A 144,179-nucleotide genomic window follows, 5' to 3' on the forward strand; every position below is an offset into this window, starting at 1 on the left:
TTAAGAAACCGCCTGTAAAAACCTATTTTCATAGTCAGTTCCTTAAATGAACCGTCTGTGATAATAGATTTTCACAGGCGGCTCTTTTACGCCTGTGAAAATCAAGCCTTTGATTACAAACGGATACGCTAAACGTCTGTAAAAATGAATTATCAACTGTCTTAAAAATAGTTTTTTATTAGTATGTATCACTATCGCCAACCCATCATTTTGAAAACTTCAGATGCAGCGTGTAAGCATTCCATTGCTCATTAAGCAATGAGATTTCAATGAAATTTCAAGCTGACAGCATATAGTTATATAATATATATATGCACAACCTCGCCTCAATACATCTATGGGTGTGTCACTTGCGTGCTTTTGAAACTGAAAGTCACTGATCATGTATATTGGATAGTCTAACCAATTTAGGGCTCCATTGGAAGTTCAAAGAAAAATTATTTTGGAGGATTCAGTTCTCCTTCGGAATTTTTCATATATGGGTTGTTTTGGAACAAAGAAATGCAATTGCCAAATTCCTATGGAATGCATTCATGTGCCTAAATTCTATAGGAAGTTTAACATGAGCTCAAACCTCATGTTTTGAGAAGTACAACGCACCCTACCTCTATCTCTATATACTCTCCTTTCCCCTCCAAAATTATTGTGTCTGTATCCCTGTATTTTGAAATCCTGTAGAGGGTTCTCACGTTCCAATTTTGTGTTTGCCGTATTCTTGCGTTTTCTGATTTTTTGCGTTCCAAAGAGGCCTTAGCATCTCGGTTTTTTAGCTAATAGCCAAAGTTTGATCCTCATCAACTATATATTAAACTGGGTTCCTTTTAATAACTACATGCTAAACCGATTAATTTCGTAGCGGTGCATGAACACACTGCAGATACTACACAACTCCTAACAGATACGCATTGAATCAATCAGCAGCCTATCTATTCTGAATATTCATTACGCCGGCCCTCTGCACGTACGCCTGATTGAACAGGGCACTGTTGAGACTTGCCATGCATGCCATGCCACCATAGCGTGCCATGCAGACAGCGTCCTACATCACAGAGCTATCCGTCTATTTGCCGGTCCATGTGTCGCGCCACCGATTCCCCCGCCCGTCGCCATTGCCGGCTTACCTCAGCCCGCACTGCCGAGCTGGGTATATATAGACCCGGACACGCGACGACTTATGCTTCCCAGCTCCCACCCAACCACTGATCGCTTTCCAGCTATTTCTCACCTGCACCGCTTGTCTCTCTTTGCGTAGCTGAACTAGGCGGCATGGCAAGCGCGACGATGGAGCCACGGATTGGCCGTGTCGATGAGGAGGAGGAGGAGGAGCAGCAGCATGACCGTGTTGACGGTGATGGTGACAGCGGCGTCATGGCGAGGGAGGTGAGCAAACGGGTGTCACGCCTGGCCGTCGCGGGAGGTCAGGCCGACGACAAGGCCGGCCATGAACGAGGCGCTTATAAGATAGGCGGCGGTGGTGGCGTCAGGTCAGCGAAACTGGAGGATTCGGACGTGGTGCACGGCCGGCGCTCTGCGGGCGGGCGGACGCTGCCGCCGCCGCACGCGTGGCTAGCTATCGAGGACACGAAGAAGCACTACGACAGCGACCCGGAGGAGAAGTGGATGCGACTGCTGCGTGGAGGCAGCAGCGCCGGGGCCGGCACCGGCAGGCAGCAACGGCGGAGCAGCTTCAGCGTGGTCCGTCGTGAGCGCGCGGCGCGGGAGGCGTGTCTGGACCGCGCGTGGGAGATGAAGAGGAACTGGCACGAGCGGAACGGCGGCGCGCCCGACGCGGACACCCCCGTGGTCGTGGTGGTGGGGAAGGGCCCCGCCTCGCCGTCCTCCCAGGCGGGGGCGGTCGGCGGCGGCGGCGTGGCCATGGACATGGAGGAGGTGCGGGCGTGCAGGGACCTCGGCCTGGAGCTGCCGTCCGACTGCACCGTGGAGATACAGTGCTACGGGCTCTCTGGCGGCGGCAGCCCCACCCACACCGCCAGCAGCGGCGCCGACACCCCCTGCGACATCTCCAGCCCCGGTACGTACGTCGCACTCCGTGACTAACCATCAGTCACACCCATCGATCGATCGATCGATCGATCGAGAGAGATTTCCGCGCTCTAGACGCGTCTTAGCTATGATACATCCCATGCCATGGCATGGCAGCACGACGAGTCTCTGATCGGTCAGCAAGGGCACTGCAGATTTATTAATTAATTAGGGTTCCTACTCGAGTTGATTAGTTCTGCTTAACCACCCGTCGTACAGCGACTACATCATGTATATCTTATTTCCCCTGCGTCGTGGCAAATTAATCCACGACAGGGACGAGAAAATGACCAGCAATATATATAATCCCGATCCATTACGCGTCGCCATCCAGCTAATTACTCAGTTATCTCCGGCCACGTCGGCACGCTCGCTTGCTCTCGCTCAGTGCATCTGTCTATCACGATCCGTCTGGATCTCTGCTCATCATGAGACTGATCGATGCTACCTGATCACTCGCTACGGGCCTGACGATCGGGGAAGAGAGAACGTGGAAGGCTAGCTTTTTTTTCACACCTCCATCAACCGTCCGAGAACGAGATCAATGTTTCAGACGATAAAGAATGATAGGATAACGAAGTAGGGAGTTAGGGTGAGGGTTGATTAAAGGATTCCAACATTGTTGTCGTTAGACTTAGAATAGCTTATAGGGTGGGAGACCGACCGCAGACGGTAAAGGACTTTCGGATGGGTCACTGACAGGGCAGGAGAGTTTCAAAACAGATATGTTAATGCGTCGACGGGTTAGGGGTGTAGATCCAGCACGGGGCGATACCGGAGACGGCGGGGCAAGGCAGGGCGAGGGAGCGAGGCAGGACATAGGTGCAATCAGAGAAAAAAGACACGTGTGGCTCTAGGAGAGAGGAAGTAGAAAAAAAAGTGGCCGGCCGATTGAAATCAAAGAGTGGTTGAAAGCTATCGTCTAAAGAGATCTAGGTTGTTAGGCATTTGATAAATAACACGATTACGTGGAAGGCTAGCTACCTTGCAAATTGCTTTGAAATTCTCACTCCAGAGCTACTTCTCTCTCTCCTGTTTGTTCTAAGCCTCGATTACTTATGCCTTTGCTAATCACGCGCGGTTGATCAGCAGGTGTGGATCCGATGGACGTGAAGGCGCGGCTCAAGGTGTGGGCGCAGGCGGTGGCGCTGGCATCGACCACCCATCTCGGATCTTGATGCATGCATGCTTCATCGACTCGATCCGGTCTGGTCCTACGTGCGTGCGTCGCAGCGACAAAGCAAGTGATGTGAACAAGCTAGCGTAATCTTTTTTAGCCATACGGGTTTCCTAATAATTAAGCAAAATTTACACCGCCGCCCCTGTGTTTTTCCGAACGAATGTATTGTTACCTTTGCCATATATACATACGTATCTAGTGATCGAGTTAACCTACGGCGCGTGTGTGTAATAATGCTACTCTTCCATTATTTGTAAAAGTTGAATGTAGGAGATTTATAAAGCGTGTGTCATGTATAAAGTGTACGGAGTTAATGTATGCTCTACATTTTGAACGATGATGAGAACTCATATGTCTAACACGTCGCCTTTCTTTTTTCTTTTCTTTTTTTGATGGTAACGCCTCGTCACTGGTGGCGCTTCTTTGTAGGCTAAGGGCGGCATCTCCTTACTCTCCAAATTTCTTATGTCAATACTAATTTCACCACATGAATGAATATTAACAAAATTTCAAAATCAAGTTTATCTCTCTTAGCTACATACTACGACACCTGCTATCTTTTGCTTTTCAAAAGCTAGAAGCCAAAACAAACAACAAGTTCTTGAAAATGGTTTATAAGAACTTGAGAAGCAAATGTTATATTTACTATTAGAAGCCAGGAATTGGTCTAGAATAGTTTTGTGGTTTTTGAGAGATGATGTTTTAAGGGATATTAGTGTATTACATATATTTCATCTACATCAAAAATCAATCCAAAAGAAGTTTTTCAATAATAATTATTTAAAGTATAGCTTTTATAAAAAGCCCAGTCTAAACAAAGAGGACCTTAATCTATGGACAGCCAATGATGGCGTGGACAGCCGAAACAAACAACTACTTCTTGAGATGTCCAAATGGGCCGTGCAACATGAACTGGCCCGAGGCACGACACTGTTGGCACGGTCCAAGCTCGGCCCGACCCGAGCCTAGATGGGCTGGGCCAGCACAGCATGAGGTCTCGGGCCGTGCCTGGGTCGAGCATGCGGCACGACAGGCCGGCTCGGCCCGAATATTTTATGCTGGCACGGGCACGATCCAGCCCAGGCCAACACAGTCACGGCCTGGCACATCACAGCACAGCCTGGGCATGCGATGGCCCAGGAGGCATAGGAGGCACAACCGGCCTGGCATGGCACGGGCACGCGACGGCTCAGGAGGTATGTTTCTAGACAGACAACTAGTAGGGATATAGTAAAATATTACAATGCGTGTCGTAGCAAGCTTAAAAAAATATTGCAAACATGTACATTGTCAGTTGCTTTGACCTCGGACATATGGGCAGGTAGGGCTAGAGAGGATTATCTTAGTGTGGTTGCTTATTTTGTTAATAATAATTGGGAATTAGAAAAGAAAATAATAGGTTTTCGGTTGATTGACAACATGCATACCAGTGAAATATATTGCTGAAAAAATATCTCAAGTAGTTGCAGACTTTGGTCTTACGAATAAAATATTTTCTATCACTTTAGATAATGCCGGTACAAATTCTAGTGCAATGGATATTCTTCCTCCGTTGTTTAGTACCTATGCTGAATCTTTCTTGTTACATTAACGTTGTGCTTGTCATATTATCAATCTTATAGTAAAATCCGGTTTAAAGAGGTTGTCGCAATACATAGACGATTTTCGTACTGCAATATCTTTTGTGAACTCCTCTAACCAACGAATTGCAGTATATAAATAGTATTATGTTGCAATGGATGTGCGTCCACATAAGTTTGTTGTGGACATGCCGGTAAGATGGAACTCTACTTTCTTGATGCTCAAAAATATTATAGTATATAAGAGCACATTTGGTGTGTTTATTCATACACATTACCATCAGCATGGGGTCAAACTTTACTCACGGAAGCACATAGGTATGTTGCCGAAAGGATACTGTAGTTTCTTAATTTTTTTAAGATTCAACTGTGAGTTTGTCAGGAGTTTATTATCCAACATCTTTGTTTAGTAGTGCATAATATTGTTAAAATTACTACTCATTTAAATAGCTATAAAAATGACAATCTTCTAATAGATTGTGTAGTTCCTATGAAATCTAAATTCTTAAAGTATTAGAAAGAAATTCCTTTGTTGTACGTATTTGCCTTTATTTTAGATTCTAGAGCTAAAATTGTAGTTTTATGTAGAGTTCTCGCAATTCTAGGTGATGCTCTTGGCCATGATTATATTAATTATTATACTAATATTCGTTCTAAGTTATTTGAAGTTTATAGTAAATATGAAATAAAGTATGGCAGAGTTCGCCTGCAACGACCTCCACTAGTACCCACAACAAGTAAAAAGATGACAACGTGGGGGAAAATATTTAGTGCAGGTTCTTCATCAAGAAGTTCAGACTCTTCGTTACGATCGTCTACAAGCGTCGGAATTCCAACATCCGGAGGGGAGCTAACTACCTTCATCAACAGTGACGTTATCAGTCATGAACAAGAAAACATCAACATACTGCAATGGTGGCATGAGCACAAGATGAATTATCCAGTGCTTTCACTGTTAGCGCGAGATTTGTTAACGGTTCATGTATCTACAGTTTCTTCTGAGGCTGCCTTCAGTCTTACTGGAAGGAAAATCGAAGAGAGAAGAACAAATCTGTCAAGTGAGATGGTTGAAATATTCACTATAGTAAAAGATTGGGAACAAACTGAAGCACGAATGCAACACACTGCAGAGAACACTAAGCTTGAATAATCATTCCAAAATTTGTATCTAGATGTTGATGAGAACGTGTAATTTTAAATTTTTTGAGCTAGGTTGTACTCTTTTTTTCCTTTGCTAGAAAGGTTTTGAATGAGGCAACCTATCAATAAAGCTCATTTTTAGAATTAATTATGTATCCATATTATTTCTAAGTTTTTTTTATTTTATTAATGTTTTTTCTTTATTTTTTTCGAAAACGACCCCCACAGCCCCACCCACCTCTCGTCTTGGCTTATAAATACCATCTCAAACTCCCTGTGATCTCATTGTCCACCCATCTCTTTTTTCCTAGTTGCTAGCCAAGTAGTCAGTAGCCACTTCACATCAAGAAATCAATTCCACATTTCAATTCATGGATCAAGACGCCAAGAACTCGCGTGCATAGTCTGGGTGTGGCAACATTTTGAAAAGGTCTTTAGAGAAATTAACGGGGAACAGGTAAGATTTGCTAAGTGTAATATATACAGCAATGAATTAGGTGCCAAATCTCCAAATGAAACGAGACACTTGAGGAAGCATATTAAATATTGCAAGCAAAATTCTGGGGTTTCAAATGAAATAATGTAATTTTCGGAGCATAATCATAGGTTGTACTATTTTTTTCTAGTAGAAAGGTTTTTAATGAGGCAACCAATCAATAAAACTCTTTTATTTATTTATTTTCTATAATTTTTTGGAATTTTTTAGCTATTATTTTTTATTTTTTTCTATTTTCAAAGTGCTGACAGACCGAACGTGCCTCCACCGTGTCAGCCGGACCCGTCGTACCGACTATGCCGTGGGCCGACCCGGCACGACACGGTGAAAGATGGGGCGTGCCGTGAGCTGAGGATGCCACACGCGGACCGACACGGCACGGCCCATTACAGTAAGCGGGCCTATCAGGCCGTGCCGTAGTCGGGCCGTGCCGCACTGGACCCGTGCCGGACCGGCCCGAGTGGCCCATTTGATCATCTCCGATGCCTCCTACGACTAGATCATCGACTCCAAGGTTTGTTCCGATCCTTTCATCTGTTTGGATTTTTTTTTTGTTGGGTTTCATGATGCCTTCGGACGGGATCTGCAACATCTCTTTGTGCTAAGAGGCCAGATCCGCACTTGTTTGAACCCCACAATAAAGTTTGCCTATGACTGGTGTTGTGCAGATCATCAACGACAGGGAAACAGGGAGATCCCTCGGAGAACTCAATGCGTGACGCTGTTGAGGCCATGAATGACAAGGATCGAGCTCGACGACTGCAACATCACCACCACCGTGGGGAAGTCCAAACTCCTCAGCGGAGAGCCCCTCCACGTCGCCTCATTCAACAGGGAGCGGCTCTGCCTCGTCAAGCTCTCACGTTTGGATAGCGAGATTTTGGATGAAATGTAGCTCATAATTTTGCTGGTTTGATCCTCATTTGCGTGCTCGTTTGATTGGTGGTGTTGGTGTTATTAGATTGTGGTAGATCTGGAGTAGGTTCGTTGTGGCATAGTGAAAGTATGATGTTCTTGGGAGTTCGTTGGAGGATTGGCCGAAAATTCAAATTTAGCTAAAAAGTATGCTCATTTTTCTTTTTTTAAGGGTTAGGTGTTTTTAGTGGGTTTATTTATGGTCATGCAGGTTATGGGATCGTCTCTCCTTAAATTTGCACCTTTATGTGTAACCTAAACGGTCACTACTAATGATAAAGTTAAAAGCACTAGCAGTACTGCTCAAAGATTGCATGCTCACAGTTTGATTAGCAATATACAGATCAATCGTGAACCTGAAGCTGAAATCCAAAGGATAATGAGAACTCATCATAAAAGAGAGTGGGATTTCGTGTTTGGATAGTAAGATTTTGGGTGAAATGTATCAGAATTTTACTTATTTGATCCTCATTTGTGTGCTCTTTGAATGATGATATTGATGTCCTTAGATTGTAGTAGATCTTGAGTAGGTTGATCCTGGCATGGTGAAAGTATGGTGTTCTTTGGAGTTTGTGAAGGGTCAGTCGAAAATTCAAATTTAGCTAAAAAACACGTTCATTTTCTTTTTTAAGGGTTAAATGTTTTTAGTGGAGGATTGAAATATCATTACCAAATATGCGACCTTTTTATAGGGAGAGGAATAAGATGAATTTCCTCTACCAGATTATTGTACCTTATAAAATTTTTATAAGGATTGTTTGTCCTGCTCAACCCAACCCAGCAGACCGACACCCCGCACCAGAGCGGGGAGTTCCGAGAAGCGCCCGGCCGGCTTCGTCAAATCCTCCCCCTGTTCAGCAAAAGCTTTTGCCGCAAGAGGGACAGGCCGGTGCGAGTGCGCGCGTGGGTTGGCCGTGCCTGGCCCTGATCGTCCACGCCTGGAGCTCGGAGGGGCAAAAGCACGGGCACTTTTGCGGCATTGCGGCCGTTCCTACCGGGCCCGGGGGATCGCGACACGTCGCTGGTGCGATGGGTCTCGGGACAAGTGTTCACGCGTCGCGCGACTGATCCTGTTGAACCAATTTGCCGCGCCGGGCTCGTGTTCTTCTACGAACTAGGCGCACGTTCGTTGCATAGCAGCGGCCCAGCCGAACGGCCCTGCGCGTTACGTGACGCTAAGGTTGACTGGAAAAGAGAATAGTGGTTGAACCACTGCAGAGTACGGACCACGCTGCCACCACATTCGATTACTGATTTCCATCGATCCATACCAGTACGTGTCAGGACAGCTTTTAAAGTTCTGGGACGGTGTGACCCAACTAGAGATGGCAACGGGGCAATCCCGTCGGGAAATACTTTTCTATTCTTATCCCCATTTAGTTATTAGAAAAAGATTTCTCTCCCTCATCTCTATTCTTACCGAAAATTTGCGGAGATCGGATCTTTAATGGGATGTAAAATTGAATGATATTTAATTATTTTTATATATTAACAATATGTACGTTGTATAAATAAGTAATTTATTAATGTATACAAGAGTAATTAATACAAGATTGATTAAATATCATATGTTAGACAAAAAAGAATAAGAGTAATTTATTATTTACTCTACGTAATGTAATATTTGTACATTTATATACTAAGAAAAATATGTATATATGTAATATCGGGGATATAGCGGAGAGCGGGGACGGAGATCACCTCCCCATCCCCGTCCCCATATGAGTTCGCGGGGAATAAAATCTCCCCATCCCCGTCCACTAATAGAGGAATTCTCCGCGGGGAATCGAGGATCGGGTCCCCATTGACATCCCTAAACCCAACATCTCATGGATTTTATTGTTGGCAAGATCGTGTGGATCTGCGATATCCAACGGTCAACCAGAAGTTCACTTAACCTCCGACCTGTTTAGAAGTGATCATAAATAAATAATAAATAACTAAAAAAATAGCGCACTATTAGCACGCTATATTGACCCGTTATTGAAAAATACTGACATTAAGGAACAATATACATCCAAGACTACTCAGAATAAGCCACGTAATGAAGTGGAGCATGCAATATTCGAAGAAATAAGCAAGTAAATCAAGCACAAATTGTATAATTGTAGGAATGAACAATAAATGTAGCAGGTTTACTTTTGAAAAATTAAGCACCTAGATGAAACTCAAATCTTTTTGCAGATTGTTGAGCCGTTCACAGCTTACTGTGTATTTACATTGCGTGTTGCAAGGTTTCCTAGCTGTGGACATTAAGTACTCCAGGTTCTTTTCTTTATGTCTCCTTTTTTTTTTATGTTCTCTCGCTGTGTTTTTTTTATGTGTTTTTCTTGTTATCACCATATTCTGTGCTCATGCTTGATGCAAAATTTTCTGAAAAATACTTTTTTCTACTTATTCCATGGTGTATGTCTCAGTATTTGCATTTTCAGCTAAGAATATTGTATGATGCTGATTGTTGCTGCTCAAACCTTCTTTACTTTTCAAGTTATGTTTTAAGAACAACCTCGGGTTGATGTATGTATTACGAATACATCTATACAGTACATCCAGTTTAAGGTTGTCTATGAAACATTGGCTATCATAAAGTTTATCTTATACATTATCATTCACTTTCTCGACATAAGAATATATGCAAGTTATGACGTATTTTTAGTAGGATCACAAGAGAATATATTGAATCATACCGAAGAATATATGATTTATATACCTGATTTGACATATTTCTCAATAATCTGCAGGACAAACGTACTTGTTAGCAATCACAAAATTTCTTCAGTTTGCTTTTGATCTCCAATGCAAAGAGGAAAATAGGGAGAAGAGAAAAATTTACCTTTGTGTCTTCGTGATGTTTAGCCCACTTCAATTTGGAGAACAATCAGGTCGAGGAAAGCTTGTTGAGCAGCTTCTTTGTCGCCTTGATGTCTGCATAGCACGGGTAAAAGACAATAAGTGCACTGAAATTAGTCTTGACATTCACATTTCCTTGGATTGAACAAATATGCCCTTGCCCGGGATCCCAAAATTCCATCAGCAATTTCCTTTAGGTGCAAGCTTCTTCAGATAAGGATATTAAGCTTCTTGAAGATTAAAGCAGAATTTAATTTGATTGCAACAAATAAATTCAAAGTAAAAGTAATTGTAGTATCAAAATGAAATGTGTAATTAAGTTGATAGGATTAGCTTTATATAAATAGCTAAGAGCCATATTATATTAAAAGAAAATATTTAGTTTTATAGGATATTTGCAAATTGTTGGTTGGTATTTATGGATCAATGTTTGACATACAAATAATCTGCATGCCAAAGTTGATTCATAAATATCAACCAACAATTTGCAACCGTACCATAAAGCTAGATCTTTTCTGTGTAATATACTACAGACCTTAGCTGTTTGTTTAAAGCTAATGCTATAAACATTTGTTTTGGTACAAAATTGATATTTACATTACAATATAAGGAGAACAATGGTCATACTATTTGATTTTATGAGCTTGTTGGATGCTAAATTTATAATGGAAATTCTATAGGGTACTTTGTTTTTGCATCTGATACATGTGCCTTATGGTGTAACAACAGAAGAAACCAATAGTTAAATAGCAAAAACAACTATAATGTGACAAACGGCGAAGTTATAAGTGCAATATTGAATCGAACAAATGTTCAAGCTAGGCTTCTCCTGGTTATTTATATGCTTAATAAGTAAGTAAGGAACATGCTTATGGCCAACAGGACAACAATGGAAATAGCAGTGTCATGCTTAAATTATGGCGGAGCTTTATTCGTTTAGCAACAGTAAAGAAAGTTAACACCCTGCCCTTTATTCATATACTTATTTCTTCTTATTTTTCGTTGCAGAACAAAATTTCAGAAGGTAACAACATAGCTTGAGTTCATCATATAAATTATGATACTAAGTGAATTTAGAGGTATCTCATCTTTATGTTAATCAACCAACTACATCTTAAAGATCCTAGAAAATTGTTCATTTTTATAGCAATTGCTATATTGCTAAGTATTGTTATAAGAATACCATTTGCTAGATATAGATCAATAAGAAAGCAGTAACTCACCAAATAATAAAAAAGGACCTCTTCACTTTTTAACTACTTGTGACAGTGAATGCAAACTAAACCTAAAGCTCATAGGAGAAATGTGTAGCTCCTCTAGTCCCTGGTCGAGAGGATGGTAATTGCCCTAACTCTCCCATAAAAGACTATACAAGGAGATGTGGTTTATATAAATTTTTTTTAATATTCAATGAAGTTATTGTTTGAAAGAGAGAAATAAAGCAATGAAGTATTATACCTGCAATACACATCAAAATATCTTATGGCAATCCGTTCATACTGCATGTATATAAATCTTTTCAGGATCAAGAACAAACTTATTTTCACAATTTGTGACAATCCCTACAGAGAACTGAAACCGCTTCTTAATTTTACCATGATCAAGTACATTAAATATGCCATGTTATTGATAAACCAATCTGAGCATTGAAACACTGCTCAGAATCTATTAATTAAGCATTGGTTTGCTTCAAAAGGAGGAATAAAAAGGGAAATAAGATCAGAACAGAGGGAACCAAGATTCTCTTCGGCAGTTCTATTAAATTACACACGATCAGGTTGGATTTCAACTGTTACGCCCTTTTGACCCATCACACAAATAGATATGCAAGAGCTTAATATACAAATGACACAATGGCAAGGGAGCGCACATCGTTTTGGAAGAAGGACAATGATATTACACAGCATATCAGGTTCAAAGCACTGCCACACGTACATTGCACATTATAGTAGCTTAAGTACTGGATAAATGAAGTGCATAAGTTGTTAGATACTTAATAGTACAATACAGTGGAAGATAAATTGCTAGATACGTATAAGACCACATTTCTGCACCACTACCCCACACCTGCTACCTGCACAATTTGAGAGTCAGAGAGAGAGAGAGAGAGAGAGAGAGAGAGAGAGAGAGAGAGAGAGAGAGAGAAGGAGGGAGGGAGAGATATGCAGCCGTCATAACTTGGTTTATAATGGAAATACAATTAAAATGTAAGCTGACTTAACCATTGTAACTTAGGAGCAATATGTAGGAGTATTTTCAGCAAGCTTACAGACCAAAGGTGATTAGCAAGTTTAATTGAACGATATCAAAATGGCCTAAACATCATTAATCAGACCAAGCTAATGATATCAGGTGGCACAGGAACCTGTCAAAATTGGCATATACTGAATATAATGCAACCAGCATTGCATAGATATATCAGGTAAATGAGGTATGGAAGCATTAATGCAATCAGTGAGCTATATAAGAACAAAAAGTAAAGGTATATCAGTACAAAAGTAAAGGTAGTCAATCAGCTAGTGTTACCGATTAATCAGCTGTGTAATCTATCTGAAGATACTAGTGTTGCTGATTAACTAGGTAAATGAGAATAGAATATAATGCAACCTGGTAGTCAAGTAAAGATAATCAATCAAGTAGTCAACATAGAGCAATTTATCAGGTAAATGGGAACACAATCTATCCCAAGGTCCTAGTGCTGTTAATTAGTCAAAAGTTTGTCTAACTTTAGGAAGGTTCAATCATCATCGAGCACATAAAGCCAACTACAAGGGGGATTACTGATTGTGCACAAGAGGGACTACTGAAGAGTACTAAAAAGGCATAAGACACTGCTTAAACGCACATTTTAGCATCAATCCAACTAGCAATCAAGAAAGAAGCATATGAAGTACATGCTCCTCTTGAACAGGCAAGCTCGTCTACAGAGTCATAAGCCGCACCATCATCATCACCAGCAGAGTAGTAATGCAGTCATGCTACTTAATGACCATAAATTGTGTAATCTTTGTGTTTCACTTTGTCTAAGTGTTTGATTAACTTGCTAAGCTCAGATCTAGTATCACCTGTATAAATCTAGGTTTTGAAAATTTTTATAGATGTCAAAAAAAATTTGGATAAAAAAGGGGAAAGAAACTTACTCGTCGCATTGGTAACAACTTGCACAGTTGCTTTATAGCTTTTGATTGCATTTTTAGACGTTCTGGGGTGGCTGCCATTTGCCAACAAAGTATAAGCATTTCAATTCCATGGTAAAAATGCACATACACATAGTACAACTGATGGACAATATGTAGTTCTTGCTATGTGGAGCAAACAATAAGAGAAGAAGGGAATATTACGTCTCACAAATTGAATTTGTGCGAGTTTCATGGCATTGGTGTGCATCGCTGTTGCATCAGCTTGCCTCTTTTTTAACTGACAGTGAGAAGCAAGATATATGCAATTCAAAGTTCACGCACAGTTATTCCAGCCACCATCATACTTGGTTCAAGTATATACTCCTATTGACTCAACAAGCTACTTGCTCATGCTAAAGTTTAACCCAACAATCATATAAATAATTCAGACTCCAAGCGAAAACTGCCAATCAAGGCAAACTTGCCACTGAACTGGTGAGGGGGAATCAAGGGGGAGAAAGAGACCAACCTAGGCCTCGAGGTGCGCGGCGATGCGAGAGTGGAGGGTGTAACACCCTGAATTTTAGCATATAAAAATATAGCAAAATTCGCTCCAAATTAAAACTTTTTCTAATTATTAAACTAGTATAAAACCAAGGAAGTATATATTTGATGTATATATACTTGTATGTATATATTCAAATATATTATTTTGGATTAAGTATTCCAGAAAGCACTAATTTAAATTCTAAATTAATAGTTGCATTGAATTGATCATATGCATTTTGGTTTATTGGTTCTTATGGTTCTTTGCGTAGTAATTCGAATTGAATGCTTCTCAGTTCGAATCTATTCTAGTTCTTCTCGGTAATTTCCTAATCCAAATCTATTCGTAAAGATCGATCTTCCAATCCAGCTAAAATCTATAATTCAATTATTCCATTGAATTATCCCCAAGTAGCTTTGGTCAACTCGAATTTGAATGTCTCTAAAGTTCGAATCCCAATCTTGATTCAATTCTTTCGAAGTCCATTGAATTCAATTCTTCTGAATTCAAATATTTCTCAAATCCCGAAGCTTCAAGTATGAATCTTTCTCCTAATTCAAATACCCTTAATTGAATTAATGCCAAACTCAGATTCGAATACTACTAATTGAGTTTAATCCTATATATTTCAAATCCAGATTCATCAATCATTATCGATTTCGTACCCGCATGCAATTCGAATAATTCGCATTATATTCAATTCATGCCAAGTTCAATCATTTACAAATCCAATCTAATTCAATTCGAATCATCTAAATCCGATCCAATTCAAATACGTTCCATTTCGATATTTTCGCAGGTTCGTTTCAATACAAACAATTCAAGTCATTTGTTTGAATCTTCATACATCTCATCTCAATTCAAATACAAATTGAATTACACAATCCAATTCAAATTCAATTTATTTATTTGAATAATCACACATTCATACACAAATATCTCACACTCTCTCTCTGTTCTTCTCATGCCCATCCCCTCCCTCTGTGCTCTCTCTCCCTTCCCTGGCACACTGCACCGGCCATCAGCAGCCCATGCTCTGCACCGGTCATCTCTTCCTGATCTTTCCATCAAGCAGGCCAAAGCCATTTTACTTCCTTCTCCAAGCTTCACCTGCAAGCCATCCTCCACACTGAACAACTACATACATACACTCCAGCCTACACAACACAACAGCAGCAGCTCTCCTTTGCTTCTCCTCTCCCTGCATGCATACACACGAGCACCAACAAGCATACAGCAGCACAGGCACCCTCCTCAGCAGCACCATCTTCCTCGACGCCCCTCTGCATCGTCCCGCGCACAGCCACCGCTGAGCGTGCGGCCGTGCAGCAGCACCCGCGCTGCTCCCGTGCGCCCTTCGACCGTGACTGTCGCCGGAAAGCTCCGCACGAGCCCTCCGGGCTCGGTTGTACCTCAAGCCGCGCCACCGCCGTGCGTGCCGTCACTCGTGTCGCGCGCCATCCACACGGTGAGTCTCCCTCTGGCACCACCGTCTCCTTCCACGCACGTCGCGCCGCTGGCCGCCACGCCGGTCCGCGTCGTACTGCGCCACCAGCCTGAGCCTCGCTCGGCTTGAGGCTGTCGCCGCCGGTGAGCTCCTCGCCCCGGCCGGCGAGCCTTCTCCGATCCCGGCGCTACTCCTTCTCCCTCGGCTGCGCCACCCGCGCTAATGGCCGCCGCACCGTCGCCACCGCCGTCGCCGTGCTCTGTGCCGACGCGCCTCCGCGCGCCTTCGCTGGTCCACGGTGCTGGCCCATGCCGCGCCTCCGTTCGCCTTGCTGCCATGCTCCCTTTCTCCCTTCTTCCCCCGGTGCCTCTCCTCCCCGAGCTCCGGCCTCCTCCTCTCTCGCCGTCGCCGACCCCTTCCTTCCGCCGCCGCGCTCTCTCTCCTTTCTCCGGTCTCTCTCTCTTCTCTGAGTCTCACGCCCGCACAGGAGAAGCCCAGCCGGCCTTATCCCCTTAGGCCACCCGCCCCCTCTCACCGGTATGTGGGCCCACGGACCGGTCCACCGGCCGTGGTCCATGGTGGACCACACAGCCGCGCCCAACTCCGGTCCGCCGAGTCCACCGGCTCATGAACCGATCCCACCGCACCAGCCCACAGCCCGGTCTACGGTGGACCACCCTCACAAATCCCCTCGGGTTCACAGATCCATAAACCGAGTTCGCGGAATAGTCTCCCTTTTTAGTTTCCTGGAATTATCCTTTTCCGTAAATCTTCCGATAGCCATATCTACTCCGTTTCAACTTCGATTTCGGCGATTCCTTCGCCGATAATCCTCTAAAATCATAATCTATCTTCGTACCAAATCTTGTAATTTTTAGAGTTTGTTTAACATTCTCTCTCGGTATTTAATTCTTGTCGTAGTATTTAATTTAGATTTAGATCTCGTCTTTTAATAGATAAAGTTGAAGTTAAATAATTCGATAATGATGTTTAGTTTGTAATCGTAATATTGTCGCATGTGACAACCTAGCTTAAGTAGGTTAATTCCTTTTCTTAATAAGAATAACTAAATGTTGTTTCAATTAAGTGTTTAAGAATAAATTGATATTTCATGTGATATTCTATGTGATAGTTTATAGATTTAATCTTAGTTCAATTAAGGTAATGAATTAACTCGTGTAGCTGTTAAATAAATAAATAGCAATCATTAGAATATGATAGAATAATTTACACGTTAATAGTTAATTAATTGAATAACCTTTTGATAATTAATTAATTAGATTCAAAGGATAGATTAACCTAATTAATTAATTATCTGTATGCTTTTATGATAGCAATAAATATACCCTATTTAGTGTGGCAATTAAACAACACTAGGTAATTAAGGTTAGTTGCTAAACGACCATGTTTTAATGCTATAGATTAGAGTATTTAATCTCCACACTTAAGCACATATAATCATCTAGAGTTAACTTACGTATATATGTATACATGCTCGCATACATATAAACGTAAGTATTACACATATATTCATGTATGTACACGTGCACTCATCTACACGTAGAATCTCTAGCTGTCGTCCTTCGACAGTTAATCTAATAAGAGTTCACCTAGTTAATGATGATTTGTTCAGGTTTTCTCTTAAGTTGATAAAACAACTAGGTTATCAGCTTATCCTAGCTTCGCTAGATTATCCCGTTATTCTCTGTGTATTAGTTTCATATTAATTAGAGTTGCCGATCGTCTTCTGCTAGGTTTAGCTTCCGTCGTTTTCTCCGTTGTTTTTCTTCCGTTTTGGCATTTCTTGGTTTTGTTCTGGTGTTCAATTGTTTAGTTGTTGTGCGCTTTTTGTCGTTAATCTGCGTAGGCTCGAAGTCAAGATTCTAAGCAAGAATGCGAGGAAGGAACTGAAGGCAAGATCCAGCGATGAAGAAGAACCCGAAAGATGTGAACGACAAGACCAATCTTGAATTGACCCTTCAAGAAGGCAAGTCCTATTTCCTTGATCATATTGAACCTATGTTTTCGAATAATATACATGATCAACTAAAATCGGACTTATTATCGCATGTGCTATATATTGCATTTTCTTTCAAACTATTTGTAGTAGTTAACCCTATCAACACTGCCATGCCATACATGTCATCATCCAGAATACATATCACCCTAGGAATACCTGTTGTTAAATATATTAACGATGGACGACGTCTTGATATCTAGCATGCTTAGGATTGAATACATCTTCTCGGAGATGTCGCTTTTTAAAATACGTCTCCTCGGAGATATTGCTTTTAAAACACTTATCTTCGGAGACAAGATTTACTGTTATCAACAATAACTCATATACCATGATTCCTTGATGGTTGTGAATTCCGTGATTGTGGTGAAATCCTTGATGTCGGGTGGGACATGGAAGGTGATGTGTAAAAATGGGTGAAAACTGTTTTGGCGCGGGCAGGTAGAGTGGTTCTCCGGGGAGGATGCTCTTGGGGGCTTGAGTTACATGGTGGTATTAATTGCCCAGGAAGATGCCTAGCCCGGCCGCTTAAGGACCGAGTCTTGCGCCGTCATGCTTAGCCACCCCGTGCAATCATGCATCCTGTATGGGCAGGACTTGACTTCTCCCTTCACCAGACTGGGTTGGGCATAATACCAGGAGGCTGAGAGCAACGAGCAGTCAAGTGACTATCCTGTCGGCTGTTTGGAGGTTTCAGGTACCGGCTTAGGCTTAAAAAGGGATGCTGGCCTTCGGAACATACAGCTCTGGTCCTTGACGTGCGTCGTGGAAAAGCCCGGCAGGGAAGGTGTTGGAAAGGTCTCGGTATGATTCGCTCCTCCGCTTGCAACGGATGGAGGCTGAGCATATCGCATGGGTAAAGCTGTACAACCTCTGCAGAGTGTAAACCTATTCGAATAGCCGTGTCCGCGGTCATGGACATGCGAAGGCATGGTCACGCTTGACTAGACTCAGGGTGCGTGTGTCTTGATGCGTGAGTGTGTGGACTAGATGTCCGTGTGATGTGGTTCCTGGCGCACTCCGCCAGAAGCTGTGTGGTACTAGAGGTACACTAGATGTGATAAAAGGGACTGCGGAGTGAGGTATAGCCCCTCTCAGGACTGAAAACCCCCAGATACAACTTGTTACCCTGGTTTTGGTTTTAAAACTATTTCGACAGCTTTGCTATCAGGTCACCTTCTAATACGTTGGGGACTTGAGGTGATACTCAGTACCAACAGAAGATGCCTGAACCGTTTTACTTCTAAACTGTTTGAAAGCTTTGTTATCAGGTTACCTTCTAATGCGTTGGGGACTTGAGGTGATACTCAGTACCAACAGAAGATGTCTGAACCGTTTTACTTTTAAACCGTTTTGAAAGCTTTGTTATCATGTTACCTTCTAATGCGTTGGGGACTTGAGGTGATACTCAGTACCAACAGAAGATGTCTGAACCGTTTTACTTCTAAACCGTTTTGAAAGCTTTGTTATCAGGTTACCTTCTAATGCGTTGGGCACTTGAGGTGATACTCAGTACTAACATAAGATGCCTGCCTTTGTTTTCAAAAGCTTTGTTACATTTATTTCAAAAAGGTTAACGGTGGAGAATATAACTGGATATCTGCATAAAACCTGTTTTACTCTCAAAACTATGCCGTAAAGCCTTATCCTTGAAATATTCATTATGCATCTATCAACCCTTTGAAGTAGTATAGGACTTGTTGAGTACCTTCCGTACTTAGTCTTGTTGCTTTCAGATTGTTGAGTTGGAGATCAACCTCAACCCAGATGAAGTCGAAGAGAAGAAGTCTAAGGTCGCGTCCGCAACCGAGTTGCCTGTGGTATTGGGTTGCATCGTCGTTTCGCTCCGCTGCGCTGCGCTATAGGCTCTTCTGCCTGGCTGGTCTGCTGTGGATTCTTGTCCACCAGATCATCTTTTCTCTTTTCAGGTATTTATTTTACTTATTTGTATTCGAAGTATGTATTTGATATCATTCTGTTGAATTCTGTGCGTATCAGCTACTTGATCCAGGGACTGATACAGGAGGCACAGGGGAACCTGGGTCCGGGGTCCTGACAGAGGGAGTCACTAAGGCTCCTCATCATGCGCAGCCTTGTGTGGTATTCGATCAGCCTGCAGAAAACCCAACCCAAATCAAACAGTGGCGGCAAGAGCGTTGACAGCAAATCAAATCTTACAAATTAGCTTGTGTATTTGTAGCAAATGGATAAATCTGTGGTTATGGAGTAAAGAGGGAGAACATGAGGAATATAAGGCAGAATGAAATGGGCAATTTATCAGTCAACGAGGGAGACCTCACCAGCGAAAGAAGGGATGAATTCCTAAGGTTCAGTTGGATCGGTTCTCTAGTCCATGGCAGTAGCGTCTGGGGCGGACAAGGATGACGAGGATAGCTCCGTGTTCGTCGCTCAGCCGTGGGCTGCGCTGGACATGGTCGAGGACAAGCTTGTGGCAGGTCTGTAAGAAGAAACCAATCCAAATTCCAGACGGATCTACACTTCCAGCATCAGTAGAGCAGAGGAGAAAGCGGTGGCAACAGCGGGGAGGGCGGGCAGTTTCGAAGGTGGTGGCGGCAGTAGGAACGGCGGTCAAAGCGAGCTGCTATTGGGGATATTTTTTCTAGTGGAGCCGGCCGCACGGTGAAGAAGTTGGAAGCCTCAGGAAGCAGCCTTGCAGGGCGACCTAGGCATGGGCACATCGGACGGTAGTTACCAGCTCAGTGGTGCAATCCGACGGTTCACATAAAATGGTCGACGTGGACATGCTCCCGTATCGAGATTGCGACCAGGTTGAGACTAGTTATAGATTATTATATTCGGTACTTTAGAGTGTTTTTTTAATTATCTGAGTATCTTTATCTTTAGGAAGGGATTAAAAAACTATTTATAGGTGTTCAAGATAATCCGTAACAGGAAAGGTTTATCTGCATAAATAGGAAGAAGAAGTCTAGATAACGTACAATACCTATATATATACATATAGAAGCCGAGGAACCCTACAGGGAGGAGCAGAACAAATCGTCTCAACCGATATGAGATCCACAAGTGCATACAAGCCAACAGAAGCCAAGGAAGAAATCGCTATATCCTTATATAACAGGTTCATATAAATATAAGATAAACATGGCATATGATTATTATTCTCAGGGTCTAAACTTGTCTAAAAACCATCGTGTGTTTTCCTTACGATTCGTCTACTCAAAGTATTCTTATTCTTCAAAGAGTTTGATAAATTGTGCTGTCGCTCAGAAATAGAAGGTGCATGGATGAAGCTGCAAAGGAGCTGTTAGTTTTTTTGGCGATGACAATGATGCATTTGTACCCTGGTTATTTGCTTTCATCCAAACTCTTCATACTTCATTTTCATTTGTTGCACCATGCATTTTCTCTGACAACACCGTGAATCTATCTATGGTCATGCAGGTTATGGGACCACCCCTGCTCAAATTTGCACCTTTATGTGCAATCTAAAGCTATCACTATTAATAATGAAGCTAAAAGCATTAGCAGTACTGCTAGAGGATTTTCTGTTCACAGTTTGACTAGCAGTATATAGACCAATCGTGAACTGAAGCTGAAATCCAAAATACAATGAGAACTCATCAGAAAAGAGAGTGGGATCTCACGTTTGGATAGTGAGATTTTGGGTGAAATGTAGCTCATAATTCTACTTGTTTGATCCTCATTTGCGTGCTCGTTCGAATGGTGGTGCTGGTGTCATTAGATTGTGGTAGATCTGGAGTAGGTTCATCATGGCATGGTGAAAGCATGATGTTCTTGGGAGTTTGTTGGAGGGTCGGCCGAAAATTCAAATTTAGCTAAAAAGCATGCTCATTTTTCTTTTTTAAGGGTTGGGTGTATTTAGTGAGTCTATCTATGATCATGTAGGGTGTGGGTGTTTTTAGTGAGTCTATCTATGATCATGCAGGTTGTGGGATCGCCTCTTCTCAAATTTGCACCTTTATGCGCAATCTAAACGGTCACTACTAATGATAAAGTTAAAAGCACTAGCAGTACCACTCAAGGATTACATGTTCACAGTTTGACTAGCAATATACAGATCAATCATGAACCTGAAGCTGAAATCCGAAACACAATGAGAACTCATCAAAAAAGAGAGTAGGATCTCGTGTTTGGATAGTGAGATTTTGGGTGAAATGTATTAGAATTTTGCTTATTTGATCCTCATTTGCGTGCTTGTTTGAATGATGGTGTTGGTGTCGTTAGATTGTGGTAGATCTGGAGTAGGTTCATCTTGGCATGGTGAAAGCATGGTGTTCTTGGGAGTTCGTTGGAGGGTCAGTCGAAAATTCAAATTTAGCTAAAAAGTTCGCTCATTTTTCTTTTTTTTAAGGGTTAGGTGTTTTTAGTGGAGGATTGGAATGTCATTACCAAATATACGGCCTTTTTATAGGGAGGGGAATGAGATGAATTTTCTCTATTGGATTGTTGTGTCTTATTTTTATAAGGGTTGTTGTTCGCTATAGATATGAATTCTAAATACATTATGGTTTAATTGGATAGTTAGTAAGTATATTGCTCAGCTATACTTAGGGATAAAAGATAAACATATGATCACCTCTATTGATGTAAATAATAACTTTTACGTATCCTTAATATTATCTTATATATTTTTTATTTTTATTATAACGCAGGATCCCTCCACTACTTTACTCCATGCATGTCGGAGGTGTTTAGCAGTATAAAGGAATATCTCAAGGTGTATTTGGAAACTCATAGCCCGACCGACTCCCAAACCCCCCGAACCCCGTTAGGTCTCCTCCCGAACCCGATCCAACCCAATCTCGATGGCGGCGGTGACGAACGCCGATGTGGAGGTGGTGGACTTCGACTCCGATGACGACGACCTCATGGATGAGGAAGTCGCGGAGCCCTCGCTGGCCCCGGCCCCCCGCTTAAGATCCACCATCGCAGGCGGCGGCGGCGGCGACGACGCGCCGCGTAAGACCAAGGGCCGCGGCTTCCGCGAGGACCCCAACTCCTCCTCCGCCCCCCACGACACACGGTTTGCGGCGGGGGGCCGCGCTGACTTCGACTCCCTCGGCTCCGATGGCGGCCCCGGCCCCGTCCGCTGTACGTCCCTCCCTCTCTAATCCCTCTTATCAAGTTTTGCTTCTAATGATAATTTTGTTTGGCAATGTACTTAGGTAAGTAGGATTGTTTGATCTGAACATTGGTATAGGAGCCTCGTAAGTTAAGCCATGTTTGGTAGGGCTCCAGCTCCTCCACGTAGATTTTAAGTCTGTAGACTAAGATAAGATGGTTTAAGTATATATTTTAAACTAAAATAGAAACAAAATAGTTTATTTAAACACCATCGGTGTACTCACAGCTCCAGCTCTACGAATTTCTGGAGCTAGAAATCCCTAGCTTTAAATTCGTGGATCTAGAGCTCTACCAAATATGTTCTTAGTATGTTTTCCACCTTGATCTATTTCTTTTGCTGTGTGATGAGCGGATCTGGGGGTCAAAGAGCACTTAAGTCTCGTCTTGATCGGTTAGTTCTATGGCCGAATTACCAATCCTTTTTGCAAGTAGCTAGTTTGTTTCCTTGTACAAAAGATTGCTTCTTGGTGAGAAATGTGGATATTAAGGTGGTGCTTTGGGATGGTATTGTTGCTGCAATTTATTTTACCAGGGTTCATATAGCCTTTGGCTACTTGTTTTTCTTCTTCTCATTACTGTTGTTAGTTGTTACTGATTGTCTGGTGGCCGAGATGCCAAGAGCCACCACACTTTTTTGGGGTATAAATTAAAAATATCTATACTTGTAGCTATGAAGAGAGTTAATGTCGATTTGAGTACTGTAATACATCAGTTATTTGATTCCAAATGTTATTGTGAACTTTGGTTGAACAATAACTGAGGTCATTAGCCTTTTCTTTTGTTATTTCCCTTGTTTCCTTTCAATTGGTACCGCATACCTCTCTGTACTTTAAAGTTTTTTTCCTCGATAACTGACATGTCGAAACTGTATAGTTCATCTTATAATTTTGTGTGTATATATTTACCTACATTACAAAGTCTAATAATTTCTTTTCAAAAAATTCTGTCCAGTTGATTCGTGATTGGTTGCAGGTTCCTTTATAACATACTTTGCTTGTGTTCTATGCAAAATAAAATAAATAGATCAAGTTTTTTATTCAAAGTTTTTTAAGAGAATCAATCTAATGAAGTCGGTAAAATTGCAATTATGAAAGTGGAATTTTTCTTCATTGTTCTTTTCCTTCTTTCGAAGAAGTTCCCACTGTGTGATGGTAATTGGCTTCACTTTTAGAGTTTCAGTTAATGTATACTTCGGTATTTTGTTACAGCAATTGAAGGATGGATTGTACTGGTCACTGGAGTTCATGAAGAAGCACAAGAAGATGACCTTCACAATGCTTTCCGGGAATTTGGGCAAGTCAAAAACCTGCATTTGAATTTAGACCGTCGTACTGGATTTGTCAAGGTTTGTTTTTCTGTTAAGCAATATTTTTAAGCCTGCTCTGTTGCTGCCTGCCCCATAAAATTTCATTTCATTTTAGGACTTAGTGACTATTACCATAAAATCCCTGAAAGCATTCCTTAATAGTGATTAGCGAATAACTTAGGGCTGAAACACCTTTATATCTGATCTTGCAAATGAGTGCCTTCAAATGTGGTATCTGTTGCTAAAATAGCAGGACCTTTTTTTCTGCACCTCATAAGCACTTCCTGATATCTCGTTGATTTTACTTTTACCACTTTCTCTGTACAGGGGTACGCATTGATCGAATACGAGAACTTTGAAGAAGCTCAGGCTGCAATAAAAACACTGGATGGAAGTGAGCTTGTTAGTCAAATAATAAGTGTTGATTGGGCATTTAGTAATGGCCCTGCCAAGCGCAGAAATACTCGGAAAAGGTATTATCTTCTCTCTCTCTAAAATTTTGGAAGAAAGAAAACAGGGGCAGGGATTGTTACTTAGGATTTTTTTTTGGTTTCTTTGTGCTATTTTTGCTAGACCCTGATATATGGATGGTACACGTCTGTTGGTGGGTTGTTGAGAATATCCGAGGAAAGGTTTGGTCAATAGATCCTGATCGAAGGATTGAAGATGGTTTCTGAAATAGTCAGAGCCGAACCAGTTGTCACTTGGCGACTAGTATAGCAGACAAACCAGTTTGACGAGAGTGAAGTATGTACATATATATATATATATATATATATATTTAAAAATAATTACATTTACACCAGCTTTAGATATTTTGAGCTGCTCAACACTGAGAGGAAACTTGTATGTAAGTGTATTACTGGAACTATACATTTGGAAATTAGGAACCTAACTGACTGAGCTGAACCTTGCTTGTACTTGGTTAGTGATTGGCTGAAAGGTTACGGACCTTTTATTTCTGTCTTGTCACCCTTGACGAAATCGTTTTTGGCCATACAGTATAAAAAGGTATTGTGCCACCAGTGTTTGGGAAGCTGGTAAAATAGCCACCTGCTTCACTCTTAGAGGTGCCAGGTTATGTATGCTATGTGGTTGCCGGCGAGTAGATTTCTTTGAGTCATCTGTATATGTTTTCCTGAGACAATGTATATGTATGCTACATGTTCGCTGGCCAGTAGATTAGTTTGAGCCATCTATATATGTTTTTTCCTGATACCTTTGTTTGCTTTAAGTTTTTCTTACTAAGGCCTAGCATCACTTCTAGAAAAGTCAAATTACTTGGTTTGTCTGTTAATTTTTGGTTTATAATTTCAAGCTACACTATTATTGTTTAATATGGCTCTAGTTCCTTCTGATTTAACATGCAAGGGCTTCATTGTGAATCTGTTATATTTCCACTATTACTTTACTCAGTCCACTAACCGAATCTGTAATCAAAACCATACCTAAATGAAATACTACTGATTTTATTTGGTTCTTTGTGTTCTTGTCAGATCACCTAGAGCTCGTCGCTCCAGGAGCCCAGCCAGGAGAAGATACTGATGTTTCCCCAGCACCTAGGATGGAGTGTGAGAAGTGTGGGGATTCCAGTTGTTTGCTTGGTTTAGTACCGGAGCTTGACGATTGTTGTTAGCTTGGCTACTTTTTTCATTTCGTGACCATGGCAGTTGTATGGGGCTTTAACTTCTTGCTTTTGGTTGATGGAGTTGCTGCATTTATGTTATGTTTGGCATGCCAGTTTGAGACAATTGTAACCTCTAATCTTTTAGATCTTTGACAAGCGATATGTTGGAATTGGATGTTTATGTGCACCTTATTTCCCTTTTGTGAATACTTTTTTGCCCCTTTTTAAGGAAGTTAATCGACTGGCGAGCTCAAAGAAAAAAAGGGGGTTGATTTGAATATTTGGGTTAAAATGTTTCTGGGCCATTAAGTTGCTAATCGTGTTGCTCCTTGGCATATACTACTTGTGAGCAAGATGCTGTTGTAATACGTTCGTGCCATTTTGCCTACGCCACCATTTACAACAAATGAATTAATTGTATTGGAATCAGGTCCGGCAGGCTTTTGACTAGCAGAAGTGTAAATGAATCTGTCGATTACGTCGACGTATGCAGGTAAGTTCTGCATTTCCCTGTGTGCAAAGCTGTGTTTCAAACTTGGTAAAAAAAAAGCTGTGTTTCAAACGTCCATGTGAACGGAGTTATGTGCAGTCCCAAAATTCCTTATTCTCTCAGGTGCCTACACAGACGCATGAGACGAGTAATGAGTTGCATTGGGACACGGCTAATTACAATGCACAATGCAATTTTCTACGAGTTCTTCAACCAGTCATAGCTTAGCACTATAGTCATAAGCAGGATGTTCAACGTTACCTGCAAGGCTGCAACTACAAACAATTTCCCAGGAACAATTCAAAACAACACACTTTTAACACAACAGTTAAGTCTCTGAAAAAGTTTCAACGGAATTGAATTATTGGTCTAAGATATGCTAAAATCCTGTTAGGCCCTGAAACGAATTGGAGCAATTTCTCCAAGACATTATGGCAAATCCCAGTCAATTGCATTCCATTATAAAGGAGTCCTGGCCCGGCGGTAAATGATTTATTCTGCTTCCGTTGCTGCTCCAGGCATTGGAGCAGGAACCTGCCCAGGAGGGATTGGAGCGTACAATGATTCTTTACTTTCGATCAAGAAAGAGCTTTCTCAAGATTTGCTTATTCTTTTTTCCTAATATTTAACTTTTTCTCAAAGAAGATTTCTACAACCAGTTTTCGTTGATACTGGAATCGGCGAAGGAAGGGGACGTGTTAAGTTGAGAATCTTTTTAAAAAGGTAAAGCCAAGAGAGAGAAAAACTGGTGCTATTGTGGCTACACCTCCTGCTTTGTCAGGTATAATGCGAAGAACGGCATGGATGGTAGGAAATACCATTCCGTCACAATATCAAGAATTGGAAGCCTCCTAAATCAAACATACATTGACAGGGGTTGCCAACAAAAAGAGAGGAAAGAGGCCCTAGTGAATCTGATACCATGACTACTTCGATCTCCAAACGATGGCCACTACGTTGATTAGCCCAGCGGAGATTTCTCTATTTTTGTAGAGATCTATTTACAACAATGGTATGCAACAACGTTCAGCAACAGCAGGCCTTCGATGGGTCTGGCACTGGGTGACATGTCTTCAAAATTACTTCATTTCCTGACGCATCCTTCGAAGACTGACGAGAAGCTAGCATGGCGGCGCTGCGTGCCCGGTGTGATTGCGTGAGCTCTAGGAGGTACCTGAGTCTGCCTTCGACCGCGTCCAGTTTTTCCAGATATTCCTCATGTTGTGTCGCAGACGACTCCTGCTCTTTGCTTGATGGAACTTGCGCACCTGGTTGACTGCTGCTTACAGAAGCTTGCGCGCCATGGCTAGTCTGGTGATTTGGGAGTCCGAGCTGGGCTTCAAGTTCTTCATGGACGCGATAATGGCGTCCTTCTGGGCGTTTGGGCTGGAAATGCTGTTTGATGACGATGAAGGTCTTGGGATTAAGGAACCTGTATCGTCCCGAGACATATTTGAAGCTCTGCTCACGAATTGCTGCGCATCCTCGCTATCACCACCACCATTGTCCTTATCTTCATCATCTGATGCTGTCTCTTCACCTGACCAGCTCCTCTGATTCTGCAGTTCAGAATGGAGTCAAAATTGAGAGACATTAGTTAAGATGGTACCTCTGCCAGAACAACATAATACGGATAATTTGAAGGAACTAACGCCATTTTAAAACCCTTTATTTTTTTCATAGATCACCATACAAGCAATGCAAGAAGGGCAAAAAAGATAACCGAATGCCCCTGCTTTGATCAAGCAAAAAGCAACTGGAGCTAGGAGTTACATGAAACACAATCTCATACATGGTTAATTTTTAATTTTAAAATTGAGATCCAGGACAGCTTCCTTAAAAGAGGGGAGGAAGGATATCACATGATATCTTTGACTTTCAAGTTTGGGCACCAAAATTCTTTTCTTTTTTAGAATCTATTACTCAGATTGCTCAAAAAGTTGTCTATGTGATTCCTAAAGTTTACACCTATAGTCCGACACAACTAATCCAATCATATAATATAATCCTTCCTCACTATCTCTTTTCAAGAAAAATTTAATGTTATAAGTTTAGTCATCATATTTCTTTTCATTTTATTTTCTTAGACTATAGAATTATTTAAAGTAACGCAATCCACTATGTCAACGTGAAATTAATGGCCTTTTCATGAGAAAATGCTGGCACATTATTGCAACTGATTTCTGTCAACTATGCCAGGAGCTTGTTAATGAGCAATTGACTTGAAGTGCATTAATACTTACTACATCACATTGGTTCCCAAGAAGCCATCTCCTGAGACATTAAATGACTTCTGGCTCGTACCTTTGCTAAATCCTTCGCTAAAACTTCTTAAAAGATTATTACCAATAGATTGCAAGATGTTATGAGCATGTTTGGTTCACTGCCAGGGCCGTTGATTAGCATGTGCAGGGTGGGCGACCGCACAGGGCTCTCACCCTGCAAGGGTCTCATGTAGTCATCAATTCTATTTTAGTAAAGTTAATTTCTATAATTTTAGGTTATTAATTAGGTCAGCAGGCTATTAATTTGGTTATTTATCTCACTACGAACAGCTACGTCTCATAAATTTTTATACGAAGATTAGATAGAACTATACTACTAGTACTAAGTATGTTTTAGCCTTTAGGTGTAACTGAATTTTTATCAACCATTTAAATTGGATATTATGATATAGCATATAGAATATAAATAGGCTCTTCACATACCACAACTCTTCTAGATGGGATATTATTATATTTTATGAAGTTCTCAAATATTCCTCTTTTATTTATAAATATTGACCACATATAACATTAATTCTGTTTTTAACAGTACACATACAACTGTATTCGAGAAAAGATGTCTTCTTTTCTGAGAGTGTAATTTCAATTTTGCACAGGGCCCCTTATACTGCGGTACGGCCCTGTTCACTGCCAAACTTTTCCACAACAAAGCTAGGCAAGGTTGACTATTTCTGGCAATCGTTTGGTTTACTGCCACAGTGTTGGCACGCTGAAGTTTTCTAACGAAGTGGTCCACTTGTTATAGACACAATTCTTTGCCAAGACTTGCCTAACTTGTGGCGATCATTATGAGCACCACACAAATTAAGGTTTGTCATACTTTGCCATAATTAGGTGTCTGTGTGGCAAACTGCACAAAACAACCAAACAAGCTTTATCGTACGGGTAATTCAATAAAACCATAATGCATGGTTTTTAAGGTAGTAAGGCGAGGCACGATGATCCACCACCTTCTAGCTGTCTAGGCGCTTAAGGCGCACGGCGAGATGATGCCATATATACATAGAGAGTATCCCGACCATAGGAATAAATAGGAGAGAAAAAAAGAAAAAACGGGAGAGATGAGCCAATTTAGAGGTCGGCCCATTCAACCTAGCAAGCCCATCGTAACCCACCCAAGGCATGTAGCCATCTTAAGCCACCCCCTCCAGCTCCACAAGCCACCAAACATCGTAGGGTTTACTTCTACTACCGCCTCTTCGCTTCTTCCCATCGCCTCCAATACTCCCTTCCACATGGAGCAACACCTCCTCAATTCCTCTACTCCCCTCAACCTACTCCGCTCCTCCACGCTCCTGCAGCCTCTTTCCTAATCAAAATCAACAAGATCGGCAAGGGTGGTGCAACCAGCGAAGGTGTGAGATAGCGGAATCAGCCGGAGATGGGCATGCAAAGGCGAAATCAAGCCGGATGAGAGAAGGCAACATCGACATACCGCTGAATCGAGACGGATAAGGGTGGAAGATGGCGGAATCAATCCAAAGAAGGAATAAACGTAAGGCGACACCTTGCCCCTATGGCGACCGAGTTGTGTCTTGTAGCCTAGGCAACGCCTTAAAAACCATGCCATAATGGCAAGTTAGTGAACAAGGATTTGGTTAATTAGAGATAAACTTTGCAAGTTAGGAAAGATCAGAGTCACCAGGATTAGTGTTGATGGTGCGATTCATAACCCCACTTCACATGCCCATGATTGTGGGTCAGATGCTGCTTTGGTTGGTGTTGGGCATCGAGGATGGAAACTAGGAGAGGTGGGAGTGAAGGAGATGGTTAACCTAATCCTCACTAATGTAAACTGTTGCCACCACCAAACATCGTGAGTCTTCAAGTCGCAGAGGTGGTAGATCCATGAGATAGGTGTAGGTGGAAGTGTGTCAATGAATAATACATGCATTTCATATTATTAATTCACTATATAATATATGTCTGGATGATCCCCTTCCTACTAACTGGGTCACGTTTGATCCTGGCATGCTCCTTGCCGGGCTGGGACCCTGCTGCTGCGGCGGGAACTACTGACCCTGCGACACCATTGCGCAAGCCGACCTTGCTCTACCTCTAGTCGGAGGCCGCATGGCGAAGGAAGCGAGCGCTCTTGCGGCGGTGGCAGCTGGGAGAACATATGGCTGGGAGCTGGAGGAGTTCGGGAGGAGATGGGGGAACAGTGGGGGTCGACCTGATCTAGTGACTTGGAGAAGGTGCGCGCGCATGGCACGACGAGTGAGGCGCGAGGTGGCTAGCGCGGGATGTAAAGAAGAGAGCGAGGTAGGCAGGCGTGGGCGCGTGGCGGAGGTGGTAGGCGAACGTGGCGGGAGCCTCGCAGCAGTCGTGCACTCATGCCCACGCGTCGGGGAGGAACCAGCACCGGGCTCGCTACTGGTGCAATGCCTGATGATGAGTTGAGTGTAGGCCCCAGCCCACTACAGTAAGCGATCCTAGTCCCACCCGGTAGCAAAGAAGTCCATTTTGGTCCAGCACATCCTGATTCCTGGGCCATATCCCTATAGCTTCTAGGCGGATGCTAGCGGTTCCAGAGTGGAGCAAATTTTACAAATGCATTTTACCTCTGAAAATCGCTCGGCGGTAGTAACCGCAGTAACCACATAGTAATTCGGTAGAAACTGGTTGAATTTCATTAATTTTTTTTTGAATTTTAATTTTTTTAATTTTACATTTGAGTTTGATCTGTAACTGCTCGATTTATGAATGCGTTTCGGATCGAATCATCTGGTAACTGCGATAACCAAGTGGTTACCGATGATATTTTGAACCTTAGAGTGGAGACCATCGCGAGTTTCCACAGCTACCCATACCTTATTTACCACCACCACCTTCTTTTGGAATACTTCTCACTTTTGACTTTCATGTTCTAACTTTCATCATCAATTTTAAACTAATACATCTGCAAACCATTATAAATATATAACATTCTTAAAGTACCTTTGATAACAAGTCTAACAATATCATTTCCACTTTATCTAACTAAATATTTAAAAATCTTATTAGTCAAAGCTTGAACAAAATCGAAGTTGCCAAGTATTATGAAACATAAGGAGTACTTGCTTGAGACTTGGGACGATGGATACATCAAGTGGTCCAGGGAGGTGTGACGGTCGCCGCCATTCTCAACACCAACAAATTAATTCACCACCATAGTTAACTGCTCCATGTGCCGGCATTGGCAGGAGCAGTACAGTCCTCGCCGCCATTTCTCTCGCCCAAATTACGCACTATTTTTGTGCATAGAAATCGTAGTGATCCATATTAGGCACCATCTTTGTGGCTAGCTATGTGTGTGTCAATTGAAAAGTTTTGCAGTTGAGGTGCACTTGTGGAAAACTAAAGTCCATACGGTAAACTAGTTCAAACAAATTGGAATATTTGATAACTTCGTAAAAAACATATTGAGATGTAATTGTGCAAAACTGCAAGCTGATGCTCTAGATTTTTTTTTTTTTAAAAATAAGGCAAGAAAACGGTCTATTGCATTAAGAGGCAGTTAAGAATATAAAGCCTGTTACAATAAGAAAATAGGAAGACAAGACAACAGATAAATGAACAAAAACAATAAAAAAAAAGAAGACAAAGGAAGGGAAAAAATCAAGAAGAAAGCAAAAGAAACAAGAGAAAATCTACGATTTGCCATCGAATAACTACTGATTCTACAATCCGCCATCGAATAAATTCTGTTTACTTCTATACCATCGAATAAATATTTCAGTTCCTTATATGCCATCAGCTTCCGATACTACCCTCCGCTGTATTGTTCATGAACAATATGAACAGTATCCGAGAATAAAAAAAGTCACAAAAAATATGTCGATTTTTGTGCACGCTCTATAATTCATAATCAACCCGTTTTAACTGTATTCACCTAAAAATAATGTATAGAATTCAAACTAAAATTCTTCAAAATGTACTACTTTTGTAACTTCTTGCAATTTTTAAGCCTCATAAAAATTTACAAAAAATCTGAGAAAATTTACTAATATTCCTCTAATGTGATGTAATAATTTCTAAAATTATCTCCCGCGGTGAAAAAATTAGTTTTTTTGTAATGCACAGTATTACAAAAGTAGCTCATTTTGAGAAATTTTAGTTTGAATTTTACACAGTATTTTTAGGTGAATACAGTTAAAATGGGTTGATTATGAATTATAGAGCGTGCACAAAAATTGACATATTTTTTGTGACTTTTTTTATTCTCAGGTACTGTTCATGAATAGTATAGTAGAGGGCAGTATCGAAAGCTGATGGCATATAAGGAACTGAAACATTTATTCGATGGTATAGAAGTAAACAGAATTTATTCGATGGCGGATTGTAGAATCAGTAGTTATTCGATGGCGGATTGTAGAATCAGTAGTTATTCGATGGCGAATCATAGATTTTCTCAAGAAACAACCCTCATAGGTTGGTTTGTTCTTCGTCTTTGTGGGTTGTTGATCTGAAGCTATAGATGTCATCTTCAATAAATGGTGACCTGAAAAAGGATTTTTCTTCAGCATTGAAGATCCTTCTATTCCTTTCTTTTCAGATGTCCCACCAACATTATAGGAGTCCACCAAGGCGACTGTGTTTTTCCTGCTTTGAACCACCACTGTCAAGCCCAAGAATCCATTCTTGTCTTGCAGTGTTAGTTATTTGATATTGGTTTAGTTGGAAAGTATTTGTTACATGAAACTAAACAACCTTAGCAAAGTTGTAGCCTTTAAGAAGATGATATGTTGTTTCTTGCTCACAATAACTGAGATTGCATTTGGAGTTGTGAGGCCAATTCTTTATGGCTAGCACATCTATTGTATTAGCTTTGTTATGCATTATCAGCTAGCCAAAAGATTTGCATTTAGGCTTAGTATGTGCTTTCCAAATTGGTGAGGCACAATGCCTTTTTATGTTTCCTTGGAATTGCACATTATAAGCAGATTTGGCCTTATACTCTCCACTCGAGCTACATTTCCATATTACCTAGTCTTCATTATCATTAAGCTGGACACTTCGCAAGCGACTAAATAGTAAAATGAACTCATCAATTAAGTTCTAATTTCCGAATGACCTAGATTCCCCTTATCCCTCTAAAGATCCCAGAGCACTTGATTAACTATTCATTTTTTAAATCTTGCCACCTGATAGAGCCTTGGTGTTAGATGTCTTGGTGCCATGCCATCTAACCAATTTGCCTCTCAAAATGGTGTGTTGATACCATTCCCCATCTGAATCAAAGTGAAGGCAAAGAACAAAGCTCAATTTGATTGATCTTCATGCTTCACTACATTCTTCCATGGCTTTATATCTTAATCCCACTAGTGTCATAGCCATCTGAGACAAAATGTGCGGCTGAACTTGTCAGGGTCCTTGATCCCTAGCCCTCCTAGTTGCTTTGGATGACAGGCTATTCACCAATTGACCAAGAAATGACCTCCATTTGCTTCCTGTATATCATGCCCCCTCCAAAGAAAAGCCCCACAATATTTGTCAACCTTCTCTATGGCCCACTTAGGTAGCTTGAAGATGGCCATGAAGTATGTTGGGATTGTAGATAACATTGATTTTATCAGGGTTTCTCTTCATGTTCTGTTGAGTAGATTTCTTTTCCAGCTTGGGAGTCTATTGGCAATCTTGTCGACAATAGGTTGAATTTCATACTTTCTCACGTTTTTGGTGTGCATGGGCAGACCTAGGTATTTGCATGGAAAATGTTGGAATTGTGACAAAGTAACTTGTTGTAGGGATTGCACCTCTTAACTATTGCATCTTATGGGATACAATTATGTTTTGTTGACGTTTGTGATGAGGCTCATGGCTTGGCTAAAAAGTTGCAAGATTTGTTGCATGTTGTGATGTCATCTGGTGTTGGTTTGATGAAGAATGCATCAACATCAGCATAGAGAGACTCTGAATCTTGCTCTATTGTGCGGTAAAGGTAAAAGGAAGCTAATCTCATGTGCAGTCTGGAAGAGCAAACTAAGAGGATTCATAGCCATAATGAAAAGCATTGGTGATAGGGGATCGCCCTACCTCACACCTCTTTTGTGCTTGAGCTTGTCCCCCACTTCCCCATTGATAATGAAAGATGATGTAGATGTTGCAAACATCATTGAGATTTAATTTCTCCATCTCTTCCCAAACACAAACGCTTCTATAATCTCAAGTAGGAAGGCCCAACTGATAAAATCAAAATCTTTGAGATGTCAAGCTTGACAAAAATGATAGGACATGCAAACCCTTGACTGTTCTTTGCACATACATAAAGTTATTATAGATGCATCTCTTTTTGATGAAGGTACTCTGATTGATGGGCACTAGGTCCTTTATTTTTCTAGCCAACCTACTTGCCAGTAATTTGGAGATTTTTTTTTGCAAAGCTATGAGGTATGCTCATTGGTATGTAATTAGAGACTGAATTTGGGTTGGCTTTCTTGGGGATCAGAACAACATGTGCATCGTTTAGAAGGTCTAAACCTTAACAATTCATATTGTATAGATGTTGAATGAACGCTATAATATCACTTTGAAATACATCCCAACATTGATGATAGAGTGGCCTAGTAAATCTATCTGGACTTGGAGCCTTTTTCTTTAGCCATACATGGCTATGTTCTTAATTTTGTGAACTATGAAAGCGGCTTCTAGAGAGGATATGTCATGCTAATGAATCCCTAAATTATGCCAATCTAGCCCTATTTGCTTTGTGATTGGGGTGTCCATGGCTATCCTAAAATGATCTTTTTCTTGATGGGTTATGGCCACATCATTGTTTTGCTGCAATGAGGCAAATAAATTTCTCTTTGTTCTGGTGTTTGCAATCATCTGGAAGTATTTTGTGTTGGTATCTGATACTTGGTTGTATCATTGCCAGTTTTAGAACCGACAGTAATAGAGTTATCATTGCCGGTTTGTGTTATGAACTGATAATGATAGTTGGTCCCAAATCTGATGCTTTTGTAATCGATTTTTTTTTTTAAAATATTTTAGCCCTTGACTAGCCCCTCTAGACTACACAGTCGCAACTCGCAAGTCACACAAGTCACAAGTTTTTCACATGAATTATGCACGTATGTGATTCATGGGAGTTGAACCCGAGATATCTCACCTTGCGCGTAGACTTCTTACCATCTCACATATCACTGATTACTGAGAGCAATGCGATATCTTTTCCTTTTAACCATTGTTAACTAAAAGTTATAATAATTATTTGGATATTAAATTACTTCTAATGAAAATTTGTCAACTACAAAGTTCTAGATCTCATTGAGAACTACAATTTTCATATAAAGTTTGTTTCCATCTGACTCCATTTGAAAAAGTTATAAATTTATGAAATTGATCATCACTGTTGGTTCGTATTATGAACTGACAGTAATACTATCATTGTCTATCCGTAATACGAACTGACAGTGATAATCTAATGAGATATTTTTCGAGCTGATTTTTATTGTTTATAACTTGTGACGATTATTTGGGCATCAAAATGACTTTTCGTTCACTGTTCGATAAAACAGCCATAACTTATGCATACATAGTCCAATTTCGACATTCGACCTCTGCATTAGAAGCTAACTAGAAGGCACATCTAAAAAAAATAGTGGTGTTATACCGGTAATTTTGTTGACCCACAAAAAAGGCTCAGAAGACTGTCGACAGGACCTCTGAAGTTTTTGGTCAAAAAATTAACTTCTCCAATTTGCCTGAATTTTTTTGAGACATAGTGATACATCTGAAAGTCAGTGCTGCACAAACGTTTCATCAATTCGAGCTACCAAACTCACGATAAAAATCTTTTAAGTTGTAGTTTTCAACTTTGTGCCTTTATGTGTGGTTTCTTCAATCCTGCCTATTAGTGTTACACCGGATCCAGCAGTTTAGTTTGTTGTCCAATGCGTTATTTTTTTACTTTTCCTACATAAATCTTTGTATGTTTATTTTGGCATTTATATGGCTTAAAATAAAAAATTTATCAACTACAAAGTAGTGGATGCCGTCGAGAGCTATAATTTTCATATAAAGTTTGTCTTCATCCGACTCCATATGAAAAAGTTATAAATTTTCGAAGAGGGGCTGTATTTTATTATCACTACCGGTTAATATAACGAACCAGCGGTGGCCTCCATTATCACTGCCATTTCATGGCTAGATATATGATTAGCATTGTCAGTTTTTTAATTGAACCGGCTGTGATACTTGATTACCACTGCCGATTTTTGCCGGATAGGCTATTACTGTTAATTTTTTTGGTAAAAACCGACAATGTACTTTATTAGTGTTGGTTATTTCCGAACTGGCAGTGAAAGAGGGGCATTGATTACCCTTTCTGTAGTAGGGCCAGTCTTGACTTTCGTCTGATTCTAATTTTTCAATTTCAACAAGGCCTAGAATTGTGTCTTTAAGATGTTTTTTGAGTCGAATTTCACCATTAGGAGGTTCCTCTCCTCTTGGGCCACATCAAGTTGTTTACTTACCTCATTTGCAATCATGTAAGCCAATTTGCATTGACTTACCAATCTTATGGACCAAACTTTCAAAACCCTCACAGTTTTGGTTAACCTAATAATGAGGGCGAGAAGGGGGTTTCTATTAACTAGTCTATTCCATTCTTCTTGGACACATTGTATGAATTCTGGCATCTACATCTAGAAGTTTTCAAACCTAAAACCTTTATAAACCTTTTGGTCATTCATGTGAGCTAGGAGGAGGGGGCAATGAACTGAAATTTAGGAGGAGAGGGGTAGAAGCATGGTTGATGGACAATGGAGTTCCCAACCAACTGAACAAAAGAACATGTCAATCGTGGTTAAGGTTGAGGAATCCTGCTCTCGAACAAGGTCAATCTTCTGCCAGTGAGATTAATTTCTTTAAACTCTAGGTGATTGATTGCTCAACTGAATCTATCCATCATTTTCCTCTGTAACATTCCATTATTTTTATCGTGATCCTAATATATTATGTAGAAATCACCCATCAGTAACCAAGCGAGGAGGGAGGACTTTTTTAGGCTTCTTGATTCTTGAAGAAAGGCCTTCTTATCCAAGTTCATTTGAGGGCCATATACACCTGTTAACATCCAGCTCCTGGTGTAGACTCTATCAACAACTGTTGCTAATACAGAGTGCTCATGATGTGAGTGGTTTGTTAGTTAAAAGTAGTCTTTAGATGCAGCTAGCAAGCCACCCCCTGGTTCCATCAGCAGACAGGTAGTTGTAGTTGGCACATAATGTGTCTCCAAGTGTTGATCTAACAATTGTATCATCAATTGCAACCGTCTTAGTTTCCTGAAGGCATACAATAGTTGGCCTATAATTAGTGATGAATTTCCTCAAGTTACCTTTGTTACCACAGAGTTTAAACTCGTGACATTCCTTAGAAGTACTTTGTAGTGGTCAAAATTCATTGGCACATGACCACATCAACAGGTAGAGTAGAATTTTGTACTTAAAGGTAAATAAGCTGGAATAAGATCTATTGCGTAAATGATATTGCTCACACTCCATAAAGATGGATTGTGCTTGATGAAAAGCTTAGAAGCTTGAGGCTCAATAAACACCCTAAAATAGAAGGAACAACTGATAGCTGAGAATAGTTTTGAAATCATGGATTAGTCTTGGCAACCCTTTTAGCCGAGTTCTTTGTGAGCTTTTTGGGTGCATTGAGTTCCATCAGCTTGTTGATGGCCTGGATTGCTTCTTTGGTGAATGGCTTCTTGTAGATCTGCAGATAGGCCTAGCATCCCTCTTTAGTCATATGTTGTTCTTCCTAGATGATACCTCATTTTATTGGCTAAGACCTCATGTGCCAACTTCATCACTGGCTTGTCTACTTTGTTGCTTTCCTTATACCTTTTACTCCTCCTTTGGTGGCGTAGGTTCAAGCTTTCCTGCAATGGAGTATGAGGTGGGGGTGTCAAGAAGAGGGCTAGTAAGCTGACAAGAACTATAATGTGAAAACATCTATATGTTGGGGTCCACCTGTTCAGGTATAGTGTTTGTGTCCTCATGTTCCTGTTCCAGTATGAGCTCGACCTTCTTTGTATACTGCATGTTCGCCTATGTAGGCTATGAAGCAACATCATAATCCCCATAATTAGCATCTGCATATTAAATAGAGAGGGGTTGTTGCACCGATGTACTTTCCTCATACATAGTATGCATTTGTGTTCCTTGCCTGTTAGTAGACAAATTGCATTGCTGGTGGTTTTTTGCAGTGTTATTGTCTCCTTAATCAGATCTTATAACAATAGCCTTTGATGGCCTGAAGCACATGTATTAACCTTCATATTATGCTCCTAATTAAACTTTGTGCTTATCTCCTGATTGAACATTAGGCTTATCATTTCCTAGGGTTATATCCATGTCACCATATGACCTTTGGAGAAACTGGATCAACTCCATGCTTGTACCTTTATAGCATTCTCCATTGATGGATCCTCCAGGGCTTTGGTATGGGTCTCCATCATGTGTTTCTTCTTCCCTTCTTTATGCTATATATTTGTTCGTGGGGTCTAACTAGAGTTTTCTAAATTGGATGGGATTATGGTGATTCTCTCTATGATTATGGGAATTTCTAGGATTGGAGAGCTTGATGGTAGAAAATAGCCTGCATCTGGCATTGTGTCATAGTTAGATGTGGATTTGGGGTGTTGTTGAGTGAGGATGATCACATCAGATGTCCGACAGTATACACATCCTACTTGAACTTCCATGGACCATGCTTTTGACTCTGCCAAGTTGTTGATTGGGAGATGTGCTTGGTTCTCTGCCACTGATAGGGCTTCTTCCTCAAATTCATATTCTCTAATCTTGCGCTTGGTGCTTGGTGGAGGGGGTGTTGATCCTATAAGACAGCCTTTGGCCCTCCACAACAGCATCAAAGTATGTCAGTCATCTGGATTAGCCCAATCCTTTAGTGGTGACGGTGACCTGTCCCCATGCCTGCGCCAAGAGGACTCCCCTCTATACCAACCATTGCCTCTATCTTTCTCTAATCCTCTGTTTTTGGCACATGAGGGATTCCTCATCAGTCTACAGACACGGTCTAAGAAAGACTTGCCTTTAGAGCCTCTACTATTCCTATCTTCATCATCATCCTCCCTTCTTCTTCTTCTAGGAGTATCTCTTCGGCCATGAAGTCTATATCATCAGGCAAGTAGTTATAAAATGTCAGATCGTTAATGTACTTGATGTGAATGTAAACGACATACATGAGCCCTTTCTTAACCTTTATGGGATTGATATAGTCAATTTGGATCTAAGGCTTGCCTCCTATAGTGAGTTTTGCTATGTTGAGAAAACACTTGATTGAGATTTGATGAGTCCTTATCCTAGGCCTAGAATTTGAAAGCCCTAAGATCAATTGCTTGGATGGTTGCATCATCAATATGATGGATGACACAATGGTCACTAACAATATGGGTAGCTACCTCTTGGTTCCAAGCATGCTCCGATAGACTATCTAGGCTAATACTAACATAGTAGGGTAAAGGCGCATCATCAGCGTACCTATCCTTAATCCAGGGAAAGAAGCATAGAAGCAGGTCTCCCCATCTGAGCTCCTTTCTCTATTGAACCTCCCCCTTAATTGGCTTCGCAAAGAAGGTGACCATGTAGACGTACATGTGGTGCTTATAGATGTTGAACTCAAACTTCCAGAGGCCAAGGTTGCACTAGATGATCTCAATGACATCATTGAAGCTCATAGGCTACGATGGCCGTCATCAAAGATGAGCAGGTTACAATGTTGTAGCATCTCCTTATGTCATTGGATCTCCAATGAGGTCTCCACCGCTCTATAAACTTCACAGGTGCAGAGGCGATGGTTGATGGCATGGCAACCAACGTTATGTCATTGGTAGTAGTCTAGAGCTGAGGTGCGATAACCTGGGGTGGCATGGGTGTTGCTAGTAGTGGATGTGTGACAATGCATGGTAGGCATGGATGTGATGTTAGTTGTAGTGAGTTGAGAAGAAGGGGATAGGGGTCTTACAAAGGAGTTCCTCTAGTGTTGCTCTTTAATTGAGGAAGCCATAAGGCGGTGAGAATAGTGGCATGAGGTGTGTCTACTACCCCTGTAGACCTAGCATTTAGGGAGGTCATGACACTATGCCACATGGTGATCCCTCGCCAGACAATTAAGGCGCCAGCCATAAAGCTTAGCATTAGCAAGAAAATGCTTTGGAGAAGAAGAGCTAATAGCAAATCTCCTAATTGGGGTGTGAACACCTCTCACTCTATTCTTCCTCCACCAATACTTTTCTCTAACCATAGTCCACCCATCTTCAATTTGACAAGACATTTCTTGGGAGATGCTAGAGGCAGGTGAGAGGAGTAACACCTATCTTAGGATGATGGTTGAAGTAGGACAGTTTGGGTCTGTGAAACATGAATTTTCTAGGATAAAAACATGTCAAAATGGAAGACATGTTTGGATATAGGAATAGTACCTGGCATCGTCATTCCATTGCTGGTGATGAGGATCCAGAAGCTAGAGTCTGGCATCCTAGGATGCTTCTCAAGTGCCGCCTCTCCATGGAGTACCGTTGAGCATCCAGTCTATGGTCAGGGCTATGTCGAATCCCCAAGCTTACCATGGTCGCCATGGAGGCGACCCTCTCTCTTCCGCCATTGGCAAACATCATGCCGGGCCTCGCCCCCCATGCCCTTCCCACCTAAGAGGTGAGGCTATGCTGGCTCCCTCTCTGCTCTTAGGGGTGCATAATGTTCCAGGATCATTGCTCATTAGAGCTACTGCTACTTCTCAGCTGATACTTCAACATTGCACTCATCTTCAATTGATGGGGGCATGGCCACTACTTGGATGTTTGGTTTTAGCCTGGATGGAGAAATTGGGGTGGATTGCGGATTAGGGAGTGGTAGGTAGGGGCGAATTGCTGGAGTGACCAAAGAGTTGTTGGGATTCCATTTGTTGATACTTCAGCACTGTACCAGGGAGATGCTCCATATTATAGAAACAAACAATCCAATACTAAAAAAACTACATATCAATATATCTCACTACACAGTGACGGATCCAGAGTCAAATTTTATAGGAGCTCAACTTCTTCTTCTTCCTCCTTCATCTCCTCTTTTTTCAATTCCTCCTTCTCATTCTCCTCCTCCTCCTCTTCTTCTAACATGCCCAAAAATTGTGTGTGTGTGGGGGGGTGGGGGAGGGGGCTTAGGGGCTCTCAAGTATTTTTGGGCGTAGCCCACATTGAATCCACCCCTATCACTACATGAACATGTCACCATGATCTCGGTATCACTACTTCTATGAAGTTGATGGTAGCACTCGGTCTACAACAACCGGAGGCATGTCGAAATCAGAAGGGTGGCTTGCCACTGCCTTTTACAGGAATCTAGTTCAGAGTAAAAAAATGAAAAATGTAGGGTATGTTTGACTCATGGCCATACCACAAGTTAGGCAAATGTTTGGTTCGTAGCCACAATTGTGGCAAGATTCCTATTCTGCTGTCTGGGTCTTATACGTCGTTGACACAAAAAAAAAGTGTGACAAGATTGTCTTAGGCTTAGGGGTGCAATCAGATCGAATACAGATGGATATCGTCGATGCTATATCCCATCTCATATTTTTTTTTCTCTAAGTCGGTGTTGGAAATGGATATTACCGTATACATATACACATGCAGATAGTCCCAGTCACAAATATGGATTGATACAAATCGAATATGTGACGTGTCATATGCAGACAATGTCGGTCACAAATATTTCTTCGGATATTGAGTAAAAGCAATAATCATATACATCACATATGTTATGATAGTTCGACCATTACAAGTGTCCAAACTCAACTACATTAGCGGTTCAACATATAAATTAGCAATATACTCCTATAGAAAGAGTCATGTTGGAGCGAAGCCGGAAGAGTTACGAGTGCCCAATATTCTCATTGAAGCTTATTTTAATTATTTGGACATATTCACCACCTCAAATGAAAAAGTCTCGACTTTAAAATTGTAGACCTCGTCAAGAGCTATAATTTTCATATAAGAATTGTCTTCATTTAATTTTGTATAAAAAAGTTACAAGCTTCAGAAGACATGCTCGTATAGTCATCGGATAGTTTTCAGATATATCCGATTTCATTCTCGGATATTCAATATCCAATGGATTCATGTCTCCCTATACCCGAATCCACTACAATTATCTGACTCTAACTCCAATCTCTGAAAAAATCATAGATATCTAATTTTTTTACTTTGAAATGCTATCCGAATCCTTTCGGATGGTAGATTGGTCGAAAAATATCCAATCCATTTATACCCCTACTTAGACTAACAAAAGTGTAAGACCAAACTTGATCGCCAAACCTTCGGAGAGTTTGGCTAAATACATTCCACTGGGTCGCTCCACCCGAAGTACAAGGAAATCGATGGAACCAAACGTGCCGGGATGTAAATGTCGACGACGTGCGCGAGTCAGGAATGCTTCGATTGATCCATTCATGCATGCACATGTCAATGTCGAACTGGCGTTTGGTCTCGCCGCTCGCCCGCCGGCGTAGCCACTGGTGATCATACGGGTAAGTTCAGCGTCATGGAGGGCGTATGCCTTAGTTTTTGTGAGAGATGCGTTGCGTTTAATTTTAGTTCGTCATACTAGTCACTGCAGTGATCAAAACACAATAATTCTTGCAGTACAGTAATCCGATCGAGCTCCCGTGTTCCAAGGGGCCCTAAACATGGCGGCAGACTGCAGCACTAACCTTCAACAGCATCTCGACCTCCAACGCGAACCAGTTCATGACCGGACCCGGCAGCACGACAGGGACGGCCACGGCGCCATCCCCGTTGCCGTTCCCGACGTGGACAAGGAAGCTCACCCCGAACAGCGTCTCCGCAGGGCCGCCGTACACCGGGTCGCCCCACCCGAAGTCCACTTGGTGGAACCCGGCGTGCCGGTTGTCCGACACGAGGAAGAGGTTCGCCAGCCCCACGCACGGACGCCCGCGCAGCACCAGCAGGTCAGCCGTGGACCGCACGTACTCGGCAGTCACCGCGGCCTTCGCCTCCCGCACCAGCTCCACCGCGTCGCCCAGCGAGCCAGCCAGCAGCGCCCCCGCGGTGGTCAGCACAGCCACGGGCATGCACGCGTTGCCGTAGTAGCCGGGGGGAAGCCCCAGCTCGGGCACGCCCCTGAAGTTGACGATGACCACCAAACGCACGTCCTCGTCTGGCGGGAGCTTGAGCGCGGCCGTCCAGGCGCGCCAAAGGGCCGCCGTGAGCGCCTCAAAAGTCGTGGCCGTGTCGCGGAGGCCCGACGGGAGGCCCCTTTTGATCGCGGTGACATCGGCTGGTCCGAAGGTGAAGGTCCGCGTGACCATGTCGCCTGGCGGTGGCAGCGGCGGCCGCACGGCGTCGAACTCGCGGTGAGGGAACGCCGGCTTTGGTGGGCAGCGCGCCTCCAGGAGCTCGCGGGACCACGCGGGTGAGACTGTCGGCGCTGGGAGGCCGCGGGCGAGCTCGGCCACGGCGGACATGAACTGCGCGAGGCCGATGGCATCGCAGATGGTGTGGTTGAGGCGGAGCGCGAAGACGAAGCCGCCGCAGAGCAGCCGGGTCACCTGGTGATCACGGGACAACACTGTATGCTTAGCGCATGCTTGATGCAAGGTTCAAAGTCTGTTCAGTTTGAGGCAGCACGCAGCAGAATAATTTTATCAGGACGAATTTAGTCGAATATAGTTGAATTCCCTTAGGATTCGGAAAAGATTCATGTGATCCGATCCAAACATGGCCGAGTAGAACATTGTAGTTATGAACGGGCATGCAAATGGCCAAATGCTCAGACAAGATTGCACGCTTAGTCGTTTACCTGGATGAGCAGCAAGGGGCAGTTTAGCACACCACTGGAGCCTTCGGCGAAGAACAGCAGCTGATCCATGCACGGGAACGGCGGCCTCAGCCCGGCCGCCTCCAGCTGCGCCAGCCGCACGTCGGCATCAGCCTCCACAAACATCACCCCCTCGCCGGTGCAGTCGACGACCAGCTTCCGTGCATCCACCTCCCTCAACCGCCCGGCGAGGGGGTAGTACGGCACCAGCGCCTCCCCGAGCGCGCGGCGGATGACACTCGCCGGGTCGTCGGCATGCGACGGCCTGCCGCGGTAGAAGAAGACGAACGGCACGTGCCGGCGCAGCGTCTCCTGGTCGTCAATGTCGGAGAGGCGCTTTGTCTCGAGGGGCGTCGGTGCTACCGGACCGATGAGAACCGGCTCCCTCCGGCGCACGGCGAAGGCAAGCGTCATGGCCGGCGTCTGGACGTGCTCATTTGCTTCCGGGCTCCGGCATGAGGTGCAGAATGATATGACCGCTAGACGTCCCCAGCCACAAGTGTTTTGACTTGGAAATGTCCAAGTGTGTGCGCTATATATTCTGAGATGGTAGATACCGATCTGTTAATGCAACGCAGGTCTCGTCGTTTGAAGTACTGAGATGCTTGGTTGGTAACCATCTACGTCTGGAATTATGCTGCATTTGTCGGAAGTAGCCGGCAGCCCGGCACGGCAGAATTCAGAGCCAACTGACAGCGAATGACACAAGTGAACTGCTTGGACGCTGGAACTTCTCTAACATACTCTATATCTTGCCCCCTGTATTCTAATGAGGTGACATTTGACTTTGTACTTGGGTTGCAACTAGCCTAAGATAACCCATCTATAGGTTGGCCCATGTGCTGCAGTATCCAAGGCTTCATCTTTTTCCTCCTCTCCATGGCTTCATCTTCTTCCTCCCGTGGAGCAGAGGCGGCCAGCGACGTAGAGACTAGGGCGGCCCAGGCTGACGGATAGATGCTAATTGTGTCTTCAACTCGTCATTAGCCCTTGCAAAGATGAACGGGAAGAATTTCAAGGGGAAACAACTAGAACAAGAACAAACAACTCACCACTTGATTCCCAAATCTAGCTGCTGCTCATCGCTTATCACCGAATCAAGAGTCGAATCAAGCTACTCTTGTTGCTGAATAGCACCACCTCGCCGCTTGTTGCCGAATCAAGCCCATGTCTTTGCTCGCCGCTAAATCGAGCCGTCGCCGCTCGTCCCCAAATCGAACCGTCGTCGCTCGTCGTCGAATCGAGCATGCCGCTGCTCGCTACCGAATCGAGCTACCGCGCTATCGCTTGTCTCCGAATCACACCATCCCACTGCTTGTGTAGCCAAATCGAGCTTCTACTGTTGGCCGCTCACAATGACCATAACCATAGGCGGAGGAGGGCAGGCGCTGGAGGGCGGGCAAGCTAGCGCGGGAAGACAGGTGTGGGAGGAAGGTGGAGCGCAGGATGGCCAAAAATAGAGGATAGAGAGTCAACTCCCCCTCCCCAGAAGTAGCGAGCGAAAGGGAATGGATAGGTGTCAGTAAAGATAGGGAGCTAGATATAAAGTCTATTGGAAAATGATTTTAGCCCACAAATCTCTAAATTGGCTATATGAAGTCAAATAAAGAGTCTCTTAGAGATGCTCTAATTCTATAATCCAACTTCCTGTCCAGTGGGAAGTCTGATGCTGAGTATCAGCCGCCTACATTACAACAGAGGAATTCTGATAACAAGTAACATATCTTGTTTGGGACATAAAACTGGTATGAAAGACAGAATTTCAGAATAAAGCATAGACTTTACCTGTACCCTTAGTTTGAAGGTACACCCTTAATAATCACCCCTGGCTTCACAAAAGTTTGGTTTGAAGGGATGCGCCTTCTGCTCCTTGCCAAGCTAGCGAAACTGCAAAAAATATGTGTGTTCTACTTCTCTCTCCTGGAAAGCCAATCCATTGTCGGATCATGCATCGTAGTGTTGAAAATTTGCGCCATCAACCCGATGCAGGGACTTGATTCAACAACAGAGATGGGATGATGAGGTCCAAAGTCATCGTCTAGTCTGTAAACATCAATTCTAGACCATTTGATTCCTGAGGATGGCTACTTCCATTTTCCTCAAGTATATCGCAGGCATTTTCTTTCCGCATTTTCCGCTCTTCAATCACAGCTTCAATTTAGTCTGTAGAGTAAAGGCCCCTCTAGTGGCCCTGTGGTTTATCCGCTACAGTGAATTTGTTGCACTCACGGCCTTGTTCAGGAAAGCCAGCCCAGACTGCAGAAAGCCATGCAAAAAATTAGGTGACTACTAAAGGAAATGCAATTAACCAATGTAGAGCCACCTGGTGCAAGCGCCCCATCACAATAGCCCCTGTGGTTTAACCTGTGAAGTCACCGATGATTCTATGTTCAAATGACCATCAGAACTTTATCAAGTTCAATTTCAGAATCTAAAATGTGAACATGTGTGACAGTGATTACAAGTATCCTAGCGACATATAATGTTTTTATATAGTGTTGGAGCCAAGAAAATGAAAGACAGCTGAGATAGAACCTACTGACAACCACCAGTTCCCAAGTTTCAGGTGAGGTCATGAATGAAGACTTATGAAAGTTTTCTGTTGATTATTACCCAGTAAGGGTGCATGATTGGGCTTACAGGAAGTCATGTATGACTCTAGCAGTAAATTGATCTTTCATAGCAGTCTAGCAGTAAGTTGATCTTTCATAGCAAAGATTTGTTTCCTCGTCTTAGCAGAGCTAAAGAAGATGCATAACTTGGTGTACTGAGCAACTATTAACAACTGCCAGTTTTATCCAAAATATGGCCATAACGCACACTGAAAACTGAAGATCATGACAGAAAAATGGCCAATAACTGATATGTAACAGCTAAAACCAATACTAGCATCTCCCAGGAAATGGTTCCATGATGGATTAGAAGACCATGATTGCAGGCCGCAGCAGCAATATTTATACTGCACCCACTAAACAAGCTTTACATAAATGTAAACCAATTAAAGTATTGTGATTAGTTATGCATCCGGAAATCACCACAAAAGACACAATAATAGATAAGGCTTTCCTTTGGATGTTGCCGTGTGCCAATATGCAGACTAAAGTAGAAATTCTGTGACTCCTTTCTAACATCAGTACATTAATCGATTTTTTTTGTAGAACCAAAAACTCAACTAGAACTTTTTCAGTCTAATATATATGTTTCACTAAAAAAACTTTGGTATGTAAGGCCGTAGAAGATATTTACACCATCCCGAGTTATATAAGGCCATAGAAGACATATGTTCACAAAAGAATTGCGCAACCATGGCTGCCAGAAAGAATATGTGATTATATAGAGTGGGAACATGGAAATTTGGCACTCTAGAGCTCTACAAAATAGTTAAGCTCAACAAAGAAACTCTGATGTGACTATTTGCAGCTTTGCAAATTCCTACATTTTGTTTGGTTAACTTTATTATAAATTGCCGGAAAATAACATGCTGTGACAACTGGAGCAGGATGGAATCTTACCCCCAAAGTGGTGGAGAACAATTGAAGCTGCAACCGTAACATTAAGAGAAGCAGTTCCACCACCATACTGAGGGATGTAAACAAAAAAGTCACAGATCTCATACTCTTTTTGTGAGAGTCCTGTACCCTACCAGATGAAACAACAAATGGTGTGATTTAGTTAGAATAAAGGGCGACAAATCAGCAGCTATACTTGTGTATTAATAAGAACCTATAACATGAATTTTTCTTTATTCTAATAAGTGGAAGATTAGAGTGAGCAGTAGAACATCTGAATGAAAAATCATTGAGTATTGTGCTACAAGTAATGCTTTCTTATTAATACACAAGTTTCCGGCATGAAATACAGCCTTAAGATTACATCTTATGTTGGAAAGTATAAATCAACACAAACAAAAAGATCTTATACTTGGATTAACACAAATCATGACATTCTTTTTTGAACTCTTCTGCCCTGAGGCAATTAACTTTTTCTTCTTCTTTTGTTCCCTTTTGGTAGGTGGTTCGGGTGATAGAGCAATAACTTCAAGGGATACTTTTGTTTTTGCCATTAAGGGGTACCAAATTTTGCTTCTGCCGTCATGTTTTTTCATTTTTCGTTTTTGCCACCGGTTTTGCAATTTGTTGTTCGTTTTTGCCACTGCCGTGAACTCCCAACCATTTTCCATATGTACATGCCTAAAAAGACAATTATGCCCTAGTCTTCTTCCTTGCCTCTCCACACGCTTGTGTACCCCCAACGAGTTCCCCAATTTGCACCGCTCAACCCTGCCCGCGCACCACCAGTGAGTAGTCTGCCATTGCCCGCTGGTGCACCGCCCACTGCTGACGCGCTTCTGCCCCATTTTTGGCTGAAGCCTCTGCCTTCCAATTTCCTCATATGGAGGGTGCCGCCTCAATTCCTTCAGCCTATGGAACCTGTCTGCATCATCAATTTGTCTATCATGTGACAGTAAGCAGCAACGCTCGGATTTGAGAGAAGGGAGCACGCAGAGGGAGAGAGAGAGGTAAACAGCGGTGTCAATTGGGAACACAGACTCATGGTAAGGCAGCCTTCTGGCTTGTTCGTGTTGCAGTGTTGGTGCTCCTTGCTGCGTGGATGTTGTGAAGAAAGAGGAGGTGTTCTCTTTGATCGCCAGTTCTTCCACCGTCAGCACATACTCACACCAATCTGTTCCGCAGCACGCACAGCCCTGCCATCAGCGCTGCACATCTCACATCGCCAGCCCGCAGGGCTCACCAGCGACATAGATCTGCACGGACAGCATTCCCCCCGCCCCTGGTCTTGGAGAAGATCGAGTGCGATGGTGACAGGGGCCAAGGAGGAGGAGGAGGTAAGTGAAACGCGAGCACGCAGCAGGCAACAGGATGCGGGTTTCGGTCCTCTTCTCCCGTGCTTGCCACCAGAAGACGCCGCCTATGTTGTTTGTTCTGTTCCACAGAGGGAAGAAGCAAGGGCAATCTTGTCATTATGGAAAAAATTAGAATGCTTACTGTGGTCCATAGCGTTTGACTGGACGGAAATGGCAAAAACCAACAACAAATTTTAAAACCGATGGCAAAAATGAAAAGTGATAAAACACGATGGCAGAAGCAAAAATCAGTTCTCCTTAATGTCAAAAGCAAAATTATCCCTGACTTCAAATGGCGGCCTCAGGAAACATTATGATTACATTGGTCAAACAACTTGAAGCTAATGTTCATTGTGATTTCAACATATCTCCATATTTCAGCATTTGGAGGGGAGAGAGAGGAAATCAAGACAGCATCACAAAAGAGTCCTTAGTAGAATTTGTGTTGCATACACAGAATTCAAATAGCATCCATAGTTAACATCTTCATGATATCCAAGGAATTGTACAATTGACGTAAATGCCTACACAAATCATGTGGTGCAGATGTACTTTTGTAAGAGATATGTTATTCTTCAAAATTACACTTTGGTGAAGCTAATTAATTATTCAATTACATGCTGCCTTCAACAGATGCCTGATCGAAACATCACAAGGACCTATTTTAAGGGATCTGGTGTTTGCATAATTTACAAGTGTTCCAATGCAAATATGTGAGTGGTGGTGTTTGCGCAATACAAGTATTCCAATGCAAATATGTGAGTAACATGGCAGTAAATTATGTGATTGGAAGCTACTAATTCCCATCCCCGTCCACGAAATTGAGCCATCTCACGATCCACCATCCCTCCCCTCCAAAATTGCATACCAAGCAACCAAAATTTAGCTGTAATACTCAAAATCAGTATCGGATGATGAGAATCCAACCAACCTCATTGCCGAAGAGGAACGCGGTGCTCCGTCGGAACGGGTGGGCCGTCACCGGCATCGCGTCGTCGGTGATCTCCACGCCGCAAATGTCACATCCCCTCTCATCCTGCACGCGAAACCGCGCGCGCGCGCGCATGCGATCCACATCAACAAACATGAAGGAAAAGGGGGGAAGAGGACTAGGGTTTAGGGTTTAAGGAGTCGGGGTCTTATTCCCAGTAACCGGCTTGCCTTGAGGTATGCGCGGGCGAGGGCGAGGGAGGAGAAGTGGCGGAAGTGGAGGTGCGAGGTGGCGCCGTGGCTGCCGAAGGCGCTGACGTCGCGGCGGCCGACGACGACCACCTCCGCCACGCCGAACGCCGTCAAGCTCCGCGCCAGCGTCCCCACGTTGTGCCGTTTCGCCACGTTGTGCCGTTTCGCCACCACGCTCTCCACCGCCGCCCTGGTCGCTGCCGCCGCCATGGTTGGTCGCGCTTCGGCCGCGCCGTCACTTCGATGGGGAGCTGCCCGTGCGCATCTCACTGATATGTGGGCCCGAAGACTCCGAACGACTCTGCGGTTCACCGTACACGTACTACCTCGTCATGGCACATGGCAGGTCTTAGCAGGGATTTCAGATTCCGCCACTGATTCAGTTGGCAATTTAAAGATTTGCCACCAAGTGCCAATGACATTTGGATCCTAAATATGACAACCGGGCCTAATGGGTTGGCCCATCTAGGGTAAAAAACAGCCCAGCCTGTTAGGCACGGCCCACCGGATATGATCCGGTTGCCGTGCCGTTTTGTGCCTGCCCACGAGCATGAGCGGCGGCTCACGGCACGACCCACCAGCCTTATTGTAGTATCGGGTCAGCCCACGATATGGCCGGCCTATCAGGCACGGTTGGGCCAATGAAAAATTAGAAAAAAAATCAAAAACTAACAAAAAAAAGATTATGGAATAAAAATGGAAAGGTCTTACTCACGTAATTAATGTGCTTTATTATTATTTGGTTGCTTCATTAAAAACTTTTGTATGAAGGAAAAAAGTACAACATAGCTCTGAAATTAAAAAAAAATCAAGAAAATAGATTAAAAAAATCATGGGCACATAATTTAAATAAATATTGAGCTTTATTAATATTTTAGATGCCTCATTAAAACCTTTCCAAGTAAAAACTCAATATGAGAAAACCCTAGAAAGGAAAAAAAAAGTATAAACCTAGCTCCGAAAATTAGATGTTTTCATCAACATCTAGATACACATTTTGGAATGATGTCTCAAGCTTTTTATTCTCTGTAGTGTGTTATACTTGTGCTTCAGCTTTTTCCTAGTTTCTGACAATGGTGAGTATTTCCACTATCTTACTTATAAGATTTATTCTTCTCTCCTCGATTATCTTACTTTGTAGAGATTGAAGGTAGACTCTAAAGAAATTATCGATACAGGAACCGTTAGCACATCTCGTGCTAATAGGGAAATCACAGATAAGTTAACGTGTGTTCATGCCACCATTGCGATATGTTGAAGTCATCTTCGTCATAGCTAACGGTATTGTTGTCGATGAAAGATGCTAGCTCTCCACCTGGTGTTACAATGCCTAAAGACGATCGTGACAAAGAATTTGGACTCCTTGAAGAAGCACCAACACTTTCATCCTATAGTTTTACCCACGTTGGTTTCTTCTTACCTATTGTGGTTGTTGGTGGAGGTCATTACAAGTAAACTCCAACGTACTTGCTTTCATATTTACTATGAACATCAAATAATTTAGTATGAACATCTATAAAATAACTAGAATAATCATGGTCAGTAGTATTACCTAGAAGTTAGAGAATATTACTAAAAACTCAGATTTTAGCTCTGTTAAAATGAATGCAAATGTGTACAACATAGGAATTTCTTTTCAATATTTAAATAATTTAGTTTTCGTAGTAACTACACAATCTCTTAAAAGCATGTCATTTTCATAATTGTTCAAATGAGTAGCAATTTTAAGAATATGATGCACAATTAAAGAAGATGTTGGATAAAAAAAACTCATGATATAACAATGGTGGAATCATAAAAGAGTTCTAAAAATTTAGTATCTTTTCAGCAACATATCAATTTTAGTCTGCGAGAAGTGTTTGGCTCTCATGCTGATGATAGTATGTATGAATGAAAATAGAAAATGGGCTCTTATATGGAGTAACATTTTTTAGCATCAAATAGAGTTTCACCTTACTAGCATGTCCAAAGCATACTTACGTTTAGGCACTCCCATTGCAACACAATCATGGTTATATGCTACAATTCATTATTTAGAATTCACACAAGAGATTGCAGCACAAAAATCATTGATTTATCGCTGCGGCCTCTTTAAATTAGATTTTATTATAAGATCAATAATATGATAGGCACAACGCTGACGTAACAAGAAAAATTCAGCATATGAATTCATGAGTGAAGTGAGAATATCCATTGCTCTAGATTTCACACTAGCATTATCTAAAGTAATTGTCGATTTTTTTTACGGGACTAAAATCTTCTACTACTTGTGCTATGCGTCCTGTAATATTTTCACCAGTCTGAATGTGTTCAATCGATCGAAATCCTATTATTCACTTTTATGGTTGTCAATCATTATTCACAAAATGAGAAACTACACTAAGATAATTTTGTGTAGCCCTACCTAACTATATGTCTGAGGTCAAAGCAACAAAAAAGAACAGGTTTGCAAAAGATCTTTAAGCTTGTAACGACACTCATTATAGTACTTAAAAAGATCTCTAGTTGTTGTTTATCTAGAAATACTAGAAAACCTAGGATTATGAGCTTTCTTAATAAAACCTTCAAATACAATAGATTCACTGATGTTTAGGGGTAGATATGCTCTTGCAATGAAACGACAAAGCTCGAGCATTGTCGAGGTTGTAATACCAATGATGAATAGAATTGGTGAGGTTGTAATGCAGCATTGTTTGACTCATGCTCACTCTAGCCTTTTGTTTGCAAGTTGTAGCGTGCCTTTTCAAGTGCCCCATTCCACCTATAGACTTTGCAGATAATTCATTTTTGTGTATATTATACTTAGCATATTTTACCTTGACCTCGTCTTCTTCTCTATAGACCTTTTAAAAATCTTGTCACACTAAAGACGTAGTGGGTCTTGATCTTTTTGTGCCGGTACTTGTTGACTCATGTGCACTTGTAGGGTCTGACGATAGAGCTTCAGCTGCTGCTATTGCTGGAGTTTCACTTTCACTGTCACCCCCTCCACTGCTATCAAAGGCTGCATAATTCCCTTCTATTTCTTGAAGAAAAAAATTATGATCAATTGATGTATCATAATCCATGAATGAAACTACGATTTTTTTAAAAATATATTAAGACTATATTTTTTTCTTAATACGCAGGAGAGCTGCACATCATTGCATTAAGGAGGAAAAAAGAGTTTGAAATACAACACACACTAACCTAAACACACACACACCCAACCAACACTAAAAGCACACACACGCCCTTAAAAAAAGAAACGACCAACTACAAAACTGACAGCAAAACATACTCTCTGTCTAGTTGAGCTAAATCCCTAGCACCAGCTAATCCCCAAAGAACTGCTTCCTACTGGCTAAGAGCAAAACCCGCTGCACACTTCACGAAGCACCGTTAAAAACACAATCATTTCGATGCTTCCAAAGCAACTAAGCCCCAAGCATGATTAGGGAGTTCAGCCCCTTCTTTAATGGCTGGGCAACCAAATCAGAAATCTTGATCCACCAAATACTAAACACTATGTCCTCCTGTGTTAAGGACAAGTCTGGGATACCAAATTGTTGAAACAAAGAATACCACAACTGTATAGAGAACACACAGGAGGTAAGAATATGCTGAATAGTTTCCTCTTCTTGATCACATAGCGGACACCGTTCCGGATGGGGCAAGTTTCTCCGAGCAAGCCTATCCACCGTCCAACATCTATTATGCACTGCAAGCCAAAGGAAAAACTGACACTTCCTTGGCGCGCAAGATCTCCATATCAGCTCCCAAGGCTCGAAAGAAACTGCACCTACAAAGAAGGCCTCATAAGTTGATTGTGCCGAGTAATTGCCAGAAGCTGACAGTTTCCAAAGATGCACATCCTGCACCTCAGGTTGAAGCACAACCTCAGATAGTAGGACCCACAAATCAAGGTATTCCGATAGAGCAGCCACAGATAAACTCCTCCGAATGTCATGAGCCCAACTGTGTTCATCCAAGGCATCCCGGACAATAGGTTTGTTGGCCCGTCGCTTTGGAACAAGGGCGAACAGATGTGGTGCAAAATCAGCAATCGACTTATCATGCAGCCAATGATCTATCCAGAACAGGGTGTTACATCCATTACCAACATTGGTAACTAATGAAACAGAGAACAAAGCCTTGACACTAGTATGCACCGAAACTAAGAATATTGCCCAAGGTTTATCCAGCTGCGTTTTCTTTAACCACAACCATCTCATCCTTACTACCCAACCAAGAGACTTTAAATCATGTATGCCAAGATCTCCAAGTTCCTTAGGACGGCAAACTTTGGGCCACGCAATCAGACAATGTCCTCCATTGGCCTCTTTTCTTCCTCTCCATAAAAATCGCGAATTTTATCAATCGCTTTGAGAGCCCAAGGTGGAAGATCAATGGCAATGGCAAGATAAACAATCATCGAAGTGAGGACGACCTTAACCTGCACAAGCCTACCTACCCTTGTCATGAGATCAGCCTTCCATCCAGGAAACTGATCAGCAACACGATCAACAATTGGCTGCACTTGTGTCTTTGATAACTTCTTGATGGATAGAGGTAAACCGAGGTACTTGGAAGGAAAATCCTTAATTACACATGGCATATACTGCTGGATCAACAAGATATCATCCGGAGCATATTGAATTGGAGTAACACTGCTCTTTTGAATATTTTGTTTTTAGTCCTGATGCAGCATCGAAGAGATGTAAAATATCCAAGATCAACTCCAAATCCGACTGCACCGGCCGCAAAAATAACACCACATCGTCGGCATAAAAGGAAACACAGTGAAGATGTGGTCTGTTGGATAGAGGCTGCAAAAGTCCTTTGTTGCAAGCCTTTAGGATGAGGCTGTTTAGTACGTCCATAACAATGATAAAGAGCAATGGAGATAGAGGATCTCCCTGCCGTAAACCACGTTGATGCTGAATTTCCTCTCCAGGCACCCCATTAAGAAGGACTTCAGTAGAAGCTGGGGTTAACAACCCTCCAATTAATCTCCATCAAGAAGTACCAAAACCAAGGTGACACAACACTTTGAATGTACGAGATGTAACCTAGAGAGGAGGGGGGTGAATAGGCGTTTCCTGAAATTTAAAAACTTCACAGCGGATTAAAACGTCCGGATACTCCGGGTAAATATGGAGACTCCGGGTTATACAGACCCGGATACTCTGGTCTAGTCAGGAAATTTGAAAAACTAAGAACTTTTAAGCAAACCTAATTTAGTCTATGAGTTACCACATGTTTTAATAGATGTCTAAAGACCTATTGATCAACAACTTGCAACTAAAAACTCACAAGCAAGTAGATCGGGGCAAATCACCCAAAATCAACTAGAATAAGAAAGTGCACAAAAAGTAAAGGAGACAAGAACTTGTATCTCGAAGTTCAGCCACTCCACAAAGAAGTGCATACGTCTCCATTGAGGAGTTCACAAAGAGCCAGATCTCTTTCAACCCTTTCCTCACCTAAGTGACCACCAAGATCAAGCTAGGGTTGCTTACTCAAATTATTGAGGTAATACAAACTTCCCGGGGCACTTCACAAGCTTGGGTGCTCTCCGTGCGACGCCTAACCATCTAGGAGCTCAAGGCTCCAAGAGTAAAGAACGCGGATCGACAGCTTGACGATGAACTCAAGTATTCAAGATTGGATTTAAGCTCACTAGCTCTTTAGTATCACTTTCCCAACCCTACTCTCCAAATCTTCAAAGAATTAAGGCTTTAGAGGAGTTAGGAGGGCTATTGAATGGCTATAAATGAGTTTGTTCATGAGTTGTTCAGCAACAAATGAAGGAGGGGTGAGGGGATATTTATACCCTCCCCCTCAAAAACTAGCCGTTATTGAGAGTTAGTCCCCAAGTCACCCGTAGCTGAAGCACCGCCAGCTGAGATTGCGAAAGACTGTGAGGCCAAGCTGGAAGAAGACGATGAAGAAGCGTGCAGCGAGAGTCGACTCCAGACATACCTCGGAGGCACAAACGTCGAAGGCGAAACAGACATGGACGTCGGCGCACGAACACACTCGAAGGCACGATGTTTGAGATACTTGCAGCAGAAACAACGGGTGCTTTGTCAACACTGCGCCACACGATGACTCTGAGAAAAACAGTTGAAACATTTCCCACGAAGATCGACGGGGACGGGGTTACGAGGGCAACAAGGCTGGCGTAGGCGATTACAACGAGCATGCCGGCCCACCACAAACTTCCAGTCCTCTGCGCCAGGAGAGGACGACGGGATAGAGGAACATGTCACACCAGGAAGGGTGGCGTACACTGGATAGGGGGTAAGACCCAGCTGCCGAGGCACCCAACAAAGAGAGACATGATGAGTACGGGACTTGTCACCATCGATTGCATAGGACCGGGAAGCTTAGCCTCCACCGGACGCAAGCAAGGTGAAATGGGTAACCCCGCCGCAGAAGGAACCAACACCAACACCATGTCGCAATAGGAGGGTCGAGCAGAGGACGTCCGCCCAGAGCCCATGTCGCCAGAAGCGGAGAGACCACCGGATCCAGGAGAGTCGTCTCGCCAGCAAACCTCCTTCGACCGTCCCACGGGGCGGAAAGGTTGCACCGTCGAAGACCGCGGGGAAGCCGGTGCCTTGGAGGTTTGGGAAGCCGGTCTTGGAGAGGACGCGGCGTAAGAGGTGGCTGTCGGGTCCGGAGTGGGAGCTAGCATGGGCTGATGAAGGTGGGAGGCGCTGGGAAGGGAGGGGTATATTAAGACTAGATCAATAAAGAAAGAATAGATCAATAAAGAAACATTAAGACTAGAGAAATTAGAATATTAAGAATAGAAAAATAAATATATTTAAAACAATGAACTTAGATGGAAAGTTTGTAGTTCTGTATCTCGATTTCTTCAATCAAACTGGAAGCCGAATCATGAATTTTTGGCAATAATTACAATAATTTTTTTCCAAATTATCACAACTTTGCAAGCACTTGAGAGAAGAATGAGAGGAACACGTTAAGAGAGCTAGCAAGATTTTTGGTGTAGAATAGGGGGCGTTCTATTTATAGGCAAAGTTTGGTGATTTTTTTCCCGTATTTTCATAGCTCAAACGGTAAAAAAAATGACTATATTTTCAAAAAAATAATAACTATATTTTCAAAATAAACAGGCTAAATAGGCACAGTCCTGGCTGGGCTGATCGTATCGTTTGTTGGCCAGTGTGCCAATTGTGCCTCGTGGGCCGATCGTGCCTCCCTACACCAGATCGTACCTGTTGGGCCGATCATGCTTGGCGGGTTGTGCCGGGCCGTACCATGCTGGTTTGTCGTGCCCAGTGGCAGTTCAAGCATGGCCTGAATCTTTGTGCCGGTCCGTCTTAGCCCGTTCCTAATCGTGTCGTCCTGTGCCTGTGTTGTGCTTAGTGATGGACCGTGGGCCGTGAAATGACTGTTACCAGAATTTCATAAGAATTTTATGAAAAATAGTTTAATCCTTCTAGTAAGTAGTAACTGATAAATTTTTCCGTACTATAGGTCTAAACATGCACTCAGGTAGTCTGATTCATGAGTGCGCTTACTACTGTTGCCAAATCCAAGAGGGGGGGATCCAAGCCTAGCACTGTCACGGCTGTAGCCCTAGCATGAGGACCGAAAGCCCATTAAATTTCTATTAAAAACGTTAGAAATTTTTTAGATAGATAGAAAACTCAATCTAGGTTTGGCGCATTTCTTTTTTTCAAAAGAATGGAACCAGTGATGCCGATATTATTATAGAAGAAGAGAGTTGACTCTATTTATAAAGTAAACTAGACCCAAAAACCTTAACAACTACTTGATTGATTTAGGCCACCCGGCAAAAAACCCAACAACATGAGCGGCCCGATAAACAAAAAGCAAACAACACTACGCTCCGAAAACTACACATGAGGAGTCCGCAAATGGGTCATCTTTGCCAAACTCATCGTACGTTGCAACCAAACAGCTCCGACTTCCCGAAATAGGCCTCAGCCTCCGTCTTGATGTCCTCGTGTTCCTGTCCACAACCACCACATGTCATCGTTGCCAAGCGCGTGGAATGCCCTGACACTGTAGCTCCGATTCCATCGTAGCCCACCCGTGGACAGAAACATGCAGCACCAAAAGAGCAGAGGCCTCGCCAATAACTTTCCCCTTTAAAGGTCCGAAGTGTTCGCAACAATTGCCGAAGTAGGGTCATGCCGTGACTAAGGCATCGGCTATCAGAACATAGTGTGGGATCCTTCAAAACGACACCTCCAGAGAGGATACGACGCCCGAAGGTTTAGCACATTTCTAGTTCCACCCATAAACCCCGACCATGATAATCATTTAGGACATTCTAATTGTAATATCATGTAGCATTGAAACGCCCAGAAAGAAAACCCAATCTAGGGTTTGGCGTATTTCTGGCTCCATCCATAAACCCTAACCATGATAATCCCTTGGGACATTCCAATTGTAATATCATACAACATTGAAACGATCCATAAAAAGGTTGACACCAACTTAGTACCACCACGCTTTTTCACTTTCGAGCTGAGTTCTCCGCTGACTCTGGTTAGGTTTTATCTTTGACCTACCCCAACTTGCTTGAACAAAATATCATTGTTATTGAAGTGATTTCTCCACTGAATTAGTTCCATCTGAACACCGATGCATTGTAGACTGAAACTACCCAGGGATGAGCAAGCTACAAGTTCGGACGGAGTAGCACACTATCCAATCTACAATGTTCAGGTTTTGTCAAGTTTGTTTTTTTTTTAAAGCTAGGTTTTGTCATGTTTCAGAAAAAAATGTTCAAGTTTTGTCATGTTTAAATAAAAATTGTTAGGTTTTGTATTAGGCCTCATCCACATCCCCTACAAACTGCAGCTCACTCCAGTATGGATTAAGTAGCAAAGATAACTTAACATGGTACACCATCCAATTGCAGACTAGGATAGAGCAACCACCGCCATCACACAGATACTTTCGCTTCATAGGATGTATTTGCCTGCGGAGAAGGGTTAGTGTGCAACAAAACCAAGCATACAGGAGAAGTGGTATTTCCATATAACCAACCCACTATCCATTATCCGGCGATATGACGTTCTGCGATGTATTATTGTCAATGTTTAACCACTCATGCAACCCATTATTCTCTCCAGTCTCCATCAATTCAAGCAGACCAATTGAAGGGAACCAAAAGAAAAAATGAAATGGTATATGTGAACTCTAGGAATTGGCGGAGCGGGCGCACACCCTTCGCTGAATGGGGGTCCGGCACGAAGGGCACTCCTTCATCCCTTGCTTCTCATGCAGGTCGTTGCATTTTGCGCACACGACCTGGTGGGCGCAAGGGAGGAAGACGACGGACATCTCCTCACTCAAGCACATGACGCACTCCCGGTCACGCTGAATATCATCAAAATCGATATCTTGCAGTACCAAAATTGGAGCATTGCTGTTCTTTCTCCCTTCAGAAAGACGCAAAGCATAGCTTTTGTTGTCTGTTCCCCACTTGGGAGCAGCAACGTTTGCAGTTTCAAAGGACATTTGCAGCTGCGAAATCTGCTGCTCAAGAGCACGAAGCTCACTCTTGTATCTTTGCATATTATTCTCGGCTTTTAGATGCAGCAAATTCTCTTCCGACCTCAATGATGTCTCAATCTGATCCCTCTCTTTCCTCTCTGAGGTTACACGGGCAATTGCCTCAATCTTCCAAGTCTCTTCTTGTTTCCACCTGGCCTGCAAGTATGGAAGGGCAGAGAAAATCAAAGACGATAAAAGACAGTTCAGTAAAGACAGTACAAGAGAAATGAAATTACAAAAATAAATTTAGTAAATGGAAAAGGCGTGCGCACATTAGAAGTTAGATCCACAGGATTAGTCATCATTCTGGTTCTACTTTGGCATAACATCGTATGTGCAATCAACTTATCATGATATCTTTAGGGAATAGCTTATCATGAATTAGATAATCTTAGATGAAGCTAATGAAAAATACATGCAAGCACGCAATCATATCAACCGATAAAACAATGAACTTTACTCAGCTTTGCTAGCAGTCTAGCATAACTCACCTCACCTACTATTGATCACAATCCTAACCCACATATCTAGAAGGAAAAAAACAAGTCTTCTTATGTATTCCGCTTTAAGCAGTGAGCTGTATTTCTATCCTAGCAACACAAAGATGGTAAATGTAGGAAGAAATGCATTGATTACATGCCATGAATTGACAAGTCAAAGGTTTCAGAAGCTGCACATGTTCCAGTGAAGAAATGGAATTCTTTTACCTGTATAGAATTTATAGACTTGTATCTACCATCAATAAAAAAAGTTACCACATCAGAACTTTATTTGTCTCCATACTTAACAAAAGATTACTTAAGTGTAATAATAATTGAATAAAGCTGTGATGCTGTGAAAAGCTCATGCAACTTCTTCCTGACCATTTTGCAAGTAAAAGCTTCCCAGCCTTACATGACATACTAAATGAGTCTGGAGCATTATTAGTCACGACAACCGATTTACCATTTATTCTACGAAATTCTGAACATCCCCAAGCCCTGGGGTTCAAAAATAAAACAGAAGAGGAAATAAGTAAATAAAAGAAAGGCAGAGTGAAACCTAATTATTAAACTAACCATGACATATAAATATATATAACGGAGAGTTGCATAAGAAACGGAAACGCAAAGCACAAAAATAGTAAGATGTCCCCCTGTCTAGGAAGTAAAGTAACTATTCTTTGCAATCAACTACAGTCAACAATTACAGTAAGGGTTGGATACTTCTCATACAAAAGCATAAAGATATTTTTGTATCTAACAACTACATGAATTAAATATTGATCTTGAGTCAAATGATTTGAGCTTGTGTGCATTTTTCATGAGATAATATGCACTTCCCTATAGAGGAAGATTATGAAGACGTAAATGTAAAGCAGCAAGTACCTGCAGTTTGTCCTTCTGCTCTTTAGCATGTTGAAGTTGTTGCTGGACCTGAGATAATTTGCTCTTTCCAGATGCAAGCTCGTCTTGCAATAGGGCTCTCTCAGATTCCCAATACTGAGATCTTTTAAGAGTTTTCTCATCCTTCCTTGAAAGCTCCTCAAATTTCGCTACAGACTCTGCCGCATGCAGCTTTGCAGCTTCCAGCTGTATCATTAGTTGTGCATTCTCAGCATCACGTCTGCGAGCTGAAGCATCTGCCTTCTCCAGCTGTGCATTCGCCCTAGAAATTGCAGACTCCATCTCTAAAAGCTTCTTCCTTGTGCTCTCTTCCAGATTATGCCTCTCTTCTTGGAGGCGGTCTGCCTCTTCCTTCTCTTTGCGAAGTGACTGAAGCTCTTCCTTCTCCTTGGCAAGTCGGCGTGTGACCTGCATCACCTTCTCATGAGCCCAGTCTGTCCAATCCTTCATATGTGCCTGCACCTCTTTCTGCCTCTGGACAAGAATCAAGACCATTTCATCTTTTCTATCTTGTGGAACCCAGGCCTTCTGATCCTCATCATATGAGAAGTTGATTTTGCTGCCAGAGTCCTTAGCCTCAATATTGGAGTTCTGATTTAAAGATGGAACTGAACCATCGCTTGAGGATGACAGTGATAGTGTGAGATCTGTGCTAGCAGCTGGTACTGGATTAGAGCTAGTTGATCTGGTGGCATCAAATGATGGAGTGGAGGGAGTGGCAGCAGTAAAAGAAAGGTCAGCCGGCACTTCTGATCCCGTCATGCCCACAGCAAACCCTTTGCCTACTTTTGATGAGCCCTTCAAGCCGTTAGTAGCAGAATCTGGAAGCTGCCTGCACTTCCTATCCAGTGCTGCACTAGCCAAAGAGCTATGCTTGCCAGACCTAAGAGATCCTTTAGAGCCCATTGCTCGAGAACTCTTATCAAAGCTCGTCAATTTCTGCCGGTGAGATGAATCCCTCTTTGAGCTCCCCCTCTTGCTAGGGAATGGCTTATCATCCTTTGAAGAATGTGTCACGGCAGCAACAAATGGCTGACCCTCTGAATGATCGGGCACAGCAACTGTATGTTCTTTAGGCTTCAAATTCGAAATCACACACTGCGTGTTTCCTGAGACAGACGGTTTGCTACTTGACAAACTCGGACTTGTCGGTACTGTGGATGAATCAGCACGCAGAGCCACAGGATTGAAAGAACTGGGTGGCACAGGGGAGAGTTTCCCGCGGAAAGTTACACCAGTCTGTGGGTTGGTAATAGAAACCGATACATCAGAACTTACACCGGGTTCATAGTTCCCCACAACTGGCTGGGCAATGACTTGAGTGCCCACTGCTGGGAGGGGAGCAGGAGTGTAGTCCATGGCACAGGCGCTGGCTACATTCATGTCGGACATGAGCAGGCAAAACATCGCATCCCCCGTCGAGTAGAATGGCTGCGCCTCACTGACCACTGCAACCAAGCTACCAAGCACAGCCTGCTCAATCTTCCTCATGTACTCGACGGAGGCACCCTCCCTCGGCAACATGTCCCCCTCAGTCTTGAGCACCTCAACCGTGGCCTCACAAAACCTGGCAAGGCTCTCCCTCCAACTGTACTGCGTAGCTGCCCGCACCACGGCAGCCCGTGCCGCAGCCTCTGAGTAGCCCATTGCGGTGATCACACTCACGGCATTGTCGAAGGTGGCATCCAGGCTCTTGAGGAGGATCTTCTCCAGCTGCGCCTCGTTCGGGTCGCTCCAATTCATGTACCTCTGGCACTCCAGCAACTCCTCCGCCGTCGTGTGGATGCCCCTGCACGTATCGCACATGTTCTGGAGGAGGTCCAGGTTGACACCCTCGCCGGCGGCGGCAGCTGCCGCCGCCATGGCGGCCTTCTCAGGCGACATGAACTCGAAGCCTACGTAGTCCGCCGCCATCGGGTACTCCAGCCCAAAGGGGACAAGCTCGGCGGACGGCGGGTCAGCACGGTACTTGCGCTTATTCCGGCTGGAGGCCTTCTCCTGCGGTGACGACCCGGAAGGCTGCGGCGAGTCCGCGGCAGTAGGCATCAGGAAAGCTGCTCTTTTGCCCGAGAAAACAATTAAGTTACCAACAAAAAGATATAAGAAAATCTAAACACCAACGAATCCAAAGATAATTTATCGATTTTTGTCCACCGAAAAAGATAATTTATCAACAGACGGATTGGACTGACCTTATTCCCGAGCACCGAATCAAGAAAAATCCTGAGAAATTCAGAGAGCAGTATTGTGAGAATCGGGAAACTTCAATGAATCAAAAACCAAGAAAAAAAAAGCCCCGTGCACCGTGTTCCAGGATCAGATGGGCGAACGAGTTCTTGATCCGATTGAGCGGGGCCAGGGGGCGGGATTGAGCGGGCAGATCAAGGCACGTACCGGACTGGATCGGACGGGATCGAAGCGGAGGCGGCTGGTGATCGAGGAGTGGACAAGAGGGGGGAGTATGGTGTGCCGGGTGATGTAGAGAGGGGAGAGTAGGGAGGAGATGAGGAGGAAGAAAGAAACGCCTCCGGGACCTGGGTGGGACGCCTGACTGCCTCAGGACCACCTCTTACCCTACGCCTGCGTCTCCAGCATCGTGGTTTTCGTTTCTTCCCTTCTATGCACACCTGTAAATTTTGTTGTCACTGTTTCTCAGCATTTTGTTGGAAGCCATGTCATTCTGATCATCTAGATGGGGTGCTACGTTATTTTGATCATCTAGATAGGATGCCACTTCTACCAGGCCATAGGTGGTTGAGGGTTGATGTGGCTGTCTCGTAGTGCGAGATAGAAATTGATCACCTAGGTGGGATGCCAAAGCTATGGATGGTTGAGGGTTGATGTGGTCACTCGTCGTGCGAGGCAGAGGTTGACATGGCAGGCTAGTGGACGAGCCTATGTAACTTGTGTGTCTTCCTTGGAGCCTGAATGGCAGCGGTCGGCATCGTATAGGGTGAGCTCTAATAGTTGCATGGTTTGATAGGATAGTGAGATTGGATGAGTCTTGATGCATGTTGATCACCTTGTAGATTGGCGGGATGTATACCCACAAGAGTTACATGATTTGTAACAGCCGTATGGACTGGTGATAGACGCGCTTGCAAAGATTACGTAGTTGTAACAGCCGTATGGATTGGCGGGAAAATGGAACACATCCTGCATGTTGACCAAGTAAAGTTGATTAATAGTATCGTTTCTACGAGCATGTGTGTATCATTCCATTTATAATAAAACAAGCCTTCAATCTAACATATAAATTGTAGTTTCTGATGTTGATATTCAATTATTACTTTATCCACCTTAGCATTTTATTGTTGAGTAGAATGGGAACAAGAATGAAGAAATATTGTATAATTTTTTTCACTCACTAACTTGGCACAAGAGTATTGGAGTGTTGGCAAATGGCAATGAGAATGGGCTTGGTGTGTGAACGGCGGCATTGGTTAGTTAGCTTCGTGATTGCATGGTTTCGCAGGTGAATAGGACCTAAAGAGCCTTAATGTGACATGATCACCTTTGGGCATCAGAGGTGGATAGGCGCTTATGTGAATTAACTAGGATCTTATCTTTTTTAAAATACGATGACTTTATTTTGCTGTATTAATTAACTTGGCATAAGAGTATTGGAGTGATGAGGCGCACATGTACCGGCCATAGGTGGTTGAGGGTTGATTGTGGGGTAGCCACTAACATGCCAGGACTGACGATGGATGCATATTCAGTGTCACTGGGTTGTATAATGTATACTTGCTTGGTTTGGAGGGAGAATGGGATTCAAGGATTTTCTATGAGCTGATCAACTTGGGGGATTCATGCCAAGTAGGTTCCTTTTAAGGGTTAACCAACTAAGTCCATGGATTCAGTGGGCAGGAGGGTAGGGTAGGGAGTGATGGAGTACATAGCAAATAAACCTGATTAAGAATATCATTCCTAGAATTACGCATAAATCATTATAAGCTTAAAAATTATAAGGTTCCCACACTCAATAATATATCCCCTTGTACCCGTAACGTTGGAAAGCTTATCAAGGAGAACGAGACAAGATAAAAGAAGATGTGCATGGAGTAAGAGACTACAATGCCTTGACTTTGTTTCTCTTTGTTGACTACAATACATTACTTGTAGTTGTTGGCACCTCAAACATAACACTTGAACGAAGCAATTCAGTAGTAAATAGTTCAAATAAATAACTTATGTCTAGCTGATTTTCATGATGGAATGAACCATGCATAATCTAGATGTTCCAAGTCCCCCCCCCCCCATTGATCCATGTAGATATTACAGATATAACCCTTGTAAGTGTCAACGCTATGACCAAGCACCGAGATAATTAGCTCAACCTGTCAAGTCATAGATCTCCTGCCAGACCCAACCACAGGAGCTAATCTTAGACATTGCAAGCCAACCTTACTATCTACTCATCTGCCAAACACGAACTCCTTATCTATTCACTGGTTCGCCACATCAGTCATTGCCTTGGTGATCCGACTGGGCATGTTAGCTCACTAAGTTCGATATGTGTGCTGGGACCGGTAGCACACCAGAATGAGGAAAATGATCAACACAAAACAAGCACAATATATAACACACAAAGACGCTGGGTTTTCTTTTAAGAGAGTCAGCGATGTGCCTAAGTCCACAGGAGCCAAATCACATGGCGGTTATGTGTGTGTACAAGGGTTCCTTTCTGTGTAACAAATTAGAGTTCCAACGGTTCATGGGTTTAATTTTCCACTATTATTACATACTTATCTCGTAATACTATTTTGTAACCTCACCAAACTGTATCTTTCCGTAGATTGCAGTGTTGCTTGTACCTCCTACTTTCCAAGACACTGCACCTTCCTTCACTTTGCGTTGTCTGAGTTATACACAGCAATTTGGCACACCCTAGATAGGTGGTTAGCATGAATCTAACATCAAGGAGACAAATCAACCTGAACAAAGAAAATAGCATTTTGTATCTTTGTGACTTTTATATAGATATTCATATGTTTATTTTCTTACTTATGCCATCTTGCATATGGTGTATTTGCTTACATCTATATTTATACTCCTAGAAAATACACGAGTTGTAGCAGATTTGATCGATCTTCACCGTCCACTCGGGTTAATTAAACGGTTATCGTGCAAAGATGAATCACATTTCTCTTTCTAAAAATACATTTAATCTCATATTATTTACCTTTCCCACCTAGATGTCAAATATTTGCCTTCTATATATTTCAAAATACATTCAACCTCTCATTATTTATCTTCTATACCTAGACGTCTGATATTTATCTTCTATAAATTCATCATAAGATCTTCTATATGATCGAGACACCACATATACATACATACATACATACAAGATACAACTGTACATACATTCATATGTAGTAGTAACTCTGGACTGCCTTTCTGTTGCGGAAATGTCACGCCCGATTTTAACGAACAAAATCAGATACGGCTTATATGTGCTCAAGATGTTTAACACATATAAGGACGTCACAAGTGAAGTAACAAAAACAATACTTTTATAGAATAAATGTTAACTCTTACAGCAATTGATATATATTGTCTTCTAAGTAGACATCTGCAGCGGAACAGAAGCACTGATATCCAATAACACCACAGGCAACCGACCGGGAGATACGCTCCTAGAACGTCACAACCCCATCTTAATAATCTTCAACATCTTCACTCACTGAGCAGTACCACATATATTGCATAGCATAAGGAAAATAGCAAGTATAAGCACATGACGCGCTCAGTAAGTGTATAGAAAAATAATGATATATAGGCTTATGACAAGAATAGGCTAACACAAGGTATATTTGTGTAAATACGAGTAAAGAAAATAATTGAACTTTAAGCCTTTGAGCAGTTATTAAGTGAGTGTAACCCAATTAAACCAACCTCCAAGGTTGACTATATTGTAAACCAATACCACCTTGTACCACCAGTTTTACCAAACCATAACTATTCCACCACCATAACCAAAATCATAACCATCACTAAAACCATAACTATAACCTAAATCATCTAATCATGTGAGGATTCAAGTCTCTCATGACCGCGAGCACGACTAATATATCAGATTTTACACTCTACAGAGGTTGTCCAGCTTTTCTCACAAGTTATGATTTCTATGTTGCCATATTCGCGAAGCACTTAACAAACACCTATGGTGTGTTGCTCGAAAATCACTATGAAGCATGGCCCATCAATTAGGTCCTGGTACTCCAATGAATGTCAACCAGGTGTCTAATCGATATGTTAAGCCTTATCCATATCGATCTCGTGGTTGATACGATATTTCTTGGGTTGTTGCTCCATGAACCGGTCCTTATATGTGATACTTGGGCAAATATACTCAATAGGGTAATAACCAGTAGAAAGAGGGAGGAAATAGATGTTACAGCCATCCTAACCAAAGAGAATAGATGTTACGACCATCCTAACCAAAAGAACCTACTTGATTGGAACATATCCACAAGCCTACCGTACTTACCATCATAAACACTTACCATCATCCTACCATTCTTTGCCTAAGTCTTAGGGTTCCAAGTTACTATATCAAATTCATCATCATCATTGCATATGTCCACTAAATATGTATATGACACTACCCAACATCCCGACATTATGACTAACTACCACATAGGCTTCAAGGAATGTAAAGGAAGAACTAAGGATAACCTTAACATAGGTGACTACCCATCAGATTAATAGACATGCATGCAAGTTGTAAAATAGAGCTTTTATAAAACTTAGGAGCAATATGATCAAGAAATATACTTGACTTTTACCCAATACTGCTCAGTGTTGTCAAAACCTTGGTCTTGAAGTCCTCGAACAGATCTGAAGCGTTATCGACTAATCACGGATTCTATCGACATACAAAAACAACATCAAATAAACACCAAATAACTTCCAAATTGCAAAAACAATAGGAATATAACGATAGACTAGAATCTTGATTGAGCTAGACAAGGAGAACATAATTAACTGGACTTCGTTCGAAGAAAGATTACGCGATAGGAACTAAAGCTTTACATGAAAAGATAGAAAAGATTGATTGAAGTATTAACATGTGCGACTTACAAAATAATATATTATTTTAATATCATGAACTTATGTTTGCGATACAATGACATGTAGTTCATGGCCTATATGTCATTGTGATGACTACAAATTTATTAATCAAAATAATATCCTCATGTTGTAGGGATCTAGATGTAAATGAGGAAAATTTACTATAAATATGTGAGAACTGGTATCTAAAACTAGCATGATTGGATAGATGGTGATTTTAGAAAAAATTGAGCGCAAAAATCACTTAAATCGGAGCTAAAACGGAAAAAATATAAGAGATTGAAGGTGCAGGGGCTTTTCTACAAAATTCCCTAGTTTCCTAGAATTTTGGAATTATTTTGTATTGGAAAAGATTGAATTGCTGACTGGATGTTGACTGGGCTGACTCTGCTGATGTGGCAAGGTGACTGGACTAACACATCAACAAAGATGCTGACGTGGAAAGATGATGTGGCAGGCTGACATGGCACATATGCTGACTGGGTTAAAGTGGACACATGGCAACACGAGATTGGAGGATAAAGGGGTAAGTTTTGGACCTAATCTTGGGCGTTTAGATTGGATCCAACTGCTGAGATAGAGGGCAGAGATTTAGGTAAACGACGGCAGGGAAAAACAGCAGAGCAAGCTCGGGACGATGGCGACCTCGTCGGAGGATGACGTGGACCTCGAAGCTGGCCTTGGGATGCGACGACGAGCGGCAAAAAAGCTACGAGAGGGCGTGGGGAGTCCGTTTGACGGCTTGGCTTACCTTGGGCGATGCGGCATGGGAAGCAATTCGGTGATGATGCAGGCGACGAAGGCGTCCGGTTTTCGACGTCGGGGTAGTTTCAGCGGCCAGGAAGCCAAAGAGATGGTGGAAGAAGATTTTGCGGGTGTTGGCGGAGCTATTAGGTGGCTCGGTGGTGCTAAGCCACGCTAGGGTGGCTTGGCGGCGTGCTCGACCGAGGGAGACGATAATGGCAACGATGACAGGGAATTTCGGTGAGTTGGGCTTGAATCTCGGTGGGTTTGCTTGTGTGGGAAAAGCCGAGGGTGTGGTGACGAATATATAGGAGGGCGGAGAGGCTCGGGGTAGGGCAGGACTCTTGGCCGGTGGTGGACTCCAACTCGGACGCGGCGACATGTTCGAATCGGAAATGGAGACGTCGCGGTGAAGGCGAAGGTGGAACCGGCTCGGGTGTGTTCAGGCGGCGGGCTGGCGAGCGAGCGAGCAAGCGTACGTGAGTGGGCCAGGGCGCGGGTCGCGGCCTGGGCGGGAGATAGGCAGGCGACTGGGAGGAGCAGGCTGTGTGAGAGGGAGAGCGGGGTGATGGGCTGGTTTCGATCGGCCTAGGTGGAGAGGGAGGGTCTCGGGTTGGGCTAGGCTGGAGGGAGAAGATGGGCCAGTTCGGGTAGGGTTTAGGCCCAGCTGGGTTTAGGTATTTCTATTACTTGAAGATTTTCATAAAAAAGAGAAAGAAATTAAAATCCAAATAAAATACCCAATGAAGCCTAAAAATTCTAGAAAATTTCAACAAGCTTTTGAAAATATTTAGAAGCTAACTAAAAATATTTTGAGCTTATGAAAACATTTTGTTGTTTTGGAAATTAAAATTTAACTCAAAAGGAAACATATAGAATCCAAATGAGCTCAATAAAATCCAAGAAAAAACAGATAAAATCAACAACTAAAAAAGAAACCATAAATACCTATTGCTCATCACGAATGCATTCAAACAACTATAATCTTATTCAAATTTGAATTTAAATTTAGATTTTTTTCCATTCTAATTATTTAATCTGTAATATAATATTAAATTTTTTAAAATTTGAGAAATTCGAAAATAAGGGTGTGATAGAAAAGGACAACATTCAGATACAACTGTACTGCCTACTGACAACTAAGCCAACACATGCATGCCTGCATGCTGGAGATGAATGTGACCGGCGCTCGCCCGGCTGTATGCTTGCTAGCTGTATACTAGGAGTAAGTAATTGCTTGTTGCATGTCGAGGCTCCATCTCACTCGCGCTACTAATTTAATTTAATTTACACGAGTATATATATTGCTTTGCTGCCTACAATTAATTCCTACCACCTATATCATACCAATATGAGAAAAAAAAAATCCATAGCTATCTCCATGCATGCATATTTTGAAGAGAGTGTGCCATCGCCCCGCACATCGTCTACCATGGAGGTCGCATCCATCGAGAATTGTTTGTATCTTCTTATAAATCGGTCATCATCTTGACCCTCATAGTCTGGATGGATTGATTCCACTATATGAAATGTTAGAATATATAGGTTTAGTCCATTATATTTGTATATATAGTCCATTATATTTGAAATTATACAAATATAATGGACTAATCTCAAAGGCCCAGCAATGTGAGGGAGGTGTTTATTCTTTAGTCTCACCTTGCTAATGAAAGTGAATGAAGACCAATTTAAAATATTTTTTCTCCTCCACCAATTTAGTATGTGTGAATGAGAGAATTAGAAGAACACATGCACACACTCGCTCACCTCACCAAGCTATGGTCTGAGCGGGGGCGGGGACAGAGGGCGCAGGCGTACAACACCTGTGTGAATGGTCCGTTGAAATCGGGTCCAGTTGCTTGCGCAGGTTCGGTCTTCTTTTTGTGGTTTCTTTCTTTTTACTGTATGGAAAAACGAATAAATATATGGAGAACTCTGATCATGGTGGCGTAACTGTCTCCGATCGTGATGCGTCTCAACCGCGTGACTCTCCCTCTATACATATATGTCAGCCACCGTACAAAGGAGAGTCACGAGACACCACACACAATTAGGGTTTTATCAATTTCTCTCTGCTACGCCATCGCACGTAGTCTACTCCATCCCGATGCGCCGGCGTGCACCGATGAACGGGAGAGCAGGTCTTCGAAACCCGTCACTCTTGGGATTTTGCACCGGGAGAGGGCAAATAAGGTTTTTGGGAAACGCTCGGCGCGACTGCTCACGATCTTCTTCCTCTACATCATCACTGTCTACTTTGACTACTTCGTCTTTGTCATCGCCTACTAGATCGATATCACGGTGACCTCTGCATCGACTACTTCATCTTCGTCATCATCTACTTCAGTGAATCATTCTATTAATTGGTGGATTAATATTAGGGCTAATGTGCACGTGTGTGCTGATAGTTCAATGTTCTCTTCTTATCAGATCACTAGAGTTTCTTTTGTCTTAATGGGAAATAGGCCTCATGCTCCTGTTCATGGTGTTGGCATAGTAGATCTGAAGTCCATTTCAGAAAAGATCGTGCAACTGAGGAACGTGCATCATGTCCCTTCAATAAATAAGAATCTAGTTAACAGTTCCCTTCTCTGTAGAGATGGGTTTAAGGTGGTACTCGAGTCCAATAAAGTGGTTCTATCGAAACATGGACTTTGTATTGGTAAAGGCTATGAGTGTGGACGCTTGTTCCTCTTTTCTCTTTCTGATTTTTCTAATAAATCTATGAACCATATTTGTGGCAATATTAATAGAGATGAGGCTAGTGTTTGGCACTCACAGTTATGTCACATAAACTTTGGTTATATGACTTGAATTTCCAGCTTGAATTTAATTTAGAATTTTTCATTGTCAAAGGTTCCAAATGTCAAAGTTGTGTGCAATCCAAGCAACCTCGTAAGCCTCACAAGGCAGGCGAGGAGAGAAATTTGGTAATGTTAGAACTCATACATTCAAATATTTGCGAGATGAAATGGTGTGTTGACGAATGGTGGAAAAAGATACTTTATGACTTTTATCGATGATGCATACCGATTTTATTATGTGTATTTGTTCAAATCAAAAGATGATGCTCTAGATTATGTAAGATCTACAAGGTAGAAGTTGAAAATCAATTGGAAAGGAAAATTAAAAGACTTCGGTCGGATCGTGGTGGAGAGTACTTCTCGAGTGATTTTGACTTATTCTGTAAGGAACCTAGAATTATTCATGAGAGAACATCTTCCTATTCGCCCTAATCAAATAGGGTAGCTGAGAGAAAGAACCGCATACTGATTGACCTGGTTAATACCATATTAGACACTGTGGGTTTATCTACAACATGGTGGGGGATGCCTTGTTGACTTTGTGTCATGTTTTAAATAGAGTTCCTACTGAGAATAAGGAGAAAGCCCTATATGGAGAATGGGAAGGGAGAAAATCGACACTTTCTTATTTGCGCACTTGGGGATGCTTGGCGAAAGTCAATATACTAATAACTAAAAAACGCGAGTTGGGATCTAAGACAGTGGATTGTATCTTTCTGGGATATGCTCCGATCATTGGAGCATTGTCTATAGGTTTTTAGTAGTTAAATCTAAGGTATTTGACATGCTAGTCGATACAATTATGGAGTCTAGAGATGCCAACTTCTTTGAGAACATATTTTCTATGAAAGATATACATAACATTTCTAGTCAAACTTATGATATAATTCCTAAATATATCACATCACTCGAGTATTCTAAGCAACCACTCGAGCTAGTTCCTGAGGAGGATGACAGTGAGGCTTCGAGAAGAAATAAGAGACAAAGGACAATAAAATTCTTTGATGATGATTTTACTATGTACCTTGTGGATGACACTCCTAAGTCAATTTCAGAAGCTTATGCATCTCCAGATGCAGATTACTAGAAGGAGGTTGTTCGTAGCAAGATGGATTCTATTCTCGCCAACGGAATTTGGGAAGTCACAGATCGACCTTATGGTTGTAAACCTGTAGGTTGTAAGTGGGTGTTCAAAAAGAAGCTTAGGCCTGATGGTACTATCAAAAAGTATAAGGCTCCGCTTGTGGCCAAGGATTATACCCAAAAAGAATATGAAGATTTCTTTGATACTTATTCACCTATCGCTCGACTGACCATGATAAGAGTACTACTTTTCTTGACTGCCTCACATGGTCTTATCATTCATTAAATGGATCTTAAGACAATCTTCCTTAATGGAGAGTTGGATGACGAAATCTATATGGATCAGTCTGATGGGTTTGTAGTAGAAGGTCAGGAGGACAAGATATGTAAGTTGCTGAAGTCTTTGTATGACCTCAAACAAGCTCCTAAGCAATGGCATGAGAAGTTCGATAGAACGTTAACATCTACGGGCTTTGTTGTTAATGAAGCTGATAGATGTGTGTATTATTGTCATGGTGGAATAAGGGAGTTATTAGGTGTCTGTATGTGTATGACATATTGATTTTTGGAACAAATCTTGATGTGATTAGTGAGGTCAAATCATATCTATCTAGAAATTTCAATATGAAAGATCTAGGAGAGGCTGATGTGATCTTAAACATTAAGTTGATTAGAAGTGAGAATAGAATTACACTTTCGCAATTCCATTATATGGAAAAGATATTGAGCTACTTTGGCTACATGGACAGCAAGATCGCTCCAACACCTTATGATCCTAGCTTAATACTTTGAAAGAATAAAAGAATTATTAGGGATCAACTGAGATACTCCAAAATAATCGGATTACTCATGTACCTAGCTAGTACTACAAGGCATGACATCTGATTTGTTGTGTGCAAATTGAGCCGGTTTACTTCTAACTTGGGTGATGATCATTCAAATGCGCTTGATCGAGTCATGCGCTACTTGCTAGGTACTATCAATTTTGAACTTCACTATACTAGGTAACCATCAGTACTGGAGAGTTATAGTGATTTAAAATGGATATCCGATATTGATGAGATAAAGGCCATAAGTGGATATGTATTCACTCTTGGCAGTGCTGCTATTCACTTTGACAATAACTGTTTGATTATTACAGTTCATAAGGATAGCCAATATATCCTCAAGACATGTAAAGAGAAGATTGAAATCTATCAAAAAAATTGAGAAACTCTGGAATGATAGCGTTGAATTATATCCAAATAGCTAAAAATCTAGCAGATCAATTTACAAAGGGACTATCATGAAATGTGATAGATATGCATCGAAGGAGATGGGTGTGAGACCTATGTGAGTTATACAGTAGTGGTAACCCAACCTATGTGATCGGAGATCTCGTGAATTAGGACCTGGAAAGAACAAGCTATTGGTTAACTGAAGGAGAATACGATACAACCCACTCGAGTAAAGATGTAAGACTCTCAAAATCTGTGAGGCAGGTTGGCTATTGCCTTAATGTGTTATGTTGGCTTTAATTAGTGAAGATGCTAATCTATAGGGCATTCTTGAAAGAACACACCTATATGAGCCTGACTATTGGTCGCGGTCTATGAGACTTGGGTGATCTCTAATAAACTCATGAAGAGACCATGGTGTATGAGTTATATGCTCCATCCGCGGGGTAGCCTACTGGTAGTCAAGTATCAGTTATGACTTCAAGTGAAACTTGTTTGCACAAGACTTACAATTCAAGATTTAGTCCATTGTACAAGTTGTAAATGGGTATAGCTTGATGTTTTAGGTGGATGTTCAACTTAACAGTCTCTACTGAAACACTGGTATATCAAACAATATTGAGAAAAAGATAAATCTTCATGGGACTTTGAGATCTAGTGGGGGATTGTTAGAATATATGGGCTTAGCCCATTATATTTGTATAATTTTAAATAAATCTTAAATGCCCAACCATGTGAGCAAAGTGTATATTCTTTAGTCCCATCTTACTAAAAGAAGTGGATGGAGACCAACTTAAAAGGGTCTCTCTCCTCCACCCACTTAGCATGTGTAGATAAGAGGATTAGAAAAACACATGCGTGCGCTTGCTCGCCTCGCCAAGTCATGGCCGAGGCCGGGGCAGAGGGTGCGGGTGCACAACACCTGCGTGAATGGTCCGTCAAAATTAGGTCTAGTTGCTTGCGCAGGTCCGACCTTCTTTTTGCGGTTTCTTTCTTGTTACTGTGTGGGCAAACAGATAAATATATAGAAATTGTGTTGGTCAAGACGCCGATCGTGGCGGCGTAACCGTCTCCGATCGTGGTGCGTCTCAACCGTGCAACTCTCCCTCTGTATATATCTGCTAGCCGCCGCACAAAGGAGAGATGTGAGACACCACACACAATTAGGGTTTTACCAATTTCTCTCTACTGCGCCATCGCACGTAGTCTACTCTATCTCGCTGCACCGGCGTGCATCGATGAACGGGAGAGCAGGTCTTTGGAACCCGTCGCCCTTGGGCTTCTACACTGGGAGAGGACGAATAAGGTTTTTGAGAAGCGCTCGTCGCGACTGCTCACGATCTGCTTCCTCTACATCATCTCGATCTGCTTCCTCTACATCATCTCGATCTACTTCGATTACTTCATCTTTATCATCGCCTACTGGATCGACATCACGGTGGCCTATACATCGACTACTTCACCTTCATCATCATCTACTGCATCAAGCATCGACACCACGGGGCCGTCTGCATCTCGCGTCGCCATCGGGTACGTATGTAAATCCTACTCGAGTATATCTGCTAGTTGAGTACGTAGTTGAATATCTTGTCAAGGACATGTTCTAGTCGAGACGTATTGAGACTTGTCGAATCCTACTCGAGGCCAGTCAAATTTAGTCGGGACTAGTCGGAGCTAGTCGGAACACAACTGTTATTGATTATTTGCATCCGTTCTTATTAATTTTATATCAGAAATTAAATTAAATTATATCTGAAAGTGCTATTACTTCCAACATAAAACATATATGCAGTTGCTAGTATAGAAAAAAATTCTAAGACACGCACCTTTCAAATTAGGAGTGTTTGCATATGCATTTATTCCATGGAGAAATAAGATTTGCACATTTCAATGAATGTATCAAGCTTGGACATTTAAATGTAGTAAAATCTTATATGGTTCCATACATTGAATCTAGCAGTGTAAACACATGCACTCCGTGTAAATGGCTCGCGTATAGCTGGCACCAATAAAATAGGAGAGAAATGAATGAAGGCAGAGGGAAAAAAAACTATTTTCATATGTCATCTGTATGACTTTCTTAAGAAGTCAATGGTTCTTTTAGTATTGTTCCATCGAATAGAGTAAGCTTATGTTTATTACGTTGTCCCAAGGATATATGAATATTTATGAAAACCTATAATTTGTATCTTCCAGACTTCCACACTAGGTGTGTTTAGGTATACATTTATTTTTGGGGGAGCCTCTCAAAATATTTGTTTAGGTATACAATTATTTTTGGGCGAGCCTCTCAAAAACTATGTAATGTGTATCTTAGATACTAGCATATCTGGGTGTGCATTCATTTTGTGTGAACCTCTCAACAACTGGGTACAACTTGCAAAAGCCAAAGAACTATATATAGCTGTAACTTCAACTTATTCAATAGTGTCCTATACGGTTCCTAGTAATGATTTTCTTATTTACTACTTCCAATTAGTACATACAAGCTAGCACCCCTTCTATGCTGGAGGATGTCAAATGGTCAAGGATTTGTGGATCTCACGGTTCATTGATTCATTCCATGAAGAAATTTGGAGCTTATAACTACATTTAGTGGGTGCCAGAGGAATCTATAGGATGTCTTTTTCAAGAGAAGAATATACTAGGATTATATGAGTCATGCATAACATGTGACGCCCTATAAAGGTGGCTAGAAAGGAGATAAATCAACCAGGACAAATAAAATAGCATTTTTTATCTTTACATTGTTATCTGCATGATTTTTATATAGAAATGTATATGTTTGTTTTTAATTTATTCCCATCTTGCACATAGTGTATTTGATTACATATAGAAAAAAAATCTGAGATGTGAATCTTTCAAATTCGGTGTGTTTGCATATGCATTTATTCCAGGGAGAAATAAGATTTACCCCTTTCAATGAAGGTATAAAAGGTTGAACCCTTCAAATGTACATAGTAGCATCTATATATGGTTCCATACATTCAATCTTGCATTTTATACACATGGCACTCCATGTACATGATTCACATGCATAAATCTGGCATCCATAAAATAGGAGAGAAATGAATGAAGACAGGGAGAAAATAATTTTCATATGTCATATATATGCATGACTTTCTTAGAAATTCAATATTTCTTTTAGTATTGTTGCACCAAATAGAGTAAGCTTACATTTACCTTGTGCCAAGGATATCTGAATATTTATGAATTCTTCGACACAAGGTGTATTTGGGTGTGCATTTATCTTGTGGGTGAACCTCTCAATGTTTATGAGATATCTAAATATTTATTAGAAACTATAATGTATATATTCGACACTAGGTGTACTTGGGTGTGCATTTATTTTGTGTGGACCTCTCAACAACTGTATACAACTCACAAAAGATAAACAACTGTTTATAGCTGGAACTTCAACTTAATTCAGTAGGATCATATACGTTAACCACTTAATCTCACAATACTTTTGCTATTTACAGCTTCCAATTATATACGAGCTGGCATCCTTTTATGTCTGTGGAAGTCAAACGGTGTGGATCTCACGATTCATTCCAAGAAGAAATATGGAGCTAAGTACTACATTTAGTTGGTGCCACAAGAATATATATGACATCTCTTACAAGGGAAGAATATATAAGAATATATGCAGAGGTGTAGCAAGGGCCCGCCAACCCTAGGCTGTTGCCTAGGCTCCACTGTGGCCTACATGATGACTATTGTCTAACTGGACTTTGGTAGTTTCAGCCCGGGCAAAATCAAAGATGGGTTGGTTGATATTTAACCTGGGTAAAGTTTGTTCAGGGTGTCCAATGTTTCTGGCTCCACCCGTGAATATAAGAGACTTCATAAGAAATCTCAGTACTCTTATCGTGGTCGCATTCGTCACCCGTAGGGATGTCCATGTCGCCCTTTGGTTGGCTGTCGTCCGATTCATTACCAGGGAAGTTATAGCCATTCGATCTAGGCTTATAGGCACTATCTTTGACTCCGAGAACCCTCCAGCACTGACTTCGGCTCGCTCCGCTCCTAGAACCCTCCATCACCGCCACCACCAAAAGCTCCGAGCGACTCCGGCTCTGTGCGCCATCACCGCATGTAGCCTCCTCGGCTATGCACCTGCCATCACCGCCTCCACTCCCGATTCTCAACCCCCACCTCTGTCTCCACCACCGCCACAAGCGTCTCGGCCGTTCATCGACCTTCTTTGGCCGCCGCCTTGTCTCTCAGTCTCGATCTCCCCCGGAAACCACTGACTGGGGCCGCTGCCTCCCTCCCCCTGGCTAGAGATCCACCTAGAGTGTGGCAATTCCGTGCTTGGTAAACCCTAGACTGGCGTGGGATGGAGAACAATGATGAAAGCAAAGGTGAGCAGCGCAAGACGGGGTGCCATCGCCACGAACCTCCTCCGGTCAGCCAATCGTGGCTTCCCGATGTGTAGCTCACATGGCCAGGTCAACGCAAGTGATGGTGGACCCGGGCTCTTGGTCGACGTGTAATGCCCTAGAAGTCCTTTGCTTAATAGGATCATAGTGATGTTAAACATGTGGTTTAGTTGTTTAATTTGATTTATTCATATCGTTCAACTTGAATAATATCATGTTCTTAACATGCTTCTATGTTGTTTCTTCCGTGTTGCTCTATATATATGCTGCCAAAAATTTTATAGTTTGGCTTCTTGTAGTGTAGTTTAGTGGGATCCTAGGATTTTGGGATTCCTGGGGTGTTACAGTTAGTATTAGAGTCTAGGCTTTAGATTCTAGGTAAAATAAGATTTAAACTGACACACTTGCACATATAGGAAGGGTACGGGTTTTCATATCTTGCATACCACTTGATATTGAAGTGAAATTTATTTTAATTCTCCTATTATTCTAATGTTTGAGGCAGTATGATGTTGTTATCTACAATTGAAGATACTTATTTGTTCCTGTATATGCATATGCTTGCATTTGGCTCCTAATGGTGTTTTTGTTGTTCGGTATACCGTTAAGGTGTTGTAGTTACTGGTGTTGAGTGGTGATGATGCTAAGAGGTTTTCGAAGTTGCCACAGTTTGTAGGATTCAAGAAGTTTTGAGAAGCCAATAGAGTAAGTATAGTCAGACAATACATATGGGTTGAGTGGAAGGTCCCTGCAATGCCTTTTCTGCATTGTTGAGTAAGGTTGCCTGAGTGTTAGGGTTATGACCCAACTATCCATATTTCGAAGCAAATAGTTGAGTGACGGATGGATTGGCCACCATGCCGTGCACCCTAACTATTTGCTCTCAACATATCGGAGTGGTGGATCATTGTGTGCCTTGTCCTATAGTGGAGTGGTGACATTTTAACCTAACCTTAGCATGGTGTAAGGTTTTCCCCTATAGCGCAGAGACAAACTTTTGCCGACCATGGAGAAATGATGAGAGTAGGACCCACGAGGAGTTCCTAGCAGTTTGGAGAGGTGGTTGCACCCGTGTGACTGAGGATTATGGGCTGGTTAATTTGAAACCTAGTGTCTAAGCATAAAAGTTGATGCTTTTGTGTCTTTTTGGATTACTCGTTGTGTTCTCCTGTGGCCAAAGAGGCTATACAGTTTATGGGATGTTCCTTTCTAGTGGCCGTAAAGGCTAAATTGTACTAGTTCTGAGTGGTTTTCCAGTTAGCCTAGTGGAGTGGTCCACATGTTCTAGAAGTAGGAGTCGACTAGCTGAGTGGAGGTAGTTGGGTGTGTTCGAGTGATGCTAGTGGAGTGTCATCTTTTTTAAGGTTGTGACGGTGATCTATTTTCCAAGGATAGAGACCTGGAGTGTTGTAGGTTGGTCCTTGTAAGGCTGAGACAGAGTTGTTAGTAAGTTCATGGTAGTGTTCCTCGTGGTGCGCTTGGCAAGCAGTCATCCCTATCATGTTGTCTAGTTTTTTTTAAGGAAAAGTTAGGGTTATACCTGGCCCTTGGTCTTGTGTGTTGTTTGTAGTTTGCTTCAAGACGGTGACCGGTGGCAACTGGATAAGATGCTATGTTGGTGCGGGTTTGTTTGAGTGTTGGTAGTCGACCCAGTGGGTCTCATTCGTTGAGTGAGTCCCATGTTGGAAGGAGGTCTAAGTTGTTTTGGCTTAGTAGCTGGAGGCACAAAGAACCACCAAGGTGAGGTCTCACCACTAACCTCTCTTCCAGTCACCTGTACACCGTCTTTACTTCGGAGCTTTAGTCACAAAGATAAGTGCCTCCGCGTCCCTGCACAATCTTCTTGCTGCCGCTCCACACCAAGTCAGAGAGTTAATAAGTTACTGGCGAGTCACCAAGACTCCAAGTTACCGACGTACCTCTCGGTACACGATTTAATCACTTCTTGATCTACTCTCTAGGTTCCAGCACCTAGGTACACTTCTCTCTAGGCCTATAAGCACTAATCATTCTCTAATGGTGTGCTTAATCGCATTGGATGAACACTTTTAGCACTTTGATGGCTTGGATGTCTTCTCAAGTGTATATGAGCTTCTCTAGACTCTAGCAACTTCAAATGACTAAATGGAGGGGTATTTATAGCCTCAACCCCATGGGCTAGGTATTGCCCCAATGGCTCAAATTCATTGTATACACCGGATGATCTGATGTAAGCAACATAGTACTCACTGGACCATCTGGGGTGTACATCTTCCAAAACTAGCCATTGGAACTCCATTCAAAGCTTCTGTGAACAGCGGATGTTTCGACGTGTTCACCAGCTCCATCGCCGGACCTTCCGGTGTGTTCAAATGAGTCATCTCGCGCCTTCCTCAGTGCAAAATACTCCAGCGTTGCTTTACTTCATCGCTTGACCATCCAGTGTGTTAAATTACATCAAACAGACTTTGACATCTTCTCTGCAACAAATCTCTAGCGTATACTCCGGTGTGCACAGTATCGATCGCCAGACCTTCCGGCGTGTAGTTCTACAGTCTTCCCACTACTGCAATCCTCTCTGCAACAATTGCTCTAGCATATACTCCGGCGTGCACACTTCAATCTCCAAACCTTTTGTCATGTATCATCTTTGAGATTCAACTCAGAAATGCTCCAGTGTTCATATCTCTACATTGTCGGATCATCCGGTGTGTAAAAATACCTAGAAAGAAAACACTCTGGCGTTTACAACTCCTCTGCGTCGAATCTTTCAGTGTAGTCACTTTTCCTGGGATTTCTCCAATTCAATCAAACTTTATCACGGCTGTGGTGGCGTCTTAATGTATTGCATCTATGAGACATATGTATTCTTGACAAATATGTTAGTCTTATTGACTATGCTGTCATTAATCAATAAAATCACAATCATAGTCTAATAGAGCAATTTTCGCTACAATCTCCTCTTTTTTGGTGATTGATGACAACACAACCTAAACAAGTGGCAAGTAATAAATAATAACAATTGTAAAGAGTACAAAATCTTATCACATTGTTTGTATGCATATTCTTACCACTTAGTCCCCATTTGTTGTGGCTCCCCCTTTCTCTAACCACTATCTCTCTTGATCGACCTATGCAAAAGTTTCTCCACCTTTGTCAACCTTCATGTATCTTGCACTTTCTTTGGTCATTATAATTCTCCCCATTTATCAATAATCTCCCCAAAAGACATAAACTCACGTTGAACTTAAGAAAAAAACATTAGAGTACATGGGAGAGAGCTTCATAAATAAGGTAGAGAGACAAACTCGGCACAAAAAATTTTTATCCTGTGGTATCGGTGGCACACAAGCCACCCCTAATCCACGTTGGAGCTCCACAAAGGATATACTCTCGGTCACCAAGTCTCTTCCGGTCATGACTCTTGAGATATCAAGTCGCCAAGATAAGACCTCAAGCACTAATCTCTCTTCTAGTCACTTGTACGCTATCTTCACTTCGGAGCTTTAGTCACAAAGACAAGGGCCTCCGCATTTCCACACAGTCTTCTTGTCGCCGCTCCACACCAAGTCGGATGGTCAACAAGTTACTGGCGAGTCACGAAGACTCCAAGACTCCAGCGTACACTCGGTATACGGTTGGATCACTCCTTAATCCACTCTTTAGGTTGCAGCACCTAGCAACACTTCTCTCTAGACCTATAAGCACTAATCACTCTCTAATAGTGTTCTTAATCGCCTTGGATAAACATTTTTAGCACTTTGATGCCTTGGATATCTTCTCAAGTGTATATGACTTCTCTGAACTCCAGCACCTTTAAATGACTCAATGGAGGAGTATTTATAGCCTCAACCCCGTGGATTAGCCGTAGCCCCAACTGCTCAAATTCACTATATACACTGGATGATCTGGTGTAACAGGATAGTACTCACCGGACCATCTGATGTATACATCTTCCAAAACTAGCCATTGGAACTCCACTCAAAGATTTTGTGAACATCGAATGTTTCAACGTGTTCACCAGCTCCATCACCAGACATTCTGGCTTGTTCAAATAAGCCATCACATGCCTTCCTCAGTGCAAAATACTCCGACGTTGCTTTTCCTCATTGCTGGATCATCCGGTGTGTTAAACTACACCAAACCGGACCTTGACATCTTCTCTGCAACAAATGCTCCAGCGTATACTCTAGCGTGCACAGTACCGAACATCGAACCTTCCGACGTGTAGTCTTTCGGTCTTCCCACTGTTGCAATCCTCTCTGCAAAAATTGCTCCAACGTATACTCCGACATGCACATTTCAATCGTCAGACCTTCTGGCATGTACGATCCTTGAGCTTCAACTCAGAAATGCTCCGCCGTTCATATCTCCATATTGTCGGATCATCCGACGTGTAAAAACACCTGGCAAGAAAACACTTCGGCGTTCACAACTCATCTGCGTCGGACCTTCCGGTGTAGTTATTTTTCCTAGAACTTCTCTAATTTAATCAAACTTTGTCCTGACTACGGTGGCATCTTAATGTATTGCATCCATAAGACTTATATATTTTTGACAAACATGTTAGTCTCATTGACTATGTTATCATTAATCACTAAAATCACAATCATGACCTAATAGTGTCATTTTTCGCTACACTAGATAGGTTGCTCTAGTTGGCGATATTCTAGTGGAGACCGTTGGTGCTTGTCTGTTTCTCCTTTGAGAGGTGTAGGAGATCGGATGGCTAGGTCATCTTCGTCAGGAAGTTAAAAGGCAGGTTTTTGAGAAGGGATCCTTTGTGCTCAGTTCCAGTAGTAAGCGGTATGTCCTAGAGGCATTTTTGTGGCCACGCTTGGTTGTCGGGCAGTTTTGGTCATGTAGTGGAGTTTTGACTATTGTGGCCAAGGTTTTGTGTAGCATATTGTTCTTCTTGAATGAGTTCCTGAAGTTTGAGAGTGGTCTTCGAGACCTGGAGTTTGGGATCGAGTTTTGGCCGATTGTGGTGGAGCAGGATCTTAGAGTTGAGTGCGCCTAGTGCGTAGCTCGGGATCTTCGGTGCGTGTCCAATGGCAGAATGTCTTATAGATTGCAAGATCCCGAGATGAATTGTTCCGAACGAGAAGTGTCTTGAGTCCCTGAATAGTTGCTTCCGATATACCTTGAGCTCCTTGAGATTTGTTGTTCAACCGTCCTCTTTTTCGTTCCGTTTCCTTTTTTGGAGTGGGTGAATTCAGGGATAAATTCTCTTTAAAGAGGGGATAACGTAATGCCCTAGAATTTATTTGCTTAATAGGATCATAGTGATGTTAAACATGTGATTTAGTTGTTTAATTTGACTTATTCATATCGTTCAACTTGAAATATATCATATTTTTAACATGCTTCTATGTTGTTGCTTTCGTGTTGCTCTGTATATACGCTACCGAAATTTTATAGTTCGGTTTCTTGTAATGTAGTTTAGTTACATCCTAGGATTTTGTGGTTCCTGGGGTGTAACACGACGCTCCCGACCTTCTAAAAGGCCACCGATACTCCCAACGCTCTTGACCTTCCCCATGTAGCTAGGAACTCGGAGCCCCCAGCAGTTTCCCCACACCGCAAGATTAACACACGCCCCTAACCTTCCTCAAGCCGTCGACCTCCATGATGAGCAAGGTAAAAATTGGATGCAATATCCTTTGATCTACCGTCAACGTGAATTTACTTTGAATTGTCTATGTACAGCTCCTTCACCCTTCAATCTGTATGTTCCCAATGTGAATGTACTACCTATTCATTAGTTTTTTTTTAACTAGAAAAGTGGCATGGTTTTACTGACCGCGCCTACTGACCACCGTCGGTAGGTTGTACATAAATAGAAGAGATTATCATGCCGATATTTTAGAGGTTTATATTTGGAATCAATTCCATATCTTCAATAGTACTTGAAATGCCAGTTATTGGTGTAAAATTTATTAGCATTATCTTTCTGGTAGTGGATGAGCTTCAGTTTCATGCTGCCATGAGGTGCTTGTTTCTTTTGTGCAGCGCTGGTATAAATCTAGAGTGCTGGATTAATGACCATAAAAAAAAGATTTCTAGATTTTTTTGGGCCATCCCGACCCATTAAGGACTTCTCAACAGTCCGTTTTTGGCCCAGCTGATCAACTGGGCTTTTCCAACCTCGGCCTGCTAAAAATCATTAGCCTATTTCATGTCAGTCTACTCAGTGTTAAAAAAAATGTTTGAGCAATGATAATTAAGTGATGAAATGGCGTGTCATGGTACTAATAAAACCTGAATGAATTTATGGAGGAAAGTGCGAAGAAGAGCCGACAACTTGTCACATTTCCCCTTTCTCAAAAAACAAGGTTTGAGGATCTGTTTGGATCAAAATACAAATGTTAGAAGATCGGAGAAAATGCAAACAATAGCAATTTTTCCTCGATTGGAGCGGAGTCATTCCTGCCTTCCCCACGCCTTGCGAGTTGCAAGTGTCGAGCCGCACGAGCCGTTATCGGGGACGTCTGCCACTACCTACCCAGACGGATACCGCGGGCCCGTCCTTGATCCGGACCCACATGACATCCAGTGGGCTGCTTTGAGCGCCTGTCACTATTTTCTTCGCTGAAAAGAAGTCGCACCTATCTCCGCGGGCCATGTCACGTGCGTGCCAAGATCTTCGCGGCCCGACCTGTCAGAAATTTGGAGCACGGAAAATATCTATAATAAATTTAGATAACACTTAATTATCTAAATTAAATTCATAATCTCCACCTCATCCATCTCTCTTTTCACTCTGTTCTTGCCATTCTGGACCTCCGAATCCGACGCGTCTCCCTCCCTACTTCTCGCACGGTCGCACCTGCTCCTACCGTGACAACGACGACGGCGGCGAGGTAAGCTCGATTCCTCTTGAAGTGAATTTTCTCGTTCCTGATTGCTGCGAGCTTTGATTTGTTCTCCATGCCTGTTCCGATTCGCTCTGCCTCGCGCTTGATCTGTTGCTCGAGATTTAGCTTGGTTGGTTTAATTTGGGGGGGGGGGGGGGGTTGGTGTCGGTTTGGTCGGGAACTCTATCGCCTGCATGAATTGGGATCGGACGAGCAAATTCGTCGGGGGAGACGGATGGGTTGTTTCGCTTGCTATTTTCCTGGACTGGAGTTGACCGGGTCTGGGGTGGGAAATGGGGCGCATCGAGGAGATCGGATCCCACGCGAGTAGTGTTGCTACCGCATTCAGCAATTGGTGTTTCGCGAGTGGATCTGTTGGCGAATGAGCTGAGTGGGTGTTCGTGGAGGGTTTGATTGGGGAATTGGGGTGCCAGTGTTGCCGTTGCTGGATACAGTGAAGTCATTCCCCAAGTTCAAGTTCATAGAATTTGTGTTTTTGTGAGCTCATATAGTGTCATAATGTAAGGAGAAAGTATGACAGGGTCCACAATTTCCCTACTTAATACAAAGAGAAAGTATGATAGGGTCACAGAATGTGGGATTGCTATATTGTCTTTCTGAATTGGTGAAGTGTGAAGGGGAGATTGAAGCACAAGGATGTGTTGTCTTCTAACCGCAATATGCCATATATAGATGTCAATTCGCCACCATGTGTCCGTAACAATTTCACATCACTAGGATGGTTGATATTGACATGTTGTACATAAGTAAACATCTTTTCAAAAGGAAAATGTGATCAACAAATTGTTAAATTGTCCGTTGTCTAACAAAATCCCTGTTTGGAAGTTTGATGTCCGTGCTCTTTCCGATGGGCCAGGAAGAATGTGTTCTACAATAGATCATAATTTCAGGCTAACATAACCTACCATATATTGGCATAGTGTACTTTGACTTTTCGTATATCACCAAAACATTGAAAATGGCATGTTTCAACAACAAAATTGTAGGGATTATTGGTAGGACACATTAATTGAAATTTAGACTATAGGAATTCTGTTCTTAGAGCTACAAGGAGGTGGCTGCATATACAAAGATATATTTGGAACGTCAATTATGTTATGTTTTGGTTTGATATGATCAATTCTAACAATACGAACCATGCTATCTTCCTACTTCATAGAAATACCACTTTAATCGCGAGCCTCGGTGATCATAGTAAAAAGATTTTATCATTAGACACAAGCATTTTATCTTAGGAAACACGGCAGCACTCTAATATTGACTTCAGATCATGCTCATATGGTATTGTAGCAGGTGATAAAATTATCAAATACATTACGATATTTGTCAGTAGAGCAATGGAATATATTCTAGAGTCCTCAGAATGCCTATCCCTATGTGTATGGATTTATTCAAATAAGAAGGTTGTTTAGAGTGACAAATCATGACTTGATTCCCTAAACAAATATTCGTACCTAACCATTCAACATTTCAACCTGGACTGCTCTATAATTGAGGTGTAAAATTGAATTCTTTGTGTGCAATAATTCAGTATCAGACTATCAGTTATTTGCTATGCCTCATTGGTGATGAAATTCTAGTTTTTTGTTTTTGCAACATATAGTGAAAATGGTTTTACCAAGAAGTCTAAAAGGAGAAAAATGTTCTGTTGTTCACCCTTTACTCAGTTCCTTTTCCATTGTAGTTGTACTTGCTTGAGAAATTGATTTCCATCAGGTGTTAACCATGACAGCGCCTTTTCTTATTCATCTTTTGAGTTTTAATCCTCACAGTGTGACAATTACCACGTGATCAAAACAAAAAATGGACCACCCTACTCATCTGCCTTTAATCAACAGGTGAAACACGAAATCTGGGCAGCTAGGCACATCATCCACCAATAAGCATTAAGTAATGATCTATTGTACACATGTTAGCTTCTGAACTCCAGCAATATTCTCTACTTGCTTGGTAACAATGCATTGATTCCTGGAGCAGCGAGGTCACCATCTGGTTCAGTAAATGCAACATCACATTGAGATCTATCCACATAGATTGCTGTAAATTATAGCATTTCTCAGTCTCCACATCCACCAAGCCATACTTCCAATAAATGATTGCCCTAGAAGCCAACTTGTTATTAAATTCTACTGTTGGTTCATACTCTGCACAAAACTGTCCCAGTAAACACGTTGATCTGATTCCCGTTGAGTGCTGAAAACACAAGAACTTCCTCCATTGCATTCTGTAATAATTGAATATCTTGATTTGAAGACCAACAATATGACAATTATGCTCTTCATTGGAAATGAAAGTTTCCAATGTTTTTACCCTTCTGTGGGTTTTATTCATATCAAATTTAAAAGAGTTACACAGCGAAGCCACAGAATGGTTTCTCGTTTCCAGCATCCCACTCGTACGATTATATATACTCCCCTAGAATTTAACTTGATGACTTTTTAACATTCTATAAATTCAATCATCAAGACTGTTGATACTGCTATTAGCATCTGCAATACTACTATTAGGATTTTTTGTCCTAACTTTACTTTGTTGATGTAGATATTTCCATCATTTGGACTCAAGACTTTAAACAAGTACAACATGTTTATGCTTCCAACCTGATCTCAGAGTATTGTTAATAATCTTGGAATAAAGAAGGTGACTTCTTGGTAAGCACTAACTCCTGCCTTTTTTACCGACAATTTTGTTGTAGTTCTACACTTGCTTCTCCAGTTTTTTGTGAATTTTTATAATTAGAGTTGCTGCTGTTGCCATGAGTCCTGTTGTTGGTTGCCTTCTAGTGACATCAAATGTTGCGGCATGCTATGGCAAGCAAGCTGAATGCATCGTAAAAATTGTATTTATTTAGTACCCACTAAGCATCATCCTATGAGACTTATTTATGCAGAAGCTAAATTTAAGCCTCCAAATGAGACAAATATGAAAATGCATGAAAGTGACCTAAACAGAATCGTGTGTTTTTTCTTTGCCTTTTATAGGTTGGGCATTGAGAAACTAAAATCTGAGGGCCAGTTTTAAAGATCTGTCACTTAAAATAGAATAATGTGTATTCTGAAGTTCCAAACTATAACAAGATAATTCTATTTTAACGAATTTCCATAGCTAGAAACTGGATTTTATTTTCTTGCTTTTGAAGGAAATTACTTGAACCATTAAATTAAAAGTTGGCATGCTGTTGTATGAGCAGTTGTCTATTTGTTATCGAAGGATAGCTATCATACAACGTATCAATATGATCGTACCATTCATTACTGGAGAATAATCAAGTCCCTGAGGTGCTAATGGATTAGCTACTGATAGTGGAACTACAATGTAGAGCCACTTTGTAAACTAAATTGTAGAACCTTCACTAGGATTTTTTTTAGCTGGGAAACTTTATAGCCAGGAAGAGCTGGATCTTTTGAGGTTGACAGAAAAGTTCAGCACATAACTCAGAAAATCAGCAGTGGAAGAGCTTTTGAGCTGATATCTTGTTTGAAATAAATTTGAGCCGATATCTCACCCTGAAAGTCCATGAGAACTTCAACTTGTTTTTTTGAGTTGTATCATGGCATACTTCTGCAGTAGCCAAAATACAGTGTTAATATATTTGAATTAATAATTCAGGGCTACAAGAGAACGAAAATTAAATGCCATACTTTTGACCCTTTTCCCAATCATTACGTCCTTTTCCTTTTCCTACCACCAGTACAAATTAATAAGATGCTGTATTTGAGTGCCCTACCAGTCAGACAAAGTTCTTACATGATCCCAAAATTCATTTACCTTCTTGTCTGCCAAGGTTACCTACACTTGGTCAAACATTCACAATTGTCTATTAGCATTAAAATATTATTATTAACTGCATTTAGGCGCACTATATACATCAAAATTCTGCCACATTCTGCCACATTCTGGACAGAAGGGTTACTTCAACGATTGCATATATGTGTTCATAATGAAATCCAAATTGGATTTTGTATCATCTTCAAACCACACACGACAAAATATGTAATCATCTTAAAGACGGAATTTGAGATGAATGATTTAGGTAAAATCAAATTTCTCTTAAGTCTACAACTTGAACATATTCGTTCAGGAATATTTATCTATCAGTCCACCAATATCCAAATAATATTGTATAATTATATCTATAAAAACACTTATGGTCATTCAATCTCTAAATATGAATCAAGATCCATTTATACATTGGATTGACATTGAAAAGATATTTAATCTAAAACTCTATATCTTAGTGTCATCAAAGCGCTCATATATCTTGCAAATCGTAACATGTCTGATATTATATTTGCAGATAACTTGTTAGCTTAAATAGCATAACTCTAACAACGTCAATAGGCGGGAGTCAAAGAAGATATCCACATATATCTTTATTATACCAAAGATCTAGATTTTTCTATCAGAAAAATTAATTTACGATCATAGTGGATATCCAGATCATGACTATATAAATGATCCTCATAACGTTAGATCACATGCTGATTTCATGGTGATATAGCCATCTTATATGAGTCATCAAAACAGATTCTAGTGGCTATTTCCATCTGTCATTCTGAAATATCACATACATGTGTATGTCTTCGTAGAATGATAAACCGCATACAACTATCATGTGATATTGGTCCCATTGAATCATCAACCATTATCTACAAAGATAATACTACTTATGTTGCTCAGATGCAAATAGGTTACATAAAGAGCAATATCACTAAGCATATTGCCCCTAAATTATTTTATTCTCATGTGTTACAACAATATGGGGAGATAAACAATATGGAGAGATAAATATCCTGCAAATTAAATCTTGTGATAATTTCGTAGATTTATTCGCAAAGTTCTTACCAACTTCGACATTCTAATATGTTCATGGTATGCGACAATTTTGAGATTTGCAAGGTTTAGAGGGAGTCTCATCCTGAATTTTAACCTGTTCATACATCATATTGTACTCTTTTTTCTATATGAGTTTTACTCATGAAATTTCTCATAAAAGATTTTAATGAGATAATATCTACATAAAAATATATCATATTTTTCATTTTCGCTACTAAGGTTTTTAAGAGAGATATCAAAGACATATTTGGTCCACAGATAATACCTATTTGTTCTCTAAACTCACTTATGGGTGTTTTCTTTTTCAAGGTTTTCTCATATGAGTTTACAATAAGACAATAATTAATATATATTGTATCATTTTCTTCTTATTTTTTCACTAGATTTTAAATGAGTTTTAACAATATATCACTATATTATATTTCTCTCAAGTTTTTTCCGTAAGGTTTTAGAGGAGTTTTTACGTGATATATACAGATGACCAAATTGATCCAACGGGGAGTGTTGTGAATTACTACCTCTGGTGATCAATTTATCAAGAGTTACAAATATGTACAAATAATATATCTATTCATCATATCCTTTCATCATATCTATTCACTATGTATAAATATGTGCATCTATCCATAAGAATAATAACTGTTGAATTCATTTGTTCTTTGTCTCCTTTACTCTACAATTCTACTTTCAGTAATAGTAAACAGTTCAGTTCGTTCGGAAACTAGGAAAAGTCCCGCTTTCCAAACATGCCTTGGTTTTGTTCATGCTGACTCCTCTTAGCATATCCGTGTGCTGTTGACCATTCATGCTATGTTATTATCAGTAGGGTTCAGTGTTGGGAGGTACATGACTATCAGCATAGAGAAAAGGTTCCAATCACGAGCATGGCATATGCTATTCTTCAGCCCTGCCTGAAACCTGTTTGTACGGTTCTTATGTGATTGAAGCGTTTGGACCGAGCTGCTGCACCGATGCCGTGTCAGTCTACACGGTTTTGCTTAGCTGCGAATGGATCACTCAACCCACCGACTTGGGCAGATGCGGAGGAGCTGCTCATGTGCTTCTCCATGGCGATTCCCATGGCCCCGTATTCACGTGGCAAGCACAGGGAATTCTCCTCTTCTTCTTTTTTTGTCAATATGCACACCCTTGAAAAAAAACTCGTTTTATGTGGGAAGACAGCTCACAATGGCATCTTATTTAAATGTCAAGAAAAGGTACCAAAGACTAGCCACTTAGGACATCTCTGAAAGTGACTTCAGTCATTCATGATCATGCTAAAAACGACACTTGGCAAAACGTCTTTTTTTTTAAAACTAGGATTCTAGCTTTGGTTGATATCAGCAATTACTGAGTGACTTACCACCGTACACACCCTTGAAGAAGGAAAAAAACCAACATAATCACTAGCACCCTCTAATTGAAATATTTGTCATGCGCTCGATCTACGAACTTACATTTTTTTTACCACTTTTAGTTCCGCCAATGACGGCCTATTTGAACACGAGAATTTTAGCGGATTTGCAGAGGTGGTGGTGCTTCCTATAAAATTCGTGTGTTCGAAAGGGGCAGGTGCTGTCGTGCGTGGATTGTTGGGTTTTTTTTACCATTCAGATGCTATAGTTTAACTAACGCATTTGTCAGAAAAGCAGTGGTCAGAGTTGACAAATTTTGCAACAAATTTTTCCCCTTGTGCAGTAGTGCTGGTAGTAGCAAATTAAGTTGGTCGCGTTCCATTATATATACCCGGGCACCGGCACGGGCGCCAGCCATGTCACACGACACAGCGCGCCCCGTCGCAGGCCAAGAAGCCCCCGGTCGGAGCATCGACGACGTCGCTGGCAGCAAGGAGTGCCTGTTCTGCGAGATGACGCGGCAGCACCACCCGCAGTGCGCGCGACGGCTGCCGAAGCGGATCATCCTGGTCCGGCACGGCGAGAGCCAGGGGAACCTGGACATGTCGGCGTACACCACCACGCCGGACTACCGCATCCCGCTCACGACGCTGGGCGCCGAGCAGGCGCGCGCGGCGGGGCGGCGCATCCGGGACGTGGTGGCGTCGGACGCCGGCGCCAGCTGGAAGGTCTACTTCTACGTGTCCCCCTACGCGCGCACGCGCGCCACGCTGCGGGAGATCGTCGGCGCGTTCCCCCGCGACCGCGTCATCGGCGTCCGCGAGGAGTGCCGCGTCAGGGAGCAGGACTTCGGCAACTTCCAGGTCGAGGAGCGGATGCGCGCCGTCAAGCAGACCCGCGAGCGCTTCGGCCGGTTCTTCTTCCGCTTCCCCGAGGGCGAGTCCGCTGCCGACGTCTTCGACCGTGTCGCCAGTAAGCCTCCGTCGCCATTGCCGCCTGCGCCATTCATCTCAGTAGCATCACAATTCACAATCTTCGTTAAAAAAAAAACACAATTCACAATCGATCAAGCAAGGCGCCTACACATTCTCTGATCTGAATACTGAATGTTCCTGTATGGATCATCACACTATGCAGGTTTCTTGGAGTCTCTGTGGCGGGACATCGACATGGGTAGGCTGGAGCAGGACGCGAGCTGCGAGACCAACCTGGTGATCGTGTCGCACGGGCTCACGTCGCGGGTGTTCCTCATGAAGTGGTTCAAGTGGACGGTGGACCAGTTCGAGCGCCTCAACAACTTCGACAACTGCGAGTTCAGGGTGATGCAGCTGGGGCCAGGCGGGGAGTACTCCCTCCTCGTCCACCACACCAAGGAGGAGCTCGAGCAGTGGGGCCTCTCGCCGGAGATGATCGCTGACCAGCAGTGGCGCGCCTCCGCCAACCGTCGGAGCTGGGCCGAGGAGTGCTCTTCGTTCATCGCGACCTTCTTCGACGACCCCCAGGATCCGGACAGCAGCCAGGAGGACGAGGAAGAGAATGGCAAGGCCAAGTTATTGGAGTAATTCACTCGCTCTTTCATAGACTCGTTGAAATTCTTTCAATTTCGTAGTGTTTTCTTTTACTATGGAGTGATGTAGTCGTTTCCTGTTCAATTTGTAACTTGTTCATAGTGGCTGGGCACTGAAATACTATGATTTGGGGGGAGTTCAGCAAATAGAAGTACTCAAATTGAGAGCATAACATTTGAGTAAGATATATCTATGTGGAGGTTTTGGTTTCAGTTTTGTTCTTTTTTCTTAGTTGAACCGACAGAGTCAAAATTCTGGTGTGGTGGTGGTGGATATGTGAGGGTACCACTTTAGTCATCAAGATTTAAATTTATAGAGACGTGAGTAATTTCAACAGTATTATTTGTAGGCGCATAATAAGAACACATAACTAGATATGCTTGGGTAGTGGCGTCTGTGCATTGTGCGTCGGCTTGTAATAAAAGAATGGTTCCCATCTTTAACTAAAATGGCTCCTTTAATTGCTACCTTCTCTCTTCAAGCAAAGTCATTTCTATACATGGCTCCATTACCCTTTTTCAGAGGATGAGTACAGGTTTCTCTCTGGAAAGAAGGAGCAGTACGTTTTCATCACATGCATGTTACCAACAGAGACATGTCCAGATGCAGAAGCAAAAGATTCTTTCTAAGCTGGCATGGGACAACATGTTCCTCCAGGAATTTTTTTCGAGAACGGTTCCTCCAGGATTCGTATAGCCTAGCGAAACATTCAACTAGGTTCTTTACCATTTCATGCAGTGCACTACAAACTGCAGTGTGAGTACTACTAGGTTCCTTCAATTCTCTGCCTAGGGATTGCTATCTGAATCAAGATAATCCTGTCGTGTTTTGCTCTCCGGAAATGTTTTTTCTTTCTTCAACCCCCCGCTGTGTGCTCTTGAATTGGTGACGTTAAGCAAACATTCTTGTCCTTTTTTTTTGCGAAAGATACAGTGGATGATCAAAGTCATTCTTTTTACTTGAGGTCGGTTCTTTTCAATTTCATGCAGTGCACTACAAAGTACAAACTACAGTGTGATCGAGTGCTAGGTTCCTCCAAGTCTCTGCGTACGGGTTTCTATCTGAATCAAAGATAATCTTGTCCTGTTTTGCACTTTAGAAGGGAAAAAACGTTGCCCTCTACTGTATCCCCCACACACAAAAAAAAACACTGCCCCATTGTGGTCTTTTCTTTTTTCTGGCTGGTCCAACAAAATTGCCCCTCTTGTGATCATTTCATTTTCCTTGCCAGTCCAATAAAATTGCCCGTCTGACTACTGTTCATTTTGTTATTTATTTGTTTTTGTGGCCTACTGGGGTTTTTATGCTCCATATCACAAAGACTCGCAATTAGCTAAGTCGAATATGGTCCTATGCTATTGAGGTGGTGAAGTTACTCCTTTCTTACTGTTGGAAAGTAACCGTTGCTGACTAAAGTAGTCGCCTAGTCGGGCTTAGCAACCAAGAGGTAATGAGATCAATCCTGAAAAATCTAGGTTAAACGACTCATGTCTCATGTAACTTGCAGCTGGACTCTAGCATTTGTTGTCACCACAAGACACTTTTGACATAAGCGTTGGAGCTGCCCAACTGGTTGATGCCAATGCTCAAATGCACACACCAAGATCTCCAGACCCAGATGCCGAAGAAGAGCGTAGTAGAATACCTTCATCGGCAAAAGAGACGCGGAGGGCAAAAGCTAGCGCCCACCTAAAGTTATATGGATCAATTGAAGCCCTTAGGCACAGTTTTTTCAACAGGTGTAGTAGAATATTGAAGTCTTTGAGCCCTGAACTAATTACTAATTAGTAGCAGCAGCCGGTGTTGTTGCCAGAAGTACAGGATTATTCGGTGCATGCAGGGCCGTTCCGCAGCGATTGGGGGTCCTGTGCCAAATTTCTGAATCAGGTCCTCAATTTAGCCTTTAGATTCAAATTTTCTATCCCTACTTTCATAAGACATGGAATGATTGAAGAAAATGAAAACGACATTCCAATGCATAAATACAAGAAAGAATAGCAGTAACCAGTAGTATTAGAAATTCATGAATCAAACCATAGTTAATCCAGACTCTGCGTATAGGCAATGGAAAGCAACGAAACAACCTGATTAGAGTGACTTGCATGGCTATGGCTTCCAGAGGTCCCCGATCTAACATGAAGTTGTGAATGGCCTGCTTCGAGCCTTCGATCCGACGGGATCGGTCGGACTCCACAGCGCTGTGGGTTTCTTCGCGCCGTGTTGTTGCTCTTGCATGACGCCAGCGGCAGCCGGCAGGGACGCGGGGTGCGTCGGCACTCGGCAAGTGCGGTGGCAGGGCACTGCGCGATCTGGGAGATGAACAGGCATAACACGATCAGTTGTTGACGTATTGGTTGCTGGCTTGCTGGGCTTTTATTTTTTATCTCTGATTAAGTATATACTTAAGCAAATTAATTAGGATTTGGAGGCCCCAATTATTTGGGGGCCCTGTGCGAGTGCCCACCCTGCCCCTGCTAGTCGACGGGCCTGGGTGCATGCACATGATTGACCGTTTGCGAATATTTCAAAAAAACTAGGAGTTTATTTTAAAAACCGTTTGTACCGTGGTGTTTCTCGTAATTAATCCAACAAAACAAGATTTAAGGTTGGTTTGGTAGAGTTTTCAGACCAGCTTCCATGTGAAATCAGTGTGAGTTTTGTCAAATGATAGTTTACAGTTTTCAGCTCTTAGAGTGATTTCATGAAATTGATTTTCAGAAATGAACTAAAATGCTCGGAGCTAAAAAAATAAGCTTTCTCTGTTTCACCTCCTCACGTAATCACTTCATTCGAAGAGTTTGCCTTAAAAAAATCATTTTCAACCATAAAATAATTTTTCTAGATAATTACTTCTTTAAGAGAATTTTGATCAAGAGTATGTATGTTTTATTCCACTCAATTTCGTTTCTGCGTAGCAGAGGTAGCTCTAGCTCTATAGGTTCCAGAAATGTATTGCGCGGATGTAGCCCAAGCTGCCCAAATGGCTCTGATCTGACGCCACACCAGCACCGGATGGAGACGGCGGCAGGAGCAACGAATGGGGCTTTTTTTTGGGAGGAGCAACGAATGGGTTGGGAGTGGAAGGCGCACGGTGGGCCGTACGGCCCGTTGGTGGAATAGCAAATTAAGGAGTTTTTTTATTTTTATAATTTTTCATTAAAAATTTAAATAAATAGATTCCTTGTGGTAGTAATTGTAAAAGTAGCCGCCTATCGCCTGCTACCTAACCGCCCTCTGAGAGGGCGGTAAGGGGCCTAACCGCTCTCTCAGGGAGCAGGTAGGGGCTGCCGCCTAATGAGAGGGCAGGTACCATTCCAACCGTCTTTTTAATGGGTGGGTAGGCTAATTTTTTTTTTAAAAGTTGTAAAATATATTTCAAAATGTTGCTCAATATTTGAAATTTATTTTTTGCAAAACTTGGAATTAAAATGGTTAAAAAGTGGTCAAAACGGCATATTGGGGAAGCGATATTTTGGAGTAGTTTACGAGTTGTTCGGAGGATAAAAAATCAATATTTGTGAACAAATTATATGTGAAGCACTCGCAGCATATTACGCGGCAATGAAATTACAAATGGCGACAAACATAAGATTATATATATGGTGAAAAATATTACATGAGACTGTAACCACGACGAAAAAAAAGATGGCATATACGGTTCGCACAAAGACCTACTTAATAGTGCGTCGCTCCTAATCATAACATGCCTTAGCGAGTGGAAACATATCGGGTTACATTAGATACTCTCTACTGAATGCACCTAGGATATTTGCCCTTTCGCAGGGCATCGGGACCGGCCGCCTTAGCGCGACGGGCCCTCTCCCGCTTCCTTGCCCTCTCAGCTTCCCGAGCCTGAGCCGCGGTATGGTCCTGCGTTGCCTTCCTCATGCACTCTTCTTCCTATCGCTTCAGGCGTAGTTCCTCTTACTGTTGCTCGTACTCCTGACATGCGTAAGCTTCCCTCCTCCACCGTATGGTCATGTCGACCCACCGCTTCTGGTCTTCATTTTGCTCAATGTCGAGCCATTCAATAAAGTCACAGATCGGTGGAGAGGACTGGACAAATAGAACAAGATGAGAGATTAGTAAAACAGTATGTGAAATCGGGAAAGATGTGGCTGATCTTTGTTGCTATACCGGTGGATAATCATACGGTCCATGTTGAGGCTTGTCGTATTGGTAGTTGACATATATGAAGAAGCGTAGCCCATAGGTGTAGGAGATGTCCTATGACTCGCGAAGCCTACAACGGTCACCACAGAAGCACATCGGTGGTTCGACCCCCTAGGGGATGAAAATCCCCCAATATTTCTTCGGTGGGCTTGGTGAAGCTGAGGAAAACATTGCAGTTGAGAGAAATGAGAAATGAGTGGTGTATCTATGTATGAAGGTTGGGTTATTTATGGTGGGGGAAGGCAGAGCATTGGATTCCCTCTTAAAAAAAGGAGTGGGTGGAAGGGCTTAGAGGGGGGCAGGAGCATTGGATTCCCTCTTGAAGAATGAAAAAGTTGTGGTATTGATGCTGGACAGAGATTCCATGTGTCAAGGTACATGTGTTGTCATTTATTTTTTGGTAAAAGCTGTCCTGTGTTGTCACTTCTTGTCTGTAGCCTGCGCAAGGACAAATGTGTTATCATTTCATGGTTAAAGTTGAGTGGTGCGGTCAATTCGTGTCTGCAGATTACGCCAGGACAGAGGTGATGTTATTTAAAGGTTAAAGTTAAGTTTTGTGGTCACTTCGTGACTAAAGTTAGACTCCCGACAGAGTTTTCGAGTGGTCACTTCGTGTACAAGTAGCTTTGTAAGAAATACTTTTCTAGGTCTGTCGTAAATAGTTCATACATGGCCGAGGACGATAGAAAGTAGCGTGTGGTCACGTTGGATTAAGAAATGCAACTAGCATGCAATCACATTGGAATAAGAAATGCAGTTATGACATGGTAAGTGGATCATAAAAATTACATGCGTCTGAATATGTAAGAATAGATCATAAATCGAATATGCATATGTAAGTTACAAAAATAAATGTACAATCCTACTGCTATCTCCTCCGCTGCCATCGGCCGTTCCCCCATCATGGTCCCACTGTCGATGCCGCTGGTTGGCCTCATGTGGCCCCTAGAGTAGGTCAGGGTGTCGGGTGCACCGACCTGCTTGGTAGGCCTAGTAGGGATCACCGGTGTCGAGGCCTCCTCCCGGGTGTGCTATGTCCGAAGTGGAGCACTGGGTACCTAGGACTGCTGGAGGATGTCGTAGTCTGGTGTGCCCCCGAAGAAGTCCCACACGAGGTCGAACGGGGGGGTCGGGCCCAGGCTCATCCTCTTGACTCGGGTATGAAGACTGAGAAGGATCTGCCGGTGTCCATGTGTACTAGCTAGAGCGGCCTACGAACAAATAAATGTATTAGATATGAAAAATGTGGAAATGAAAGTAGTTGTATAAAATGCACTATTGTACCTGTATGGTATGCCGGTGTAGCAGCAGATGGTCAGGCGTGCGTGCCGTAGTAGGGGTCGAACAGTGGTGGTGGGATTGGTCGCGGTGTAGCTGAAGATGGCCTAGCCTCATCACCAAAGTAACATGTGGACAATATTAGATGTACTATTGAATATATTGAATACGGCAATGTAGTGTCGCCCAGTACCTGAGTGGCCTGCGAGTGGTGAGGGTGTCGGCACTGGGCTCGGTCTAGGTGGTAGCGTCAAGACGTGTGTATGTGTACCTAATATTTGTTTAAAATTAATGCACCAGTAAAAAACGAATATATTTAAAAGCCGTGCGTATGAAATATCCGTACCTATTGGGTTCAGGCCTGTAGGTAGTGGTACAAGGGGCCATGTGGGTGCACATCAGACCTCCTGGACGACTCGGCGTGGACCCCACTCGACCTGGGAGGCACTCCTGCGACGTCTGCGGTGGACCGGCAAGAGGTAAGCTTCAAGGCTCGCGCGGTCTTATCGAAAACCCGCTTGACAAACCCCGCTACATCCGCCGCACTGAGGTGCACCCCTTGCTTGAGGCGGTCCATGGTACCAACTGCGTCCCTATAGATATCATAAATGATATCGGCCTGTGGAAACAAACAAGAAATAAGAATTTCAGTTTATAGTCGTTGTTATGCGAGTATGTGGTACTGAAATGAGATGTAAATTACACATACCATTAATGCAGCGTCCTCGTCCCAATGGCCCCAGTAGGTCTCCGTAGTAGACACGACGTGGGGCTGGACACCCTCTTGGGTGAAGGTGACCCGTGTACGTGACACGTACCAGCGTAGGTACTCCTCGAAGCTCCGCTCGTCAAACGGACGCGTCTCCTCCATGACATCCTGAAGGGCTTGGGCCCATGTTGAGATGTACGAGGCCAAGCGATCTGCCCAGAGGTTGTCACCTGGCTGTCCCTTACGTGTATACTTGCAAGTGAACCATGTTAAGTAGAATGACAGTAAGACGAATGTTATGAATTATTCACTTCATTATAGTTACTTGTGGACGTGCACTAGAACAGTGCGAATGTGGACGAGAGGGAAAGCCTGATAGCGTCCGAATTGCCGCATGACGCGGTGCGGTGAGTACTCCTCGACGTAGATGTCGAAGACAAGTGGTGTTTTTATAAGCTAGTACTCCTCATCGCGGGTACACAACGGAGACAGGCCCAAACCCGCACGGCCTTGGATGACCAAGAAGCTGTACGGTGTCCATACCACGTCGTCCGGACGAAGCCGATCGAATTGCGACCGAAAAAGCTCATAAACGCTGTGAGCCTGCTCATGCGCCCAGTGTGATTGTGTGAGAAACATAGTTAGAATTCAGAACAAAAACATGTGAGAAACATAGTCTGAATCCATAACAAAAACATGTGACAATTAAAGTATTAAAAAAGTACGTACCCGACGTCGACACCACAGCGAGGCCATGGTAGGCGTGTCCTCCTCAGGCTCACCGTACCATTTCTCAGGGTATGGGGAGCGGTCCACAACTGGCCAGCCTTTGGCGAACCACTCGTAAGACCACAACTGGAGTAGTAGTGGGCACCCAGCAAAAATGGCAAGTGGCTCATTCTTCGTGCACGCGTCACACAAAGCCTGATATGTCGCAGCAAGGACAGCAGATGCCCAACTGAACTGTGGTACCTCCTCGCCAACCGCATCAGCTATCAATCTCACGTACGGAATAAGGGTCCTCGCCACCAGGTGGCCTTGGCCGCTGGTGAACATAACCCAGCCAAACAGCTAAAGCAGGTAGGCCTCCAAATGCCTCGACACCAAGTACACGTCGGTCGGTCTTCAATTATACTAGGGATGTGCTCTCCTCATCGGCTACACTCATCGGTTGCATCTCAGGAATATCCCCAACATCTGGCCTGGCCCCGACATTTATCGGGTCTGATTGATCTACCACTGCCTCACTTGGTCCCGCTACTGCTTCCGCAGAGTTTATCTCTATTTGATCCTTTTGGTACGCCTCAGCTTACAAAATCAGAGGCAGCCAACGTTCACATGATATATCTACATACTGTCTCCATGTAGATATCGCATCGATCGGGACGAGCTCGCCAAAGTATCCATGACTAGCACGGCTAAGGACAGCTTTCAGCTTAAGATCATATTGTTGCGGATCCAGTTGAAAATACTGCATCAGCCACTTGCACACACCCACAATGGTCCTTTCATTGGCTTTATTAAGACCCTTGACAACATGACGAAACCCAGACAGATCTACACCGTTATGACCATAACTAATTTCACTTTCACCATAATATATCTGAAAATATAATTTATCTGCCATCCCTAGAAACATCCGTAAATATAACCAATATTAAGACCAATAAACTATATTTCTGATTATCGCAACTAAAAAAATTACCAACACCGATTACTGCCAAACAATAGGTTCTTCAACAATACCCCTAACCAAACTACCATAAAATTATTACTCTGTGAAATCTACATATTCGAAACTACCATACTAAATATACTACTATGTATTTGATGGCTATCCTACCATGTCGTAATTAATATTAACAATATACTACTAAATACAACATTTTCTAAACCCTAAACCCCAGGTCATACAGTACTAAACCCTAGATCATATAGTACTAAACCCTATGCCATACAGTGCTACTTTACTTATTAACAACAATATAAGTATAAAAGAAATTACTGGAAAATACTCTTCAAATCCACCGATCAAAAATAGCAGGGCTTCGCCGCGCTCTCTTCCTCTCCTCTCATCTCCTTTTCAGACTTTTCTCTTTTTCCGGATTAAAATGAGGATTTTTCCTCATTTTCACCCTTTATGAAGAGGGGGGGGGGGGGCGGGGCACGCGGGAAGCCCCTATCCGCCCTCTGAGAGGGCGATTAGGCCCCTTGCCGCCCTCTCAGAGGACGGTTAGGCCACCCGTCCTCTCAGGAGACAGTTAGGATTCCTTACCGCCCTCTGAGTAGCCCTCTCGGAGGGCGGCATGCGCCTACTTTTACAAATACTACCCCGAGAAATCTATTTATTTAAATTTTTAATAAAAAAATATAAAAATATAAAAAATCGCAAATTAAGTGGCGGGCCAAAACGACACGCAAAATCTTATGTTTCGGAGGAGGCCAGGTCTTACGGAACATAAAATAGAAACCAATTCAGAGCATGCATAATAGGGTGTTTAGAGATGGTATTTATGTAAAAAATTAATTTTTTCTTAATTACATTGACATATGTGTTTAGCTGAAGGGCAATGTGCTGACTTAAACACCTGTACTTATATTAGTGGTAATAAGATAGTTAATTATATTTAAACATCTATAATCTTTGCTTATATTGAAAATTATAATTTTTATATAGGTGTTTAATACTCTGTATTTTAAACACTAGTATTGTTCATGCCGATAGAAGCAACCGATTTGCGGCACTCTCAACTGCTTCAAAGTGTGCCACGGAGCGGGTTATCGTGGCAAATGCTCTCTACGGCGATACTATACTTTTCACCGATCTGAGCTGGGTGTCCTGTTCAAAGAAATTAGGGGGCAATGAGGCCAAAATTTTCTCGCCGAGCGTTTGTAAATGCCCCCGGTCTTGTAATTTTGTTGCTAACTCCTTAGCCGCCGATGGCGCTAATTTGGGTGTCGGTGTGTGTAGTCCACGAACCAGACTTGTTGTTTCGCACGTATCCGGCGATTTGCATGGATCCGGTACGTTCTAGGTCCCGAGCATGATTCTGGAGCCCCTTAGGTCACTCTCAGTGTTTCGTTTCTTATGTGATCTTTTAGAAGACAGGGAGAAAAGAAAATTAGAATTAAAAAATAAACTTCCAATGCATGGTGTCTATACGTTTTAAGTCTTTTAAGATAATTAACGGTTGTATGTATTTTGATGAAAACTATCATTTTGATCACATAGACACCTTTATTGCTTTAGAGAGAGAGGAGTGAGTAGTGTTTGTGATATGGAGAGCATAGATGATCAATTGTGGGGGAAGATAGAGAGCATAAAGAAGAAACTAAAATACACTAATACGGTGTCTTATCTCTTGAATGACTCAACTAGCTAGTTTTTTTTATATAAGAAATAAATTCTATCTCTCTCATATTTAAATAATTTACCTAATAATGTCTACGAAATCTTTCATATTAAAACATTAGAAGAGACCTTAATTATGTTGCGGTTCAACGAGCAAGACAATATAGTTTTCTTATATTCCTAGCAAAGCACGACCCGACATAATTCGAAATTTAGAGAAGAACCCGAAATTGGACAACACCCAAGTAGTTTCCAACTTGACAACCCACAGGCATATCCACCCAAAAAGCAAACCCATTTAGCACGCACACAAAATAGTACTCGAGCAAAAGTAGCAAGATGGGAAGATCTATCGATGGAAACGGCAGAAGAGACAAGCCGGCAGCCAGGAGCTGATCGAGCAGGGGCAGCCCAAATCCCACAGAAGCCACCGGTACCAATCCATCATTTCCACTGGCAGCACCACCAAGCATAAAGCCGGCCGGCATGGGCCACCCTCTTCCTCCCCTGTCCACTCCAATCCATGGCGCGCGTCGTCGGCATTGCCATGTTGTCACTACACGCGCGCGATCCTCCACTCCGCTCCACCCCCACGCACTCCACTCCCGGTGCATGCGACATCGCATTTTCGCGTGCCTCCTCAGCGACTCTATATATATTGCTCGCGCCACATATATATGCAGTGCGCCATCATCATCACAAACCCCACAAGCAGAAAAGATCGTAGATTCATGCGTATATTGAGAGCAAATGAAGACAAGAACAGCAGCAGCAGAAAGGCTCATCGCGAAACTGAAAGGAAGCAACAAATCACAAACGACAATAACACGCAGCAGTAGTGCGCCTTTCCCTCCATAGACCAAAACCCCGGCATGCTCTCGATCATGCAGAAAACGGCCGAACGATGGATCCAGACGACTAGCTAATCCACGTCCGTGCATGCTAGCTAGCAGCTACTTGCATTGTTGCTGACTTGCTGTTGCTGTGATGGATCATGCCGTGAATGTTTGGTACGTCACGGTCACGGCGCCTGGGAAGCCCTCGGCTGCCTGGCTCCGGCAGGCGAGGCCCAGGGGCTCGAGGGCGTTGGCGACCGCCGACCACACCGATGTGGCATCGACGGCTTGGCTGCCCGCGGTGGTGGCGTAGCAGACGGAGGCAGAGACTACGGAAGGGCGGAACACGGCGACGGCGCGGCCGATGGACGCGAGCGCGTCGGCCCCGCCGCCCGCGTACTCGTAGCTGGCGTAGCTGTGCCCGTCCTCGGGCGTGACGTGCACGGTGGCGTAGCGCGCTCCGTCGAGCGCGTTCATCGAGTACCCGCACGGCGCGAACGCGTACCCGAAGACGAGCGACTGCGGGTTCACGCCGCCGAGCCCCGACAGCGCCGTCATCTCGTCGCCGATGGCGTGGCTGCTCCGGGCGTCGGCGGGCGTCAGGTAGAACTGCCGAGCCAGCGTGCGGTCCAGCTCGGTCATGCACACCTCCACGGTGAAATGCGTCGCGCCGTCGACGTGCTCGTGGCCGGTTGCGCCATCGGAGGACGTGGACGCCGAGTAGACGTGCCACTTGTGCGTGCTCTGCGGCGATGGCTGCAGCACGCTGGACCGGCGGAAGTGGAGGCCGCTCGGGACGGCGCCGTCGAGGTACCTAACCTCGTCGTCGAAGTCGGCGTGTGGGAACGGCTGCGCCTCGGGGAAGAGGTACGAGCCCCGGGAGTACCGGCACGACCGGAGGCCGAGCCCGAGCTCGCCCGCGGCTCGGAGCAGGACCGGCACGGCGCGCAGCAGCCGCGTGGTGCCGCACGTCTTGAGGATGACACGGGACGGGTACACGAACAGGCTGGACTCCGACAGCACGTACGCGTCGAAGGACGCATTCCCCGCCGCAGACACCACGGCGCACTGCACGGCCTCAAGCGCCTCGCGGAGCGCGGCAACGGGCAGCAGCCGGAGCCCGTGTCGCGCTCGCTCGCCGCCGCACGTAGGGAGCAAGAACACGAGCTCGAGCCGCTTCTCGAAGCCCTCGAACCCCAAAGAAGCCATTAATTGATCGATGGCTAAATGTGTTGCTAGCACACTAGTGTACTCTCAGTAGTGGAAGCAATGGAGTGAGGGTGTAGTGTTGCACTATTGCATGCAGTGGCCGGCGAGAGGGAGGATTGACAGGGGTGAAATGAGGGAGTTTTATAGTGGAGGTGAAATGTGAGTGACTCTTTGTGTGTGTGTAGAGAGAGAGAGAGAGAGAGAGAGAGAGAGAGAGAGAGAGAGAGAGAGAGAGAGAGAGAGAGAGTTGAGAGAGAGAGAGAGAGTTGAGTGAAGCTATAGGCATGCGCATGAGGCAAGCAATGGTAATGATTTGTGAGCATTACGAGAAATGGGGGCAATGTGTGAGACAAGAGATAGCACTTTCAATTAAAACAGAGAAGATTGAATTATGTCACCTTCAGAGTTCAACTTACACTGAGAAAACCACATATCCAAATGCTCTCAAACTTGCCAGACTGTAGATCAACCAGTTCCCAAACGAGCTGACCAAATTTCAGATAAGTCGAACAAGGTTTGACCCCCTTAAATCGAGCTTTTCACCAAAACCGTGCACTGCTGAATCTGTGGAAAGAATAACTCTCTAAGAAGGAACATGTGTGAATTTAGCACGCTATTGGGCAAGATAGTTAAATCCAGCTGCCGCTCTCTTTTTTTACATATCTTGTCCGTTAAAGCTACATATTGTTTTCTCAAAATCATACGAAAATAAATGACTAGGAAAGTTTCTTCACTCTTAAAACACCCAAATGAAAAAAAAGAACTAAGACGGGTGGTATTACTACTAGCACTATTGTGCAATGGTAGAAGACGCACCTCTTTCTTGGCATGCATGGTAACTTCACTAGGCAGGGTTACTTAGATAGGGACACCGGTATCCGAATTTGACTCGGATTCAGATGTGTGATTCGGTAAAAAAAATTTGAATACACGAAATACTGAAATACAACTCAAAATCCGATATAAGTTTCGGAATTCGACTCGGATTCAAAATATAAAAAAAATTTAAACACAGGTATCTAAGTAACACTGCCATCTGATTTAGTCAGGTGAGGCCTTGTTTAAAAATGACCAGTGGTGAGGGCAGGGCAGGCCATCGTGTCCTTGCACGCCACTAGCTAGCTAGGTCATCATCTCGTCACTAAGTTAGTGAGCCATTGGATACTTGCGGTAAGTCACTGGAGCCCTTTGACCGGCGCTTGCACTAAGTGGGCAGACACAAGGAGTGCACCTGCGGATCCATGTACCTTACCGCAATCATGTACCGTCGTGGATTCAATCCAAGGGCCCATGAAATCTTCTGCTTGAGTAGAACGCTTGATTCTTTGATGGTAATATTTCTCGATGCTTCAAATATATATTTTTAACTTTAACTAATGGTCATTTATCCCCATACTGTTCTTGTTTTTTAACAAAGCTATGTATTGCATCAGGAGTAGGGATGTCAATTAAGAATTTCCCGTCGGGAAATAGTTTCTCATCCCCATCCCCCGAACGAAGGAAAATTTCCCGTTCCCATTCTAGCCCCGCTCCCAGGGAATATTTTCTCCCCATCTCTGTCTCCACTACAGCTCCCATGCAGCAGGCCATGCTCTGGGTCACCTCTGCCCCCATAGCCCACGAAACAGTTTGGCACCTAGGCCAATTCCCATGTTGGGCCGCACCACCAGTCTCAACCTGCTCTTGCTCCAGCATGAGCCTCGCGCTGAAACCACATGCTAGGCCCCTAGCCGAACGCACGCTAGGCCCCTAGCCAAACGCACACTAGGCCATGCAGCCTGCTCCGTTCTGTGTCTAGGCCAGTAACCTCAGCTGCAGCTAGGCCAGGGGGGCGGGGGGATTGACCCCATCCCCGTCCCCTAATAAGGTAATTCCATGTGGGGAACGGAGATCAACCCCCATTGACATCCTGAATCAGGAGTCGACAAGTGCTTAGATTACGGTTGTTTAGACCCTGTTTAGCAGGACTCTAGCTCCCAACTTCACTTCAGATATAATGTTTATAGGTTAATATAAAATGATCTATTTTTGTTTAGAATGTAAACAAAACGACTCATTCAAAAACCCATAGTATACCCTCAGCTCTAACCGTATAAATTTTTAAAGCTAAAAATATCCTAGTAAAAGAATTCTTAAAAGTTAAAACTCTACTAAATATACCTTTAGTTAGATAGCACCAGCAATAAAGCAAGCAACCAACAGCGGATCCACCAAAGGTGGAAGGCTCCTAAGTGTGTCTAAAAATAACTTCTCCTCCTCAACTTTTAGATATGAAAGAGCAAGAAGAGAAGAGGAGAAAAAAAGGTAAGAGGAAAAGTAGGGCCTTACTTAGTGGCTCTAAATCGGCCACTACAGACAGAAGGAGAGTGCTGACGGACGATCACTATCCGACAAGGCCCACGGAACGCATGCCCCACATGTCGGTTTCATTCACGTCTTTGTCCTGAAGAGAACAGTGACGCGGTGGTCCCCTGCCCCTGCGCGGCTTTCCGACAAGAGCGTCAGATGCGGGCCGCATCTGCGCCGTCCGATCCATCATGCGCTTCAACTCCGTGGCACACTGTGGAGCTCCCAACCTCCACTTCACTCGGCGCATGCTTCTGCTGCATTGGCCCAGAGAGGAAAACGTACTAGTTCCGGGACCAGTCCGAAAAGGGAAGGGAACAGGACACAGCAGCTGCTGCAGTGGCACTCTTCCTCACTTTCTAGACTAGAATACCAGATGCATTGTCGTGCATGTCTGGTATCCAAAGGCAGAGCACGGCGTATATAATACTCTGCGTCGTACATGGTTGATCTGTCGAGCAGACATTCGTTCACCTGTACCATGTTCTGTTCTTTTGAGACAGCTAGTACGGAGTAAGTATGAATAGGGCATGCAGAAGGAATCCGATCCATAGATCTGCTACGGTCTGGAAGGAACAAGAAACCCAAGGCAAGGCAGGCAGACAGGCCTTGCAGTGTGCCAATCTTGATGTCCTGGAACCAGTCGATCAGGCTCTCAGTGATCATGCAGGTGCATGCATGCCTCCTCCTGCATGGCGATGAGGCAGCTTGCAAAGTTCAGGCACCGCTGCAGTTTTTTTTAAATACCAGTACAATATGTAGATACACGTATACATTTATATATATACTCACTTAGTGGCGGATGTAGAGTCAAAAAGTAAAAAAAAGCTCTCCCTCCACTATTATAGAATATGCCTTATATACCAGCGCATTATTATTGGTGCCTTATGAGCTGATAACAATAGAGCATCACTGTCAATTCATATCAAGAACATGCATTAAAAGTCTATTAAAAAGAACCAACAGTGATAATTGACTATTACTGTCGGTTCTAACTACAAACCGGCAGTGATAAACATGTATAGGTCATGTAGAGCGATGAAGTAATTGTCGTCGATTGCCACGAGCAAACCGGTTGACCAACGTGGTCGATGAACAAACCACCGCGGTCGAGGACCCGACCAGAGGGCTAACTATTTGAGCAGACCAGGAACAATGTCCATTTTCGAGCAGTGATAATGGATGATAATTTATCTTAAAAAATTATAATTATTTCATACGAAGTTGGATGGGGACAAACTTTATATGAAAGTTGTAGCGCTTGACGAGATCTACAACTTTGTAGTTGAAAGCTTTTTAATTTGAGATCATTTAAATACCCAAATAATCATAACAAAATTTTAGGACATAAGTATCAAACTGAAAGCATATTCTATTGTTATCACTAGTACTTCTATGATGTGATTATAAGGATGTATCGTCTGAGCTGAAAGTACCCGGATTAGAGTGTCATGAACTGCACACGTATGAAAAATCGTATAGAAACTGACTATCACTACTGGCTGAAAGCTTCAGCCGGCAGTGATAACCTTATTCACTGTCGATTAGTCATAGATTATCACTACTCGTTACCTACAGTCGAGAGGAAGGAGGAAGAAGAGGAGCACCACTATAGAAAGTCTCCCCTCAAGCAGCTAAAGAAATTGTGCTACGTTCTTAGCTTGCATTGGAGCATGGGGCAGATCCTAGGACATAAATTAAATGTATTCCATCCAATGCAAGACAAAATACTCCTGGTAAATTAGCAAGTAAAAAGACTGCTTAGAACGCATGGATTTCACAAGAACCGAAGAAGTCCAAACAAATTCTCGCGCTTCAAATAAACCTAAATTTTATTTGGTGTTTGTGTGGTTGTGAATCTCAGTGGCACGACGACGAGCATCCTAGCCTTCAACTTGGGCCAAGGAATTGGGGAATATATATCCATCCGGTGTAAAACAGAAATATTCCTGGTACATGGTACATCAATATTAGCCGAGTAGGAGAGACTAAGGCAGAATGCAACTATTTCACCGATCGTGCCATCGTGGCATCCGGCCGGACATGTACAGTTAATAGCATTTCACCGATCAGTTTTAACACTATACAACCGACCGGTGCTTGGGTCCAACAACACTTGACCAACTTAATTATCTCTTCCATTCTGCCGATCGAGATCAAGCATGGGGTAATATTGGATTACGCGCGGTTAATTAAGTGGACGTGCGTCGCATAATGCATGTTAGGCACATGATTATATGTAGTGTTGCCTCCTTTAATCGTTTCCTTTTTTCCTTCATCTATATGCACGAGCATGAGTGCACGACCAATGCGGCTGGTTAGTTCAACCTCCATAACATCTCTTGCTCGTTGAAGTATAAATGAATTGTGCCTGTGACTTCTCTCATCAACTTAATCTTTTGGATAAACTCATTTGGCAACAGAGTTAAAAAACTGAAGGACTAGTCGACTAGAGATAGGATACCATTGGAGAAAATTGGAAACCATATATAAACCTCTTCAGTGGCGGAGCCAGGATATATGGCCTATAGATAGGTGCTAGCCCAATAGATAGGTGCTCAGCCAATAGAAATTAGGCTAAATTTTAGTCTTTTGGGTCTGCTATTACACATATTTAACTTTAGTTTACTGGGTTAAGCCCATGCTGCAGCACCCCAGAATGGGCCTTGTCTCCGCACTGAACCTCTTACACTCGCTTACTAACACACCTACTAGGGGCAGTCATCCCTGGACAAAGGTTTACATATGTACACTAATATTTTTTTACAACAAAATTATAGTTTAGTAGATATATTATGTATATACTCTATATTATTTTTGTTGCATTTACATTGTATAATATTCTATAAGATAATCATCGTAGTTGAGTTTTAACTTGTATATATTTAGTATTTTCAGTTACTAGTCTTGAATTTAGACTAAGTCGAGTAGTTGGACGGAATAAACTTTTAATCTTAAACTCCTCTTGATGCTTTGACATGAAACATTTCAAGCAAGCTAGTTTTTCTAAAGATGACCTTTGACAATTTTATAAATCATATAAACTATGAAATACTATATTCTTGATCACCTTGTTCGTAATTGCTTTGACGTAGTCAATACTTGTGCTAAGGCTAGTTTGATGAATTTCTTACTATAAGCTTCTTGGTTCAAAATAGTGAATTAGAAAACATTGTACTATATTTTTTATCTTTGTCAAATGTTTAGATCATGATAGAACCTCGGGGGAACTTGTGTTCCTTATGTCGCAAAGACACTACTTAACTTAATCTCATGAAAACTTGATAATTTATGAAAATTGAATAATTTTAAGCAATTAAGTTTCTTGTGCTAAGATATGATCCAATATGGTTGTCTTGATGCCTTAAGGTGTTTTGTCGTACCCAGTCGTGTGATATTTCGCTTTGATAAGAGACAACTTGAGGATAAAATAAATTATAGAGAATTGTGCCTAAATGTTAAACTTTTAAATTACTTGATCTAACTAAGTCTTGGTTTCATATGTGAGCGTTTGCAAAGTCTACTGTCATGAATGCTCGTTTGCCTAGTTTGAGATTGAAATTTACTAGCTTTTAATGCTTGTATTGCCTCAGTATGAGTGGATGCTTATGTGGTGGTCGCTTTTATCATGATTCAACTATGTGAACTTAAATGCATCAATAATTCTTCAGGTTTAGCTTGTGTAGCTTCATGCTCTTGTGTCACTCTCTTTTTGAACCTTTGTGCGATGGTAAGCTCCACCTTCTACTCTCCATAGCCTTTTGACATTTTTAGTATTTGCATATGCTTTGTGATATACTTGTGGAAGCTTATTAGGATTGCATGTTCAAGCATTGCATGGTGTTTGTCCTTGATGTTTCCATTGCAAAAGGGGGAGAAATTATGCACTAATCTACAAAGAAGAATCTTGCAAAAATAAAAGCTATTCATTGTCACCAAGGAGGAGAAAAGATTGTTCTGGTTTTGGTTTGGCTTTGGCTTTAGGCTTTTACATTCCATCTTATATTAAGTGATCATATTCTTACTTTCATTTAGATTTTGGTCACTTAGATATATCAATTGGTTTATGTGCTTCAACTAATTCTTTGTTTTTCATGTGTGTTGTCAATGGACTTATCAAGGGAGAAAATGAGAAACTAAGTGAATATGTATCTTGGTTTATATGTGATGAGTCATTAACAATGTATAAATTGAGTTGAGTTTGGTTTGCATGAGCTTGTTTATGCATGATTTTGATTGTGACTAACCAAGGTTGGAGAGAAAAATGGAATTGGTGAGTGTGTCTCTGAGTCAGGAAAAATAGCACTCACCGGATGGTTCGGTGTTTAGTGAAGTGAACACACCAGATGGTCTGGTGTTCAGAAGGTTTTCACGTTGGAGTATTTCAAGTAAGAGACAAAAATAGAAGTGTACACCGGATGGTCCGGTGTTCAAGTGAGGAGTACACCCGACCATTTTTTTAGGAGACGTGTTTCTTGGTGCTAGAATGAAGTTGCACGCCGAATGATCCTGTGATGAGTAGTTGTGCACATCGGATGTTTCATTGGAGAATTTTTCAGAAGTTTTCCCTTGGCTTAGTAGAGAAAGAGCTTTTATACATGTCGGATGGTCCGCTGTGTACACTGGAGGCTTCAACTAAGTGTTTTCTAGAGTTTTTACATTCGTAAAATGGAAGATGAGATTACACATCAGATGGTCTCGTGCTCAGAAGGAGTGTACACCAGATTATCCTATATTCACGTTTTTTTGTGTGGTGAACTTTTCAACAGAGATTTGCGAGTTTGACTAATTGGAGATGGAATTGGAGAAATGTATGTGCTTGTCTTAAGATGTATAGGTGATAGATGCAACTTAACGATCAACGGCACGATGATCGAAGCTAAGCAGGGTTCTTAGTGCCGAACGATCAAGGAGACTGGACGAAGTCAAGAGTGATCTTAACTGTGCACGTGGAGATCAAGCAAAGCGTGAAAAGTTGGATGAAGACAGTGTGTTGATAAAATCAAGCGAAATGTATACTGGTGTGAGTGACTAGGCGGCCCGAGGGATTGGGAGCGAGAGAGACTTGTCAACGGTCAAGACTGCAAGACGAAGTATACGACAACGTAAGGCTTGCTTAAGGTGTAAGCAAGTGGTGGTGAGTCATACTTTGAGAAGCGTGCATGGTGGTTTCGTGGTTTGGCCTCAAAACCTTGGGAAGGAGGAATGCATGTGGCATCATTGTGAAGCTTACGTCGACACGAAGCTAAGTCATGAAGGTGCTACAACCATTCGATTTACAGAGGAAAAGTTGAACGAAAATACCATCGGTGTCAAGTAGGAGTGTATTGGAAGATGAGGGAATTTAAGAGCTTAGGAAGCTCCCAAGTCCTATAAATAGAGGAGACGGGCTGTGTGAGCTCCTTAGGGCCAGTCATTTGAGATTATGTGCTAGGATTTTATAGGAGAGGAAGAGGAAGAACAGAGCTTAGCTTTTGTATTAGGTGAGAGCTTTTATAGGTAAAAATACTTTGTAATCCTCCGAAAATAGGATGTTCGTCTGCAAGAAATAAAGTTTATATTTCTTCTTGTTCTTGTGTTCATCTCCTTCTAGTTTTCATCTATTGGCTTCCCTTACAAATTTGCAAGTCTTTGGTTTTCAATTATGATCACTACTACATAAACTATATTTTGAGACACTCAGGGTGCCTTTCTACAGGCGGGTTATATGGCAAACTGCCTGAGCGATTTTCAAAGGCGGGTGATAGAAGAAACATCATGTGTAAAGGTCATTTTATATAGGCGGTTCCTTATGTGAACCGCATGTGAAAATCGTACCATTTTCACAGGCGGTTCCTTATAGGAATCGTCTGTGGAAATGGTTATTTTCGCAGGCGGGTCCTTATATGAACCGCTTGTGAAAATGATATGATTTCCACAGGCGGTTCATATAAGGAACCGCATGTGGAAATTGATCATTTTCGTAGATGATTTCTTATGTAAACTACTTATGAAAATAGACTGATTAATATAGGCAGTTCACATAAGGAACCGCCTGTGATAATGAACATTTTCACAGGCTGTTCACATAAAGAACCACCTTTGAAAATGGATACTAGTTTATCTTAAAAAATTCATAACTTTCTCATACGAACTCGGATGGAGACAAAAATTTTATGAAAATTGTAGCTCTCGATGAGATCTACAACTTTGTAGTTAAAAACTTTTCAGGTAAGGTAATTATGTATCTAAATAATTAGTTTAAGTTTTACACATAAGTTTCGATCGCACATATGCTATTGTTACCAGAAGTCCTATTAATATAAGTAAACTTAGAGAAGAAAAAGAATATTACCAACTTCAACATCTCTAGCAAAATCAACTAGAAGAAGATCAAATACCCCACTATCAATAACAAGACTCTGCATATAGAAGTACTAATGATAACAATAGCATCAAGTGTCATCAAGCGTCAGCACGGCCATAAATATTTTTTATTTTTATTTTATTTTCTCTTATTTTTGCTCACCTCAATAGCACTAGAATAGGAACCATGATAATATTTCTGCTCAAGTTTGATGTAAGGGGTGACGGCTATGTAGACAAACGCGTGTTCCGAAAATAGTGCATAAACTTTCGGGGGTGAGAACTCAATTTTTTAAGCCGTTTTTAGCCTAAAAAAATTGCCAAACCCGACAATGTCGGGGAGAAACAGATATAACTTTTTATATAGATATCCATAGAGTCAAAAAATATCTAAATCAGAGTTCGTATATAAAAGTTATGATCATTTTATCGAAGACGGTTCACAACAATTATCACTAACTCTGTGAAAATCGGTTTTCACAGGAGATTTCAGTATTTATGTACGTTTTGGAGCTCTGATCTGCACCTGTGCTCTACGAGTTGTAAGCAGCAGCAGTGTGGTGTCATATGATAGCTTGTTGTAAAATTTAGCTAGCTGTGTCATGAAGTTGTAATCCAAACTACTATTACTAGTGTTATTATATCATGTTGTAAATTTGTGTGTGAGATGTCTCGTTTTGCCTTTCAAGTTCTTATCTACAGACAGATGGAGGACACTGCATCCCAACGAATAGGGGTATTACGGAATTACACAATTAAAGCAAACATCTAACCCACCTAGATTTTATGATGCCAAACAATCCTCGGATTTTAAACTCTTAGCTTTTTACAATCCAACTTTTTAAATTCTACCATCTAGAAACTGCTATTTAGAATTCCAAGCTAAAATAAACATTTCCTTAGAAGTCCCACACATGTAACCCATGGACTTCCTAGTCCTTTTCAAGCATATGCTGGGAGTGCATTTCTTTAGGGAGATCATCATTTTACTGATCAGTTGGAGTATATGGCATGTTAGGAATGATCTCATCTTCAACCAAGTTCCCCCTTCAGTGTCAGCTTGCAATGCAAAATAAGCACGAACTTGCAATGGTTATCCATTGTGCGAAAGTAAAGTATCTCCCAGAAATCAAAGAATGGCTAGATTCTATTTTGTAATTTTCTCCCTTTTTTATGTAATTACTTTTGATCTTTTGTTAATATATTGTAATCAATAGAGGCTTGCCCCTCCTGTTCTCTCTCTAAAAAAAAAGAACCAGGACCTATTTAGTTTGCATCCAACGTAAGACTTACCACAATTCAGTAATGCAAAAACACAACCAAGGGCGAGGGGCGGATCCCGGGTGGTGGAGGGCAGCGATTAAATTTTTGCTGATTTTTAGTAAAATTTTGTAAATTTTGGGAATTTTAGAGGGGAGCGAAATATTTAATTTCAGAATTTTCTTTCACCGCCATGTGGGATCCACAAAGAAAATGACAAAAAATGACCAAAATTTTAGCGAAATTTCATGAATTTTGATCTTTTCACCAGTGAAAAAAAAGATTGTACAACAAAATTGAAATCCCTGGTGGAGGGGTAGGGGGTGCAGAACTCAAGTTGTCGGTCATTGCCTCGCCCTTGTCTATGCCTCAAGCCCTCCCCTATGTAGCTCTGCATCCTTCCATCGCACGGCTAGCCTAGGTTACATAGCAGCCCCCTTGATCAATTCCTGGCTCTACCACTGACCACAACCAGTTTTGCCGAGGGCAAGCTGTGAAGAATGAAAACACGCGTGTGACGAGAGCCCAAGGTGAGCCGGCCGATCCAAGATTCAGCCACGCCCGCTACGTCACAGCTAGAGTGGCATCTTAGGTTGGATCATTGGGTGGACACCATGCCACCGGGCGGTCGTGTTATGGTCCCGATCGACTATAGAAGGGGAAGAGAATTGGAAGAAGGGAATCGGAGGAAGAAGCACAATAGAGAGGAAGGTTTAGACGGAGGACAGAGGTATTCAAACGAGGAGTATTGTGTTCTGTTTGTTCATGCCTCTCTCCCTCACGCATACATGTATTTAACTCGGGTCGCAGCCTAATAGGTAGCTCTCTATTTGGCCCATTCAGACTCAGGGTAATGGTTGCTAGGCTGGCACAAGCGAGCTCCCCTGCCTAGCCATTGCGGCCCATTTTCATCTTAAGCTTGCTTCTTCTCCTCAGCTCCAACCTGATGATGGGTAGCGGCCTGCAAAACACCGATACATCCTTGATCGAGCCTATCTGTATTGGATACGATATATGATATGGATACAGCTTCGATATGGCTAGGATACGTATCTATTGTGGACCCGAAAAAAAGAAAAAACAAAAATCAGATATATGCTGGATACGGGAGAGGAGGAGGAGGAGATGAAGGTGACAGAGAGACGAGAGGAGGAGGCAGAGGTGGAGGCGATAGGGTAGAGGAGGCGACGAGCCGGCTGGGGCGAGGAGGCGGAGGCAGCGGGCCGAGGGCGAGAGGGAGGCGGAGGCAGGCCGGTGGGGACGAGGAGGCGGCGGGCCAGTGGAGGTGAGGAGGCGGCGGGGGGGGGGGCAAGGGGGAGGTAGAGACGGGCCGACAAGGGCGAGAAGGCGGTGAGCCGACGAAGCGAGGGGGAGGAGGAGGTGACAGGGGAGAGAAGGCGACGTGTTAATGGGGGTGAGGAGGCGGAGACAGGGGCAGGGGCGACATGAGGCAGGGGCGAGTGGAGATGGCTGCGGCGCCTGGTGAGGAGGAGTTGGGGGCGTGTTATTTAGAGTTAGGTAGATGGACTGGATATCTATATGGGCTGAATAGCAGTCCAATATATCTAACCTTTTATTTTTTATTTTTGTTTTTTCTTATTAAACAAGTGGTGTGTTTTCTATTATTATTATATATATCATATTAATTATTTTTTTTAAAAATCACATGTATCTACTTATCGGGTTTTTTTTTAGAAAAATAGCGTATATACATATCCATATTTGTTCAATACTGATACACGTATCTGTATCTGTCTGCCTTAGTTGCCATAGTCTGACGGGTAACAGGAGCGCCTGTGCAACTGGGCCTAGGCGAACGAACGCCGAGTTCGGTGGCCGACCGCCGGCGTGGCGTGTTGCGCGTTTCCCACTGGAGCACAACTTATTGTCCAGACTTCTCACGAAGAAATTATGCAATCTTGGCCGCTCGCATGCGAGAAGTCGAAGCCGCCGGCCTGTTGGGACGTAGTCGACGGCCGCTGCGTGCCCAGATTGATCGTGGGATCGATCTCTTCGAGGTATTTGATCCTCGCTTCGATCCTGGCCAGCTATATTGTTAAGGATGCATTTAGTTGAAGGGTGAGGTTGGATGAAATAGCGCTATTTATATTTTTTATAGGATGATTTATTTATTTTTTGTTTGGATGGATGGAATGAGCTAGTTTTTTTAGTTGATAGGATGATAGTTGTTTTAGTTGGTGGGATGAGAGTAGATACGATGAATCAGTTTTCTGTTTAGTCGGTAGGATTAAGTGGATAGGATGAGCCAAAAAATAAGTTTTTTTTAGAGAATTTTAATTAAATATTAACTCATATTTTTTAATCGAATCAATTAAAATAGATTGCTAATGAAATCCTCTAAAAATATTTAAAATTTTTAAACTACTTTTATACTTTCAAATAAAATCAAAAATTAAATGAAAAATCACCTACGCAAACACAGACTAGAGCCGATTTCTACTGATCGGCTCATCCAAGATCTTGAGCGAATATGCTCAGATCCTACCAAACACCATCGTTTCCTGAATGGCCCCATCCGAAACGGCTCCATCCGTCCATCCAAACAGACGCTAAGATACTCATCCTAAACATCATCTGGCGCATCATCGGGCGGAGGCGTCTCTTGCTCGATCTCTCCTGCATGCAGCAGGCGTCTCTTGCTTGATGGAATAACCTTGGATGCCCGGTTGATTCTTGCTCGTTGCAGCCGCTTGCGAGCCTTGGCGGCAGTGGCGGATGTTGGGGCGAAGTGTAGGAGGGGGCTCTTCTCTCTTCCTCCTCCTCTACCTCCTCTCTCTTCTTCTTTCTTCCTCCTCCTTCTCTTTCTTTCAATGGTGTTCCAGTCGATAGGGGTTAGCCTCCTGTGGATCAGCCGCTGTGCTTGGCGGCGAGGGTCCGGAGATTCGGATGTTCTGCTGAGCTTCACTAATATTCCTCCATCCACGAGGGAATGGTGTGTCCTTCTGAGTGTTCGTGTTCTTGCTTCTGACGTGGTGAGAACCGACTAGTTAGAAAATTTGCAAACAGATGCTACAAAATTGACTAACCGTCAAAGTAACAAAAATCGTTCGTGTACCCGTCAGAAAACAGTTCAGTAAGCTAATAAAACACTGGTGTCATTAACAAGAAATCCAAACATGCGAACAGAAATTATATATTTAACTGATGGTATTCGGGCCGAATAAAATAAGTACATAGATCGTCATGCAAGCCGTCCGCCATATGTTCACAAGCTTACACTCCTATTCATACGTACCGATCAATTTCTACATACCATATAAGATCAGATCATGACTATGGATAACGATAACATACGTACGCGTTATATCCATATACACGCTGGCATGCATGCATGTACAATAATAGTTTGCACCGGCGGAGCATGATGCTTGCCCGGAGCCCGCCGTCACGACGGCGGCGAGGGTCTTGTAGACGCTGGCCCGGCGGATTTCTGTCCGTGGTTCCACATCTTCCTCTGCCGCATGATGAACTTCTCCGCCTGCTTGTCGATGTCTTCTCCTTCCGTGCCCCCGCCGCCTCCGCGCGGATGAGGGGCGCTGTAGACGGTGGGCCTCGTGAGCAGGCTGCGGAACTCGATCCTCTTCACCTTCTGCACCGCCACCTCCCCGACCGCCCCGGCGTCGGAGCCCGCCGGAGCAGCGCTCTTGCCCCTCCAAGGAAGCATCTCCCTCAGCTCGTCTACTACGCGAGGCTAGGTAGCAAGCTGGTCAACTAAGCAGATGTGTGTTTGTCTAGTTTTCTGATCAGCTGAACCGATCATGGCCTCCGTTTATATATGCGATCGTTTCCCTGCGTACCCGATCGAACGATCGAGGATGCACATGTTAATCTCATGTTTCTGATTGCTTTAGATAGCCATGCATGCATCTAGGCCGGCCAGGCATGCTGTCAGTCAGTCGCGGGATGCATGCGATGTTGGACAGCTTTGTCTTGTCATGGATGGCTGGTTGCCGATGTTGGATGCGAGCAACTTGGCTACGCTAGCAGCCGTGTTGCCACATGTTGCTACGCAAACAGCCTTGTTTTGACTTTAAATCGTGAGAATCTAGTGAGTTTATATAATCTATGAAAGATATTTTTTGTTAAATCATGTATTATAGGATTTTATAGTATAATTTATCTTGTGGATTGTAATAATTAACTTTTATATTAAGATTGTTGATTTTTCCTTTTACTTTTGGAGTTATTTTTGAAGCTAGAATCTATAATTAAAATAAAAACAAATAGAGCCTAAAACAGGCAGGCGTGTTGCGCGTTTTGCAGTGGAGTGTCTAACAAGCTCAGCTCGGTTGTTCTGAGGGACCGGACCGACCGGAGAATTTAGCAATCTCGCACCGCATCCTCAATGGCGAAATGCGTATATCTCGATCGATTGATTGAAGCAGATGCCGTTAGGCAAGAGTCATATTTCCAACAGTTCAGTATAGCACCAAAGGTAAAACGACATTTTCTGTAGGACAGAGGAATCCGATTGGAAATGGAAGAATTGCACTGAATTGTGGCTTCGACTTGCGACTAGTCAATCATGCGCGTTTTCTGTTAACTAGAGTGTCCAATTTTTTTTTCCATCAGAAGTGTAACATAACTAGCTAATTCACCTCGTGCAATCGGTAAACTATTAATTTTGTGCGCGCCGCACTGTAAAGGTTGCTCTAGAATTTGGTAGCCAAAGCAGGTTTATTGGATAAAAGTGCATATTTTTTCAACGTGATCTAGACACACGAGTTAGTTCTCGGTCTCTGTATAAGTCAGATGAACACAACCAATAGATAAAAAAAGAGAGTCAAAACACGGAATACAAGAGACGGTTTCAAAAGGCAGAAAAATCGCAGCTAGCTATGGTGGAGGAGCGTTAATCCTAAGTCTTGATTGATATCCAAATCTGTTGAAAAACTCTCTAACCACCCATTCCAATTGTGTGCAGGCACCGTTATCAGTTCTCGATGCTCCTCCTACTGCAGTATATAAAAACCTTGTACACATAGTTTATATATTTACGTTGAGATTCATATTGTAAGGGTAGATAAAAAAATCATATAATAAGTAAGAGAATTAACAGATGAATAAGTATCATATGACAAAGATGAACGACTGAGAGAACCTGTTCTTTGGCTGCCATGCATCGACCTCGATCACAAGCTTGGTATCGTCCCCGTTTGCTGCATCGATTGCTGTCAGGGATTTCAATTTTATTTTATAATTTTTTCATTCACATGTGAAAAGATCAAAATTCATGAAATTTTACCGATATGTCGGTCATTTTTCATTCTATGCTCTATAAATTTTACATGTCAGCAAAAGAACATTTCAAAATTAGATATTCTATTCTTCTCTAAAATTTGTGAAATTTTAATAAAATTTTAATCCCTCCATGCTACCCATGGGCAGTGGCTGCTCCTGATCACCTCCCCTCGCCTATCAAACACGATGCGCTGCCACAGATCGTGTGGCGGATTTGGGAACGTTTCAACACGTACATATCTGTAGGACCAAGATAGATGACTAGAGAAGAGGTGAATAGACGCCTTACAAATTTCTTGCGAAATAGATGGCATATCCCTTGTTTACCCAACGCTCCTTAAAAACGTACAAATAGAAGCATAAAATTTAGAGAGACAAAACGAGAAAGAAAATTTCAAGACAATATGACTCCACGAATGTAATATGAACCATAGACTCTATTCAAGATCATTCAATGTATCTTTAAGCACAAAAGCTTTAAACTTGAACGAAGAATAAAACAAAAAGACAGTCACCGAAAGAAGCAACTCTCCAAGTTGGTGGCCTACAGGCAAGGGAATTTAAGACCCTCTCTAATACATAAGTATTTGAACGTTTATACCTCTAGCAACAAGAAGATCAACTTCTCAAGATTGAAAAATCGCAGATCAAAGGCAAAAATAAAAATCAACAAGAAAATCAAAAAATAGCACCGATTGTAAGAGAACTAAAAGAAGGAGACTAGGAGGAGATAAACAAAACTCATGTGAAAAAATAAACTTTATTAAGCACAAAGATCAGTCCTATTTTCGACAGATTACAAAGTCATTTTTCTCACAAAAGATCTAACCTATTACAAAGACTAAGTTTATCATCTCTTCTCCTCCAAAACCTATCACTAGACTCTAAAATGGATGACTCAAGATTATTGCCCTTCGGAGCTTCCTTGGCCCTTAAGTTTCTTTGTTCCTAAAATACCCTTCACCGGTAGTGCACTCCTACCTACCACTAGAGCATTTTGGTCTATATTTCGCTCCTTCTATCGAACGGTTACAACTTCTTCACGACTTAGCTTCACCTCGACGCAAGCTTCACGATGATGCCACGTGACCCTCCAGTCCTCCCGTAGTTTTGTGGCCAAACCGCGTGTAGCGAAAATGTCTCTATTAGGATATAATTGTGATTTTGGTGATTAATGATAATATAGTCAATAGGACTAATATGTTTGTCAAGTATATATTTTAGTAGGTCTTATGGATGTAATGTATAAAAAAGCCACCGTAGTTAGTACAAAGTTTGGTTGAATTGGAGAAATCATAGGAAAAATGTACTCACTGAATGGTACGATGCTCAGGAATGTACACGCTGGAGAAATTCTGACAGGAGATAAGGAATGCCTTTATCGGATGATTCGGTGTTTAATGGGTAGTTTACACCGGAGCATTTTGCTTTTGGGTAGACAAAATTCAAGGCATCGGAAGGTCTGGCAATTAGTGAGGATGCACGATAGGCTATTTCTTTCACAGAAGAATCCAACCACTGAAGAATGAAGATCAACACACTGGAAGGTCCGACACCTGTGTTGTACACATCGGATGCTTCACATCGGAGTATTTTCTGCAGAAGCATTTTCGAGAGTTGAAGATCGAAGAATATCTCATCGGATGGTCCGACGATAGGTGCTGTGTATACCGGAGGCTTGCACTGGAACAATTTACACAGAGAGGCTGCAGAGGCTCAAATGGATCAAATATACTCACCGGATAGTCCGGTGATGGAGATGAAGTATACACCAAAGTGTCTGGTATTCACAAAGACTTTAAGTGGGGGTTACAATGGCTAGTTTCTGAGGTTGTACTCATTGGATGATCCGGTGTTAGTACTACTGTTCTCACCGGATCATCTTGTATTAACATCTTTTCTAAGCTGTTGGGAAATAACTAGTTGGCGGGTTTGAGGCTATAAATACCCCTCCACTTAGACATTTGAATGTTCTGGAGTTTAGAGAAACATAGAGACACTTGAGAAGACATCCAAGCCACCAAAGTTTTTAGAGTGATCATCCAAGGCAATTAAGCACAATATTAGAGAGTGATTAGTGCTTATAGGTCTAGAGAGAGTGTTGCTAGGTGATTGCTACCTAGAGAGTGGATCAAGGAGTGATCTTAACTTGTACCGGGTGGTACATCGATGCCTTAGAGTCTTGGTGACTCACTGGCACCTTGAGCAAGAGTTGCTCAAGCTTGTTGATCCTCCGACTTGGTGTGGGGTGGCGGCAAGACACGTGTATGGAGATGCGAAAACCCTTGCCTTGGTGGCTCAAACTCCGTAGTGAAAATAGCGACAAGTGACCGTGAGACAGAATAGTGGTGAGACCTTGCCTTTGTGGCTTGGTGGCTCATCCACGTTGAGGCTATGTCTTTGTGTCTTGGTGACTCAAGAGCTATGGCCGAAAGAGTCTTGGTGACCGAGAGCATATCCTTGGTAGAGCTCCAACATCGACTAGGGGTAATATTTATACCATCGATACCTTGGGATAAAAATCCCTTGTGCCGAGTTTACTTTCTCTACCATCTTTACGCTTCCGCATTTACATTCTTGCAATATATCTTTGTGCATTTACTTTCCTAGAGTAGTTTGCTAGGATTAGCTATAGGTTGCAAACCTTTTGAGTGGTAGAATAGACACACTAGATAAACCTATATAACATTTAGATAGAAATTAATATAGGTTTATCTTGTGAAGTTTTTAGAGTCGGTTAGGTTTATAAGTGTCCTAATTCACCTTCCTCTTAGGACATTACCGATCCTTTCACCACGGAACCCTAGCACACTTCTCAAAGCATGACTAGCCGTCACTTGCTTTGCCTCAAGCAAGCACTCCGATGTCGACATGTATAATTTGTCTTACGATCTTGACCGTCGGCAAGTCTCTCTGGCTTCCAATCTCTTGGGTCACCTTGTCACTTGCACCGGCATCCCCTTCGATTGACTTTGTAACATGCCGTGTTCATCCTTCATCCTCTCCATGCTTTGCTTGAACTCCACATGTACTGCTAGGATCACCCTTCACTCCACCCGGCCTCCTTGATTATCTAGCACCAAGCACCCACTTATCCCTAATCATCCCACCATCGACCGTCAAGTTGCACCCATCAGCTGCACAACATGAGTCACGCAAACACATCTCTTCAAATTCCTAGGATATCTCTAGTTAGCCCATAACACAAATCCTCAGTTCAGAACTCATTTTGCAGAAAATATGAGCACTAGATATTCCGACGTGTTCACTCACTGAGCACCAGAACATCCGGTGAGTGTGTTTCCATTCAACGCACTAAAAAATGCTCTCTACAAAAATTAGTCTAGTGTAAAGCTCCGGTGCTCACTTTCCTGTCACCGGTCCATCCGACACCTTCATCTCCGCCAGACTCTCCTTCTGCAACCTCTCTGCAAAAATTAGTTTGGTGTATTATCTGGTGTTCACAAACTCCCACATGATACTATCCAGTGGCTTCTTTAGATTTGGCGCCAAAATCAAATTTCAAATTTTTCCACGCACTAGAAAATACTCCGGCGCTACCAGCATTGCATCACTAGGTCATCTGGTGAGATCTTCCATTTTTCACCAAAATTTTCTTCTCTGCAGGAAATAGTCTGGTGCTCTCTAAGCCCATCGCTGGACAATCCAGTGCCTTGATCTTCATTTTTGCTTGAGCACAGAATTGCTCCGGCATCAGTTTCAGCACCACACCGGACCATCCAGTGAAGCCAACTTCCCAGACACTGGAATTCTGATGAGTTCATTTTTTCGGGACCCAAAACAGAAACTCCAACTCCAACTTGGATTATCCATAAACAAAATCACGCAAAACCAAGTTCATGCCAACCAAGTTCTACTCAAATCCAACGTTGTCAATGACTCATCATAATCAAACCAAGGCACATCTTAACTTGGTTTCTCAATCTCCCCCTTGATGTGTCTATTGACAACATACATGAAGATCAAAGAAAGAGTTGAAACATAAAACCAATGAGAATATCTAAGTGATCCAAAAAGCAAGAACAAGATCACTTAGCATAAGAAGGAATTACAAAAAGCTGAAAACCAAATTTTTTCAGAATTCTTCCTTTGAGCACCGATTTTTCCACCTCGTTCACAATGGATTCATCATGAATGCAAAAATGGTACACATGAATGCAACAACTCCCCTTTTCTATGAAATTTTCCTTTTTTTTACTCTACCTGTGAGACAATTTCTCCCCCTTTGGCAATGCAAAAGATGTGCAAATGAGATGCAGACCTACAAAGCATTTGCAAGAACTAGAGATGTCACAAGCACCTGGAAAATAGCAAGATTTGATCATGTTGTTCAATTATCAAAAAAGTATGTCATCAGAAAAACATCCACAGTTTTATGATCAATGCAAAGATTAGGGAAACTAATGCTATGTCAAGTTGAAACTAGGCAACCAAGTTTAATCTGACGAGCTAGGCAAACACCCACATATCAATCTAAGCCTTAATTTGGCAAGATAAAAAAGAACATTCTTATCACATTAAAAAATACAAGTTAAATTTATCATTTGATCATTTTCTTATCCCGAAGTGAACTTTAGCAACCAGTGGTTCACTTCTTTGGCAAATCACATGAAGCATTAAACCATCATATTAGTTCAATTTTAGCTCAAAATTTGATCATTCATTTGATTAGCTTAACATAGAATTAAGATATGTAACGTTTCACAATGCCAAGACCAGTTGTGCCTTTGCGATACAAAAGAGCACATACTCTCCCAAGGGTTAATCATGGGCTAAATATCTACATAGACAAAGGTCAAAGACACCCAATCCACTGAACTGAACAAAGCGGCCTAGCACAAGCTTTCCATAGAACTAGCACTAATTTAAGCACTGATCAAGCTAAAGTAAACACTCAAGGGTGACAAGCGATTACGTTCATATTTAGAAAATACAAGCTAGCTCAATAGATTTCATGTCATGTCTCAAAAAGAGTCTAAGCTTGCACAATTTTTCATATATATACTACACCTAGCACAAATTCACAATTAGTACAAGAAAGTGCAATGAACATATAAGTGAAGCTTAACTACTATGAATATCTTACAACATGCGATGTAAATGCAAATGCAACAAGAGTAAGATAGAGTATGCACAAAAATAACTCCCCCTCATATAATACTATAGGGATGGCACATACTAATCTCTCCCCTCAAATAGGCAAATCTAGTAGCATCTAGAGGTTTGGTGAAGATGTTCGTGAGCTGGTGTTGAGTATCAATGTATTTCAAGTCAATATCTCCCTTCTCATTGTGATCTCTCAAGAAGTGAAATCTCACATCTATGTGTATGATTTTGGAAAACTGGACTGGGTTATTGGCTAGGCTTATGGCAATGGTGTTATTACAGAAAAGTGGCACACTCTTAAAATCTAACCTAAAGTCCTTTAAAGTAGCAACCATCCATAAAATCTATGAGCAACAGCTAGCGGCAGCTACATATTCAGCTTCAGCAGTAGACTGCATAATGCTAGATTGCTTGCAAAAAGAATAACATATAAGAGAAGTACCCAAAAAATGACAAGTATTAGAGGTACTCTTCCTATCAATTCTACAACCAGCAAAATCCGCATAAAAAAAACCTCGAAGGGAAAGTGAAGAGGAAGCAAAAAACCAAAGTCCAAACTTGAGAGTGTGCTTGAGATATCTCAGAATGCGTTTCACCGCTTGGCGGTGAGACGTCCGTGGTGAAGATTGGAAGCGAGCACAGAAGCAGACGATAAAGTGGATGTCGGGTCTTGTAGCCGTTAGATACAGGAGGGAGTCGATCATACTCCCCTGAACTCCCGCTAGTTCACCGCCTCGCCATCTCCATCTGGATCAAGCACAGTTGAGGTACCCATTGGTGTAGCTAAGGGTTTCACGTCGCTCATGTCAAACTTCTTTAGTAGCTCCTTAGTGTACTTTGTTTGGTGGACAAATATACCTTATTTGCATTGCTTGATTTGAAGTCCAAGGAAAAAGTTGAGCTCGTCCATCATCGACATCTCGAACTCTTTACTCATAGTTTCTGCAAACTTGACCACAAGTGCATAAGAAGAGCCAAAAAAATGATATCATCCACGTAAATCTGAACAAGTAGGAAATCTTTGCCATGCTTGAGAGTGAACAATGTTTTATCAACCGATCCCATCACATACCCATGCTCTAGCAAGAAGGACCTAAGCCTATCATACCAAGCTCTAGGTGCCTGCTTGAGCCCATACAACGCATCTAAAACTTGTATACTCTCTGTTGGTATTTAGGGTACTCAAAGCCCGAGGGTTGTTTGACATAGACCTCTTTCTGAATGAAACCATTTAGGAACATACTCTTGATATCCATTTGATACAACTTGAAATCCTTAGATGCTGTAAGTGCAAGAAGAATCCTAATAGCTTCTATCCTAGCTATGGGTGCACAGGTTTCCCTAAAGTCTATCCCCTTAATTTGAGTAAAATCTTGGGCTCAAAGTCTAGCTTTGTTTCTCACTATAGACCCATCCCCCCTCCATTTGTTTTTGAAAACCTATTTCGTGCCTATGGTGTGTACATCGAGAGGTGGTTCTACAAGGATCCAAACTTGATTTCTCTCAAAATTTTTGAACTCTTCATGCATGGTATTGACCCAATTTGGATCGGATAGAGCATGCCCAACATCATAGGCTCAAAAATAGAAACAAATGCAGAATCAGTAAAGTGAGCATGAGATACAGACCTTGACCACGTTACCCTCTTATCGAGATCTCCGATCATCTTGTGTGGAGGGTGTCACCACTGAATGTGTTGAGGGGCCTCACGCCATGAGAGAATCTCCCCCTCAAACATAGTTGGTGCAGGCTCAAAAGCAGTTGAAGTGGATGTAGAGGCTGCAAGACTCTCCGTTGAAGTAGAAGGAGCAGAAACCAGCTCCGAAGTAGGTATAGTCGAGTGATGTAGTGGATCATTCTTGTCCTTTCTGAGAGCTGGAAGGTCACCATGTACAAAGATGCTCTCGCTAATCTCCTGATCACCTGCACACTCAAAAATAGAACTATCATAGGGTGTTGACTCATCAAAAATCACATCACAGGATTCCATGATGGTGTTAGTATCAATATTGTAAACACTGTAAGCATAATTATAAAGAGAATAACCAAAGAAAATGCCATCAGAAGAGCGCGACTTGAACCTGTCAAGATTTTCACGCTTTAGGATGAAGCACCGACAACCTAAAACTCTCAAATGTGAAACCTGCGGCTTCCTCCCAAAGCGCAACTCATAAGAAGTCAAATTCAAGATAGAGCGTAAGAAGATCCGATCGGAGATGTAGCACGCCGTGCTAATGACCTCAGCCTAAAACTTCATAGGAGTTCTATGCTCATCGAGCATCGTCCTAGCCATTTCCACCAAAGTCCTATTCTTTCTCTCAACCACACCATTCTGCTGAGGAACGTATGGGGTAGAAAATTGATGCTCAATGTCATGTTCAAGATAGAAAGTATCAAAAAGATATTTCTTCAACTTAGTGCTATTATCACCGCAAATTATTTTCAATGCACTAGGGAGTTCCTTGAACAATCTCAAAGCCAATTTGCAAAAGTGTAAGAACACTCCATCCTTGCTCACAAGAAAGAAAACCCAAGAGTAGCGAGAGTAATCATCAACAATGACAAGTACATACCACTTCCCACCGGTTGAATGAACCCGGGAAGGACTAACAGTGTCCATATGGAGAAGTTCTCCTGGTCGTTCAGTCATCTCCAGTTTGACTGGTGGGTGAGTAGTGGAGACCATCCTGCCTTACTGACAAGGAGCATAAAAAATATTCTTCTCAAACTTGAGCTTGAGCAATTCTTGGATCAAGCCTAAGGCACTCAAATGACTAAGCAAACAAAGCTCATGTGCCCTAGTCTCCTATGCCACATCCAAAGCTTAAAAGAAAATTGAGCAAGTAAACAACGAGAATAACTCGAAGACTTAGAAAAATCGGCAACAAAAACTCTCCCAACTCTAGAAATCTTCCAAATCAAAGTGCTAGAAAAATCAAGAACTCAAGAAGTATCGTGCTTGAAGCGCACTTCCAAGTCCTCATCAAACAACTGAGATATAGAAAGTAAGTTGTATCCCAGATGCTAAACCAAAGCCACATCTTTGAGAGTGAAACTCTCATTTACCTTTACCCTTTTTTTGGCCTTCACTTTACCTTTCTGATAATCCCTGAAAGTGATGTACTCATGATGCTTCGTCGAGGTGAGGCTGGAGAATCATGATGAGTCTTTGGTCATATAGCACGAACAACCGAAGTCAATGAGCTACTTGTTCTCCAGGCCTCCACCTACCACCTCGGAAGGATCAAGCTCCGAGATGCTGGTGAAGTCCTTGGCCCTTTTCTTGTTCTTCACTTGCGGTTCCTCCTCCTCCATGATTTCCTCTTCGCTTGATGAGATGTCGATGTCGTTGGGAGCCGTCACAAACACCCTAGAAGCCGCCTTGGTTGCTTTCTTGGCCATCTTGTTACAGTTCTTCTTGAAAAAGGATTTCTTGTTCTTCTTCTTATGCTTGTTGCAGTCGTGATCGCCGTCCTCCTTCTTCTTGAGCTTGGAGCAGCCCTTGTAGTGGGTGGTGTCACCGCACTCAGAGCAGGCTTGAGAGCCACTCCTCCTCCGATCTCAGCGGTTATTGTAGAAGCAGATGAACTTCTTCACAATGAGGATAAGATCCTCATCATCAAGTACCTCCACTGGTTCCTCTATGATAGAGATAAGGGATGATAAAAAAAATTCATCAGATAAAATGTTAGCACAAGAAACACCACCTCCAAACTGGTTGCCACCGCTAAGTCCGGAAACCAACGCCATATTCTGAGACATGACTTTCTGAGACTAATCTGAGTCGCCTTGGCTATCTCGCTGGACTTGAGCTTGCTGAAGAGTTCATCACAAGTTAACGTGCCATAACTTGGTGACTCTTCAATGCTTGAGATTTTTACTTCTCATATGCTACAATCGAGAGCATAGAGAAGCTTGATCGTCCTCTCATGGTCAGAGTAGGGAAAAATACCAGTGGATATAAGTTTGCTCACAATTCCATCAAAATGAGCAAACATAGCATCCAGAGATTCATCGACCCTTGCAGAAATATTTGGTATTCTTGGTTATATGTGCTTTGGTATCTGGCCTTAATCTGATTAGTGCTTTCATGGAAGACACTCAGAATAGTCCAGATCTCCCAGGCAGTACGAAGGTGCTAGACCCTGTTAAACTCATTCTGACTCAGGCTAGTGAACAAAATATTTCTAGCCATGTTGTTAGCCTCATACTGTTTGATTTGAATCTGAGTTGTGCGAGCAGCATGGATCTCGTAGTTGGGATCAACTGCTTCCTATATTAGAAGATAAGCCTCCATGCACACCTTCTAGTACAAAAAGTCTCATCCATTGAATAATGGAATCTTCCCACTTCTCTCCATGTCGTCTATAGATCACAAAACTGATTAAGGTCAACTAGTGATCAAACCAGCTCTGATACCAATTGTAGGACTGAGATAGGCGACTAGAGGGGGGGGGGTGAATAGGCACCTTATTTCTTGCAAAATAGATGACTTACTCCTTGTTCACCTAACGCTTCTTAAAAAATGCACAAATGAAAGCATAAACTTTAGAGAGGTAAAGCGAGAAATAAAGTTCCAATGCAACATGACTCCACGAATAAAATATGAACCATATGCTCTATTGAAGACCATTTCATGTGTTTTTGAGCACAAAAGCTTGAAACTTGAACGAAGATCAAAGCAAAAAGACAGTTACCGAAAGAAGCAACTCTCCAAGTTGATGGTTTAAAGGCAAGGGGATTCAAGATCCTCTCAAATACATGAGTACATAAAGGTTTATGCCTCTAGCAACAAGAAGGACAACTTCTCAAGGTTGAAAAATCGCAGCTCAAAGGCAAAAATGAAAATCAATAAGAAAATCAAAAAACTTACACCGAAGGCAAGGGAACCAAAATAAGTAGACTAGAAGGAGATGAACACAAGCTCATGGGAGAAAATAAACTTCATTAAGCACAGATGTCAAAATCGTTTCTATCATTAAAGGTCTAGCCAATTACAAAGACTAAGCATATCCTCTCCTCTTCTCCAAAACCTATCAATATGCTCTCAAATGGCTAGCTCAAGGCCCTCCCAAACCTCCACCCCTCTATTTATAGCCGTTGGGAGCTTCCTTGACCCTTAAATTTTCTTGTTCCCAAAGTACCTTTCACCGATAGTGCACTCCTACCTACCAACATGAATTCCTATGCAAGATACCGAATTGGATCCTGATGCATTTTGGTCCACATTTTGCTCCTTCCATCGAATAGCCGCGACTTCTTCATGAATTAGTTTCACCTCGACGCAACCTTCGTGATGATGCAACGTGACCCTCCAGTCCTCCCGTGGTTTTGCAGCCAAACCCCAAAACCTTAGTACGCTTCTCAAAACGTGACTAGCCACCACTTGCTTTGCCTCAAGCAAGCACTCTAATATCGACGCATGTAATTTATCTTGCGATTTTGACGCTGGCAAGTCTCTCCTGCTCCCTATCACTTGGGTCGCCTTGTAACTTGTACCGTCATCCCCTTTGTTTGACTTTGTCACATACCATCTTCATCCTTTATCCTCTCCACACATGTATTGCTAGGATCACCCTTGACTCCGTCTGACCTTCTTGATCATCTGGCACCAAACACCCGCTTGGCTCCGATCATCCCACCGTCGACCACCAAGTTGCATCTATCACCTGCACAAGTTGAGTCACACAAACACATCTCTTCAAATTCCAAAAATATCTCTAGTTACCCCATAACATAAATCCTCAGTTTAGAACTTATTTTGAAGAAAACATGAGCACCGGATGTTCTAACTTGTTCACTCACTAAGCACCGGAGCATCCAATGAGTGTGTTTCCATTCAACACACTGAAAAAATGCTCATTGCAAAAATTAGTCCAGTGTAAAGCTCCGATGCTCACTTTCCTATCATCGAATCATGCAGTGCCTTCATCTCTACCAGACTCTCCTTTTACAACCTCTCTGCAAAAATTAGTCTCGTGTATTATCCAGTGTTCACAAACTCTCACACCGGTCTATCCGGTGACTTCTTCAGATTTGGCGCCAAACTCGAATTTCAAATTTTGTCGCGCACTGGAAAATACTCCGGCGCTACCAGCATTACATCCCCGGATCATCCAATGAGATCTTCTATTTTTCACCGAAAATTTCTTCTCTGCAGGAAATGGTCTGGTGCTCTCTAAGCCCATTGTCGGACAATCCGGTGCCTTGATCTTTATTTTTGCTTGAGCATAGAATTGCTCTGGCGTCAGCTTTAGCACCACACTAGACTATCCGGTAAAGCCAACTTCCTAGACACTAGATATTCTGATGAGTTCATTTTTCTAGACCCAAAACAGAAACTCTAACTCCAACTTATGTTAACCATAAACAAAATCACGTGCAACTAAGTTTTTGTTAATTAAGTTCAATTCAAATCCAATATTATTAATAACTTATCATAATCAAATTAAGATATATCTTAACTTGATTTCTCAATATCCATCGTCAACAGCCATTAAGACGACTATGACGCAGCAACTACCCTGCGCGCACACTTGTGAACTGTCTTGGTTAATGGTCACCAAGCAGAAAATTCGTGCTAGTCTCGTTCCCCGAAAGTCCAAAAGAATTGGGTGGAATATGTGCTGCCTGTTCTCGATCCGTTCCCAACAGAAATTGGGCTCCTGATTTCAGCAAAACAGAACAGATCCTTGCAAGTGGGAGATAAATAATCGATGCTGGAAACTAATACATGTGCCGATTAATCAAAAAGCTGGCACGTTTTATTGTGCATGGAAGCATCCTAATGACGAATTAAGTAATATTCGGCGAAGATCATGCATAAAAATGCTCGATTGCTTGGTCAGGAAAGCTTGCTTCTAGCAAAGCTAAATATCAACGACTTCAAGGCCGAAAACGTATGCTGAGCTTACGTTGAGCGCTAAAAATAAGCTGGATGGCCTCACCAAAAGATAGCTCATGCACGGCATAATGAAGGGATCGATGCCGTCCTCGATCCATTACGTTCATGGCCATCGCAGTCGCAGTCGCAGTCGAACTCGCAGCCGGAATCACTTGCTTCACCGATCTTGCAAGCTGCCGATGGAAATCTAATGTGTTGCTTAGACTGCTCCACGTCTGTTCAGATCGATCTAGATATCTAGCTAGCTGGGTTGATCAATCGATGCAAAGGTAAGCCTGCGGTTGCACGTCGCAGAAGTGCATCAGGTGCCTTCCACGAAAGTTGGGTGACTTGACTTCATCGACCGGGCTAGGTCTTTCTCTCATGTCCCCAATCCTGAAGTAGCACAAGCAAGAACCATAAAAGCAGATTTGATGACTTCTTCCCTTGTGTGAACTGATCTTTTCTTCTTCTTCGTCCATTTTTTCCAATTCAGGAGACTGTCTGAGATAGTCATAATGCCTTGTCAGGTAGATTTAGACCTAGCTCTGCGCCGAAGGGAAATTTTCAATAAGGCATATGGACGCATGGTTTATTAAGACCGTTTATTTGTATTAAGATTCGTATTGGAAAAATAGATAAAATAATAATAAAATTGATTATAGACTAATTGGAGTTGGAGTTGGAGTTGAAGAAATGTGTTTGCTTGTTTTAAAGTATGTATGCAGGTGATGGATGTAACTTGGCGGTCGCCGGAAGGTGATCGAAGCTAAGCGGGTGCTTAGTGCCAGATGATCAAGAAGGCTGGGCGGAGTCAACAGTGATCCTAGTTGTACGCGTGGAGGTCAAGCAAAGTATGAAATAGAGGATGAAGACGACGTATTGATAAAGTCAAGCGAAATGGATGCCGATGTAAGTGAAAAGACGGCTCGAGGGATCGGAAGCAGGAGGGACATGCCGTTGGCCAGAATAGCAAGACGGAGTACATGTGTCGATATCAGAGCATTTGCTTAAGGTGTAAACAAGTGGCGAGTCACGCTTTAAGAAACATGCAGACGGTTTCATGGTTGGACCTCAAAACTATTGGAGGATTGAAGGAGTATGTGGCACTATCGCGAATCTTACGTCGAAGCGAAGCTAAGTCGTGAAGGCGTCATGACAGTTTGATAGATGAAAAGAAATGGACCAAAATACCCACGGTGGTAGGTAAAAGTGTACTACAAGAAAATGGTATTTTGTTAACAAGCTAGAAAACATAGGGGTCAAGTTTTCTAGGCCTATAAATAGAAGGGTAGGGCTATGAGAGAATTTGAAACCAGCCACTTAAGCCCCTTGTGTCATCCATTTGAGAGTCTAGTGCTAGGGTTTTAGAGGAGACGAAGATGAGTGCTTAGCCTATGTAATAGCTGAGAGTTGTTAGAAAAAAAAATCCTTATAATCCATCTAAAATAAGGCTGACCTTTTTGAATAATGAAGTTTATATTTTTACATATGCTTGAATTCCTCTCCTTCTAGTTTCTCTCTATTAGTTTCCTTGCAAGTTTGTAAGTTTTTCTTTTTCGGTTGTGATTTTCTTCTTCTTTTTTGAGCTGCAGTTTTTCCACCTTTGTGAAGTAATTGTTTTATTGCTAGAGGCATAAATATCCATATACTTATTTATTTTAGAGGGTCTTGAATCCCCTTACATCTAGACCATCAACTTGGAGAGTTGCTTCTTTTGTTAAATATCTTTTTGCTTTGTTATTCATTCAACTTTTAAGCTTTTGTGCACAAAGATATATATAATGATCTTGAATAGTCTATGGTTCATATTCTATCCGTAGAGTCATGTTACCTTAGAACTTTCTTTTTCACTTTATCTCTCTAAAATTTATACTTTTGTTTGTGTATTTTTGAGGAGCATTGGGTGAACAAGGAGTGAGCCATCTATTTCCAAGGAATTTGGAAGGCACCTATTCATCCCTCGTCTAGTTGCCTATCTCGGTCCTATATGATGAGATAGATGGATGAGTATTAGGTGTTTGATTTGAGGAATAGGGTGACAATACACCACAACTAACGTCCTTGACAACTCCATAACTAACTGCAGTCATTGACATCTACTGATCTGATGAGAAAATGGGACAAAACCCCCAGCATAGCACTGAGTCCCTATTAACCCATTTGGAGACGTTCGGAGAGAAGAAAACTAAAAGAACGAGAATAGGAAAAATACACGAACAGGGTTTCATGTTCTTTGTCATCATATTTAATTGGATACTACATGGTCTGAAAATACCCAAAAAACTTCTAAGTAAATCACTTGGATGCTACATATATAGGAAAAGAAATACAAGTCACAAAGCGAAAAAGAACACAAAGGTACTAATTACACATGTCATGCCAGTTTTCCCCCTAACTCTCTACGAATAGTCCATTTTGTAGCAATTTCAAAGAAGCCATTTCTTTATTCCAGCTCTTCAAAGAAAAAAAGTTTCTTGAGAGATTTCAAACCTTAAAAAAAACCCATACATTTTCCCTTTTTTTTTTCAAGAGAGCCTTAGCATGTTGGGTGGCATCGACGTATTTAATTATTCCCTACCCAATTGTTATGCAATGAACTAGAATCTTGTACGAGCTTACACTACTACAGAACCAGCTATAAGTAGCGCCTCATCACTACCGGTTATACAAGAACGGATAGTGAAAGTGTATCACTACCGGTTCTTAATCTCCCGTGCTCGAATCATGATAAAATTGCTAAGAACCAACCTGATACGGACTATCAGTACCGGTTTGTAATAAAAATCGGCACTGATACTATCAGTGCCGGTGTTTAATACAAACCGGCGTTGATGTCTAGCCTGGACCCAAAATTTCAATGGAATACGATTTTGGCTCACCCCTCTCGCGTCCGCTCAGCTCAGTTTTGACCTTATCCTCACGCGCACATGCTCAGTCTCTCCCCTCACGTGCACAGTCTCTCCCCCATCTCTCCCTCTTCTCTCCGACCACCCTCCCGATCCAAATCTCCCCGCGTCCGGTGGAATCCAGAGCCGGGATGCCAAGGTCGGAGATCCTATCCTCGGACTACGCCTCCTACGCCCGCCTCCTGGTGCCATGTCCAGCGGGTTCCAGATCCAGGACCTCGTCCGTGCCACGTCATCGTCATCGGCATCCCACCAATTGGCTTCGTCCCATCGTAGCGCACCTTGTCGGGCGGCCTCGAGCACAAATGCTCTCGATTTGGCCCCTCGCCGACACAATCGACCAGATTGTTGCCCAGGTTAGTTGATCATCTCGATCTGCTCAAGTTCTGGCTCTCCTCCATGCGCAACTTGTGCTCTCGAATGCCTCTCTCTCTAGAGTGGATGGGTGTGATTTCGTTGGGTGTGGAGTTTTGCAGGGATCTTCACATCACTGGCGGCGCTCATGTTCAATCAATTCATTGGGCTGATGTTGAATCAGTTTGTGTGATGTTGAATCATTTTTTGTGATGTTGATTCAGTTTGTATGATTGAATCGATTCATTTTGTGATGTTGAATCAGGCAGCGGCGATAGCGATGGGAGCAGCATTCGAGCCGGCTCGATTCCGAGCCAGCTCAGATGCCGGTTCCGCCACCACCAATTCTCTTTTGTTTTATTCTCTAGAAATGGTAATAGTGCCGGGTGGGCAACCGGCACTGCCAGTCTCCGACTATCAGTACCACTTATGGAGTGCCGGTTCCAAAATCGACACTGATGAGATTTTGGAACTGGCACTGATGAGGTGTTCTGTTGTAGTGTTAACACTTGAACTACTGCTGGTTCTTATTAGATTTTTTTTGCCAGCTAGAAGTACTTAGGCTTTTCCCTCTCCTTTTTGTACTTTCTCTCTCTCTCTTTTATTTTTTGGTAAATCCTCCTTGTCATCTCAATGGATAATAGTAGCTCTCCTGTTTATTTCTAAAAAGAAAACATTACTGAAAACTGAACATAGGTACCCAGATTAATATTCAAGATTATGTTGTATATAACATATATCCAAGATGCATATCCCATAGAACTACAATAATAACTATAAAGCAGTATCTTAGGTATACCATCCAAGGCTAGTATCAAATATACATATAACCATATCAGGTATATAGATGTGGTAGTACATAAACAGATATTTGCCTTGTCATGGACTCAAAGTAAACAACAACTACCCAAGGAACTGTTTCTTCTTCTCTCTGATGTAGCTTTCAGACCTCTTGTTGATGTCTTCAACTATGTCCCAGCTGGTTCCAGCCTTCTTAATTCCCACCGAGGGATGACTAGCACTAGGATGCTTTGGGGTTGTCATCGATCGGCTTAGGGTACACTGACGGCTTACTGAGGAGGTTGTAGACGAGACCTCACCATCAATGGGAGGGGCCGTGTTGGTCTTGGTGCGCTGAAACATCGTCTATTGGTTTTTGTTGGAAGAGAGGATGCTAGATTGCTAGGCAAGATTTTGCTCTTGGCCGGGCTTGCTTGGTTTCGGTGGAAATATAGTGATCTCTATTTATAGGTGGTTTGGGAGTTGTTTTCTTGCGAGATTCCCTACCTAAGTGCTATTGCCATCTGTCTTTAGATTGAAATGCACCATATACCATTTGTTGTCTGAAATGTCCTGCTAGATGCTCTAGAGTAGGTGACTAAACTATTGCTTGTGCCAATTTTGTGGAGCCCGCGATGTTAAAATATAAACATTCTTAACATGCATCTCATATAAAAAAGCAAAAAGCACAAATCTCAATTGAAGGAAGCATCATGGAAGGGAAAGTGCTACCATAGCACATAGGCCCCTAGGGATAATGAACAACCTTTTTTTTATAACGCTTTATTGACTATTATTGTCACATCAAGAAGTACAGTCGCATAAGAGTTCACCTTGATCTCTGTATAGCTAAGATGCACATAAAGACGAAAAAAATCTGAGAGCCAAAGGATACACAATAATCTCTGAATAGAGGAAAAAATAAGCAAAAGTAATGGTGCTGGGGCATTGATTTGAAGCCTAAAATCCCATCCATGTTGGGTGATGAACACCCTGACCATCCACTCTAAGTGCATGCACGCAACCGCTACCATTTCTTGAGACTCCGCTTGCTGAAACAACACAAATCAAGTACAAAACCAGTATGTACATGTACATATAACTTGCATTGGAGAAGAAATTATCCTCTTATGAAAGACAATATCGTTTTTGCATAGCTATAATGACCAACCAAAAGCCAGCCGCCTCAACCAGTACGTTGGCTTTCATATAGTGAACGATCTAATTCCTCGGTCGATCTTCCTATCAATTTGAGAGTTGCGGTTGGATGGTTGTAATAAGTTAACCCTTTATATGATGTGAAGGACAATTAATACTAAGCTCATCACAATACAAGTGTAGGGAGAATCCATGTACATACATTTTTGCAGATGCATACTCCACCATAGCAATAATAGAGCACACGTGTTAGTTTCACTGCGTTATCACTAGCAGTGCCTCTTTTCTCGACTTGTTCTGCTCATCAGAAGAAACTGCTATCACCAGCTATAAAATGCGACACCAAAGGAAGGGAATCCTTCCAAGTGCAAATGGAGCTAATTAGTGGAAGTGTAACACCTGTTAATAGCAAAAATATGGCACGAACCAGGTTTTTTTTAACACCGGATAGTACGGTGATCTATGTTGTGACTTCACCAGACTATACGGTGTATAGAGTAGTTTTTTGCAGAGAGGGTGCAAAAGTTTAGCTCTATGAAAAATTAGTCCAGTGAAGATATCAAATGATCGATGCACCATCCACTGAATGTAAAGATGATTTGTTGTAGAGAGTTTGTTCTCTGAAAATATTGATCCAGCGTAAAGCTCCGGTGAGCACATTTTGGTTGGCGGAATGTCCAATGAACATTGGACTAGGATTTAGGTTTTGGCCAAGTTGAACTCGGTGGATGGTTCGGTGTTCTCATTTTTCTTCTCATCGGACCATCCTGTGATTAGTCTGAAACCAAATCGAGTTAGATTCTCATATCTGTTTGGATTCTTTCTGTATCTTTGGCCGAACATGGCGTGTTTGCGTATGTTTAGCATTGGGAATCCTATTTCCATAAGGCCAAGTCTAAGCCACCCTTATAAATAGCAAAAATGGGTGAAGGCCGATTGCAGCAACTCAGTCAATCGCAACAATTGCATCTATTTTCATTCTCCTTTACTTTCCTGCACATTAGGGTAGTTTTAGGGTTAGTCCTTCGCTGCTACTTCGAGTCCATGCGACTTGGGTTGTAGTTTTTTTTGTCAATTTGCTTGTAAATCGTCCGGGTGGTGGCTCTCAAGGTTGCCGATTGAAATTGTTTGCTTGTTTGCTTGTAAACAAGTTGCGTGTCACTGCGAAAAACGATAGTTACCCAGGACGAATTTGTGTGTTGTGTGGATTGCAAAATCTCACGCCAACACAAATTGGCGACTCCGCTGGGGACTGCGGGTTCTCCATCGACATCAACTTCTAGGGTTTTGGTGTCGATCTCTCTTGCACTATGTGGCGCCATGTCTAAAGAAGAGGGAGCTGAAATCAACCCCGACAACATCATCGCACCGACGCTTGAAGAGCTTCCCGAGGTGGATCACCAAGCCATTGAAACTCAAAAGTGAGAGGATGATGCTTGCATGCTATCAGAAGACACGACAAGGGGTCATCAAGAAGGGCGATCTAACATTGATCGTCCGCACAAAACATGAGGTAAAGCCCAATGTAAGTGATTCTCCTCACGCTTTACAAGAGCAAATTGCACATATGGTTGATCAATCCATATGAGCTGCTATGTGTAATAAATTTGATGCATTAGCTAAAGGGTTAGATCAGTCACTTAATAGTCATTTTGATTCTATAGCTCTTGAGATGCAAGGTATTAGAGACACGCTGAAACAATCTCTTTCATATGATGCTAGTGCTCCAACTTCCAATAATGATAGCAAAATTCAGCAAAGCCCTTTTGGTTCATCGGCACAATTCATGTCACCTACGCCTTTATAATTAAACATGCCGATGCATCAAATTCATAGCCGAACTAATGTTCTAGGTTCAGCTAACGTTGTGACACCTCTGCTTACCACACCAAATACTACTAAACCGGAGGTTGCATCATTTGTTTTTCCAGTGCCAAATTCTACATTTAGTATAACTAGCTCGGTTCCACATGTAGCCAATAGCCGAGTTAATGAAATTTCAGGAAGCATGCCACTAGTTCCATATAACACCATGGCATATATTACACCTCCCATACCTCAACTAGGTACCGGCGTCCCTTATGGATTATTACCGGATACTTACTTTAACATGCCTCCACCAAATACTTCATATACACAGCCCACAACACCTCTACAAAGCATGCCACCAAACATTGTGACACCTACTCAGCCCATGGCCAAGCAACCCATAAGGCATGAAAGCATTAGAGAACAAATGGTTAGTCTTTTGAGGGAGTATTTTGGGGTAGAACCTAAAGGTAGAGCACATGTTTATCAAAAATCTTACCTCGATTATTATGATACAATTCCATATCCTTGTGGGTTTAAAGTGCTTGATTTTGTTAAATTTAATAGGAAGGATGGTAGAACCACAATGGAACATATATGATAATTTCTTGCACAATGTGGTGAAGCTGGTAATAGTGATGCTTGCAGATTGCATTTATTTGTCACTTTCCGGCAATGCATCACCTAATTCTATTCGTACATGGGTGCAACTTGAGCAAAAGTTTCATGAATATTTCTATACTGGGAACACAAAATTGAGTTTGATTCACGTTACATCGGTTACACAAAAATAAAATGAGTCCGTTTCTAAATATATTAGAAGGTTCAGGTGTTTGATGAATATTTTTACTTACGTCTAGTGAGATAAGCACATTTGTGCTACTTGGGAAGCAAGGAAGAGAAAGAGAAAATAGTTTCATACATGTGACGTGCAGTACTTGCCAAGTTGAGCTAGTTGGAATCATGCATGTATATGAGCTCACCAAATACTCGTCTACAATGGTCTGTCTATGAAGAAAATGAATAAGCGGCCAGCCTTTGTGTCATATGGATCGTTGGCTTCCCGACTAAATCAACGCACATGCAAGACGCAACATACGTGAGTTCAAAAGCTGGCTTGCTAGAGATAGAATCCAACACGTTGTTAGAGATAAACTCAAATCAGTTTAAACAAGCCTTCACGTGTCTATCTAAATCGACGTTGGCGTTGCCTTGGCCTATATAAAGGACCAAACACATACGTTGAGGGGGAGGCAGAGAATCGCCAAGCCGCTGCCCTGTTGCCTTGCTGATCAACGCAGACACCGATGCCCAGGCGCGCGCACACAACCAGAACAGCCGCCGGAGGCCCTGCTGGCCTTTCCCATCTATACGCGCATACGCACAGCCTCTCCCTCATGCCATACACAACACACACATCCATTCATCTGAAAGAAATACATACATATTGATAGAAAGATCCCGCACAAGTTCATCGGCCAGAAGTCATCGTTGTCCAGGAGGAACACCATTACTAGCTCCAACCTCATCTTCGTCAAGCCACCGTCACCAACCATGATACCGTCCGTGAAAACCATGATTTATGGTGAGTAGCAATCATTGAAATAAAAACAACAGTACATGCATGCACAATGATGGGATCTACGGATTGCCTGAGCCATGTAATTATTGAAAGGATGAGATCAATAGTTTAAATCTACGGATCAGAGTGTAGATATGTGTGTAGCTGAGTGGGCATAGAAATCTAAGTCTAAGCCATTTATATGCTCTGGTTTAAAGTTGACTCCACAAAAGAATTGATAGGAAGAGATGAAATTCATATTTGATTTTACTAAATGTAATAGGATATTTGATCTCTTACTATAAGAAAAGCAAATTAGTTTATCTCCTAATCATGTTATCCCACAACTTGAGGAGCTTACGAAGCGTCATATTGTAAATGTCATAATTCATATTCCCATGCTACTAATGATTACAATGTCTTCCGTCGACAGGTTCAATCAGCCATTAATGAAGGATGATTGATGTTTGTTGGAAGTTATAATATGAAGTTTGATAGCTATCCATTCCTGTCAACATAGTGAACTTTGAGGGGAAAAAGTCTTGATTCGTCCATCTCAAACCGAATCAAGTAAAGGCAAAGAAGTGGTCATCGGTGATGATAATGTCAGACCAAAGATGATCAAACCTAAAATCCCATAGGTTGATCATTGGAAGGTAAATGAAGACAAGAGCAAAGCCACTAAGTAGCTTGAGAAGCCAAAATATACATTTAGTATACTGTTGGCCAAATATGAGAGTGGCATGGCTGGTCAAAAGGGAGGCAACTAGCCAAATACTCTTAAATGCTTAAGATCAACTCTGGAGCATGAGTTTGGAGGGAGGAAAAGGCAATAGGAGGATAATATTGCAGCAGCTCCATTTCCTCCTTTTGGGTTGCCAATGCCTATGATGTGAGGACCTCCTCCTTTGATGTGTCCTTCTTGTCCGCCATGGGGTTGGTGTGGACCTTGGGCCTCACCTCCTCTCCTTTTTGCACCATTCCATCTGGGATGGATAGCACCAAAGCAATCGACATTCGACATGATATCTCATCCTAAACAAGCTCAATTTGATTCAAGGAATTGGACAAATGATTGGAGGGATAGAAGGGAAGTCAAAAAGGTGTATCGTGTAAAGAATGTATATGTTTCTAATGAAAAATCAGATCTGGAATAGAAGGGAAAACAGCCGGTTGTTGATGAAGACAAGGCGCAAAAGCAATCGGCTAATGGTGGTTTGAACGATAGCAACAAAGAGAAAGTTATAGAGGTGGTTAGTACTGATCTTGAGACTAAATTGGTGCCTCCTACAGCAGCACAAGAGCCCATGATGCCAAGTGTCAAAGGAACTACTTCTAGTTCTAAGTCGATCAATAGTTCGGGCGATCAGAAGGTTGAGAGGAAGATGTCATTGCTGTCTTGGAACTAAACCGTAGCCCCGATGGTGTCCTAGATGTCTCTCACACTACCAAAACATAAGGCTACAAAGATTAAGCAAGCAAGAGTTAGGAGAATATCAAGCTGAAAAGGTGAGGGATAAAGTCTTTAATGAAATCAAGCCGATGTTGCCTATTCGACAAGAGTTGAGAGTGAAGCAAGTTGCAGCGCCTATTGTGGCACCTAGTGATAATGAATATGATATGCTAGAAGACTCTCTTGTAATTAAGGATGATACTCCACCTCATGACAACATGGACGTCAATATATTTTTTGTTTTGCCATCGGAGTTTTGAGCCATTGATGAGGAAGTTGCTCAACTAAATCTTTGTCTGAAGGAAGCCATATTTGAGAAGCCTAAAGAATCGAGCCAACATTTGAGACCATTGTATGTTCAGGGACATATTGATGGAGGGCCGATTTCTAGAATTTTAGTGGATGTTGGAGCTATTGTGAACTTAATACCATATTCAGTTTTTAAGAAATTAAGAAAAGAAGACAACGAACTAGTGAAGACAAACTTGGTTCTCAATGGCTTCACCCGTGATCCTATGGAGACCAAGGGTGTGATCTCTGTGGAGCTCACTATTGGGAGCAAAACGATACCTACGACTTTCATCGCCACCGATGTTCAAGGTAACTACAATGTATCACTGGGTCATGATTGGATCCATACAAATCATTGTGTGCCTTCTAGCTTGCATCAATTATTAATTCAATGGGTAGACAATGAAGTAGAGACTATCCATGTGGATACATCCCCTTTTGTTGCTTTAGCCGATGCTTCAGTAGATTGACAACATGAGAATGTACAATATTTATCCGGTCAAGATCTTTGGGTTATGTTTTTTTAGTGTTACTAGAGATAGTTTTGTACTCGTGTCTGTACAACTGATTTTTTCATCTTGGCTTAGGAATATAATGTTATAAATGGCTAAACAAAGTAATTTAGATTGGTTGCAACAACGTGTGGAGCATTGGACCGATATTTGTGAGACTATTGATGATTTTGATGAGGTAGAGATGCTAGGACAAGGTTTTTGGTCGGCCGACCCATTAAAGGAGATTGATATTAGTGATAGAATTGTACCAAGGCTGACGTTTATTAATAAAAACATGCATACTGATCTTAAGGTTAAAATGATTGTATTTCTTAAAGAATATGTAGATTGCTTTGCTTGGGCATATCATGAAATGCTTGGATTTAGCCATGAGCTTGTAGAGCATCGGCTTCCCATAAAATCTGGTTTTAGGTCTCACAAACAATTGTCTGGAAAGTTAAATCCTAGCATGTATGGGCAGATTAAGGAATAAATAAGCCGGTTGCTTATTGCGGGGTTAATTCGTCCTTGTAGGTATGCTGAATGGATATCTAATATCGTCCCGGTTGAGAAGAAAAATAGTAGTATGTTGAGAGTTTTTATTGATTTTAGAGATTTGAATAAAGTTACTTCTAAAGATAAATATCCTATGCCTATTGTCGATATGTTGATTAATGATACTTTGGGTCATAGAGTCATTAGTTTTTTGGATGGCAATGCAGGTTATAATCAAGTTTTTATGGCCGAGGATGATATGTCTAAAACGGCCTTTTGTTGTCCGGGTTTTGTTGGTTTATTTGAGTGGATTGTCATGACATTTGGATTGAAGAATGCCGGTGCTACTTATCAAAGAGATATGAATTTAATCTTTCATGATTTGCTTAGTGTTATCTTAGAGAGATACATTGATGATATTGTTGTCAAATCGGATGCTATGGGTAATCATTTCGCAGATTTGCACTTAGCTTTTGAAAGATGCGTTTGTATGGTTTAAATATGGACCCACTTAAATGCACTTTTGGTGTATTGGTGAGCAATTTTTTGGGTTTTATAATACATGAGATAAGAATAGAGATAGATTCTGCTAAGATACCAGCCATAGACAAGTTAGGGGCACCACAATAAAAAAGAGATGTTCAAAAGTTGCTATAAAAGGTTAATTATTTGAGGCGGTCCATATCTAACTTGTCCGGCAAGGTTTTGTTTCTTTACTCCTATATTTCGGTTGAAGAAAGAAGCCGATTTTACTGGGGGGGGGGGGGCAGAACAGCAACAAGCTTTTGAGAAGATCAAAAAAATATTTGCCTAAAGCCGGAATTTCATTTCAGCTATATGTTGCAGCACAAGAGACGGAGATAGGTGCTTTTGGCAAGAGGATGAAGGGAAGGAATATGTGATCACTTATTTAAGTCTGCGTTTGTTGGATGTAGAAACAAGGTATGTGTTTATTGAAAAATTGTGTTTGTCTTTGTATTATGCATGTAATAAGTTGAAATATTATTTGATTTCTAGTACTTGTGTGGTCGCATGCCAAACCAATGCTATTAAATATATGTTGCAAAAGTCGATTTTGAGTGGTAGAATCGGAAAGTGGGTATATGCTTTGATTAAATATGATTTGGCTTATGAACCATTAGGATCCATGAAAGGTCAAATTATTGCTAATTTTATTG

General features: G+C 42.3%; 8 protein-coding genes across 11 annotated transcripts; 3 read left to right on the plus strand and 5 right to left on the minus strand.

Annotated features, from left to right (window-relative positions):
• Window positions 1-1,165: 1,165 nt before the first annotated feature.
• LOC133928405 (uncharacterized) lies at window positions 1,166-3,584 on the plus strand. Of its 2 annotated transcripts, none has more exons than XM_062374724.1 (2): window positions 1,166-2,032; window positions 3,133-3,584. In XM_062374724.1, the coding sequence occupies exons 1-2, from the start codon at window positions 1,267-1,269 to the stop codon at window positions 3,219-3,221; spliced, it is 855 nt and encodes a 284-aa protein (XP_062230708.1). In that variant the 5' UTR covers window positions 1,166-1,266; the 3' UTR covers window positions 3,222-3,584. The 2 variants fall into 2 exon arrangements, with proteins under 2 accessions (XP_062230708.1, XP_062230710.1); XM_062374726.1 differs by having other exon boundaries at window positions 3,136-3,584.
• Window positions 3,585-22,055: 18,471 nt separating this feature from the next.
• LOC133928406 (RNA-binding protein Y14A-like) lies at window positions 22,056-25,575 on the plus strand. Its single transcript, XM_062374727.1, has 4 exons — window positions 22,056-22,428; window positions 23,670-23,806; window positions 24,095-24,240; window positions 25,264-25,575. Exons 1-4 carry the CDS (start codon window positions 22,143-22,145, stop codon window positions 25,310-25,312), a joined length of 618 nt encoding a protein of 205 aa, XP_062230711.1. The 5' UTR covers window positions 22,056-22,142; the 3' UTR covers window positions 25,313-25,575.
• Window positions 25,576-42,752: 17,177 nt separating this feature from the next.
• Window positions 42,753-44,558, minus strand: LOC133928407 (benzyl alcohol O-benzoyltransferase-like). The gene is made up of 2 exons (XM_062374728.1): window positions 43,994-44,558; window positions 42,753-43,742 (listed from the first exon to the last, which is right to left on the minus strand). The coding sequence occupies exons 1-2, from the start codon at window positions 44,423-44,425 to the stop codon at window positions 42,855-42,857; spliced, it is 1,320 nt and encodes a 439-aa protein (XP_062230712.1). The 5' UTR covers window positions 44,426-44,558; the 3' UTR covers window positions 42,753-42,854.
• A 649-nt stretch (window positions 44,559-45,207) lies between these two features.
• Window positions 45,208-50,386, minus strand: LOC133928408 (uncharacterized). Its single transcript, XM_062374729.1, is given in 4 exon segments — window positions 45,208-46,267; window positions 47,524-47,650; window positions 49,807-49,911; window positions 50,037-50,386. Coding segments are annotated over 4 exon segments (681 nt in total). The 5' UTR covers window positions 50,268-50,386; the 3' UTR covers window positions 45,208-46,049.
• Window positions 50,387-59,063: 8,677 nt separating this feature from the next.
• Window positions 59,064-63,589, minus strand: LOC133928409 (putative E3 ubiquitin-protein ligase RF298). 2 transcript variants are annotated; one of them, XM_062374731.1, is made up of 4 exons: window positions 63,383-63,589; window positions 63,181-63,211; window positions 60,971-63,042; window positions 59,064-59,759 (listed from the first exon to the last, which is right to left on the minus strand). In XM_062374731.1, the coding sequence occupies exons 3-4, from the start codon at window positions 63,032-63,034 to the stop codon at window positions 59,247-59,249; spliced, it is 2,577 nt and encodes an 858-aa protein (XP_062230715.1). In that variant the 5' UTR covers window positions 63,035-63,042; window positions 63,181-63,211; window positions 63,383-63,589; the 3' UTR covers window positions 59,064-59,246. The 2 variants fall into 2 exon arrangements, with proteins under 2 accessions (XP_062230715.1, XP_062230714.1); XM_062374730.1 differs by having other exon boundaries at window positions 60,971-63,047.
• Window positions 63,590-85,002: 21,413 nt separating this feature from the next.
• Window positions 85,003-93,133, plus strand: LOC133928410 (phosphoglycerate mutase-like protein AT74H). Of its 2 annotated transcripts, none has more exons than XM_062374732.1 (4): window positions 85,003-85,143; window positions 87,700-87,809; window positions 91,693-92,321; window positions 92,487-93,133. In XM_062374732.1, exons 3-4 carry the CDS (start codon window positions 91,766-91,768, stop codon window positions 92,909-92,911), a joined length of 981 nt encoding a protein of 326 aa, XP_062230716.1. In that variant the 5' UTR covers window positions 85,003-85,143; window positions 87,700-87,809; window positions 91,693-91,765; the 3' UTR covers window positions 92,912-93,133. The 2 variants fall into 2 exon arrangements, with proteins under 2 accessions (XP_062230716.1, XP_062230717.1); XM_062374733.1 differs by having other exon boundaries at window positions 91,696-92,321.
• A 10,288-nt stretch (window positions 93,134-103,421) lies between these two features.
• On the minus strand, window positions 103,422-104,474 carry LOC133929620 (S-adenosylmethionine decarboxylase proenzyme 4). Its single transcript, XM_062376416.1, has one exon. The coding sequence runs from the start codon at window positions 104,472-104,474 to the stop codon at window positions 103,422-103,424; it is 1,053 nt and encodes a 350-aa protein (XP_062232400.1).
• Window positions 104,475-117,559: 13,085 nt separating this feature from the next.
• LOC133928412 (uncharacterized) lies at window positions 117,560-118,201 on the minus strand. The gene has a single exon (XM_062374734.1). It carries the CDS (start codon window positions 118,108-118,110, stop codon window positions 117,832-117,834), a length of 279 nt encoding a protein of 92 aa, XP_062230718.1. The 5' UTR covers window positions 118,111-118,201; the 3' UTR covers window positions 117,560-117,831.
• Window positions 118,202-144,179: the final 25,978 nt, after the last annotated feature.

The sequence above is a fragment of the Phragmites australis genome, chromosome 9 (genome assembly GCF_958298935.1).
Source record: "Phragmites australis chromosome 9, lpPhrAust1.1, whole genome shotgun sequence".
Lineage (NCBI taxonomy): Eukaryota > Viridiplantae > Streptophyta > Magnoliopsida > Poales > Poaceae > Phragmites > Phragmites australis.

Excerpts from the sequence above, each read along its gene's own strand:
- LOC133928405 (XM_062374724.1), top strand. The coding sequence starts at position 1,267 with ATGGCAAGCGCGACGATGGAGCCACGGATTGGCCGTGTCGATGAGGAG. Across the intron at positions 2,033-3,132 it reads CTGCGACATCTCCAGCCCCG|CAGGTGTGGATCCGATGGAC; the intron begins GTACGTACGTCG and ends GCGGTTGATCAG.
- LOC133928406 (XM_062374727.1), top strand. The coding sequence starts at position 22,143 with ATGGCGGCGGTGACGAACGCCGATGTGGAGGTGGTGGACTTCGACTCC. Across the intron at positions 22,429-23,669 it reads CGGCCCCGGCCCCGTCCGCT|CAATTGAAGGATGGATTGTA; the intron begins GTACGTCCCTCC and ends ATTTTGTTACAG. Across the intron at positions 23,807-24,094 it reads GTCGTACTGGATTTGTCAAG|GGGTACGCATTGATCGAATA; the intron begins GTTTGTTTTTCT and ends TTCTCTGTACAG.
- LOC133928407 (XM_062374728.1), bottom strand. The coding sequence starts at position 44,425 with ATGACGCTTGCCTTCGCCGTGCGCCGGAGGGAGCCGGTTCTCATCGGT. Across the intron at positions 43,743-43,993 it reads GCCCCTTGCTGCTCATCCAG|GTGACCCGGCTGCTCTGCGG; the intron begins GTAAACGACTAA and ends CGTGATCACCAG.
- LOC133928409 (XM_062374731.1), bottom strand. The coding sequence starts at position 63,034 with ATGCCTACTGCCGCGGACTCGCCGCAGCCTTCCGGGTCGTCACCGCAG. Across the intron at positions 59,760-60,970 it reads AGCAGAAGGACAAACTGCAG|GCCAGGTGGAAACAAGAAGA; the intron begins GTACTTGCTGCT and ends CCATACTTGCAG.
- LOC133928410 (XM_062374732.1), top strand. The coding sequence starts at position 91,766 with ATGTCACACGACACAGCGCGCCCCGTCGCAGGCCAAGAAGCCCCCGGT. Across the intron at positions 92,322-92,486 it reads CGTCTTCGACCGTGTCGCCA|GTTTCTTGGAGTCTCTGTGG; the intron begins GTAAGCCTCCGT and ends CACACTATGCAG.
- LOC133929620 (XM_062376416.1), bottom strand. The coding sequence starts at position 104,474 with ATGGCTTCTTTGGGGTTCGAGGGCTTCGAGAAGCGGCTCGAGCTCGTG.
- LOC133928412 (XM_062374734.1), bottom strand. The coding sequence starts at position 118,110 with ATGCTTCCTTGGAGGGGCAAGAGCGCTGCTCCGGCGGGCTCCGACGCC.